The 120,377-nt window shown below is 39.8% G+C and overlaps 8 protein-coding genes across 12 annotated transcripts; 4 read left to right on the plus strand and 4 right to left on the minus strand.

Moving 5' to 3' along the window:
• Positions 1 to 9,919: 9,919 nt before the first annotated feature.
• LOC141793945 (F-box/LRR-repeat protein 12) lies at positions 9,920 to 13,672 on the minus strand. The gene is made up of 3 exons (XM_074674834.1): positions 13,210 to 13,672; positions 13,026 to 13,101; positions 9,920 to 11,777 (listed from the first exon to the last, which is right to left on the minus strand). The coding sequence occupies exons 1-3, from the start codon at positions 13,308 to 13,310 to the stop codon at positions 10,737 to 10,739; spliced, it is 1,218 nt and encodes a 405-aa protein (XP_074530935.1). The 5' UTR covers positions 13,311 to 13,672; the 3' UTR covers positions 9,920 to 10,736.
• Positions 13,673 to 15,253: 1,581 nt separating this feature from the next.
• cops6 (COP9 signalosome subunit 6) lies at positions 15,254 to 20,929 on the plus strand. Its single transcript, XM_074674836.1, has 9 exons — positions 15,254 to 15,413; positions 15,498 to 15,629; positions 15,923 to 16,011; positions 17,271 to 17,333; positions 17,414 to 17,461; positions 17,544 to 17,658; positions 17,939 to 18,031; positions 18,255 to 18,355; positions 20,461 to 20,929. The coding sequence occupies exons 1-9, from the start codon at positions 15,302 to 15,304 to the stop codon at positions 20,599 to 20,601; spliced, it is 894 nt and encodes a 297-aa protein (XP_074530937.1). The 5' UTR covers positions 15,254 to 15,301; the 3' UTR covers positions 20,602 to 20,929.
• A 639-nt stretch (positions 20,930 to 21,568) lies between these two features.
• On the minus strand, positions 21,569 to 24,753 carry and4 (actinodin4). The gene is made up of 4 exons (XM_074673671.1): positions 24,722 to 24,753; positions 24,591 to 24,635; positions 24,348 to 24,508; positions 21,569 to 22,372 (listed from the first exon to the last, which is right to left on the minus strand). The coding sequence occupies exons 1-4, from the start codon at positions 24,732 to 24,734 to the stop codon at positions 21,569 to 21,571; spliced, it is 1,023 nt and encodes a 340-aa protein (XP_074529772.1). The 5' UTR covers positions 24,735 to 24,753.
• A 10,636-nt stretch (positions 24,754 to 35,389) lies between these two features.
• Positions 35,390 to 46,561, minus strand: mcm7 (minichromosome maintenance complex component 7). 2 transcript variants are annotated; one of them, XM_074674931.1, is made up of 15 exons: positions 44,822 to 44,885; positions 44,169 to 44,248; positions 42,117 to 42,281; positions 41,874 to 41,998; positions 41,580 to 41,760; positions 41,356 to 41,493; positions 41,126 to 41,275; positions 40,492 to 40,606; positions 40,279 to 40,410; positions 40,024 to 40,107; positions 39,582 to 39,793; positions 39,233 to 39,498; positions 38,481 to 38,649; positions 37,539 to 37,648; positions 35,390 to 36,032 (listed from the first exon to the last, which is right to left on the minus strand). In XM_074674931.1, exons 4-15 carry the CDS (start codon positions 41,951 to 41,953, stop codon positions 35,807 to 35,809), a joined length of 1,863 nt encoding a protein of 620 aa, XP_074531032.1. In that variant the 5' UTR covers positions 41,954 to 41,998; positions 42,117 to 42,281; positions 44,169 to 44,248; positions 44,822 to 44,885; the 3' UTR covers positions 35,390 to 35,806. The 2 variants fall into 2 exon arrangements, with proteins under 2 accessions (XP_074531032.1, XP_074531031.1); XM_074674930.1 differs by lacking the exon at positions 44,822 to 44,885 and adding an exon at positions 46,344 to 46,561 and having other exon boundaries at positions 35,391 to 36,032.
• A 1,961-nt stretch (positions 46,562 to 48,522) lies between these two features.
• On the minus strand, positions 48,523 to 75,265 carry stag3 (STAG3 cohesin complex component). Of its 4 annotated transcripts, none has more exons than XM_074673835.1 (32): positions 75,197 to 75,265; positions 72,613 to 72,697; positions 72,040 to 72,136; positions 71,336 to 71,539; positions 70,487 to 70,583; positions 70,161 to 70,237; positions 69,618 to 69,822; positions 69,261 to 69,412; positions 68,846 to 69,043; positions 66,833 to 66,931; positions 66,168 to 66,247; positions 65,474 to 65,581; positions 64,189 to 64,285; positions 61,343 to 61,445; positions 61,054 to 61,157; positions 58,923 to 59,015; positions 58,630 to 58,722; positions 58,104 to 58,304; positions 56,851 to 56,915; positions 56,680 to 56,767; positions 56,279 to 56,359; positions 55,624 to 55,716; positions 53,700 to 53,859; positions 53,119 to 53,249; positions 52,723 to 52,824; positions 51,793 to 51,926; positions 51,495 to 51,617; positions 50,750 to 50,928; positions 50,009 to 50,204; positions 49,469 to 49,570; positions 49,213 to 49,348; positions 48,523 to 49,038 (listed from the first exon to the last, which is right to left on the minus strand). In XM_074673835.1, the coding sequence occupies exons 2-32, from the start codon at positions 72,639 to 72,641 to the stop codon at positions 48,988 to 48,990; spliced, it is 3,678 nt and encodes a 1,225-aa protein (XP_074529936.1). In that variant the 5' UTR covers positions 72,642 to 72,697; positions 75,197 to 75,265; the 3' UTR covers positions 48,523 to 48,987. The 4 variants fall into 4 exon arrangements, with proteins under 4 accessions (XP_074529936.1, XP_074529935.1, XP_074529937.1 ...); XM_074673834.1 differs by having other exon boundaries at positions 75,187 to 75,262; XM_074673836.1 differs by lacking the exon at positions 75,197 to 75,265 and adding an exon at positions 74,713 to 74,778.
• gpc2 (glypican 2) lies at positions 74,337 to 93,788 on the plus strand. The gene is made up of 11 exons (XM_074673838.1): positions 74,337 to 74,882; positions 78,823 to 78,981; positions 81,711 to 81,845; positions 83,898 to 84,073; positions 84,184 to 84,264; positions 84,565 to 84,730; positions 85,316 to 85,446; positions 87,329 to 87,475; positions 88,665 to 88,801; positions 91,441 to 91,613; positions 91,699 to 93,788. The coding sequence occupies exons 1-11, from the start codon at positions 74,705 to 74,707 to the stop codon at positions 91,974 to 91,976; spliced, it is 1,761 nt and encodes a 586-aa protein (XP_074529939.1). The 5' UTR covers positions 74,337 to 74,704; the 3' UTR covers positions 91,977 to 93,788.
• Positions 93,789 to 94,222: 434 nt separating this feature from the next.
• Positions 94,223 to 97,342, plus strand: arl9 (ADP-ribosylation factor-like 9). The gene is made up of 4 exons (XM_074674180.1): positions 94,223 to 94,662; positions 95,259 to 95,430; positions 95,508 to 95,683; positions 96,025 to 97,342. Exons 1-4 carry the CDS (start codon positions 94,405 to 94,407, stop codon positions 96,199 to 96,201), a joined length of 783 nt encoding a protein of 260 aa, XP_074530281.1. The 5' UTR covers positions 94,223 to 94,404; the 3' UTR covers positions 96,202 to 97,342.
• A 380-nt stretch (positions 97,343 to 97,722) lies between these two features.
• On the plus strand, positions 97,723 to 111,472 carry spmap2l (sperm microtubule associated protein 2 like). The gene is made up of 8 exons (XM_074673672.1): positions 97,723 to 97,741; positions 97,823 to 97,853; positions 100,511 to 100,567; positions 100,954 to 101,088; positions 104,458 to 104,607; positions 109,753 to 109,894; positions 110,018 to 110,152; positions 110,234 to 111,472. Exons 1-8 carry the CDS (start codon positions 97,723 to 97,725, stop codon positions 110,363 to 110,365), a joined length of 801 nt encoding a protein of 266 aa, XP_074529773.1. The 3' UTR covers positions 110,366 to 111,472.
• Positions 111,473 to 120,377: the final 8,905 nt, after the last annotated feature.

Raw genomic sequence — 120,377 nt, forward strand, 5'->3', positions numbered from 1 at the left:
GTTCAGGATCCTACTGTACAGTGGGTCTGGCGGATAGACTGAATCTCTCTGGGAGAAACACAAGGTTTCTTAAGCGTATCATGGAGGAAAAGAAAACTGTTGACAGTGGTATTGTCTCAGATTGGGAGTTTCAGGACTGGACTCTGGTTCTGTGAAATGCCAGATGTTTTCACTCAGCAAAGGATGCCTTCAAACATGCTTGTGAACAAATCATGTGTAATTGAAGTTTAAAAATCAATGTTTTGCGAAAAAATGTCTGAAATTTCCCCATCCAGGTGACAGAAAATGGACATCCAAAAGCTTTTTCAAAAAGCCAAACAAAGTGAAGAGACAGAGGATGAGCAACTAGCCAACGATGGCCTGGATGCTGCAGCTGCTGGATGCAGCTATGCACAGCTACAGCTAGCTAACAAAAACGTTAGCCGCAGCAGCAAAACCAGGAAAATCAGCAAGAAACTGAGAAAGATAGAGATAATGAGGATGACAAAACAGTGGAATGTAATACATCTTCAAGCTCACTGGATATGACAGGTGCAAGTCCCTTTGTCTCTGAAGATCCTGGACTATGGGGTCACAGAGGCTGTACAGGAGGAAATTCTGATGAAAGGGCTTACTGCCTTTCAATATTGAGCTGTCAAATATCCAGCAGGAAGAACAAGGCTGGCAAGACACATACTCTCACTAATGAGGCACTGACCTCACAATGGAGAAACTGTTCCATGGGATTGGAAAATATCTTCCACTTGAGCCATATTTTGCTTTGCCTGTAAAATATTTTCTACATGCAAAAATGTATACACTTATTTCTGGATATACTGAATGAAAAAAACTCTGGGAGAAGGATGATTGAACATTAGGTGAGTGCTGAGCACAGACAATGCATGCTTGCATGATGCATTGAACATCAAGAGAAAATTGCAAACGAAGAACCTCTGATGCCTTTGATTTCACTTGAGGAACTTGGGAAATAAAATACACAGTTTTCAAGTATCTATAGATACAACAAGGATTCATGGAAGATGTTCAGATATAGCTAACACAGCCTGATAAGCCACCAGAGGAGCCACCAGCAGGCCCTCAATCTCTGCATCATGAAGACCATGATAAAAAACTTCCATGGGACAGCATATCAAACCATAGCAGCAGTAAGAATGGATCAACATCTAATGTTTCAGCAACAATGTCAAAGTCTGGCAAACTCCCTTGGGTTGGGATGTATGAAGTCTGGGATTGTTGGCGAAGGACCCTTGTATGAGCATTCCTGACCACCAGTGGGACTCATTGATCTGTGACTAAAGTGATAATGCTTAGGTAAGTTTTTATACCCCCCAGCATAATAGTCTCTTTTTTCCGAAGGATATCCAGAGGATGTGAAATGGATCTGGTCCTTTGACAGAATGTGATAGATGTGAAAGTGCTCTCTGGAACTAGCATTAGGCCTCGGAGAATGATGAGGATCTATCCTGCTCCAGCTTAGCTATGAACTATGTCACAGGATGAGGGACAAAGGCAAATGGTAGCATGTGTCACCCAAGAAGAAATCAGAGAAGAGCTGTGTTTGTTCAGATTGACCCTTTCATTGAACATCAAGGAAAAAACTGCAATCTATCCGGTGTTTGGAAATAAACAATATGATCAATCATCAGCCATTAAGGACGCCTACAAGACAAAACCATCTTTTGCTCAAGAACCAAAGGAAGTAGCTTTGCTAAAACTGTAAGCACAGCTAAGAAAGGATCAAACCGGAGAACAAATGTAAGGATGTTCTTGTGTCTGAGAAGAATTGTTTATTTTGCAAGGGTGAACAAATACTGGATTGATGCCCTCTCCACCAGCAGGCCCTCAATGTCTGCACCATGAAGACCAGGATGAAAAACTGCCATGTGACAGCATATCAAACCATAGCATAGCAATAAGAATGGATCAACATCAAATATTTCAGCAACAATGTCAAAGTCTGGCAAACTCCCTTGGGTTGGGATGTATGAAGTCAGGGATTGTAGGCGAAGGACCCTGGTATGAACATTCCAGACCACCAGGGGGACTCATTGATCTGTGACTAAAGTGATAATGCTCAGGTAAGTTTTTATACCCCCAAGCACATGCTGGATTGTTGCCTCTATTGGAGAGGAAGACTAATAGCGAGAAGGTTGAGTCCCGAAGAAAGGTGGAATCTGCTTTGGCTGTTTTTGTACTGGGCACATCAGTCAGGAATGCAGGAAACATCTTACCTGCAAAAACCTGTGATTGAAAATACCCTACTGTTCTCCACATTAAAATGATGCTTGGATGGGAAGTAAATGGACCACTAAGTGGAAAATGTTGTGGTGAACTTGTGTACAGTAACTGTCGATCGAATCTCATTTGTGAAACTGGGTGAATTATGGAAACAGAAGGTCAAGGATGGTTTTATACCTGTCTGGGACAACATCATCTCCAGGCTTTACCAACTGTGCACTCCAAAAGTGGGCAGAAGACAACAAAATGCTTTCATGTCTGAGAGCAACCGTGACCATCACACACAATTTCTATGTGGATGACTGCCTTGTTTCAGTAGCTACCGAAGAGGAAGCTATTTCTCTGTATATGGACCTTCAAAGCATCTGTGCCAAGGGTGGATTCTATCAAACCCAGAGGATAAGCAACAGTCACAAGGAGGTCAAAAACTTGGACGACATGCCATCAGTTGTGAGGGCACTGGGAGTGCGATGGTGTCTACAGTCTGAAACCTTCAGGTTCAGCATAAATATCCAGGAGAAACTCCTGACACAAAGAGGAATCATTTTAATGGTCAACTCCTTCTGTGAAGCCTTGGGAATCCGTGGTACTCTGGTTTTTACAGCCAAAAACATACTTGAGGATTTGTGCTGGAAAGGTCTTTGATGGGATGACACTGTAACTGCAACATCAGCTGGAGAGTGGATTGACTGGTTAGGGGGATTTCAGCAGCTGGAAAACTTCAGTATCAGAAGATGCTTTAATGATTTAACTTTGGAGAAGAAACCTTTGACCTGCTGCATCATTTTGCAGATGTAAGCGAGCAGGCTTATGGTGTTGTTACTTACTGTTGTTGTGTAATGACCACTGCCGGACATGCTGGGTTGCACCCTTGAAGCCTGCAACAATCCTTTGCATGGAATTGACTGAAGCCATTGTGGCAGCTTGCGTGGATTAAGTGTGGAGGGAAGAGCTTGGATCACAGTATCAGGACTCTGTGTTTAGACTGATAGCAAATCTGTTCTAAAACACATTGAGAATGAAACTTCAAGTACATGTGGCTTTGTGGCTAATGGCTATGTGGATTTCTGGTCCCTTATTTCTCATTCAACCAGAAAAGACCCAGATGACCCTCAAGAACTTCATATTGGAGACCCTGATGTAACCAAGTAAGGACTGGTGGGGGACTTCTGGTGTTAAAAACCTTGGGACTCTTGCTCAAAGAGCCACAAATGGATGAATACCTCCTGCCCACAATCTGGACAAAGCAGCCAGGTGTACAGGAGGTCTTTGATCTGCTCAGTCCTCATACCTGGGGACTTAAGCTGCATTTCCACCAAGCAGTCCGGGTCGGTTCAGTCCGGTTTGGTACAGTTAAGCCTGATCCCGTTTGCGTTTCCACAGCAAACTGTGCCCTCTCGTGGAGGGCGGCGTGTAAGCTGGATGCCGGAAGCCACAGCTGTTAAACAATAGCGCGACACCATAGCAGCCTACCCCGCTATTAAATCCAACAAAGAAGAAAAACACGACACAGTAAACATAAAGCACGGATGGAAGACATGCAGCATTTCGTCCTCTCTGTGATTGACATGTAGCTCTTTGATACAAAGTGCTATCAAGCTTTGTTTCAGAGAAGTCTGTGAGCCGCCAGGAGAAATGCAGCTGCTGTCGGGGTAAGTGACGATTCTTTTGACCAATCAACGGTCTGCAGTGTGTTGCTCCACCTTCCGAGAGCGGATAGGTTCAGTGTGGCACCCATACGAAAGGGTCCCAAAAAAGTAGGTCGGCTCGTCTAGGTTTTTAGGGATCTGTCCCGGGATGAGTCAGTGGAAACGCCGCAAAAAGCGCACCGTAAGTTAGATTCTGTCTTGCCGCTTGTCTTGGCTCCCTCTGCTGGCACCAGAGGTGAAGGTAGGCTCCAATTGTTGGATCTGCTTGCTGGGGTGTTTGCAGGTCTGCTGGGGTGCAAGAGGGGAGGACAGTTACTTAAGACTGCACTGCAAACTGCTGTAGTAGTCTTTGTTGACCTCTGCACAGCATCAGGTAAGTGAGGTATTTCCTCTTTTCCACACCGGTAAGTGACACAAATGAATAAAAAGGCATGTATTTATGGAAAAATATAAAAACAAACTTTATTTTTTATTCACAAGAGAAAAACGGTTATCACAAAAATAAATAAATAGACAAATGCCGTTACACTCTGTAAAGAGACACCACACCAATGCCCTGCAGGCTTTGGTCAAACTATTAAACAGAGGATAAACACAACACATCTACTGATAAAAAGAAATGCGCATCTAATCATAAAAAAACAACAACAACAACAGAAGCCTGATCAAAAAATCTGCACAGCCACAGCCTCCAAGAAAGGAGTAAATTCTTAACTGTGACTGAGCAGCGTCTCTCAAAACAAAGAGAAAAGAGTGGCTTAAACCCAAAACTGAAGACCAACAAAACACTGTCACTGTGACAAAACGATAACAAAAGTAAAGCTCAACCAAGGGGACTTAAAGTATTTAGCACAGGTTGTGTCGGCGCCGACTCACAGCACTTTGAAGGTCTGTTATTCCTAAATGGTTTGTTGGAAAAATTTTAAAGGTTTGCGGACGCTGAGACGTTGCTCTTTCAGCCAATTTTGAATTTTACAATAATATTCTGGTTGAAATTTCCGTGATTTTGAGACCAAAGGAGCATCTGAAGGAGCAACTTCATTTTTTTAAAAAAAGGTAACACTAGAGGAGCTGAACTTCATTATGAATGAAGTTCTCTCTATCTAGTTTTAGCTTTGTTTGCACAATTATACATGTTGATCAATGCTTGCATTGTGTAAGTTTTCTTCTTACTTTCTGAGCATGGTTTGAGGCTTTAACTGTGTGCTATCCACAGTGAGTCAAACCAGCTGAATCTCTTTCTCCTAATTCTTCTTTACTTTCACTTTCAGTTTCTCCTTTACTTTCACTTTCAGTTTCTCCTTTACTTTTACTTTGTCCTCGAATGAGGCACAGATCCTCAGGTGGTGTGTGAGGAGAGCGCTGTGTGGATCCTGGAGACTCTGCTGATGCTGCCAGCGACCTTTTTTATTTACAAAATAATATACAGTCCACATTTACACAACTGAATCTATCTTTATAATCCATTTTTACTGCAGTGTGATGTTAATATGTCTGAGTTTTATTGCTGTTTTCTGAATACTTTGTTTTACTTCTTAATGCCACGTTTCTAAATGTTGCCTTCATTTCACTGTTCTGTCACAAATTATGTCTGATAGTTTGCTTTTCAAAGTTTATTCACTTTAAGTTAAATGTTTTATGTGTGTGCATTGCTTTTGTTAATATTTATTATATATTACATTATTTATTATATGTTATATTTATTTAATCCTGTAAAAATATTATTTCCTATAATTTTTTTTTTTTCTTCTTTTTTTATTGTTTTATTTGTTCCTTTTTTTAAGTAAGTTAACTTTCCTTATATTTGCATTTTTATGTTTGCCATTTCTATGCAATTTGTTTGTATTTGTGTGTTTGCCGTTTCTATGTTCTTTATGTGTATTTGTGTGTTTGTCATTTCTATCTTCTTTATGTGTATTTGTGTTTGTCGTTTCTATCTTCTTTATGTGTATTTGTGTTTGTCGTTTCTATCTTCTTTATGTGTATTTGTGTTTGTCGTTTCTATCTTCTTTATGTGTATTTGTGTGTATGTCGTTTCTATCTTCTTTATGTGTATCTGTGTGTTTGTCGTTTCTATCTTCTTTATTTGTATTTCCATGTTTGTCATTTCTATCTTCTTTATGTGTATTTGTGTGTTCTTCGTTTCTATCTTCTTTATGTGTATTTGTGTGTTTGTCATTTCTATCTTCTTTATGTGTATTTGTGTGTTTGTCATTTCTATCTTCTTTATGTGTATCTGTGTGTTTGTCGTTTCTATCTTCTTTATTTGTTTTTGTGTGTATGTCGTTTCTATCTTCTTTATGTGTATTTGTGTGTATGTCGTTTCTATCTTCTTTATTTGTATTTCCATGTTTGTCTCGTCAGAGTTTGTCCTGTTTGCCACGTACGTCTTGTCCTGTGTCCCCGCTCATGGCCTGCACCTTGTCGTGGTGAGTGGGCTTTCAACTAAGACAGGCCACCTGTGTTGAAAAGTTTGTTACATGTATTGTGTTGTCAAAGGTAAGAGAAGGAGAGACAGAGTATACATATTTCCAGATTTTATTTAAATAGCCTCATCAGAAACAAAGTCAGAACAAGAACAGTCAACAACAGACAAACAGCAAAAACAAACCAACACATGGTGAAGAAAGTAAGAAGCTGCAGTCTGATGCCAAGTATTGTGGTTAATTTGTCGTGTAATGTAAACTTCATGACTACATGTCATTATTTTAATTTTATTCATTCATTTTCTAACCGCTTTTCCTGTTCAGGGTCGCAGCCTATTCCAACTGTCATTGGGCGAGAGGCGGGGTACACCCTGGACTGGTCTCCAGCCAATCACAGGGCTGAGCTAGAGACAGACAGACAAACAACCACAAACCGGTGACCTTCTTGCTGTGAGGCTGCATATGTTGATATTATGGGATATATTGTATATTGTATAATCTCCATCTTTAACCCCTAAAGTCATAAGAGTATTATACATTTAACATTGTGCTATTTCTAGATCCAGTCAACAACAAAAAAGTTATGAGCTTAATATGTAAAAAACTTAAGCTTGATAAGTTTGAATGAAAACATCTTTGAATGTAGTTATTTTCATTGAGTCACAGTTTCTGCTGCCATCTGCTGGTCAGTTTTTTGCTAGCACATCAAACAGGTACAGCTGGAAGAGAAGCACAAACCAGGGGTCTGGGCAGGAGTCATGTGGCGGCAAAAATCTGAAGAAATGTGAGACTTTCTGTTTGGATCCAACACATGCCCTGCTGAACAAAGCGAACAGGATCAACTTTCACTTTCAATGATTTTTCCCTTATATCTACCATAGTATTAAGCTTTTTTTGGTGCAATACAGAGCAGTGCCTGATTTAGTCAAAGACAGTAACTGTTAAGTAACACAAGTTGTTTCTCTCTTGTAAAAATCAAACATTGAAGATTGTGTTTGTTTGATTTGTTTTTATCATCACTTATTGGTAGTTGTTTTTGTCTTTATCTTTGAAGTCTGTATGTGAATTAGATTGAATTTATCAAACATTTTTAAAGTATAGCAGGTCCTGGGAGCTTGGATCAAAGCTTCTGGATAATTAGATGAATTCTTTTGAGCAACTGGACCCTGGACTTTTCCTGTGTTGCCTGTTTTCCATCCACTCTCAGTTCAAGTCTTTGTCTGGATTTTAGTATATCTACACAGTCCTTTGTCAAACATGTAGTACAGTTAGCAAAAAAAATAACACTTGTTTGATCTGTTTTGTAACTGAGTGATAATATATTTAAATTTTCCTCCCATGTGTCTGTAGCACTTTGACTAACCTTACTTACATGCTGTCTTTTACACTTCTTTTCAGTTCCTTGTCCGAGTTGTTTGAAATCTGTTGTCACACAAGCCTTATTGTGACTTTTATCAACTAGCCCAGGAGTCCATAAGAAATGCATTTATTGTGTTATGGTGTTTATGTTAAATTTGGGGTTTTGCCTCTCCCCTTCCTTGTGTTTCCTGTTGTTTTCCTTCAGTCTGTCTCTGTGTTGCAGGGCATGGACTCTGGAGTCCCTCCTCCCGCCTGCTCATCTGATCTACTGCAGCTGCTGATTCTGGGAAAAGCCGTCAAAGCTGTTCCTGACAGAAGAGGACTTGTAGGAGAGGTCTGGATCAAGACTGCGACCAGCCGTATCTGCAGCCCCGTGATGAAGATCCGCCTTCTTCAGGAATCGGTGGAATTCTAATTTTTTTTTTTTACTTGATTTGACTCTGACTAGAATGACCTGACTTGATCTGAGAGTGATACGTAAGATGACTCTGCGCTATGGACGCTATGGACGCTATGGACACTATGGACTGTATGAACTGGAGGAGTCTTAAACAGCTGAATATCACCACATGCAGTGACGCCCAGGCCTCAGAGCTGTTTGAGTGCTACAAGATGAACTTTTTTATCCTGGTCATCACGGCAGTCTCCTACACTCAGGTGACCAAGACCCTGAACAAGACCCAATGAGGGGTCCCAGATCCTGATCGCAAGAGAAGAAGAGCAGTGGTGTTGGCCTCAACTGTGCTGGTGATGTTTGTGACTTGTTTCACTCCCACAAACTGTGTTTTCATTGTGCACCAGCTCAAGTTCAATGAGGAAGACTTGGTGAGACATGCAGAAAGCCTCTACAAAAAACATATGTCAGTGCTCTCAGTATGTACTTGTGTTTCTGGCTTCTGGCTCTAAAAAGTATTAAAAAGTCTTAATCATAATGTTATAAGTTATTTAATGTTATTGGAATTCAAGCTTTGAATCCAAATGTATCCATGAATATTTAATTTCCTCCTTGAGACTGTTACAAACTAACCTGACACGCCAGACAGACGGTTTCATATTTCCGCCACAGAAAAAGTCCATCTGGTTTGAAAATGTTTTCAGGGTTTAAACCTTCAAAAATAACCACACCTGGTGATTGGACGATCATTCTGCTCGTCACACTCATCACAGACCAGCGTGAGGATCTAGAAAAAGCTTTAGCATCTCAAAATATTTCTCTCTAGATCATAAAAGTTTCTCAAGCCTCCTGACTTTTGATGACCTGGGATCTTGGATTCTTACGATTTACAGAAAGCTTCCCCTGATCATAGTTGTTTTGGAACAAATTTTCTTTGTTCAAATCACCTTTTTACTGGAAACAATGCCATGAGAAAAGGTATTAATCAGTACAGTTACATAGCGGTGTTGTTTAAAACATGATAACAAGCAAAGTTGTAATTTTGTGAGGCGCTGGCTTTACGTAGCGCTAGCAGCCCAACATATCTATAGGCTAATGTGACAACAAACTCAGTTCGTGCAGTAGTTTAGTAGCCGCCCGTATCTAGCGCTGATGGAAAGCAAATAACACAATCTCAAGCACATGTCCTAAATTTTGATTGAATAATGATTAATTCTTGTTTTTTTTCCTTAAGTTGAGCTGAAACAACTGCTGTTACTTGTTGTGGGAATGGGAATGTCAACTAACCTGCCTTTAGTTTCATTTATTCTTTCAAGCTTTATTCCTTTTCATTTCATATTGTTTACCCAACAACTGTCAAAGATTGGTTGCTGACAACAGCTTAAAGTCACGTTAAGGCCTTAAGACATTTTGAAAAGTTTTTTAAAAAGTCTTAAAAAGGTATTGAATTTAACCTCATGATTTCAGCAGATACCCTGTCATGTCAAAGTGTCTCCACAATAACTTCCAGGACCATCTCTGATTTATTCCCTGTGATGGAAGAAAAATATCTGTTAAAATGTGATTAGGGGGTTCATAATGTTGTTATTTGGTTGTGAATAAATCATTTAAAAAATGTAAGGTAACCAAAGCTGCAAACCAGCTTTGTTATTATGAGGTTTTACTACTGTTAACGAATAAGTACGCTTGCTAATCAATCAAGGTCAGTGAATCATTCAAAATGCAGTGTTTTGATGTCTTCCAAGCTGTTTTTTTGTTGAAAATTATCAGCCAGCATTCCCTTACACACATTGTTAAAAATAACTTTATTCAAAATAGTTTCTTGTTCAAAGTTTTTAACATTTTTGATTGTATTTTCCTTTCAACAAAGTTCATTTCATGACACAGATACCCATTGTCTATTTATTTAATCAAAACAACTTAATTTTCCTCTATAACATCTAAAAACAATGAAAAGGTAGAATGAGAAAAAAACAGTGTTGAATGTCTTTCAAATCAATTACACCATAGCTAAACACCTGCTCCAACAGAAATGTGATGTGTTCAAAATAAAAAAGCAAATGAACAGGAAACAGGTGTTTCCACTGTTCGCTCCTTTTCTTCTCATGTCTTTTTTTCTTTCACATTGAGATTACCTTATACATTTTCTGTATAAGCCACGCTTGTTTTTTTTTTTTTCAGTTTAAAAATTTAGGCTGTTCTATATGTGAATTAAAATGACTTGTTAATGCAGAATTATTATAGCTAATCCTTAAAGGCAATTAATGAACTTGCCTTAGAAAGAGTTTCTCTAAAACGACAATTGTCAGTTTCTTTTAAATTGAGATCCTTGAATTCATTTCTAACCACCAGATTGGCCAACTGACATTCAAGTCTGGTTATCTTAATTTTACCATCACATTACAGCCTTGTTAAAAAAAGGCTTTTAATTCAAGTTTGAAGAAAAATTTGGAAAATATACCACAGATACAGAAAGAAAAACTGATGTGTAAAAAATTAGCATTTGATGTTTTAAACTTGTCTTGAAAGCAAATAAGCTGTATGTTAAGAAGTTGTAACTCTTTTCTGATTTATTTTAAAAGAAATATACTTGAAACATAAATAAAACAATTATTTATCTCGTCACTTCTGAACTGTTATTCTAAAGATATGGCTATCCAACCGTATACATCAGTCTGTATTAATCTGAACAGTGCAGTTCGTGAAAACTAGAGAGCAGGACGGCAGCAGGACGGCCAGAGAGCGCCGTAATCTTGGAATAGGGTCGTTTGTATCAAGCACTTTGTTGTCGTCATTGCTGTTATCTCCACCTGCGGTGTCTTCATTCTCCTGCTCTCCCTCAGCGGCAGCAGCACCTTCCCCCTCACCCATCGGTGGACACTGCCGAGGCTGGAAGACAACGTTCAAAAACTCCAGCTGGCGGAGTCCGCGGAGCATCCTGCAGCTCCGCACTATCTGCATTTCACTGAGTGTGCAGGCCCACAGGCACAGACACTTCAGGTCCTTCAGACGGCTGGCACAGAGCAGGCCAGGCCCCACCTCCTTACCACCCAGACTCAGCTCCTCCAGCCCGAGCCATCCTGCCCCCAGCCCGAGGGATGCCATCTGTAACTGGTAGCCCTGCCGTCCTGTGATGCCTATTTCTAGAAACTTGAGACTAGAAAGCCCTTCCACGCCACAGGCACCCTCTTTGGCAGCACAGCTCCTGAGCCCGTTAGCTGTCACACGAAAGGTGTCTTTTAGCTCCAGTCGGCTGAGCCTCTTCCAGGATGTCAGACTCTGCAGATGCTGGTCCGTGAAAGAGGGCACATTGTTGAAGACTAACCTCTCAATTCCAATTCCAGATGGAGAGCTGAGCCTTTTACCTTTCTTATCTTTTCTTTGTTCCTGAGCACCAACACTAGAAGTAGCCTGGGAAGGGGCAGGTGTAGCAGGGGTCAGGTTGAAAAACTCTCTAGGCAACTCACACCCATGCAGCTCCAGCACCAGCAGAGATGGAGGTAGACTCTGGCAACTTGGCAGGCTTCTCAGGTCTGCATGCAAAAGGTACAGCTTGCTCAGACGAGGGCACTTTGTGGACAACGCTTTGAGCCAAGACTCAGAGAGGAAGGTCCCTCCTCTGGCAGAGAGCAGCAAACCACGCAGCCGCAGGGACCTTAATCCACAACCAAGGTACTGACGCAGCAGGAGCCAAAGAATGCGGGACGTCACCTAAAACATAATGAACATTTCATAATGTGGATTATGGTAAAGAAGACAAAAAAAGACACAAAAGATTCAGTCAATAAAAGAATAGACACACAGGAGACACAGTTCATAGAGTATTGGAAAATCTGTTCGGTACATACTCGCTCAAAAGCCTGGAAAATGGTGAGTCTTATAATTATTGCAGAAGCTTTAAGGTAGGAATAAGTTTGTATAGTCTATAGGGCTGCAGCTATCGAATAATTTAGTATTCGAGTATTCTACTGAAAATCCCATCGATTAATCTAGTAATCAGCTAAAATACATTTTTGTTTAGTTAAAGAGCAGTTATTTTTCAAATGAAAATTTTTCTCTTTAAGAAATAGAATTTTCTGATACAGCATGTCAATAAGAGCACTTGCTTTGGTAGCTCCAAAATTTGTAAACACACTTTAACACATTTTTTGTGCCTTGTACATCTCATCAGATGTTGTGAACCCAAATGGCACCCGTTTCGTAGAGTCTCCAAACTCCAGAAAAGAAGCTAGATTTGTTTGTATTTGCTATTTTGTATAAGAGTTAGCTTGAGGGGTCTGAAAACTCTGTTAATATGGCCTCAGTTCTATTTGAAATACCACTCTTTGATCTTTTCTAAAATTAAACGATTCCTCGAGGCGGAGAAAATTACTCGAGTATGTTTTGTAATCGAGTACCTCGAATCATTCGAGGAATCGTTTCATCTCTAATAGTCTATCAGGCATGAAAGAGGCGGACCACTTTACTGGATTATAAAGTGTCACCCTGAGTTACTGAATACAGTGTGGCGTTTTCTTTTTCTTACAAAATCAGGTAGTAGTGATAAGATATGATAAGATCTTCTTTGTTAATCACAAGGTACCAAATAGAAAATGAGTGAATTAAAAAAAATACAAACTGAAAGTACAAGTAAATAAATAAAATCATAACAGAGAGTGTCCACATAAGTTAACGATTTCCCATTATGACAAACCTGATGAGACACTTAACTATAAGGTATATTAGAAGTAGAAGGGATTGTTAGGTCTGATTGCCACAAGTAAAACAAAACTCATTTGGAGTTTTGTTGAGCAATTAAGATGTTTAATGTTGATACATATATTTATTGATGGAGAATTTTATTTTTCTTTGTATATAACTCTGCACAGGGTTTTGTGCCCCTTCTGAATCAACACGTCCCTGTAAGAAAAATAAAAACAAAAGGGTAAGTCACATAGCCAGGTTAAAAAAAAAACTCACCCCTTTCCATGCTGTGAGATCGACATGTCTCCACAGCCTTTGATCTTTAACCAGGCGTTTCCATCTCTTGCACACTCTAAAAACAAAGAAAAACAGAACAGTAACAAAGTCACTTGGCCCGAGTCACAACAAAGACAAAGCTGACACTGACCAGTAAAATACTGAAAGGGACTTTGCTCCTTACCTCCCAGCTCTGACGAGTTCTCTTACGCTCAAATACGATAAAACGTCAATTAAAATGTTTTCAGGGAAGTAATCCAGGTTAGAGTCTCTAAATTCATCCATTTCATAAATAAAACTCTTTGAGCCTCACACACGGACTTATATCACGACGCACACAGGTTGCACTCGCATCAGGAATCCCCAGGAAACAGCAGCACAGTAGCTGTAGGACCTAGTGAGAAACTTTTCCTATCATTTAAATATTTGTCATTTCGATAAAAAGTGTTCCTCAATTAAGATACGTGGTTCTTCCTGTTTATACCGACCTGTGTAAGCCAGAACTTGTTCGGTAAGGCTTATTTTGAAGCCTCCCTGTAAAGCGATATTGCCACCTAACGTTTGATATGCGAACAGCCCAGTGCGCCTGCGCGATCTACCGGACAAGATGGCGACCAGCAATGGTGGAGGAATGGAAGTGGATGGGGCAGGCAAGTATTTCTCATTTATCTGTTAATTCCCTGCTCATATCAACGTAAAAGAGAGTTAGGATTGTTGCTTTTCAGGTTGATTTGTGCTGTGAGTGGCCGTAGGCGATGATTTATAGCGATAAAAGGTGGTAGACAGAGAGCTCGCTGCTATAAGCGGTTTAGCGTCCACGGCTGTGCTGTGTGAAGCTGTCAACAAATTCATAAATGTGGATGTATGAGTCAGTGTTACTTTCTGCTCCCTGATTGGAGTCAGCGCTTCAGATATAAGCAGAAAGCTATCAGCACTGATGTGTTTGAGGAGCAACTGCTTGATTACAATAACAACAACGATCCAGTCTCAAGTTAGGGCTGGTCCGTTTCCCACATGATGAACTGATATGTCGGCCTTTCTGTCTCGCTCAATAGATTGCTCTTAAATGTTGTGTTTAATTGTGTTTATGCAGAAATCTAATCCAGGTAGACATATTTCCACCAGTATTTCACTAATTGACTGCCAATTTTTAAATGCAGTAAAGGGAAAGTGAAATCCAATGAGTAACCATACTATTAGTATCATTTTATGCTTAAATTAACTCTGGATGTTGATTTTCAGCACAGCGCAGACTGTCACACTCTTTTTTTTTAATTAATGATTGTGGGTTTTATATTGATCCTTTGAAAAATACTGATATAAAATATGCTTGTTGATATAGTTACAGACCAGCAGTAGTTTTGAAACATCACCACAATATCACATATGAACTGTGCCTGTATGAACATGCTAGTTATACTGATACTGGAACACATGTCACTGAAAACCTTCATTACATAGTGATATGTGTGTGTTGCAAGAATAGAGAATTTCCCCTCAGGATTAATAGAGTATATGTTATTCTTCACATTTTTTATTTTGGTATCAGTATGCAAACTAAAGTCATTCAGTTAACACAGACATATGTGTCTGCATTATACACAGACAATACCACACAACCATCTCACAGTCAGTAGAAACGAATTCAGGAATGGTGGTTTTGAGGTGTCTAGAACCATGAGATACTTTTACTTTTACTTTTTTGCGTCAAGACGTCCAGACACAGGAACAGTTTCTTCCCCCAGGCCGTCACACTGATGAAAAGTTAACCTGCCATAAAACAACACGTATACCTCATGTACAGCTACAGTCTCTGTCTCTATTGCACATTCATGTTCATTTGTCATGTTCATGTTTTGTCTTGCAGAGTGCACATTCTATGTCTACTCAGTGCACTACTTTCTTAAACCTTTTAACTTTTTAACTTAAATCGTGTATATATCTTTATTCTACTTCTTTCAAAGTTGTTTATTTTAATATTGTAATTATTATACTACTGTACAAAGAGAGTGCAGCTTTAACCGAAGTCAAATTCCTTGTATTCTGGAAATACATGGCGAATAAAGCTCATTCTGATTCTGATTACAGGTTACTTATGTAGTGCAAGAAGTATTATAAATACTCTGACTCGAAGTTTTTCATCATAATTAACATCATATTAAACAAGAAAAGGTTGATTCATTTCCATGTCAGTGTTTGGGTAGTGAACAAGTTACTACTGTCTGAAGTGTCAGTTTTGTTTGTGATTCTGTGTCACTGTAGCCAGCCCCAGCGTTATGGCATCAGGGGTCACCGGGAGTGTTTCTGTGGCCTTACACCCCCTGGTCATCCTCAACATATCCGACCACTGGATACGCATCCGTTCACAAGAGGGACGACCAATGCAGGGTATGTACGACAATGCTGTGGAAAAGTTTAAGGGTTTTTTTTTTTGGTAGATGTTGCTTGTGTTAATTTTGATCTCCTGCTCAGTGATTGGAGCCCTGATCGGGAAGCAGGAGGGGAGGAACATCGAGGTGATGAATTCTTTCGAGTTGCTGTCTCACACCATAGATGACCAAGTGCATATTGATAAGGAGTACTACTACACCAAGGAGGAACAATGTAAGTTTTTATAATGCTTGAAAGTCAGTAGTGCCTGTAGTCATTTTTTGTTTGAGCAAGGCTATAGAGGAAGAGTTGCTTACTTCTGAGTAATGAGTAAGTCCGAATGACTTAATGCAGGATTTTAACAACATCAACAACAAATTTTAAAACATTTTACTTTTCTTATAGACTCTTTGTTATTAAGTGTCTGAGTTAAAAAAAATGACCTTTTAGGTTCAAATGACACATTGTGTAATAAAATAAAGACAGTTGTTTACTTTTTGTTGTTCTGTTATGTTTCTATCTTTCAGTCAAACAGGTCTTCAAAGAAATGGAGTTCTTGGGCTGGTACACCACAGGCGGCCCTCCTGACCCATCAGATATCCATATTCATAAGCAGGTAGGCAAAGCATAGAGACAAAATTTGTGCAGAACATCTGATGCAGAAGATGAAGGTCTTTAAAGCCGCGTTTCCACCAAGCAGACCTGTTCGGTTTGTCTCGATACGGCGCACATTTTGTGGCGTTTCCACTGACTTATCCCGGGACAGATCCTCAAATAACCGAGACAAACCGTCCTACTTTTTGGGACCCTTTCGTTTGGGTGCCAGACTGAACCAATCCGCTGTGGAAAGGTGGAGCTACAACACTGCAGACCGTTGATTGGTCATAAGAATCATCACCCTGACAGCAGCTGCATTTCTCCAGGCGGCACACAGACTTCTCGGAAATACAGCTTGATTGTTCTTTGTATCAAAGAGCTACATGTCAATCACAGAGAGGATGAAATGCTGCATGTCTTCAACTTATGCTCTTTGTTTACTGTGCCGCGTTTTTCTTCTTTGTTGGATTTATTAGTGGGGTAAACTGTGTCGCGCTGCTACTGCGTCACACTATTGTTTAACAGCTGCAGCTTTTGGCATTAAGCTAAGGGGAGGGCGCAGTTTGCCATGGAAACGCAAACAGGATCAGGCTTAACTGAACCAAACCGGGCCAAAAGGTACTGAACCGAACCGGACTATTTGGTGGAAACGCGGCTTTTCTTTTCTCCATTCCTTACTAGGGCTGCAAAAACTAATCGATTATTAAATTAGTTGGCAACTTATTTAATAATCGATTTTCATCGGCGACTAATCGCGGGTGTTTTGGTGCATGAAATTGTAGCTTACAGTATGTTAGTTCGGAGGAGATGAGCTTGCTTTCTTGCCATAGGCTACTGAAAGAAGTGCACATGCACTGAAAATGAGTCAGTGGCCAATTAAATTTGCAGATTCAGCACCAGCTGTAATAAAATATTACTGAAGGAAAAATGTTTTTTATTGTCTTTATTGTTGTTTAGAAAATACCTAAAACAACTTTAAGCTAAATTGTAAAGGAAAGTACAAAAATGTGTCATTATCCGATTAATTGATTAATCATTTAAATAATCGCCTGATTATTCGATTATGAAAATAATCGTTAGTTGCAGCCCTAGTCCTTACTTCCTTAACTTGCTCTCCTCAGAGATGCTGATTAAAAATTCTTTGGATGAGATTCAAATCGACCCTTAAATCTGTCCCTTTGATAAGAACGACCTTTGTGTTGTGTGATACTTATGTCAATCTAATGACTCTTCAGTTTATGGTACATTCATGCTTATTATCTCTTTTATCTCTGCCAGGTGTGTGAGATTATTGAGAGCCCTCTCTTCTTAAAGCTCAACCCAATGACCAAACACACCGACGTGAGTTTCTTCTCTCTACACAAAGATAACCTCATGACTTTGTTTCACATCTTTTAACAGTGTCTTCTTTTCTTCTTCAGCTCCCTGTTAGCGTTTATGAATCTGTGATCGACATCATCAATGGAGAGGTAATCTTGATAGTCTGTATGATCTACATGCCACTGCTTAGAGTGTAAAGATTTATTAAATACAAATTTTCTTCAAACCCAGGCCACTATGCTGTTTGCTGAGCTGACGTACACTCTGGCCACAGAGGAAGCAGAGAGGATCGGTGTTGATCACGTTGCTCGAATGACTGCCACTGGTACAGGAGAGAACTCGACGGGTAAGATGGGCTGTAATAAAATCAGCATTTGAGTTTACATGAGTATTCCTCGCCAACTGAGTGTGAGCTACATACATGCACATGTTAATCAATGTATAAAGCTACACGATGTTATAGTGATACTTTCACCTACACATCAAAATCTTGAATATTGTTCAGTCCTTGAAAAAATCAAAACAAAGGAAAAACTTTTAAAGAAATTAAACCAGCTCTGTGCTTGAACAGTAAACAACAAAAACAATTCTTCACAGTTTTATTTCCTTTTCATCCTCTCTGCCAGTCGCTGAACACCTCATAGCCCAGCACAGTGCCATAAAGATGCTGCACAGCCGGGTGAAGATCATTCTAGAGTACGTCAAAGCTGTGGAAGCAGGTGAGCGGACGACAGGCCTTTTTAATGAGGCTGTATGAGGCAAAGAATGTGAGAATAAGTCTGGAAAACAGCTGTGCTGAAATGAGATGTTTCCTTTCTTCACTTTTACCCCGTTTAAGAGGCCCCTCGAACACACCTCCATAATTACAAGCTTCACTTTGATACCGTCTCCACAGCATCTTCTGACCTCATTGTTTATGTCCCTGTCTTTCCTGCGCTTCAGGGGAGGTGCCGTTTAACCACGAGATCCTTCGAGAAGCAAACGCCCTGTGTCACAGACTCCCGGTCCTCAGCACTACGAAATTCAAAACTGACTTCTATGATGTAAGAAATCCTGGTTAAGCTCTGATACATCTTATGCATGGTGATGTGTTTAAGTGACATTAGTGTGTATTCTCAGTTAAGAAAACTAATCAATCTTAAAATCATGTTTCTATTTCTTTAAAACTAGAAGGTCTATGGACCCCAGCTCCATACCTTCTATAGACTTCTAAAAGGTCCCTGTGGGGAGTGTCTGATCATGAAACAGTGTTATGTTTCTATGATCCACTAAGATAAGCAACAGTTTTCTGTTTTAATTATTAAAACAAGTAACCTTCACGAGTGGTTGGAGTCAGACAGGATGATTAGAGCGGGATTTCCCAAACTTAACTCTGCCAAGGCCCCTCAAACAGCATTTGCTTCCCTTTGGAAACCAACAGACAATGCTTCAAAATGTGTAAAGAAATGCCAACTTTGAGAGTACTTTCTAACTTTTATTCACTTTCATAGTTATTACATTTGTGTAGAGCAGGAAACTATTAATAAACTAAAGCCAGATTCACAAAAGTAGGTTATTGCCAAGGGGCAATATCCAGTCTGTAAAGATGAAGCCTATGCAGAAGTGCTAAAAGTCGCTGTTAGTCGAGAATCCACATGACGCTGGCTGCAGAAAGACCGGAAGTCAAGTACACACCCAGCCATAAAAACTGACTTCTACGTCATTAAAAACAGATTTACAGCCTGGTTCAAAAAACGGCTTTGGTCTAAAACTCTGATTTCACTATCAGCACACACTGTACGATGAGTGAATTCTTTTCTATCTCTGCAGTTTAGGATCGTTTGATTTTCCAATCAGAGGCACAGTTCAGCTCATGTGACCGCCGGGCATCCTGTAGCTGCTTAGAGAAAAACTCACAGCTGGCGTCATAGCAAATGTGGCTGCGTCCGCGAATTGGCTTCATTTCACGGTTTGGGAAACAGACGGGTGGTGCTGCCAATGCTCCGTCCATGTTTTATACAGTCTATGGTTGTTGCAAAAGGGAGAAGGCATTTCAAGGCTCTGTCAGCCAAGGTGGGATACTCCTTTCTTACGTGTAGTCAGTAGTTAGACAAGGGAAGAGCTTCAAATTTCAGTTCAGTTTTTTAGTTAGCTTAAAAATAGGTGCAAACTGCCATGTCGACACAGGTCATGACATCTTCATGCAGACATTGCAGCTGTCACATTAGGTGTGGCTAGGTACAATAGGAAACGTGAACCCAACAGTTAGAGAATTTTACATATTGTATGTTCAGGGCAACTGGCAATGAAACAAAACACAATATAAATATAAATAATAAAAAATTGGATTCTATTCTTTCACTTCCCTCCAATTTTCTAAGCCCCCATTGTGCTACCTAGCAGTCTCAACTTTGGAAACCCCTGATTTAGAGCACAGAAAGGAGAAAAGCCTTTTCACCTTGTTTATAAATAAACAAAAAGGATTTACTGAAGCAAGATAAGGTTTCTCATCAAAAACATCACTTTACGCATGTAAGATGTAAGAGGACGCCAAAACAGAAATTTCTTTACAAGGACAAATACTTTTTATTTGTAATGTGCAAGTATTCAAATTTATTTCAAGATACAGACAAAAGAAGTCAGCAGGAAAGTGCGTTATATACAGTTCAGTCCTTATTGGTTTGTGTACAAGTGAAGGGTCATTGCTTTTGGATGTTGTTGGTTTTGTAAAATGGTTTACCAGCTCTGCAAACATCATAAATAAGAGGTTTCAATCAGCGTGGTGTAAAATCTAAGTTGAAGCAACAAGAGCAATGTGGTAAAACTGACTTATCTGTGTCGTATCTTCTTACAAGCCACAGGAAATGTTACTGTTTCATCTTTCTAGGACACATTTACATTTCCAACTAAGTGACGGACTTACAGTATCAAACACAGGTCTGACAAGTTAAGTTTTCTTTTTAACCCCTGATATAACGATAGACTGGTGAGGTTTCTGCTGTTCCTGACCGACTTTCACTTGACCGATTTGTTTATTTTACAGGTTATTTGTTTTTAACTCTTGTTTTCACCTGGCATAAGTTAAGGATTTGAATCTCCGAAATGAAGAAAGTAAAGAGACTGTCATAACAGGTGCTTTTCTAACCAAAGTCTTATTGTCTCCCTGCAGCAATGCAACGACGTGGGCCTCATGGCTTACTTAGGCACCATCACCAAGACCTGCAACAGTATGAACCAGTTCATCAACAAGTTCAACGTTCTGTACGACAGACAGGGCATCGGCCGGAGGATGAGAGGACTCTTCTTTTGAGGAGAAGCAGAGAGACGAATGAGCACTGCAGTTTCTTTTTCTCCTCCCGTTTTTTTTTTTTTTTTTTTGTTCCTGTTTTGGTTTCTTTGTATTTTGGTCAGCTGAAACAAGTTCTTAAAGCAACAGTAGCTTTTCAAAACCAGTTTACCATTTTCAACCACAAGTGTATCTAAAAGCACTTAACCACGCCAGACGGTAAGAGGTATGTAAAAACTCTTTCTCGAGTGTGCACAGAGGTGAATCCACTGTACATGAACGTTATATTATTTTACCCTGTTTGTTTTATTGTTTCATGTTTCTGTATGTAATAAATGATCTGCTGATTTTTTTCATTGGACTTTGACTCCTCTTCTTTCTCACCCATATGAAGCCAGGTAGTTGTTGCCGTAGAAACCAGCCTGTGAACGTGAGCTACGTCGCTGCTGGTTTATTGTAGCGGCGTCTGCAGTTTGCTCGCCTTTTGAAGTTATGCTCCTGCTGTTCGATTGCCTCAGGAGGTTTACACGTACACGGTGGATTTATAGCTCCAGAGTAGGGGGTCCAACAGGACTCAGCATGTTTATGGGTATTAAATGCACAACGGAAGCAGGATTAATGATCTCCAGTCTGCCAGGTTAGCTCCTCCGTTTACCTGCAGTGTTGGCACCGAGGGAGCAAACATTTCCCCCTCCTCATCTTTTTTTTTTGCACCTCAAAACCAAAAACCAGAATACTAACTGTTTTCTGACACTTTATTGTCATATCATTTAAAAAGTCAGGTGTGTAACATGCTTGTGTTGGCTGGAAACAAAGCAGAACAGAATTATAGTAAACACATTTACATTTTAATTTGCTTAAGCTCAGGTTTATCCGTAAAAATACATTTACAAGATGATAAAATTCCTCAAAACTGTTCAGCTACTGAAGTCTGTTTGATTTTAAAGAAGAAACCTCCTCCTCCTCCTCCTTCCAGCACCTCCTGGACGTCTCACTGACCCTCCTCTGCAGGCTCGTCTGCAGACGCAGCAGGCTGAGGGTACTGGAAGCGGGCCGGGTCGTACAGATCATCTCTGGGGTCGTAGGGCATGGGGTGGTAGTACGGGTAAGGGTAGAGAGCAACTTTCTTAGGGATGGGAGCAGGAGGAGCTGGCTCTTCTTTCTTCTCCTCCACCACAGGAGGTGGAGGTGGCGGTTGGACAACCACCACCTTCCCCTTAATGGGCCTGGGTGGGTGGTCGATGAGGCAATCAGGGTCCCAGTAGGGGTCACAGTCGTACTCCATGCCCTTGAAGGTGCGGACGGGAGCAGGGGGGGACTTCTTCACCAGGACTGGAGGAGGTGGGGCAGACTTTATAGGAGGAGGAGGTGGAGCAGACTTTATAGGAGGATGTGGAGGAGGTTGGGGCACAGCGACTGCCTCTGGAGCTTTCTGTGGGATGCATTTAGGATGATAGCGGGGGTCACAGAGCACGGGCACAGCCCCGGTGGGCATGTAGACGATGTGGGGCTTGCAGAGGGGGTCCTTCTTGTTGCACAGGTAGAGGACGTCAGCCTGGGACATGGATGGGACAGGAGGAGCAGGAGGTGTCGCCGGGGGGTCTGTGGGTATTGGGACGCCTTTCATGGGAGGGGGAGGAGGGAGAACCACTTTACACTTCTTGTCTGTGGCGGGGTCGCAGGGGAACATCTGCAGACCCAGTTTGTTCTGGTAGTAGGAGGCGTTGGGGCCGTAGGTGTGCTCCAGGTACCTCATCTGCTGGTAGAGGATGCGCAGCTTGTCGATCTCATAGAGCTGAGGGAGAGGAGACAAGTTTTGTTTATTATGAGTCAGCATAAACTAATGCTAGAAATAGATTTTGTCCACTTTTTATTCATTTGTTTATTAGATTTTGCACTGTAAAATATACATAAGATCAAACTGGAAGTATTAAGAAAAACAAAGAAATGTGTCAGGAGAGGTCAAGAAGCCATTAGGCTTATGCAAAGGACCTCACCTTTCTATAAGAAAAAGAGAAAGCAGAGAACAGTTGAGATTTCCGTAAGAACACAGAGTAATGCATGCAAACATGTGTTCAACCATATGTGAAGAAACAACAACAACAAAAAAAACCTCAACAATAAAACAAACATAAACAGATTTAACAAAGAAACTACAAAAATAAAGAGACCATAAAAGAGTTGACAAAAATTAGAATTACATTTTAAAACATAGGGAAAAAACAAAACATAAAAAACTAAGTAAATCTAAGCTGTTTGAATTAAATTTAAAGACAGTTTCCTTTTAAAAACATGTAGTGATGATGAGCTCTCAGCTTCATGTCTTTTATCATTCCACATTTTTAGACCATGATATCTGATGGATTTTAAAGCTGGGTTTTCATTTTCTACTTTTAACTAGTTCAACTTTAAACGCGCTTCTTAAAACTCAATTAGATCTTAACGTCACAGTTTGAAAAGTGGGTTTGGACTGATCTGTACACAAACAGTGATTTAAGGGCAATGATGACTGTGCAGTTTGAGCGTCTTAAGTTTGAGTCCAGTGGCATGTTAACTTTCAGCGGCTGGTCTGATTGGAGAAAAAAAAACACAAGCACCTTCCATGAAAAAGCACCTAAGAAGTTAAAAAAAAAAAAAAAAAAAAAGACCTCTTGTTCAGTTTTCATAATCATCAGTCTCACTAACTATTGCACAAAATGGACTTCTGCTTGTGCATCTCTTTTCTCGTCTTCACCATCACTCAAATTGCTCTTTTATTCTTTTATCACTCGTCAAATTCACCATCTTTCATAATGTTCATTAACTGATGGCAGAGAATACTGTTGCTCAGCAGCATTAAGGCTGACTAATGCTGACTTTGTCTTTTGGGGGATCAGTGTGTGGTCCTTGGACTCTACCACTGAGCCACAGCTCCCCCTACTGGTAAATTAAAAAAGAAAACCCCTCAATGTGTTGGACTTCTGACTTTTCATTCTTCTTATATGTAATATTTTAGTGTAAAAAGTAACTTTTGGTGTCAATAACTTCCAGACGACAAGAAAAAAAAAAGAAATAAAAAATAAGGCAAGCACAGCTTTACCGCAACTTTTAGTAAAAACAGTGTATATTTATGGTAGTTTAAAAAAATCATGAAAATTGCATAAAAATAGTCTGTTTCTATATATCAGGACAGCTCAGACTCTTGAGAGCTTCAAGTCCTTATTAAAAACACACCTCTTTGCACTGACCTTTAATACTAGTTGAGCAAGACATCCATGTGTTTTTGTTTTTGTTTTTTTTTTTACCATTTTCTATTTATTATGGGGTCCTCTTTTGTTATTTACTGTCTATTTGTTGTTTTAACTGTTTTTATTCTATTTTAACACTTTTTTTTTACTTGCTTTTATTTGATTGTGTTCCAAGACTGTGCAGCACTTTGGTCAACCTTGGTTGTTTTTAAATGTGCTATATAAAAAAACGTGATTGATTGATTGATTGAAAAATGAAAAACTCTTTAGATTCTGGTTCTTCCGTTCAATAAAACATTGGTTTGAACATAAATTTTCACACTTATAGGTCGATACTGACTCCACTGGCAGGAGTAATTACCAAATTGACACAGTCAGAAATTTATTTCAGGATCTCAAAATGAGAATTCTTTTCATCTATTTTCATCCTGGAAGTCAAAACTCCTCTTTCACTTCAGTCTGGTGGAGAAAAAAAATTGCACACATATCTATTCCCTGAAGATCATGTCTCTAACACAGAACAGATTCATGTCACTGTCTCACCCCCTCGGTGTGTCCGATGCTGCTGTAGTAGCGGTAATAAGCCTGAAAGTCTGGGTTTGATCTGTACCATCTGGGGTCCACGTTCCTCTTGGGTCTGGAGTGAGTCAGAAAGTCGTTGGCTTTCTCTGAGTCGATGCTGAGAGCGCTGACAGGAACCATCTCTGTGATAAGAAGAGTTCAGTCAGTCTCTGAAGACTTCACATCTTTTTTTACCTGTTAGGGTTTTTGGGTGAGAACTCTTACCTTCCTGTTGGATGATGTTTAACAAAGACTTGGCCTCCAGAAGGCCTGGATGAGGAGAGAAATCATTACACACATGTTCATTTTTTCCTCCTTAATGTTTGCAGCTTGTGAATCAAATACTAAAAACTGACCTGGGAGCAACATCAGGCAGCAAAGAGCTCCCAACGACCATAGTGAGGAAATCATCTTGAACCCCTGAAATCCAGTCAAGAAGCAAAAAAATGACTTTTCAAGTGACTTTATGGAGAATCTGTGCAATATAACAGAATTAAATGTTTAAATTGATCCCTTTTGGAGCCAGAATTAGGGAAACCATCTTGGAAAAGCTCCCACAAACTGTCTGGCTCTAAATCTGCTTAAAAATCAAATCAACTCAAGTTGAACCATTTCTTTAAATTTAACATCTGCACCTTTGCTCTACTCACCTGCCTCAGGAGCCCGTCTACTCCCCTCCAAAGAGCTGTGTGGGTTAAATACAGATCTGCATGTCCGACGCCCTGAAACATCACCCTCTGTCCAATAGGACCCCACCAACTCTCAGACCCCAGCCTCCAGTCTCCACCTCTCCCTCTATAGGGTTTAATGGGAAGCCTTTGGCGCCAATTAGGAATAAAAGCCGACGTGCTTTTAGCAGCAAGGCCGTAAAGAGAACAGACTTCAAATGGAAACTCCCCATTAAGTCTGGGAGGGAAGTATCACCTGCTGGGACGACTGCAACTGTGGGGAAAAATGCTGCCTACAAACAATAACTCAGCCAAAAAAAGCTGTAATGATGACATGTTCCAGGTGAACTGTACATTCAGAGAGAAACGTTAGATTTCTAAAACAGTCAGCTCCAACAGATGGTGGTTTTTACACAGAGAACATCTGCTTTTCTGACAGTTGTGTGTTTTTTGAGGGCTGGTCATCACGTCTCTGAGAGGTACAGAGGTTTTTATGTGTCAGGTTGAGGATGATTACGCTTCATTCTTACAGGATGCTGTCATACTGACATGATATATCTGAGCCCTGTTAGAAAAACACATCATAAACAATCAGAGTTCAGTATCAGAAAGTGACCTGAAAATGCATGAGCAGCTTGTTCAACATGTGGCTCTGTGAGGCTGCTTCTGCCACTTTCAATGTGCTGGAGCATTTTAAAAAGTCCATCTGCATCCTTAAAACTTAAAAAAGAATACCAGTCGACTGGGATGGGGAAATAGAGCAGCAGCCAGGTGGAAGTCAAGAGTTCCTACAGCTGAAAGCAAGAGAAATTCAAGACTTTTTAACTCCATTTGAAATCAAATTTAAGACCAACTTCACAATAAACATGAATAAAAATAGTAAATCAATATAGGGTTAGGAGGCTGCAACTGTTAGCACTGCAGCCTCACAGCAAGAAGGTCATTAGTTCGATTCCCAGCTTGGCCGGCGAGCCTTTCTGTGTAGAGTTTGCATGTTCTCCCCGTGCATGTGTTGGTTCTCTCCGGGTACTCCGGCTTCCTCTCACAGTCCAAAAACATGCTCATCAGGTTAACTGATCACTCTAATTTATCTGTAAGACACAAGGACAGCATTGTCTGTCTATGTGTCAGCCCTGTGATTGGCTGGTGATCAGTCCAGGGTGTACCCCGCCTCTCGCTCAATGACAGCTGGGATAGGCTCCAGCCACCTGTGACTCTGAAAAGGATAAGCGGTTCAGAAAATGAAAGAATTTGTGTGTGTGTGTGTGTGTGTGTGTGTGTGTGTGTGTGTGTGTTGTGTGTGCTTGTGGGCAGATGGGGGTACGTTCAGATGTGTGTGTGTGCAGGTCTGTGTTTATGTACGTGTGTGAATTTTTCTAAACAATGGAATAATATTATTATTATTATTGTTATTATTATTGTTATTATTATTACCATAATTATTTCCATTATTATTATTTCTATTATTATTTATATATTACTATATAATAGTATATATCTCTCTAATATACAATGGGCCAGGGTGGTCCGGGGTGTCCTTGACCCTCTGGCTGCCGCGGCCCGGTGCTCTGAGTCTGGCGGATCCTGGGCCCCCCCTGCCCCGGTGGGCCCCGGGGAACAGGGGTGCCTATTGCTGCCAATAGGGCGGCTCACCCTCCAGAGGGGAGCTTTCTCCTCTCTGGTCTTACTTTGCCCCACAGCCCTCACTCCCCCGCTCATCTAGAGCATCCACACACTTAGGACCTTGAGGTGCACGTTCGTCAGGTGCGGTGGTAGAGGTCCTTAGGGACCACTTCTGCTACACCCTGATAAGACTTGCGCCTCAGTTTTACTTACACTTAGACATCCCTACATGATACCAACTACTCTACACAACACACACAGAGACCCTTGGGGTGGGCCAAGTGGTATATGGTAGGCAGGGCACTTTGAGCTAACCACCTGAAGGGCACTGCCCCATGAGCTACGAGGCCGTCCACTCCCCAATTTTAACTTTTCTTTTTAACTGCATTAGGATCACAAACATCCACACACTACAGAGCGGGGGAGGTAGGGCAGGGGGCTCTTCTCACACCCCTGTTTCTACCATGCCCCCTGGGGCATGGGGTAAAAAGGGGATCCGCTGCCTTGGGTTCTGGGCGAGTGGCACAGCAGGGGTCCCGCGGCGCCCCGGAGGATGCCCATGGCTTTATATCTACTTATTTACTTATTTATTTATTTATTTAATCCTCTTTTTAAAATTATTTATATATGTATATATATTATATATGTATGAATATATATATGTATGTGTATGTGTGTGTGTATATGTATGTGTGTATGTATGTATATGTGTGTGTGTATATATATATATATATATGTATGTATATGTATATGTATATATATATATATATATATATATATATATATATATATATATATATATATATATATATATATATATATATATATATATATATATATATATATATATATATATGCCGTGTTGTGATATTGTTGTGTAGTCGTCTTGTGGTGCTGTGGTGTTGTTGTGCTGTTGTGTGAACGTATGGGTATGGATGGACAGAATGTTTATGTGCGGGTGTCAGGGTCCACGGTGGAGGGCTGGTGAGCTGTGATAAAGATGAGAGGGGGATAGGGGTGGGTTGAGACAGTAGGCTGTGTACGGGGGATACTGGGTTTCTGGGGAGAGGACTTCTGTGGTCTCTGGTGTCTGACCGGGTGCGCTGGGGGCCGGCACCGACTCGTGATAGGTGGTGGCCTGGGCTGGGTCCGTCCTCCCGGGTGCCTGGCCGAACCCCCCATCCTCGGGGGTGAGTGGCCCTTGGGCACAGGTGACCCCTGGTCTTACCCCCTGCACTCGATCGGGGGCCCTGCGTCTAGCGGGGCCTGCAGACCTCAGTCCCTGGCCCCTGGGGTCCTCCCTCTGCAGTGTCGGGGGCCTGCCTCTAGCCTTCCCGGGACGCTCCCCCCTTGCCTCCTCCTGGATTGGCGTGCTGCTGTCTCCATGGTGGTCTGTCTGGGACCTGTGCTCTGTTGTGGCTGCGGGACGCCCGGGGATGAGGGCTATCTCAGTGCATGTCTGGCCTCTGGGAGCAGCGGGGCCACATCTGCATGATCACTCCTTGGCATGATCACCTGACCCAAATCAAACCCAATTTTCTATACTGCCACCTGTAGCCCTATATGTGTAGGTGAGTATATGCGTCTGTGTATAGATCTATATACGTATATGTACCTCTTTGCAATTGTCATTGTTGTGCTCACTGCTACTCATGATTTCTCCAGTTCATCTCTCCAGGTTCTTCTTGTGATTATGACGTCAAAGACCCCAGGATACTGTCTCCTTTCAGGCTCAGTAGCTGGTTATTTGTTTCTCCTGTCTGTAGTCATCTGTTCAGTTGTTGTGGTTGTTCTCTACTGTTGTTTTGTTGTCTCTCTCTCCCCCCCTGTCTAGTCTCTTCTCTACAATCTTTTCCTTTTTCACTGTTTCTTTCCTGATATCACCTTGTTCTGGTTAAGCAGTAATCTTCAAACTTGGCAATATACGGGAGGGAAACTGTATGGATACATGTATGCGTATGTATATATATGTGCATACATACGTATGTGTGTGTGTATGTATATATATGTATGTGTATTTATGTATAAAATATAAATATATAATTTAAAAAAAAAAACAAAAACAACAAACACTAACTAGAGAAGTTGCATTTCCTTGCAGCAAATGCGTTGAAATGCTGAAGCTGGAAAAGTTTGCATAAAAGTGGAAAAAGCTGAAAATGTAAAATAAAGGAGTGGATTAAGAACGTGGATACAGTGGAAATGTAAATCAGCCTTTAAAAGTTAAAATAAATAAATACAAAGAGAGAGAAACCAAACAGTGAAATCTCAAAAATGTAGAAGACAGCAGAAATCTATGACTAATGTGTTAATGGGATGAAGAGAATAGGACCAGTTTAATGTGTGAACAGAGTCTCTCGTCAAAGTCTGCAAAAGGTAGAAGCAGTTGAAGTTGAAGGACTTGCAGGGGATCAGAATATTATTGCAGTCTCTGTTTTTGATGGTAAAATGTTTTAAATAAAGTTTAATCATTTAAAAGTTAAAAAGGGGGTTATGATGTAAACTAGAGCTGAAAATGTGGAATGGAGAGAAGAAGTAGAAGAAATAGGGGAAAAAACAGTACAGAGATTAATGAAGCACTAGTAAGAAGAAAGGAAGAAAGAAGAAGAAAAAGTAGCAGTTTGACAATTATTAGGTGTGGGACAAAGCTGTATAAATAGTGGAGCATGTAGATTAAGTCAAAGGGGGAGGTATGGTATTATAAGTAACTGAAGTACATGTGTGTCTTTGTTCCTGGATGTTTTGATTACTTAGTATAAACAGCTGTGTGTGATGAAAGGGTTGTCATGTTTGAATCTTCTGCTGCCTTGTCACTGTTTTGGATGGTTAAATGTTTGTGTGTGTGTGTGTGTGTGTGTGTGTGTGTGTGTGTGTGTGTGTGTGTGTGTGTGTGTGTGTGTGTGTGTGTGTGTGTGTGTGTGTGTGTGTGTGTGTGTGTGTCTGTGTGTGTGTGTGTGTGTGTGTGTCTGTGTCTGTGTGTCTGTGTTGGTGTGTGTGTATTTGTGTGTATGTGTTTGGGTTGGCTGTATGCGTTCGTGTAAGACAGTTTGGGTTGGCTGTCCAGGCATAATAAAGAAACATATGTGTTGCTCTGTCCTTCAAAGACCTAATCAGTGATTACCCACAGCTGTGTGGTTACCATGGTGATCATCATGATGTCATAATGAGTGTGACATGGCAGTTGAACTTTGGAACTCCTTTGTATCCACTGATCTTAAGCTGGATTTTTGGGCTAGACATAGGTCCGAACAAACTGCATTTACCCTGAAACCCTAAGGGCTAGAAGAAAAACAAAAACATTGTGAGAATCTGGAGACTCTGATGAACAAGATGCTGTTCTTCCCAGAACTGTGGGATTAAAACTGACCGCAGGAGGGTGATGTATAAAAGTAGTTAGGAATCAAGTTGATGAGAAATATAGGTCAGATTTTAACATTACTACAGGTTACAGGGATATGAGCGTTACTCTCACACTGAGGCGTTTTTTGGCAAAACTGTACATTTTTTTGGTAAAATACTGCCTTTGTAAGAAGCAGGAGCCTTCAGGGAACGTCGTGATGTAGTTTTTATTTACCTGCTGTGAAGATTTTGGAAGTTATGACGATTCGATCGAGATTCGCACAACCTTACTGCAGCAGCCTCTCTCACTCTATTTGAAAACATTCCGCAGTCTAGCAGCTTCGATTTCAGGGCAAAGTGGGAAAAGTTTATGTTGCTTGAAGAGTGAAATCTCAAAAACAGTAAAAGCTGTTTAAGAGCAGATAAAAACCTGAAGAGAGGAAAGATAGCTGAACATTTTAAAGTTTAATTGAAGTCTGTAAGTGGAAGTAAGCTGAAGTTAGAGCTTGTTAAAATTGAAGCAGATTTTAGTCAGAGGAGCTGAAATTTCCCATCTGTTTAACATAGAGAAATTTTTTTGGAAAAAGCTGAATAAATCAAAAAGTTTAATAGTTAGAAAAGTGAAAAGATATAGCACACATGTCCTGAACAAGCTGAATAATTTAAAAGTTGAACGGTGAAAATCGGACAAAATTTGAAGGTTGTGAAAAGGTCCAAAAAACGTACGGAAGAATAAGAAGAAGAAGAAGTGGAACTAGAGAAGTTGCATTTCCTTGCAGCAAATGCGTTGAAATGCTGAAGCTGGAAAAGTTTGCATAAAAGTGGAAAAAGCTGAAAATGTAAAATAAAGGAGTGGATTAAGAACGTGGATACAGTGGAAATGTAAATCAGCCTTTAAAAGTTAAAATAAATAAATACAAAGAGAGAGAAACCAAACAGTGAAATCTCAAAAATGTAGAAGAAAGCAGAAATCTATGACTAATGTGTTAATGGGATGAAGAGAATAGGACCAGTTTAATGTGTGAACAGAGTCTCTCGTCAAAGTCTGCAAAAGGTAGAAGCAGTTGAAGTTGAAGGAGTTGCAGGGGATCAGAATATTATTGCAGTCTCTGTTTTTGATGGTAAAATGTTTTAAATAAAGTTTAATCATTTAAAAGTTAAAAAGAGGGTTATGATGTGAACTAGAGCTGAAAATGTGGAATGGAGAGAAGAAGTAGAAGAAATAGGGGAAAAAACAGTACAGAGATTAATGAAGCACTAGTAAGAAGAAAGGAAGAAAGAAGAAGAAAAAGTAGCAGTTTGACAATTATTAGGTGTGGGACAAAGCTGTATAAATAGTGGAGCATGTAGATTAAGTCAAAGGGGGAGGTATGGTATTATAAGTAACTGAAGTACATGTGTGTCTTTGTTCCTGGATGTTTTGATTACTCAGTATAAACAGCTGTGTGTGATGAAAGGGTTGTCATGTTTGAATCTTCTGCTGCCTTGTCACTGTTTTGGATGGTTAAATGTTTGTGTGTGTGTGTGTGTGTGTGTGTGTGTGTGTGTGTGTGTGTGTGTGTGTGTGTGTGTGTGTGTGTGTGTGTGTCTGTGTGTGTGTGTGTGTGTCTGTGTCTGTGTCTGTGTGTGTGTTGGTGTGTGTGTATTTGTGTGTATGTGTTTGGGTTGGCTGTATGCGTTCGTGTAAGACAGTTTGGGTTGGCTGTCCAGGCATAATAAAGAAACATATGTGTTGCTCTGTCCTTCAAAGACCTAATCAGTGATTACCCACAGCTGTGTGGTTACCATGGTGATCATCATGATGTCATAATGAGTGTGACATGGCAGTTGAACTTTGGAACTCCTTTGTATCCACTGATCTTAAGCTGGATTTTTGGGCTAGACATAGGTCCGAACAAACTGCATTTACCCTGAAACCCTAAGGGCTAGAAGAAAAACAAAAACATTGTGAGAATCTGGAGACTCTGATGAACAAGATGCTGTTCTTCCCAGAACTGTGGGATTAAAACTGACCGCAGGAGGGTGATGTATAAAAGTAGTTAGGAATCAAGTTGATGAGAAATATAGGTCAGATTTTAACATTACTACAGGTTACAGGGATATGAGCGTTACTCTCACACTGAGGCGTTTTTTGGCAAAACTGTACATTTTTTTGGTAAAATACTGCCTTTGTAAGAAGCAGGAGCCTTCAGGGAACGTCGTGATGTAGTTTTTATTTACCTGCTGTGAAGATTTTGGAAGTTATGACGATTCGATCGAGATTCGCACAACCTTACTGCAGCAGCCTCTCTCACTCTATTTGAAAACATTCCGCAGTCTAGCAGCTTCGATTTCAGGGCAAAGTGGGAAAAGTTTATGTTGCTTGAAGAGTGAAATCTCAAAAACAGTAAAAGCTGTTTAAGAGCAGATAAAAACCTGAAGAGAGGAAAGATAGCTGAACATTTTAAAGTTTAATTGAAGTCTGTAAGTGGAAGTAAGCTGAAGTTAGAGCTTGTTAAAGTTGAAGGAGATTTAAAGGAAGGAGCTGACATTTCCCATCTGTTTAACATAGAGAAATTTTTTTGGAAAAAGCTGAATAAATCAAAAAGTTTAATAGTTAGAAAAGTGAAAAGATATAGCACACATGTCCTGAACAAGCTGAATAGTTTAAAAGTTGAACTGTGAAAATCGGACAAAATTTGAAGGTTGTGAAAAGGTCCAAAAAACGTACGGAAGAATAAGAAGAAGAAGAAGAAGAAGTGGAATAAAGTCACAGGATAACAATATGTTGAAATGCTGAGTCAGCATTTCAACATAATAAAGTCACAGGATAACAATATGTTGAAATGCTGAATCAGCATTTCAACATAACTAGAGAAGTTGCATTTCCTTGCAGCAAATGCGTTGAAATGCTGAAGCTGGAAAAGTTTGAATAAAAGTGGAAAAAACTGAAAATGTAAAATAAAGGAAAAAAAAAATGTTAAGAGAAATGAGGAAAAGACAATGAGTGGATAAAGAAAGTGGATACAGTGGAAATGTAAATCAGCCTACAAAAGTTAAAATAATTAAATAAAAAGAGAGAGAAACCAAACAGTGAAATCTCAAAAATGTAGAAGAAAGCAGAAATCTATGATTAATGTGTAAATGAGATGAGGAGAATAGGACCAGTTTAATGTGTGAACAGAGTCTCGAGTCAAAGTCTGCAAAAGGTAGAAGCAGTTGAAGTTGAAGGAGTAGCAGCCTTTTTTGTTTGATTTGAGTCAAGTTTGAGAATTTTATGGCAGGTTAATCGGCAGTTTTTTTCAGTAGCAGCAGCTGCTTCTCTCAGTCAAATTGAAAACATTCCGCCCTCTGAGAGCAGGAGGAGAGGTGAAAAGAGTGAAAAGTTTGTGTCGCTTATACAGTGAAATCTCAAAAACAGTTGAAGATATTAAAAAAGTTATTACAGATATCAGTAGTGGAAAGATCAGTGAACATTTTAAAGCAAAAATGAAGTCTGTAAGTGGAAGTAAGCTGAAGTTAGAGCTTGTTGAAGTTGAAGCAGATTTTAGTCAGAGGAGCTGAAATTTCCCATCTGTTTAACATAGAGAAATTTTTTTGGAAAAAGCTGAATAAATCAAAAAGTTTAATAGTTAGAAAAGTGAAAAGATATAGCACACTATTCCTAAACAAGCTGAATAGTTTAAAAGTTGAACGGTGAAAATCGGACAAAATTTGAAGGCTGTGAAAAGAGCCAAAAAACGTACGGAAGAATAAGAAGTTTAATAAAGTCACAGGATAACAATATGTTGAAATGCTGAGTCAGCATTTCAACATAATAAAGTCACAGGATAACAATATGTTGAAATGCTGAGTCAGCATTTCAACATAATAAAGTCACAGGATAACAATATGTTGAAATGCTGAGTCAGCATTTCAACATAATAAAGTCACAGGATAACAATATGTTGAAATGCTGAGTCAGCATTTCAACATAATAAAGTCACAGGATAACAATATGTTGAAATGCTGAGTCAGCATTTCAACATAATAAAGAGTACCATTTTAACACTCAAGGGCAGCTCTATACATTAACGGCTCCCTTTGGAAAAGCAAATGTGTTCTGCACAATACGGCAGCCAGACCATAATTCTGTTGTCGTGACGCTGAACAGGACAAGGGAAAAAAAAAAAAAAAAAAAAAAAGAAAGAAAAAAAAAAAAAGGAAAAAAAAAAAGAAAATGAAAGAATTAATTCAGCCCATTCTTTTACATTTAGAACGATACCTGGCAATTGGTACCGGTACTCAAAGGAACCATATTTCAGTACTTTTTTTTGTGTATTCAGTAGAAATATCAATTTGTTTGATAATAAAATATAAAAAAATTGCAGCTTAGCATATTTATTCTTCAATATTTAACCTTGACATGCTGTGTTCATGTCCAGCATGGAAAATCACCTACTCTCCCACTCCCTCACAGTCACAAGGATGCATTTAGGTACCTAAACATGGTACCTTTTGGTTTTACGTGAATCAGTACCCAGTACCTTTGTCAGAATTCAGTACCCATCCCTAATAGTAACAGCATTATATCAGTTTGTCTTTCTTTAATAAATTTAAATAGTGAAACACTAACTTCTGCAATTTAAGGCCAAGCCAAAATTTGTATGACCCACTCAAAAATGAAATCCTGGCTCTGACCCTGGTTTATGGAGCGGCCAAATCAAATTTAGACCCCACTTTATCGAGATTAAGTCAGATCCTGAACCACTTGCAATGAAACCAGTGTTTTTTTAATTTAAAATTTCCTCTAGCCCAGATGTGAAATAAATAAGTTTACAAAGTGTCAAATCCCTGTTTCCAGAATTTAGAATCTGCTCTAAATTACTTTTTCAAGCCCAAGTGAAAAAGACTCATGTTATTTTACTCAATGAGTTTGTTTACAACTGTTAACATGTCTTAAAATCTATTCCTGAACATCCATGTTTGCTTCTGGATCCTGAAGACAGTCCAGGGTCTTCACAATGTTTTTTGGGGACTTTAAAACCATTAAATACAGAACACAGATAAAGGATGCTGTAGCAGCGAGTTATCCTTGGTGACTTTGATTTTTCATTGTCTTTAAACATTCTACCTTATGGAAAAAAAAAATAAAAACTTTGAATCTTTTCTTTTTATGAGCAGAGCCATTACCAGTTACAGACATGGTCCTCAGATTTTCCTAAAGCTACAGGCGATTTGTCACCGTTTTATGGACCAAACACTCAGAAAATAATGATCGGCTACACCCCCGTTAGTCGGGAGCTTTACAACGAAGACGTGTCAGAAAACAGTAATTATGTCAGCGCGGCTGCTCCGTCCACAAACCAGGTGTTCAGAGGGAGTCTCAGCACACTTCACATTTCCTGTGTCCAGCCCACATTAAGCACAAGAAACAGTATTCAAGCATCAATTTATTATAACTATCTGTCCAAATACAAAACTCCATGTCAGGCAGGTTTGCTCAATTTGCATTACAGCATGAAAAATATACAAGAAATGCTCCGTGTTCAGGAAACTGAAGCTTTAAGCTGTAAACTGCAGAAGCTACACAATAATACATCATGACATACATATTTACAAGCAACTTTCTGTGGAATGGGAAAATAAAAAGTGATGGATCTCCTACTGCAGGAATACTTGCAGAAAAAGCCGTGTTTTAAAATATCCAGGACTTAACTTTTGTTACAAAATGCTGAAGACAGAAAATCCCCCAAAAGTCTGAAAAAAGCCCAAAACTAAGATTTTCATCAGGTGTAGAACGAGGCGTGTATCGAGGCGGTCCCGCTTTATGATGTGGTGTTTTTTCTTTTTTTAAACGAAGGTGATGCGAGTGCGAGCCTGGTTGACCTGCCACACGTTCAGCTCCTCGTACTCCTCCAGGGCCTCCTGGAACTGAGCGGGAGTGAAGCCACGAGAGACGCAGCGCTGCTCCGCTTCAGCCATGCGGACGACTCCACCTGCTCCGCCACGGCCTGTCACGCCTTCTGTGGCGAGCTCACGCACCAATGAGAAGATGACGTCTGCGGGGCGCTGAGTCCTGAATGAAGAGGGAAAGGAGAAAGTGTAAACGGATGCTGTCTGCTTCATACTCTTCACAGCAATACACTTTGCATTCTGGCTTAAGCATGGAGAAAATATTAAAACAGGAGCCAGTTTTTAAAACATTTTTTAAATTAAAGTTTTTTACCCTTGATGCTATAAATGCATTGAGTTAAAAGCAGTCAAATTAAAGAGGGGGTTAAATTTGGCACCAGTGCTGACGCCTGCCTCTGAACATGCTACCGTGTGAACACAGCTCAATAAAAAACCACCAGAGACGTTTTACAGCCTCCTTCAGGATACGCAGCCTCTCTTACAGGTATACAAGAAACCCATAAAGGGTTTAGACCACATCCGGTCTGAACCATAGACTGCAAAAAAAAAAAAAAAAGGAAGTGAGGTCTCCACAAAAACTGCTCCCCCTGGTGGCTGGCTGCAGTACAGGTCAAAAAATCCATCTCCCCAGTCATTCCAGATGGGCTGTGGTCAAACTTTAATAAATTAATACACCTCGTAGAAATTTTTCTCACGTCTGATTGTTGTGGTGATTTGAAAATATTATTTGACTGTTTTGTATTCAAGTCCTCTTTTTTCTGAACAGTTTCTATTTCATTAGTTATATGAGGTTAAAAACGAGTAACGTTTAACGATGATTAAAAGCTGATGATTTTGTGTTTTTTTTTCGGGGATTGTAAAATATGTCGGGAAGTAGAGTCAGGAAGTGATTAGACTCTTGAAAGAAAATATTATTTTTGTCATCCGGTCCCACTCAGATTCTCCCAGAATCCCTCAGTCTCTACTGCACAGACTCTGGCTGCAATTGCTACAGATGGTGGCGCCTGAGACAGGGGTATTTTGGCTTCAAAATTAAATTTTTCTTACAGAGGGTATTTATGATACACCTCTTGAATTAAGCTTTTAATTTTTTTGCAATTTTCTGGATTTTTTTTATTTCAATTTTCTGACATTTTTTCATATTAAGAAAAAAAATCCATATTTTTAAGATTAAGAAAATTTTGAATTCTTTATATAAATCCCCATTTTTTGCAATTTTTAGAAAGTTTTTCAATAGTTGGAAGTTAAGCAAAATTTAGAAATTGCATTATTTAGTTTTTTTTTTCTTCAAATTCTAACATTTCAGCAAATGTTTTAAAATATCACAATTTTGCCTATTTTTTAATTCATTTTTTATTTAACAAATTTTTGAATTTTGTTTAAAAAAATTTTCAACTTATAGAAACTTCTCAAATATCTCAGATTTATTAAAAATAAAAAAACTAATAAATCACAAAACACACACAAAAACTTCTCATTTAGATAATTATTCACCAGATTATACATTTTTTTGTCTCAAAGTGAAGATAAAGTAGATTTTGCGGCTCCCGAATGACTTTCATCCAAATGAGCTGAGGCAAAACGGCTCTTTGAAAAGTAAAGGCTGCAGACCCCTGCTATATACAGTCTATGGTCTGAACAAGTTGAAGTTTTCCCTGTGAATACTGACCTCGTGTTGCTGGATTTATCAGCTTGCAGCGAGTCCTTCGACATCTCCATGAGCCTCATGGCCTCATTGACGTCCTCCTTCTCCACAGAGTCCATCATGCGGAGGCGAGCCTGCAGAGAGGCCACACAAAGTCAGGAGAGGTTTGAGATTTGATCATGATTCAAACACTTTTGTGTGATTTGGGAATCTTGTTGTGGTTAAGAACATGGCTGCGCTGTGCCGGCACTGTCAGACCGAGACAAGTGCAATGCCCTCTGGGATGGCCGGCAATTGCCCAAGTCTCCGCCTCTCAACACCAGCTAATCTGTCGTAAGCACTGAAATGTGAAGACAATTTTTTGGAAATCAGGTGTTTTTCTTTTTGTGGAGGATGTGGCTGAAATTTCTGCTCATGGTCAGTTTTGCATGGGTTTGCACAGCGGCTCCTTTCGAACACAGGCTGACTGCCCACCCTGCAAAGCTGACCAGGAGCAGATACAAAAACATCTGTAGCATCTTATCTCACACTCAGACATGCATGCAAAACTCTTTTCACACAGTGATGCTTGAAGCTTGCCCTCTTGTGGACACTTTTACTGCAGCACACCGTCCTCCATCCGCCTGAAGTGCTGGTTTTGCAGTAGGTGGATGACTGCTACCTGCACAAACAGCACTTTTGGCAGCCAGGGACCAAAGAAACACAAAGAATGCTCTCTTGTCAGCATGTAATTGATTTCTCACTTGATGAGGAATGAGAAACACTCGCTTGTTGCTTGGCAGATTATCATCCAGCGTGGGAAAGAAGTGCTCACACTGCAGTAGGCCAGGTTATCATCACTACCTGCACTGTAAGCACTTTATCACACACTGCACGGACACAGGAACACTTCAGGAACTAATGAAGCTTCAGATTTGTTTTTATCAGGATCAGCCTGTTACATTTTGCCTCAGGCGTGTTTCTCACCAGAGCAGTGGACAGACGGAGGATGGAGAGGAGGGTTCGTGCGGAGGTGAAGGTGGTGTCTTTGCTGACTCTGGCCTCTTTCCTCATCTCTACGTAAGCGGCTGTGATGTAATCAGCGAGGTTCTCCGGCACCACGGGCTGCTTCTTCTTACACACAGCGATGTAACGCCTGGAGGTGAAGAGGATTTTTGTTGTTGAAGCTTGTTCTTCTGACAATATCAAATTCAACATATCTTTACACGTATTAGGGCTGCAGCTATCGAATATTTTAGTATTCGAGTATTCTACTGAAAATCCCATTGATTAATCGGATAAAATACATTTTTGTTTAGTTAAAGAGCAGTTATTTTTCAAATGAAAATTTTTCTCTTTAAGAAATAGAATTTTCTGATACAGCATGTCAATAAGAGCACTTGCTTTGGTAGCTCCAAAATTTGTAAACACACTTTGACACATTTTTTTGTGCCTTGTACATCTCATCAAATGTTGCGGCCCCAAATGAATGACCCATTAGTCTCCAAACTCCAGAAAAGAAGCTAGATTTGTTGCTACTTGCTATTTTGTATAAGAGGTAGCTTGAGGGGTCTGAAAACTCTCTTAATATGGCCTCAGCTCTATTTGAAATACCACTCTTTGATCCTTTTTTAAAATTAAACGATTTCTCGAGGCGGAGAAAATTACTCGAGTAATTTTTGTAATCAAGTACCTTGAATCATTCGAGGAATCGTTTCAACTCTAAAACGTTTAAGTACCTCATCAGCTTCATGTCGATGGGGGTGAAGTGGGTGGGTGGCTGGCGGCAGTGCTGGTGGACGTAGGTGATGTGCTGCGCCAGACGCAGGTCAGCATCAGCATCCGGTTTGTCCTGAATCAGCCAGAGCAGGTCGAAACGGGACAGCAGAGCGGCTGGCAGCTGGATGTTCTGCTCGATGGTCTTCCGGGGGTTGTAGCGACCATATGCAGGATTGGCGGCTGCCAGGATGGAGCAGCGAGCATTGAGGGAGGTCATGATGCCGGCCTGAACATGAACAGGAAGGGTGAGTCAAGCTGGGTATGGTATTAAAACTCTCTGATGTTTGCGATTGGTGCAGCTTTGTTCACCTTGGCGATGGAGATGGTCTGCTGCTCCATCACCTCGTGGATGGCTGTGCGGTCAGCGTCCGCCATCTTGTCGAACTCATCAATGCAGCAGATGCCCAAGTCGGCCAGCACCAGGGCGCCACCTTCCAGGGTCATTTCTCCAGTCAGAGGATCACGCATCACAGCTGCAGTCAGACCGACGCCAGATGAACCACGACCTGTTGTGTACTGACCTGAAGAAAAAGAAGAAGAAGGGACACTGTGATGGAGCGTTTGGAAAGAATAGCTATCTTGCTCCTCTTCTTCACCCTGAAAACACTTCCCTCAACTCTCCTCTCCACACCAGCTCATCACAAGTTAATGTTCAACCATTAAACTCCTTAAAGGAGGAGAAAATACCTCAACAGATAAAACATTAAACCAGATACACAACTTCTACTCCAAAAAACAACACTGCACTCACTTCGAGGAGCCAGACGGTCAATGTAGGACAGCAGCTGGGACTTGGCAACTCCTGGGTCTCCCATCAGGCAGATGTTTATGTTGCCTTAAGGAGAAGAGGGGCCAAAACAGGAAGAGTTGTTGCAGCTTTCAAGAAGTTTTTATTGAAGCAAACAGTTGAGAAATGGTCAAAGTGTCGTGATACATCTGATTTTTAAGATTTTGTCAGTAGAGATCTAGGAAAACATACACAATTAGGAGATAAGTGACCGCTCACCTCTGATTTTCATGCCTTTGGGCGCCTGTTCAACACCTCCGACCAGCAGCAGGAGCAGAGCCTTCTTTACGTCTTCATGCCCATAGATCTCAGGTGCGATGGAGCCGGCCAGTTTCTCATAAAATCCTTCATCTGTCACAGAAAAATCATATTTCAATCAAGAGTGCAAAAAACAGAGTGTAAAAGCATCTTATTCTTAAAGTTTGGTCAAACCTGTGATGCTGCGCAGCTCCTCGTCACTGAGATACTCATTCCCGAGCTCATCATCCTCCGTCTTGTTCATGAGTGTGATGCTGTGAGCTTCCATGTAGGTTTCTGACAGAAGACCCTGAAACGACCAAAACCACATCAGGATAAGGTCTGAGTCTCGTTAAAGGGACAAGTTTGACCTTAAAGTGATACTCCGGGATAGAACAAGTTGGGTCCTATCACAAGGTTTAGGGCAGAAATTACCCCTACAGCAATGTTTTAGTGCAGCAGAAGCCCAGAGCGCACACACCAAACACCCCCTCCCTGCTCGTCAGATGAGTACCAGAGCCTTATTTAGCGGTGTTTTTGTGTGAAAGTAACCAATGAAAATTCTTTAAATAAAGCATGAATGCAGACCGATATCAGATTTTTCCGGTGGGAGTCCGTTTATTTGTGGTTTTTTGTCAAGTAAAATATGGCCCCGTCTGAGTGCAGAGGAAACCGGCTGACGAGCAGGGAGGGGGTGTTTGGTACGAGCGCCCTGGGCTTCTGCTGCACAAAAACACTGCTGTAGGGGTAATTTCTGCCCTAAACCTTGTGATAGGACCCAACTTGTTCCATCCCGGAGTATCACTTTAAGCTTGTGTCTTCATCATACCTGGACGGCCTGAGAGTATCCTGTGCGAAGAAGAGGGAGGAAGACTCCGGTGATGGCTACATGGTCTCCTGGCTGGGCCAGGCGAGTGTTTTCTCCTCGGGCGTACACAGACATGCTCCTGGGAATGTTTCCTACAGGCACCTGGTCGCTCTGTGAGACGACAGAAGACACTTGTTAAAATAATCACAGATCAACAGTGAGTCACAGTGTCTCTGGGTACATTCGCTTACATGCTCCTGGATACGCAGCTCCTGGAACTTGATGAATTTGGAGCCCCTGGTCTGCAGGTAGAGTCGACCTCCTGATTTGTTTGTGACGCACTCTTGGCTGGGGCACATAACGAGGGGCATGAAGGAGGGCGACTGGATCTGAAGCACAAAGACAGGATGTTATGGTTCCCATGTAACAAGTGTCATCATTGTCACAGGAAACAAATGAAGGAATCTGATCTTACTGGTTGGTACGTCTCTGCACCACACTGGTCACATGTGTAGGTAGCGACGGACATCATTGGTTTGACCTCAGTGGCACGGGTCACGATTCCTCGCACTGACACCAGGTTCCCAATGCTGTCTGCTCGCACGTCACGCACCACTTTGGGTTTGGAGGTGCTGGGAGCTTTGAAGTAGAGCTCACTGTGGACAGGAGACAAAGTCCACAGCGTTGGTATTCAACATGGAGTCTTGTGGGGATGATTTGGGGGAAAACAAAGCAGAAGTTGAAAAATGTAAGCCTTGATGTGACTTACAATCTCCTCATCAGCTCCGGTGGGTATTGGTTTCTGGGGTCGCGAGTGTCTGCAGGGTCACGACCTCTTTGCTCCATCATCAGCCTGTGCTCAATGTACACATCCAAGGAATCTTTGGCCACAATCTGGAAGTGTTAAAAGTAATGGATGGGTTAGTTATAGAGGTCAATCAAGTCACATCCAGATCAGTACAGGAAAAGTTAATGAACAGGAGTATTTTAAAGTCAAGGTGCATCAACTCACATCTTTTTCTTTGTAATCTGGCAGCAGCTCGTGAACGGCATCTGCAAACAGTCCCGTGTAGCGCTTTGCATTTTCACAGATGCTCTCGACCAACTCAGGGTCTTCCTCTGCCACATCGTCCAGATCCACAAAGATGGACACCTGCTCCCTGTGGGCCAGTGCCACCTGCAACACGGATAAATTACTTGATGAGACAACATCATACTGATACAAGTTTATAATGTTTGAAACTCAAAAAGAAAAAGAATAAGTATTTTCTTAGTGAAGTATAGTGTGAAAAACAAGTGAGAAACTTTAAGACCCCATTTGCTCCAGATTAAGCAGATGTAAACACCATATGCAAGTTAGCGTTTTGAGATAACCCCTTCAAAGTTTACACTTTTTTAACATTAAAGTTGACAGGTAAATGATTAAAAAAAAAAAAAAAACTTCCTTCTTTCCTGAAAAAGTGGTAGGATCAATCTAGGGCTGAACGATTTTGGAACATAATCTAATTGCGATTTTCTTTTAACCAATATTGCAATTGCGATTTAGCATGTCATTTTTTTTTAACAATTAATAAATCACTCTATATTATTCAGGCCTACATGTTATGATGAAATGAAATGGATTGAAGCATGAATTGACACAAATAACACAACTTTATTTAATTATCATGATCACAGAATATTGGCTGATTGATTTAACTCCAAGATTAGTAGACGTGTAATATTTTAGGCAGAAAAAAAAAACAGCATTTTGACTTTTGGTGGTTTTAAGGAAGACGGAGCACAAGTTACTATATCCTCTCCAGGTCTGTGTACATCAAACTTTTTCTAATTCTATTTTTTTTAATTGCAGACTCTGCGATTTGAAAATTGCACTCTGTCACATTGCAACTTCGGTTTAAATTCGATTAATTGTTCAGCTCTAGATCAATCATTTTCAAATTCTCAAAATTCATTATCCAAAATTTAAAATATTATGTCAAAATTAAATTTAGTCAAAGCATACAAGAAGAAACAAAAATGATCAAATCACACATTTTGATCATAACACATGATAAAAACAAATTATTTCTTAGTATTTTGTTTGGCATGGGCTGTTTGCAAACTACTTTATGTACAATTCAAAGAAATCGGCTCAAATTTACTTCATGGAAGAAGGTTGGTACACCAAGTTTTAAAAAATGGCTTTCTGAACTGTCCATAACTCTGCCCTTAGAAAATATTACATACACTTTGAAGGGGAAGGAGTCACACTTTAATAACATCTGGAGGATGGATCTTTTTATCCTATACATATTTATTTATTTAAATTATTTCTCTTTTTAAAAAAATGTTTTATCAGTTTATTAATTTTATTACATATTTATGCTTAATTTCTAAATATATATGTAATTTTTACATGTATTTGTATAGGCATAACTCATTATAATCACTGTCACTATCTTGATTTAAAACACCAACAATAATTTGAGTTCTAACTTATCTTCCCATCATATACTTACATGTGATACATGTGTATGTTCACTAATATGTGTATGCGTATGTGGGTATTTATGTAAATATATGTGTGTAAGTGTATGTACATGGATCCATCTATATATATATATATATTTTTTTTCTTTTATTGTTTTTCCTCTTTTTTTTTGCTTGTTTGTTTTTACACACAAAAATCCTTGTTATTTTGCTTTATGACCCTTGTTTGTGTACCTGAGTGATGTTTGGTTTTTCTGCACATAGTTGTGTTACGTGCATTGATGTGTTTGCATTAAGCTTGTTAAAACAATAAATATAATGTTGGGAAAAAAATCAGCTCAAATTTAGCAAAACAGGGTCAGCAATCCTGGCTCAACAAATAAAAATCAATCAAAACATACATGCATGTGGTTGAACATATCAAATATATACATCTTACCATGTTTACTTAAAAAAGTTTGTGTCACAGCTGGGAAGCACTCCAATTTTCCACATAACTTCCTAATCTATGTATGATTATGGATTTACATTTTGCAAGTTGAAGCTAAAACTGTCAACAGTAAAAGCCTTATTGTTTGTTAACTGTACTTACAAGCTGAGCTCCATACTTGAAGACCTTCTTTCCATTATCATCCTCTGTGTAAAACTCCTGAAGGAACCTTTTGCACTTTTCTATAGAAAGAAAACAAACAAAAGGACACCTTTAGCACCATTTCAAAACAGGGACACACAGGCCACATTCAGCAGACACAGGGTGGAGAGTTTACAGTTAGCTTTCAACACAAACACCAGAGTACTCATTGTATATAGTGTGAACAAAATATATGCTATTCTTTAAGTTTGAAATCTGTTGTGAATGTAGGTTTAAAAACACAACCACAAGTGGGCCTAGAGACTGGGAGCTAATTTGTTGTCCTGCGACGACCCCCTTTGTTGAGTAACATGGCATCCTGTAATCTCGATGAGTCACTATAGCTCGCTGTAGAGCACAAACTGCCAATGATGCTTCACATGAATCAAATCCCTCTCCAGTTTACACACCGTCATATTTTTAGAGAGAAGTAAGTGCGCAGCGGATAGCTCCGGATCGAGATGTAAATACAACAGGCGCGTTCAGCTCAGTGTCCATCTTTTTGAGAAAATATCCCTCACTTCTCGAAAGAACCGTAACTATTAACAATATCAAATTCCAAGTTACCAGAAACCAAACTACTCCGAGCAAGACAACTTAAATGATTAACTTACTTCGACGATGAGCAAAAAAATCTGCAGCTCTGGTTTGTTATTTCTCTGTTCGAGGATGTTATTGTAAACAAAGCAGCACATGGCTTTGTGCCTCGTCACTCGGATATCCCTCCGCCACCCCTCCGCTGTTTAGAATAGTCCCTGCTGTTGTTTTCAACCTACAGCCATCTTTCTGTGTTAGCTTAGCTTGGATGGGTCGAGGCGGCGCGTTAATAACGATTCTTCTTTACATAACCACGGAGCGTTAGAGCAGAAACTGTAATGATTTAAGTACAAAAGACCCTCACTGTAAACTTCTCACTAAATTGTTTACCCAGGAATGTAAATTCATCGGTTTAAGGATGGATTGGGTTATTGTAAAGTTTCGGAACATGCTCACTTATGTACAACCGTTGGTTGAGCAACTGAATTGAAAGCTATGGAACAGTCGCACTATTCTCTCAGCGTCTTCATACACTTGTTTAATTATCATTGACATTTTTTTTTTTTTCCTACTAGAAATATCATCATTTTAAGGACCGTTAAGTATAGTTACTTTAATATTCAGAAGGCTTTTGTTAGTACGTTTGCTGATATGCAACGTTTTGAAAGCTTATTTTAGTGGCAGTTAAAACTCTGACGTCACATTCGTATTTGAGTTTATTCTAAATTTCAAGGCCGAAACAACAAAATTATTTCTTTTTGTCTCAAAACTCTAATAAAACATTTTTTTTTGATTAATAATGGTAATATGAATTTTAATTTATTGATGTGATTGAAAAAAATTAAGCTAAATAATTTATGAGAATTTCAATTATTTGTTACAACTAGCTATTACTTATCCAAAATCACGATTTCTTTTGAATATTTCTTCATATCAATATTATTCTGCAACGAGGACAGATGGAAATCGAATTTAAAGACATTAACAAAAGTTGTCCCGGCGTTTAAAGAGTTGTTATGCGAGAGTTTCCATCCATACAGCTATTTAAATACTCAATCGCACACTTTTTACAGTGACTTTAGCGTGTTGTCACTAAAATATGCTTTATCAAACTCTGTAACGGCTCTGATAGTAAACCGAAAGCCTGCAGGTTAATGCTGCACATGTGCTTGCAGTGGCGCCTGCTCCTTTGTTTAAGATCCATCCGGGTCACCAGCAGTCAGTCACAGGCTCAGAGACAATACCTAACCGCTATCAAGTCTGCTATCATCCAGAAAAGTTTGTTCACATTTAAAATACATGCAGGTACCACACATCCGGGTTTATCCGATCATAGAATGATGCAAAACTTACTATACCTACGTGTTAGCTTATATGAACTGAAGGAGAAAGTAACTGGGAGGTAACCTTGTTCGAGGAGCGAACGAGTTACAACTAATGTTTTAACATGTTTCAAGGGGAGATATTCGGATTTTATACCCCCGTACACTCGATTGAAGTAAACACAAACTCCCAGAGTGAGTCTAAGAACATACATGCATTTAAAAGGCTAAAACAGTGAGCAACCTGTTGCTGCCATGCTGTTATTGTGAACCATACCTTTCTCAGCCGCATAATCCTTACGAGCCATGGCTGCAAACCGTGAACTTCAAGTAACGTAAACTTATTCAGGACACCTTCAAAGGCAACACTTAACTGACGCGCACCTTTAATTCACGGTTTAGTTTGTTAAAAGCACCGGAGTCCGGGATTCATTCAGTTGCAGCTTGCGGCTCCCTGCAGTTGCGGTCCAAGAAGTGGCGCGAGTCTGACGTGGGCATAAGCCAATCAAATTGCGTCTTACAGAGAGGAGGGGTGGGATTTTGCAGTGGCGCGAAAGTTGTGGGCCCTTCTAGGTCAGGTGACACAACAAACTTCCGCCCTGATAGTCGGGATTGGCGCGAAAAGAAGTGATTGGATTTTATACAAATGAGTGATCCAAGGCAGGAACATTACATGACGTTACACACATACCAAAACACGTACTTGATAATGACCTGAATAAATAGTCCTAAACAATCTAAAACTTTCAGGTTTTAACGATTTAATTCTCTAAAACACACAGTTTCTGCTTTTACACACAGCTATTTCAAGGCAAGCCCTATTACAAGGAATTTTAATACACCTGACTGTGCTGATGTAATTTATTTTACCATAAAATACTGGACCCAAAAGAGGATTGAATTATTATTGTCCACGACTAACTCATTTCTTTAGTGTAACAAAAGTCACAAATTTCGTTCCTGATTTGACCATAAACAAGATTTAATTTCTTGTAAATTTTCTAATTTTTAATAGAATTTTATATTCAGAAAGCTTTTGTTAAAACCAGTTTTGTTTGCCAATGATACAAATGTTTTCTGTTCAGGTAATAGTTTAAATGAGGTTCTTACAATGGTTAAATCATAAATGGGTAAATTAATGTCATGGTTTAACATAAACAAGTTATTAAATCTCAGCAAAACTAAAATAATGTTGTTCGGGAATTGCAGGAAAAGTACACAAACAAAATTTCTGATTAATGGGGTGAACATTGAAAGGGTTACAGAAACCATATTTCTTGGGGTAATAATAGATGAAAATCTTAACTGGAAATCACACATAAAGCATCTACAGTCCAAAGTCGCAAAAATGATTGCCATATTAAATAGAGCAAAACAGGTTCTGAACAATAAATCACTTCACATTCTGTATAGTTCTCTAGTTTCACCATATTTAACCTACTGTGCTGAGATTTGGGGCAACACCTACAAGAGCTCACTCCTATCTCTATTCATTCTCCAAAAAAGAGCAGTAAGGGTCATAAACAGAGAAGCTTACAGAGACCACACACATCACTGTTTTTGCAGTCAAAACTGTTAAAATTAACCGATCAAATAGAATTTCAAACAGCACAAATTGTGTTCAAAGCAAAAAATAATCAACTACCTGAAAATATTCAGGGCATGTTCAAGCAAAGAGAGGGGAATTATAATTGAAGGGGATTATTTCATTTTAAGACTGTAATCGTGAGAACCACCAGAAAGAGATTTTGTGTGTCGTTGTGTGGGGTTAAACTTTGGAATAGTCTGAGTGATGAAATAAAACAATGTCCAAACATTGAGCAGTTTAAGAAAAAGTATAAAACCCTGATTTGAAAAAGGTACAGGGATGAGATTGTATAAAGATCACTGCAGGGTGGATTTAGCTTCAGTTGTTTCTTCATTTATCTAATTGTATTTTTTCATTATGGTTTGTAATATATTGCTAATGTTTTGTGTAATTGGTTATGTGTGATTTTTTTTTGTCAGTACTGTCTTTGTGACTTGGAAGTGGGTAAATTACTGACTAACTGTGTAAAGTGAAGGGGTGGGACTAAATAGGTTTAGACTTCCTCCTACTCCCTTTTGAACATGCAAATGACAGATTTTGTTGTTTTGCTCTTTGGTTGCTATTTTTACTTTTTAATGTTGAAACATATTTTTGTTATGTTCAAATAAATAAATAAAATGAAAATAATAATAATAATAAATAATAATAGAATAAAGGAGTGTCTTATAAATGTTAAAATTAATGATTTGGTTTAATTTTACCTGCCTCTTCTTCATGTAAAAGAATCCTGTTTTTTTTTATTTGTTAACTCTTAAGTGAGCTGTTTAATTTTTTTTAAGTTCACAAATGACTTAACAAAGTTGTAGCAAAATTCATGTTTATTAGTTTTTTTTTTTCCAGTGGCTGATGTTTTGAAGTCAGGAATAATTTCAACAAATTGTTTTTTAATGTAAAACTATTCATGTGGCCATATTAATAAAACTCTTTGAGATCTTAAACCAAATTTAAGTATATTTCAATGAACAAAAACAAACTAGTGCCCCTTGAAAAACACAGTAAAAGCAGTCAAAAAACAAAACTGCAATCAACAATACAACATGTTTTTTGCTTTTTTTTAGATCTACATTAATGTAGAAACATTAACCATCTTTGGCATGACCAGCAACAACTTTTTTCCATAAACCATAATCACCATTTCTCTTCCTCCCCAAACTGAACTAGGGACGGGCAGATCTCACAGTCAAACTAATTAAGCGCTCTGTACTGGAGAATGGTTTACTGCTGTGGTTAATACACCCAAAAATATTAGAACCACAAAAAAACACAGCGATGGGTGTGAGACATTTTGATCAAAAGAACTGTTTCCCACTGGTGGTCCTGGTCTCTGGGGTCCTCAGTCGAACAGCTCATCGATGACACTGACTGAGGTGTGGCGAGTCGAGGGCTGCAGAAAAAAAAAAAAAAAAGGATAAGTTAGAAATTTCCAGGAATGTTAGGCTTGATCTTCATTTATTTTTCGGAGAAAATGTGGTGCAATCTGAACTGGTTTATACATATTTTAGAGTATATAGTTGACAGAGTCAGAGCATGATCAACATGTGGATATTGATCCTTTTACCAGTGTGTATTCAGATTCATGATCTAAGTCACTTTCGTAACCCTCGATCTCTGGTTCTCCTTCATCTTCGAATTCAACCCTTTCCTCTTCTTCATCCTCGACTATTTCTTCCTCTTCATCCTCGATCAGAGAAAGTCTGGGGAAAAGCAGTTCACCTCAGCTGATTCACTTCTACATCACACAAATATTCTCTTCTCCATTTCTGTGACAACATGAGTGGAGTGAATGCATGAATTTCCCCAGTGACTGGTCTTACAGGGTGAGCTGGGAGTTCAGGTCGTGCTGATCGACAGCAGAGCTGGGTTGGCTGGAGGAGAGATGTCGACGATTCATAGGCTTCACCTTTCGGAAGTGAGACCTGTTGAAGAACAGGAGTGAAAGCTTTTACTACAGCTCTAACGGCGTAGTGCACAGCTTAAACTTCTACGTATCTGCATCTGAGTTTGTCTATGAGAGAGCAGATGAGGGAATTAATTCTAAACAACTTTTTCAACTGCAGAAAAAACACTGACAGCAGGCCCTTCACTTCACAAGTCAATAACGTCTGCAGCTGCAGCTTGCACACAGAGGGCTTTTTCCTCTGCTTTCACAGTGGCTGATTGACAAACTCAGCAGCCCTTTGTTCGTTTACACTGCTGAATCTCTTCATCTAGAGCAGAAAAAGAGAGTGTCTGACTTTTCGCTGGTGCATGGACAAAAAGCATGTGACCTGTGAAAACCTCCAGCGTTTGGCAGAAAAATTGAAACCTGGAGTAGAGACGGTGGCTACTGTGTTGGTGATGAAAGGACGACTCACACGGAGGAGAAGTCATCCTCAGAGTCCGGCTCAATTACACTGCTGCTGATGTTTGACTCCTCTGCTCTCGCCTTCCTGGGGGTCAGCTGCTTGGCGGGTTGTCTCTGGGCCGTGGAGGTGAGAGCGGGGGAGTGCAGGCCACTGCGGATGCTGCTGCTGTCCAACCAGGATCCTCTGACTGTGCTGGTCGGAGAAGCTAGAGGAGATGGAAGTCAAATACACAAAGATAAGCTTCAATATTTGTGGGTAAATACACTCTGTAGTGGGGATTTAAGGTTCTTTAAGACAAGAAAAACTGTACGAGTGATGTTTTATTTCCTAAAGAGATGACCAGCATGTATGTCAGGGCCATTTTTCAAACACAAATACCTTCCATGAATATGATTCATAGGCATTTACAAAATTTGGGGGTATCAAATATATTTTTAACTCACTTTTATTATCATTTTTTCATCTTGTTGTTTTTTTTCTGTGGTTTAACAATCTCTTTAATGAAGCTTTTTGAAATATGTCTGTTTAAAATGTAAAGTTGCCTGGCTTCCTTGCCCTTGTACGTTGTTGTCATTACACATGTAAATACAGGACAAGTATTAAGCAAAAAAAACAAAAGTTAAAAAATAGCTCAACAATCAATCATGATGCTATTTTATTTATCTTTTTACAAAAAAACTTCCAAATCCTTGAATCCTTGAGAGCCAAACGATCAATGTCTGCACAAGCTAGTGATCAATCTTGTCTCACCCTGAGCCCTGGTTCTCCTCCGTTTGGGCACAGGGGTGTCAAGTGAGGACGCACGGTCTTCTTCCGCCTGCTCCGAGGCTCTGGGGATAGTGCGGCCTGCGGCCAAGGAGCGTTGATACATTTTGACTGCCGGCCAGGAGAGGGCAGCATTGGGACACTCAGATTTCAGGAAAGCAGCCCTGAAGGAGACGACAGTGAGACAGAGAGATGAGGACAAAAGGAGAAACCTTTAATATTCAGGCCAGAGTCTGATTTAAAACAGTCACACTCACAGAGAATGAAATAGCAGAGAGGATCAGATGAGGAAGAGATGTTTTTTCACTCTCAATCTTACCAAATATCTATCCACAGCACACACACACAGTTTGTCATTAAATACATGACGTTATGGGTGGATAAGAGGTTCTCACAGCTAGGGATGGGTACTTTCCACATATGAAACAATAAGGTACCATATTACTTCTACATATTACTTCTATTTGTTTATGTGGTAAGAATACCATTTTGTTTACCAATGAATTTTTTTTATTGAACATATTTATTCTTCAATATATAACCTTATAATGCTGGGTTCATGTCCAGCATGGAATATCAGCAACTCTTCCACTCCCTCACAGTCACTTGGATGCATTTAGGTACCTAAACATGGTACCTTTTGATTTCACGTGAATCAGTACCAGGTACTTTTGGTGTAATTCGGTCAGTACCTATAAAAGTACCAAATTCAGCACCCATCCCTACTCACAGCTGGGCGCGGTCCTGCTGCAGCAGCTTGAAACTGAACTCAGAGAGGATCTCCAAGAAGGCGACATGTGGGTGCTGCTCTCCTTCATCCTGAGGGCTTCGAAACGCAAAACGTATACCATCCCTAAAATCGACAAAACACACAACACAGACATAAAAAACAAGTCACAGCAAAGAATGACTCTGAACAGCCCTGTAATGAAGACAGCCTTCACAACTGTCCAAGAGTAAGATGGTCAAATCAAAAGGAGTGAGCCTGTCTGTTATTTGTTTGTCAGAGACAGGTGTGTGTTACTTGCATGTGCAGTGCCACCAGTGGTTTGCGGATACGGTGAAGATCGACTCCAAAGCTCATGGCAAGCCTCTTGGCCAACTCTCTGATCCCACCAAGATTCCGCCTGCTGTGTTCCTCCATCAGCATCTCTGAGAACAGCTGAGCACACAAACATGGATCTGAACGGCCGCAGTACGCCAAAATTATTCCATGAAAACATTTCAATAGATAAGTACAAACATTCCCACTTTTCTCAAGCTTTGTTCAAATTAAAATGATCCTTCAATTTTTTTTGCATGATTAGTTTAATTGAGGGTTGCTGCAGACTGAATATTTATGTCACCTTGTGGCATTGTCATTATAAAAATTTAAGTTCCATCCCAGAAACCTCATGTGCTCATGGAACAATGTAATGAGATTTAGGCCATGTCCACACATAACCAGGTATTTTCAGAGATAAATATCCCCCTTGTTCGTTTTTAAAATTATTTTCATCCACACGCAGCGGGTAAATCCGCCAATAATGGCAGAATTCCGGAACTCTGCAATTGGATGTTACAGGAGTCCAGAACTCTGTAGTTGGATGTCACAGAGTTCCGGAACTCTGCAGTTGAATGTCACAGAATTCCAGAACTCTGTAGTTGAATGTAAAAAAAATCCAGAACTCAGCAGATGAATGTTACAGAATTCCACATCTCTGCAGTTGGATGTCAGACATCTTTATTATGACATTGGCCCTAATGAGGATTCCTTGAAAAGTAGCTCGCTAACAAACCTGCTAACTATTAGAAAGCAATTTTAGTAGTGTTCAAAAAACACATTTTTTTAGTGACCTGAAGCTGTGGTTTCCTGTGGACAAAACACGTAAACGTATAAATATATATGCAGTTTCCCAGATACCCGGCTACGTGTGGATGTGGACTTAAAGGTGACTCATTGTTGAGGAAGTGCACACCTGCTGCAGGCTCAGACAAACGGTCTTGGCGCTCTGAACAGGATTGATGAGCTTGCTCTTGCTCAGAGTCTCTTTGATGATGTCGCCGAAGTCTTTATAGTACTAAAAAAAAACACAAGACTTCAGTCAGAATCATTTGTCCTCTAAACTAACAGCCATGTCTTAGAAATAATCCTCTTCTCCTTCTGAGTCATCTGCTGTTCCGTCTGACTCATTTTCAGCACCTAACTACTTCTAAAAGAGACTCTCACCCTCCTCCACTCTCTTACACATCCTCTGTTTTAACCTGATTAAATTCTTCACATGACGAGTCTCTAACACCATCTCTGGACTCAAGACTTTAATGTATTGTGCTTGCACTAAACGCCAGTTGATGGCCTCTTTGCTGTCTCAAACCTTGTGGTAGTGCTTGAAGACATCAGTGGCAGCGGTGAGGTCCAGCACGCCGTAGATGACCAGTTTGCAGTAGCCGGCCAGCTGGTTGCGTTTCCTCTGGAGAAGAGTTAACCTCACCTCCTCACCCTCACCTAAAGGAAGAGGAGACAGAGAAGAAAATAGGAGACTGAGAGACTTGGCAGTGGCAGTTTTCATGAAATACATAGACTGAAGAGGCAGAGCAGAACATTTGTAGGTGTTTATGAGACACAAGCACAACAGAACGCTGTGAGAAGAGACGGTATTTGGCTTGGGAGTTGGCAGTACATTGTGAAATACAGAAAAAACAATTTGTTACAGCAGCAGATTCGCAAAAACAAGACATCAAAAGCTATGTCTGCAGGCACCAATGATGGTTGGCTCCTCTGGGACAGCGTTGGCACGGCTGAGATTGAACAGTTTGTTTCATAAACATTAAACATCCACACGGAAACACCACCAGTCTACTGGAGTTTCAAAAACAGACAGGATGAAAAGAGATGGTATGGAGAGCAGCAAAAAGAATAGTAGCAAATTAAAATATCCATTCAGTGTCAGGATACCGTTGAGCTCGGCATCTTCAGAGTCACAGAAGATGAAGTCGAGGAGGAAAAGAGCGATCTCAGAGCGCAGGGAGTCAGACGGCAGATGGACCAAAGCTGGGAGTTCAGATGCTGCTTTCTTACTGTACAAGAGCAGCAAGTCACAGAGCAGCTCAAATGCCTGTTGATAGAAGACAGTTCACACAAGGAGAGGCCTTTAAAACAAGAGTTATTATACATGGAGTCCATCTGAGGAGGCTAATCTGTGTCATACAGTGGGGAAAATAAGTATTGAACGCATCGACTTTTTTTCTCATTACATTTATTTCCAAAGCTGCAATTCAAATGAAATTTCTACCAGACATTGGTATTAACTCAAATAATCCACGCATGAAAAGAAATCACAACGTTCAGGTCCATAAATAATGATTATGTGGAATTAAGTACGATAACACAGGAAAAAAGTATTGAACACACCATGGAAAGGCTGTATACTTTGGCAAGGAAATGCACCATACCACCTGAAATCTGTCAGTAATTATTACTTGAACTTCCAATTAGTGCAAACCAACATCAGCTGGGCTAGAGCAAATTGATGGTCCTATAAAAAAGGTTGTTTTTTCACCAAGCAGTTAAATACGACACACCTCATGATGGGTAAAGGCAAAGAGCTCTCTGAAGACATTCACAACCTGATTGTTGCTCAGCATCAGAATGGAACTGGTTACAGACTTATATCAAAGCACCTGAATATTCCAGTCAGCACCGTTGGGGCCATTATTCACAAGTGGAAGAAGCACCACCTTACCATCAACAGGCCACGCACAGGAGCTCCTTGAAGATTTCTGACCAGGGAGTCAGAAAGATAGTCAGAAGAGTACTCAACGAGCCAAGGACCACCATGAAAGTGCTCCAGAAAGACTTGGAGGCAGCAGGTATGATTGTTACAGAGAAAACAATAGGCAATGCACTCCACCACCATGGCCTCTATGGACACTCAGCCCACAAGACTCCATTCCTCAAGAAACGGCATGTTGAAGCTGGTTTAAAGTTTGCTAAATAGCATCTTGACAAGCCTGTAGAATACTGGGAGAATGTTGTCTGGTCAGATGAGACCAAAATTAAACTTTTCAGCTGTCATACTACATAAAAACACTACACCGACAGTGAAGTTTGGAGGTGGAAGCATCATGGCATGGGGTTGTTTCTCATCTCATGGTGTTGGCAAACTTCATATAATTGACGGAGCAATGAATGGAGCCATGTATGGGGAAGTTCTTGATCTGAATCTGCTGCCATCCACCAGGATGATGAAGATGAGACGTGGCTGGACCTTCCAGCAGGACAACCATCCAAAGCACACGGCAAAGTTGACTCTCAAATGGTTTCACAAAAAGGAATCAATCTGTTAGACTGGCCTAGTCAATCACCTGACTTCAATCCAATTGAACATTTGTGGAAAGAACTAAAGAAAAGGGTTCACCAGAGGGCACCAAAGAATATTCCAGATTTAAAGACAATCTGTGCAGAGGAATGGGCCAAAATCACACCTGAGCAGTGTGGGCCATTAGTTAAAACATACAAGAAGCGTCTGGAAGCTGTCATTGCAAACAAAGGCTTCTCCACTAAGTATTAGATGAGTCTCATTAGCGTGTTCAATATTTTTTTCCTGTTTATCGTACTTAATTCCACATAATCATTATTTATGGACCTGAACGTTGTGATTTCTTTTCATGTGTGGATTATTTGAGTTAAAACCAATGTCTGGTAGAAATTTTGTTTGAATCGCATCTTTGGAAATAAATGTGATAAGAAAAAAAATGACGCGTTTAATACTTATTTTCCCCACTGTATGTGAAAAATCTTCCAGCTAACTACAAGCAGCGAGCAGAAATCAAAGTAAAACGGCCGCACTGTTGCCTCAGATTTATGATGAAGCTCAAACCTGTTCTCTTATCTCAGCCGTCCTCACAGACAGACAGTCCTGACAGACTCTGCAGAACAAACGAACCTCCTTCTTCAGACGCTTTAACTCAGCCTGAAACAGATATTGATGAAAGGACAGAGGGACAGATACATCGTGATTATTTGTGCGAGTGGAATAAAAACATCAATGAAGTCATCATCAAAGTCCTGGCATCAAAACTGAAATCTGCTCCTAAATATAATTGATTGTACAACAGCTTAGGACTTTAGATGAACAATGTTAGATGATTCTCTCTGAAGCGTTTCAGTTTAATGGTGATGTGTTTAATATGTGTGTGAAAAAGGAAGGTGTAAATTAAAACAGAAAGTGGGAGAATGAGAGAAAAATAAGATGAAGTGAAAACATGGCAGGAAGTGTAAAGTGGAGCACGAATGCACTGACAGACCTATTTTAATCATTGTGTGAAGCCAGAGGTGAAAGCTCAAAGAAAAAAAAAACAGCAAGGGCACCAAAAGCTTTTTACCATTATTGACTTGTGAGGCGATAGAAACCGAAGTGTGTAACATTACAGAGCCATTTGCTTCAGGCCCCCATCGAGAGTGTGAAAGATTAAAAGACATCCAGTTAAAATCAAAAGCAGAGCGTAAAACTTCTTTTATGATATAAAAAGCACCTCAGATGGTGTGGAGGTCACTGCGTTCACTCTGGCCCAAATCAGGTGAAAGGCTGAACACTTCAGAGCGGACACCATGAGCTGGAATTAAATAGAAAGAGAGATTAAATCTGCTATTTGAAAGGAAAATGGTGCAATATGACAAAAGCCAAATAACATGTTTATTTATTCGTGAAAAAAGGGGGAACATATTGTGCATGTCATTAAAATGTGGAAAAATAAAGAATCTCTGTGGGTATAAAACTTGGTTAAAATGGTTTTTTTTTGCACCCACCTTATAAAAAATAAACTAAATTGACCCAAACAGACTCTTTCAAGAGTTCAAAGCAGCAAATATCACTTCTATCATTTTCACCCCATACTCCTCCTCAGTTATCAAAATGACTGACTCCAACACAGACCTCTTTGTCAAGCTCTTGTGACTCTATCCTGCTCTTCAGAAGCTCCAGACATGAGTCAAACAGCTTCCAGCCTGTCATGTCCTTTGCACTGGACAACACAATTAAAAACATGTTATATGGAAGACTTTCTGTGTATAATTTATTTTATATAACAACAAAACGGACACTCACCTGCTCAACGCTGCAATCCTTTTCAAGGCGATGGCTGCACTGTAGACAACGTCATCGTCTGTGCCCTGAAGACGTACAATCAGTGAGAGAACACAGGCTTTAGATCACTGTTTTACCATCGTAACTAAAACAAAACATGACCAAAAGAGACACCCTAAAGGTCTTTGCACAGTTAGTCCGTTTTTTTCCAATGCATTTTTTTGATCCGTCAGACACCTTCCGCACTGTTTCCAATGCTATATTTTGTATTAATTGCGAAAATTCGCAGTACGAGAAAAATGGAATCATCAAGCAGTGATCAAGCAATTTATCCTGAGCAGCAGCTGACAATATGTTTGAGATGTGTGCGCGGAGGCTCACACACACACACACAGGCGCAGGGAAGAGAATGCCAAAGTTGAAGAGCCATCACTGCTTTGTTTTTGGCTGTAAACAGCCACATAGTTCCATGCACAAGCTTCCCCTCTCAGAGGAAGACAAACTAAGTGGCTAGAGTTCATTTATCAAGGAAATGTGCCAGTCTATACTAGCGAATAGACTGGTCCTAAATCCAGGCACATTACCAACCATCCACCAACAAACCCCTGACCCTGGAAATGTGAGTATTTTAAATGCTGTGTGCTGTGGAGCAGATGTTAGAGCTTTTCCTCAGTGTCCCTCTGTCTCTGTGTTAGCTTCAGGATGCTAACTTTAGCTGCAGTTAGCCTGTTGTTTTAGCCTGTAATGTTACAGTAAACGAGCTTCGCTGTTTTCTAAACATTGTACACTCAGAGCTCGTGGCGCCGCTCTCAGTGACGCAGAAGAGCGGGGCGGTATCAGCGGTGACTCATTTACATATGAAGGCCACGCCCACTAAATCAGAGCGTTCTGAACAGAGGGGTTATGAGAGCCTGGAAACAATGCTGCTGTGCTTGATTTATTGGCTTTTTGGACCAAAACATGTTACTACCATTTCATGAAGACATAAATGATCCATATTAAACTGCAGAAAAGGAGCAGAATATGGGACTTTTAAGAAGAAATAAAGGACGAAAGTTTGGGATTGAGTGTGCATGCATGATTGACATAACATGGGATCAAATTTATTTTTTAACATATATTCGTTTCGGGCAAAAAAAAATGGACTCAGTGTGCAAAGGCCTTTACACTGAAATGTTCCCAAAAATGTTTACAGTGGGGGTAAAAAAAAAGAACATGTACACCTTGACTTAACATTTTATGAGTACCAAAGATTCCCTAACTTGCTTTCCTACCTGCAGCAGGTCACTTAAGCAGGAGGCAAAACACTCCACCAGCTTGTCCAGCAGCTGGCTGAATGCGCGGTGTGCACGGGAGGAGAAAGCGTAGTAGTCGGAGAAAAGGGTGCTGGCCAGGAGTGCACAAACCTCCAACACAGTGGCCTCTGTGTGCTTCTCAACGATACCGCAAATCTGAGACAGCAGCTGGTCCAGATTCTGACAAACAGAGGGCAGAGGAGGAGGATTGTAAGGAGGTGAGAGTAAAATGTGGAAAATAAGCGAATCACTCAGGTTGGCATCTCAACTAACCCTTATCTGAAAGACAAAGTTCCTATTTCTTTCTGTTTTGTTTTATTGAAGATTAGATTAGATTTTCTACTTTTCCTCCTCTTGTGGACATCTCAGGAGCACATTAAGTATGATGAAGTGGATCGAGGAGGATCCATGTAAGAGGGAGTGTGACTCAGACTGAAAGTGATTTGTTTTTAGCTCTTCTTTTTACTCAAGGATGTAAAATATATTGTTTTTTCCCTTCTCCTACCTTCTCAAGCATCGGAGAGCTGCTGTACATCTCAAGGTTGAAGTAGAGAGGAGCTTTGAGCAGGAGGCTCACCTTCGATGCATCTGCAGAGTACTTTAAGTTAGCGAGGAGAGGAAGAAATAAAGACATGGAAATTAAAAAACAACTCATTAAAATTGAAAAAAATAGCATTAAACACTTAAATTCAAAACAGTTAGAAATGATTAAACTTTATAGTAATAATCTCTTAGCTTTCACCATCAGTGCATGATGCTTTCAGTGTGGTTATAAAGTTATAAAGTAAAGGGATGTACCTTGGTCAGCAGCTGCGGCAGTAAAGGGATGAAATGTGTGGTGATTCGTCTTCTGTCCTGTTCCTGAATCTTCTTGTCCTTCATACTCAGGAGCTGAACACACACGTGTGTTCAGTTGCAGGGTTTAAAAGTAGATGTGCAAGTGTGAGCATGCAACATAGAGGTATCCTAACTGTGTGTGCCATTACTCTGTGCTTACTTCATTTTCAATAAATCATACAAACCTGTATTCAAATAAAAATATGTGCACTGCAAATCTTATCAAATGTTTTTTCCTTATTTTACGTAAAAATCGTCTTGCTATGCTTGATATGAGCCACATTTAACTGATAGATACAGATACCAGGTTTCGGTATTCGGCCAATACCAGCCTTTTTTCAAGGTATCAGTACTCGCGAAGGCTGCAGATACCAGCAGCAGATACTCTAGGCAAAAAAAATCTTACGTCGAGCAAGTCCTCCTCACCACTAGATGCTGCTAATTGCTGTGGTTTGACCACTGCAAATGTGCACCAGGTCCTTTTCAGACAATATGAATGAACCAGGAAGAGTTAACAGTTAAACTATTTCATTTTGCACTTTAGTTTACTGAAAAAAATACTTGAACTCTGACAGTTGTTAGCTTTATTGTGCACTTTAAGTATTATTTTTTTTAAATATTGATCAAAAAAGTTCTAAACTCAGAGTTGTTTGTGTTTTATTTGGACTTAATGTTAAAGTGACTGTGCTGTCTTTGATCAAAATGTCACTGTTAATTGAAATTTTATGTATCAAAAGTACTAGTAGTATCGGTGAGTACTCAAGAAGGAGTACTCGTACTGGTATCGGTCTGCATGAAAAGTAGTATCGATTCGAACATCCCTAGTTTTAAGTGAAGAAAAAAATGCTAGAAAATTTGCTTAAAACTGGATTAAAGGGGACATATCATGCTGATCCGTGATTTAATAGTTACATATAAAATAATAAAGTTGAAAACAAGACCTTTCACCCCCTGAATTTTCAAAAAAATGAGATATTGTATTTTTTCTGATATCCTGGAACGAGATTTGATGCCTCTGAAATAGGTCATTGACATTAGGCCGCGAGATTTCGACACGAGGATCCTTTCTTTTTCTATTGGAGTAATCTGATAAAGCAGCTCCTCCTCTGTGATGTCAGTTAGTCACACAATCGCCACCGAGGGATACACCCACCAAGAGCAGACTATAAACGTATAAACTATACATGTTACAGTACCGGTTTGACTCACCACACTGAAGCGTCCTGAGATGATCTGTGTCGAGGTGGATTTTCTTCCTCCTGAGCTGTAGAACCGTCCGGGTCTGACTCGGGGTCCAATACAAAAGGACGTATCCAACACTCTGCCATTTCATTAGTGCTATCAATGCCTTACAGTGAAGTTTTGGCAAACAGCAAACTTGCTCGGTCTGCCCCATTCAATGTGGCGATTTTGTAAATACTGCCATGCTGCAAAAACCGCCCCCTGGCTCTACCCCCTCTGCCTCTCTGATAGAACTGACCAATCAGAGGACAAAGGGCTGTGACGTTGCGAGGTTACTGGAGGTCATTCTGGAAACGGAGCGTTTCAACGAGATCTTAAGAATGGCCTAAAATTAGGATATTGAGAACGCTATTGTGGGGCAATGAAGGAACTAAATGACTTGTACTGAGGACAGAAATGCTTTACAGGCATCCTAGTCTGGCATAGTGAAAAGGAGAAACAAGCATGATCCCCTTTAATGTCTTGATACAAGTAACTTTTCTCTGTTTCATTGGCTGATTTTATCTTAAATTGTTACAAGCAATTCAGACCTCATTTTTGTCTTTTAATAACTTTAAACGAGACATTTTTCTGGACTAGTCAGGGGAATGTGGCTCATATGAAGTCTAAAAAAGGTATTTTCTACTGAAAAAAAGACAAAAACACTTGATAAGATTTCAGTTTTTCCGGTGTAACTGTGGGTAAAAGTTACTTTTTTTGCCACACAGTTGCTAATTGTCAACCAAAAACCGGAACTCTGACTTCTTGTATGACAGGTACACCTGGAGTGAAACAAATGGACCTTCAACACCATGAAAAGTTGGCGTGTGTGTGTGTGTGTGTGTGTGTGTGTGTGTGTGTGTGAGACCACCTTCTTGCCCTGAATTCTCCCAACAGGTGGAGTTGCCTGTGCTGCTTGTCTCATCGCACACATCATCAGCTCTATGAGAGCGCCCTCCTCCTCGTACATCAAACCTGACGACACAGAGGTTCAGACAGGTGCAGACATGAGCGAGTGGTGGCTAAGAGTGTATCGCCAAGACAATAAAAGGGTCAGAAAAAACTTGCTTTTGAATTCTTTATATGTACTGTCTATGCTGATTCTCTGTGATAACTTCTTGTTCTCTCCACCCCTACATTTGGCTGATTTTGTTCCTCACCGGAGTCCTGACACAGCAGTGTGGTCATAGTCTCCCAGTCTCTGAGTTCAGACCCAGCCGTCGACCACAGGCTGTCCACCAGGTATGTACCGTGCTCATGAAACTGTGGAGAGAGAAGATGAGTTGATTTCTGATCATTTTTATTATTATGGCACAATCACTGTTCGTTTCAGAGCTTCATGATTCATTTTCCTCATGAGTCAGGGTTAGTTCACAGCCAAAATGCAACAGTTATGTTCACAGTGCCAGTAACGTGGTGCTCTGCTGAAGATGCGCGCTGCGTCTATTTTCAGCGTAGTGGGCTCCCAGCATGTGTCAATCTGAATAGAGGAGATCGACCTGGACATGAAACTGGATCAGGTGAGCTATTGATACAGAAGATATAGTTGTATCAAAATAGAACACAATACACAGACTCCAAAATGTTTATTAAATAATCTGGATGAGAAATACTGTTTACAGGCGTCAAGGGTTCAATCCCAGCTCCACCAATCATGCACCAAAGTGTCCTTGAGCAAGACACCGAACCCCAGGTTGCTCCAGCTGTTGGTCAGTGGTGTGTTGATAGGTATAAATGTTTCAGATAAAACTGATGAATCCTGCTGTAGAACACTCTCTGCCATCAGAGTGTGGATGTGGTGTGGATGGGTGAAAGTGATTAGTGCGCTGTGACCCAGTTCAGGGTCTGCAGCCCACGAAGGCTGCAGCCTTCAGAGGACCTGGCCTTCATAGCCAAACTGAATTGAGACGGTCTGGTCTATGGAGCGTTTCCTTTTTGTCACGCAGCACCGCTCTCACCTTTCAGGCTTACATTACTTTTCAAACACATAAACCAAAACCTCACATTTAAAGCAGGACGTTTTTACTATTAATTTTTCAAAATATTTTACTTTATTATTGTTACTATTTTCTCTATTGATAGAGTATAGAATCTCTATGTACATGTAAGAGCTAAGCAACAATGTACATTTTTAAAGGTCCCATATTATGCAAAAATCACTTTATTAAGTCTTTTAGTGAAATTTGTGGGTCTTTGGCTTTCCTCCCAGCCAACAAAATGTGATATATAATGACAAAACCTGTACTTAGTAGTGCTTGTGAATGTAGAATCTTGACCTAAAACGAGCTGTTTGGATTTTGGGGATTTTGCCAGCGATTCCCTTTTTTGACCAAGCAGGAGCAAGTCTGACCTGATTGGTCCACTGGAGCAGAGTTCATTTATCAAGGAAATATTCCAGCTACACTCAGTAAAACTGTGCATGTGTGTGCTAGTCACTTCACGGCCGACTGCTTTTCCAACTTTGGACAGTACAACAGAGGGCTAGCGAATAGACTGGTCCTGAATCCAGGCGCATTACCAACCATCCACCAACAAACCTGGGACCCTGGAAATGTGAGTATTTTAAATGCTGTGTGCTGTGGAGCAGATGTTAGAGCTTTTCCTCAGTGTCCCCCCGTCTCTGTGTTAGCTTCAGGATGCTAACTTTAGCTGCTGTTAGCCTGTTGTTTTAGCCTGTAATGTTACAGTAAACGAGCTTCACTGTTTTCTAAACATTGTGCACTTAGAGCTGGTGGCGCCGCTCTCAGTGACGCAGAAGAGCGGGGCGGTATCAGCGGTGGCTCATTTACATATGAAGGCCACGCCCACTAAATCAGACCGTTCTGAACAGAGGGGCTATGAGAGCCTGGAAACAATGCTGCTGTGCTTGACTTATTGGCTTTTTGGACCAAAACATGTTACTACCATTTCATGAAGACATCAATGATCCATATTAAACTGCAGAAAAGGAGCAGAATATGGGACCTTTAACATTTGAACGCGCACTAGAAGGGATCTTAGATGGAAAAAAATATGCAATTATAGTGCAGTAATTATTCTTATCTATTTTTTGTTTGAATTTACTGTTCGAATTCCTTGCAGAAAAAGAAATAAAAAACATGAAGTTTTTTTTTTTTACCCAGAGAATTTAAAGAAAATTTTTATATGAGAAGATTTATAAGAACTGTTTTTCTTCAGCACAATACTTAAAAGAGCCCAAACAACATATTTTTACACTGTAAAACAAAATCTTCCCCAGAGTTTTAGAAATTCTAACACATAGTTGTTGTCAGAAATCCTTCACAACTGTATTAAACACTTTTTGACTCTCGGCTGTGTCCATCATCTTTGGCATTCACGCGCAATAATTCTTGGGATATGTGAGGCTAAGAGGGAATTACTGAATCCGCCAATCGCAGTACCTGAAAGGAAGGTTGACTCATCGGTCTGATCGGCCGCATTTTAGAAGAGCTTTTGAAATTGGACAGCCTTCAACACAGCACTGTGACATAATCAGTCTTCAAATTCAGCCTATGTAAGATGTAGACCCTGAATTGGGACAGAGCTGCAGTGTAAAATGTTTTGAGTGATCAGAAAGACTGGAAAAGCGCTATATGAGTGCTGGTCCAAAGTAGAATAGCTGTTTTAATGTTTGAGACATTTAAACCTGCAAAAATGAAACCTTTTAGTTATGCATCATAGTTATCAGTGGTAAGGGAACAGAGGATATGAAATTATATCCAAATGAGCCGCTTCAGTAAGTGTAACCTGTTGTCTGTGTGGTGTCTCGTTGGCGCTCACTGTGTCATGGGCTTTACTCACAAGTTCCCTCTAAAATACTTTTTCTTCATCAACCATCTACTTTGATCACCAGACAGTAATTAACACTAATGTTTTAACACCGGAAGTTAAGAGGCCTAAACAGTGAGTTAACATGAGTGGGACAAACAGTGCTAAATACATGTTAATGATATTATGTGAGACAGATTTGAATTTGGTGTGATGAGGATGAAAATAGAGTCTTTACCTCACTCTGGATGTAAAAGGAGATTAGGATTTGAAGGAAGGCTTCGTTGTCGCTTCTTTCTTTCTCCTGGTTTTCACTGGAAATTATGCTTTTCAGCCTGACAAACACACACAGAGAAACAACCTTTAATTAAACTGTAGTAAGGATCTATAAACTGAGAGATAACAGCCTGGATGAGTCACTATAATTTATGTCTGATGACCTTATTTCCACGGCAGAAGAGTTTCTTTACTATAGGCAAGGCAAGGCAAGTTTATTTGTAGACCACAATTCACACACAAGGCAATTCAAAGTGCTTTACAGCTAACATAAAATAAATCACAGTAGGCAAAATAAAATCATTGCATAAAATATAAAACATTAAAAATGCTTGATTTAAGTAAAAGAGGAGAGTGCAGATAAAATACTTTCAGTTGTCGTATGCTATGCTAAACAGAGCTGTTTTCAGCCGTGATGTGAACATTGTCAAAGTTGAGGCCTGTCTCACATCTTCTGGAAGACTGTTCCAGATTTTGGGGGCATAAAACTGGAATGCAGCCTCACTATGTTTAATCCTGACTCTGGGCACCAGCAGGAGACCTCTACCTGAGGTTCTCAGAGACCGAGTTGGTTCATATGGTTCTGGCATATCAGCGATGTACTTTGGGACTAAACCATGAAGAGACTTGTAAACAAGCAGAGCTGTTTTAAAGTCTATTCTCTGAGCCACAGGAAGCCAGAGCAGAGACCTGAGCACTGGACTAATATGGTAGTATTTCCTGGTTCTGGTCAGGACCCGAGCAGCAGTGTTCTGGATGTACTGCAGCTGTCTCTTGGTCCTGGTAGACTACCTGCGTTTGTTCATATCTGTCACGCCACGCGCGTGGACTGATACACTAAGCGGCGAGCACCTCGTAGCCAGCTGCGGCTCTGCAGCGGAGGTAGCGCCGTTTTACGACACGGTGAGAACTAGAGCCTTATTTAGCGGTGTTTTTGTGTGAAAGTAACGCACTGAAAATTCTCTAAATAAAGCGTGAATGCAGACCGATATCAGATTTTTTTGGTGGGAGTCAGTTTATTTGTGTTTTTTGTCAAGTAAAATGTGGCCCCGTCTGAGTGCAGAGGAAACCTGCAGAGGAGCAGGGAGGGGGTGTTTGGTGCGAGCGCTCTGGGCTTCTGCTGCACAAAAACACTGCTGTAGGGGTAATTTCTGCCCTAAACCTTGTGATAGGACCCAACTTGTTCCATCCCAGAGTATCACTTTAAGGGCTGCAGTCTGAACGTAGCCTACATGGCTCCTACATACTTGTTGTAGAGAAAGCAACCAGCTGCAGACGCCAGGCCTCTGTGTGAGGAATAAACCAGGGGATAGATTTGTCCACACTCCTCTTCTACCAGGCATTCCTCTGTTCTCCTGCAGAAACGCAAACATAAGAAAAACAACTGGATGGATTTTTCTGTGTGCAGCGTATCTAAAGTTATCATCCCTCTGATAAAAAATGAGTGCTAACTTGTCATCTGTCTCATTAATCTTTAAAACACTAAATTTCCACGGGGACTGGAGCCTGTGGAGCGATTTGTCAGCCAACCTGAGAGATCATGACTCAGTCTGTGAATCATCAACCATGACAGAGGCTGCAGTCACAGCTGTGAGTCACCATAGCACCTCTATTGTTAAGGACTGAACTTGTGTACAAGCGGGGTATATTTGCAGTATCTTGCTATTATTACCTTTGTTTCAGGTGAGGCGAGTGTTCAGCAGAACATGCACTGCTATGTGATTAAAACGATGGTATAAATAAAGTTCTGGTAGAGAGTATTACTCAGAGACTGGACGCAGAGGCTGGATACTTTTTTTCACATAAATGTTGAACACGTCTGAGTTGTGTTCAGTTTTCATGAAGGAGGAAACTCTCTTGACTGTGATTCTGCAGAAAATGAACCAAAAGAAAATCCCCGTTCTGTATGTCACAGATGATGGTACAGTAAAACCCCCTCACTGTTGGATCATCAGCAACAGATTGACCGCTTCCACTGCCACGTCTGAGTCCTTGTCCAACACCATGCTGAGCATCCTCTCCTACACACACACACACACACACACACACACACGTGTCCAAAATTCAAATATGCAGTGCCACATAGTCAGACAAATGCCCAATCATACCAGCACAGAGAGAGGCATAAAAGAGAAACACAGAAATGAGTAAATGTACCCAGAGTCAGAGACAAGCATGCATGCATGCATGCACACAAACCCACTGATTACTGCTAATCCACGGCATGAAAAGCATTTATCTGCTGCAGCACATGTGGATTAGGAGGGGTTTAATGTGTTTGATAGGAGCTAATTAAACATCAGGAGCTGGAAATAATTATCACATCCAGACACACACCAAGACAAAGGAAGAGACTGACACACAAAAAAAACAGGAGTGGTGGAAAAATACACTAAAAAAGACAAAAAAGTGTGGGGCGGGGGTACAAAACACAGGGTAGGGAGACAGAGACAAGCAAATGAACAAAACAATAAACTGAAACAATAGATTAAAGATAGACAGTGAGGCAGACAGACAGACGCAGACAGACAGACGGATGGAGGGGAAAAGGAGGGAGAGAAGAGGCTTTAAATGAGGTGTGAATCTGATCCAGAGGGATGCCTCACTTTAAATCTGCTGGTGAAAAGCTCCAGGCGGCCAATGAATTCCTCCTCTTGGTACAGAGCCTGCAGGGCTCGCACACACTGCAGACGCACTGGACTTTGCTGAAGGAACGGAGAAGAAAGTGATTTCAGCACACAAATGTTCAAACACACACACATCTCTAACAGCCCATACAGACGAATGCCAGAGTCTGTTCACGACGGGCACATTTCGCTTTATTTCTGTTTGTGTTGGTGAGAATATTCAGGCTACAACTGGACAAAGCACAAAAGCAGATCTCAAAGTCCTCAGCTGTGTGAAATACCTCCCAGGCAATCCCTTAGAGACATGGTTTACGGCGACGCTACTACCAGCATAGGGCTGTTTGCCTCTTTTTAAACCATGTGGCTCAAATACTGTTATATATCTTCATATTAAGTTGATTTGAATTCAGCATAGGAGGCTATGAAAGCCTTTAAAGCATAAATACAAATTGAAAAGAAGCTTTTTTTTGGAAAGTAAATCACTCTGGTCCCTGCAGTGAATAACGGAGGCCCTTTTTCAAACCTTATTCATATCATATAATAATCAAGCATTGGGTTTTAACTTGGGGCAAACAACAGTGTCATGATTTGGGTTTGTAACAAGTAAAAGCTACCGTCTTCAGATCTTTCCTTTCACAATTGTATGAAATGCCTCTTTTTCCAGGAAATCGAGACACTTAGCTAGCTTTTATAACACAATGCTGAGCAGATTTTATCTCAAATCAAAGGGTCACTCTTTAGAGATTTTAATTCATTGCTCTTAATATTTCTTTTCTTTTACTGCTTCTTGTATTATTGTTATGATTACTTTCTTAAGTTTGCACTCACCTTGATGTTTTTCTAATGTTTGAATCTGATTTAATGTTTTTATATCCCTTCATATTTTTATGGCTTTTTCTTGGGTTTTTTTGTTTCTTTGTTTTAATTATTACTGAGTCTTGAGTGCTCATTCCTCCCATGCACCATTTCCCATCGTAGTTCCTCTTGGTCTCAATTCATGGTGCTGGGTCCTTGTGTTGCTTAGGTTCAATTGCGGTTTGTGTTAATCATGTTGGCAGGATTTTTCTGTCGCTTGAGGATGAGTTTATGTTTTTCTTTTTTTTTGTTCTAATGTCTTTGTTTTTTGTTTTTCATGCATTTCAGGTTATTATTATCATTATTGCTTATTAATCCTATTCTTAAAAATGTCCTTTTAGAGTAGCTTTGTGCCACTATTCTCATAAAAAAGAATACAAATATCCTTGCTGCTCTTCCGAGTTGAAGAACTCACTGAACAGTTTAACACAAATTCATCTTTTTGCAGAAATGACAACAGCTATTTAAAACTCCTTCACAGAATCCTGTAGTTTTGCATCAAGGAGCCATTTTATGAGCAGATTTTTTCATTTTAATGAAAAGAAAAAACAAACTAGAATGCATTAGTGAGGACTCTTTTAAGCACTTCTCATGACGCCTGACTCTAGGGATGGGTACCGAATTAGGTACTTTTATAGGTACCGACCGAATTCTGCCACAAGTACCGGGAACCGATTCACGTAAACCCAAAAGGTACCAAGCTTAGGTACCTAAATGGATCCCTGTGACTGTGAGGGAGTAGGAGAGTAGGTGATTTTCCATGCTGGACATGAACACAACATTGCAAGGTTAAATATTGAAGAATAACTATGCTATATTGATTTTTTTATATTTGTTATTGAATACATTTATATTTTTGCCACATGAACAGAAAAAAGTATCGAAAAATGATTTCCATGTATCGAGCATCAGTATCATGTTGTTTCAGATGTGCAAGGTACCCTTCCCGACCTAACACCAATGTTTTTCAATGTATTTAGGATTAAGTGGAAGGAAACTGTTAAACAGAAAGGCAAACACTGTTGAAGATTCAAACCAGTTGAAGTTGGTTCTTTTCTAGAGCCAGTTCTCAATTCCCACCCAGAGTAAAAATCAAAGATCAAAATCATCCACCCTCCACTTCTGTGTATGCTTCACCTTGTCATGCAGGGTCCATCCCAGATATTTAAGATACCCATCATTGAGGAAGTCTTCAGGGTCTGTTTTCAGCCAAACGCCCAACTCCTCAATGCAGGCCACCCGGATCTCTGGAAGCCGGTCCCGGTATCGGTGAACGAACACACCCCGAAAGGTGGCGTTCATCATGGAGGACACTTCCTCTTTGTTCTCCTGCAGCTGCAGCACAAACAGAATGAATGTAACAGTTAAAACATGCAAAGTTAAGACAGTGAACCTGGTGTTTCACTCCTTTCATACTGTTTAGCTGGGAAACGTAATATTTGCCACATACCCAACATGATAAACACAAAAAAAAAATACAGAGGCGTCTTTAATTTGAAAAAAAAAATGCTGCCCATACTCAACAGACCAAGCACTCTGAGTGTATTGTCACCTCACTGATGGAGGCCTGCAGCTCCTCCAGTCTGCCTGGGGCTCTGTCATTTGCTTTCTTTGTGTTCTCCATGTTGTATCGCCGCTGTGTGGTCTGCAGCTGGACGGACACGACCATAGCCACCTCCACCAGCCCGGTCATCAACTTCATGGCTAGTATAGAAACACCAGGAAGACAAGAGTTGACACAAACAAAACAACATGATATCTGTTCTATGATCTGAAGATCTGAAAATCTCTTTTTAAACTAAATTCAGTCCACATGAATGTGTAAGGTTGGGTTGTCTAGCAGAACAAAACATCTGTATAGGTATGGACGTCGACCAAGATGTTCAATCCACCTGTGATGTATTCTTACCAAGCAGGGTGCTGGTATGTCTGAAGGCCCTGACCTGTGAGTCGGACAGGCCTGTGAGCATGGACAGCAGGGACGGGAAGAGGAACTCGTCATAAACGATGCTATTCCGACAGGAATGCACTAAAACTATAGCAAATTCACACAGAGCGGCTTTGAAACGCCTCATCTGTTGGCCTGGGTTGCTCAGAGGATAGCTCACTGAATCCTGGAGGAAGAAAGGAAAGAAAATACAGGAAGATGTCTTTTAAATTGCAGTCAGTGCAGTTATTGGAGGCAGAAGATTTGGGTTTGCGCTGCTAATTACATGACTGGCAAAACAATGTGAGTAAATTCATTAATCTGTCTGTTTATCTTGATTGGATTGTAATTAGTATGTCCCAACACGCTAGACTCAATCCCTCTAATTATAATAACCTGGAATATGAAGGTTTGTTGACTTCCACAAAGTACAGGAGGATTATGAGATGAGGCGACACAAAAGAAACTAAATGAGATGCAAAAAAAAATGTCAGAGGATTTGTTTTTCTTTTTTTAAAAAGTCACCTCATTGAATTCTTTGGTTAGTGTGCTGATGATCTCAGCATTCTGCATGTTGTCAAACATCTCTCTGGTCACCACACCTGGAGACGAAAATAGAAAACAAGGACAATAAAGCAAAATAAAACCTGATCAATTTCAATATCATGATTATGAGGGTGAAGTATTGATATAGTGTGTTGTGAATAGACAGGTGATCAACACAGCACCATTGTTGCCATGACGGCAGATCAATAGTTGACTGCTGATTATTGCCTGAGCTGAAATTGAAAAGATAATCCCTTAAACTCTGACATCAACCTCTTAACGCGTTGGCTCTCTTGACCTCTGACCTCTACATCCACAGGCCCGAACAATGAAGTTGATGAGCACCAGGAGTCCCTCCTCTCGACTTTGCTTGTAGCTGTCCAGCCACTCGTCCACCAGCGTCTAAGGAGTGACGGGCAGAGAGAAGCCAATAAGAAGCTAGAAACACATCAAAGAGCGGATGTTTGCACTAATGATGCAGGATTTGAATACGATTATTGATCCTGCCTCTGGCCCTTTTTGGATCTCGCTTTAACACAAGGATCTGTAGTGCATCACTAATAGTTTCTATTCATTTCTCATGTACGTTTTATTCAACATCTCCTTTGTACAATCATAACAACGTGAGATTTTATACAGAGGTTAAAAACAAAAAGGGGAACAGCTGTAGTGTTGTCAGTAAGGGTATACCACACTCAAATTTTTACAACCTTCGCGAGGTACATTTGCTTTTCAAAGTGGGCCTGTACCCAGAATCAGCCTCTGTTTTGTGTTGCTGCTCTTCACTCTAGTGAAAAATCCTTTTTATCACAACTCAACACACTTTTTTGTCTCCCCTTCTTTTGTTATGTGTTCTTTCTTTTCCAGTCTTTCACCAGAGGAGACTGGGCCAAGCACAACAAAGGTTGGGATGGACGCATGCTGTCAATCATTGACTACACAACCCAATATTAAAACACTTTTTCCTCTTTGCGTATCAAAGGCAATTCTGTAGGGTCACATCAGTCAGCCACTGACAGCAGATATAATCTCTCTCATTGTCGGCTCTGAGAGCCTTGTTTCCCTTCTCATTACACATGCCTCCTTCACCTTCCACTCTTCGTGTTTTCTCCACACCCACTTCCTCTCGTCTTTCTCAGCTCAGGTTTGCTCACCACTATGGCAGATTTTCCAGAACAGACAGCATCATACAGATCCTCTGCAGTGATGCCCAGAACCCCTTCATTCAGTCTCCCCACAGGTCTAGCAGAGGGCTGCCTGGATGTCCCTCGGGACTGCTGCCGTTGGAGGGAGGGGTCTGGAGGAGAGGGGCTGGATGACACCCTCAATGCAGTTTTACGCTTGGGTCTCTTGGGTGGCTTGAGATGAAAGGAAGAAGGGAGGGCAGCTTAGCAGGGGGTTCAAAGGGAATTGATGTTGTCAACTGAATTAGCGGTCGGTATAGCAGGAGAAGCTGGAAACAGTACTGCGCTTATTTTGACACCAGTTAAGCCTTTTTAATATTTCATATAAAAGATGTCAGGCACTTGGCAATGATGTGCCTTGAATCTATAACATAAAAACAACAAATAGCTCTAATATGATCCATTTCAAATATCTCAGTGGAAAGTATGAATATTAATTTCAGTCTAGGAAATCTGGTCTTTTTACAGGCAGAACAGAACCAGGTTCATTTTGTAGAGAGAAAGAAGGATAAAAGACAAACAATTAGTGTCATAACAGAAATAATGGCAAAAATATGTACATTAGCAGGAAGTATAAAAGCATGATAACTAGCTGATGACACAATTATTGGCTTTCAAAATTAATGTGGTATCTCAATAAATCAAATACATTTTAAGGAAATAAAATCATTCACCTTAAAACCAGGCAAGGCTCCTTTTTTCCTTTTAGTGGGTTTTATGGAGGCCTCATAGTCACTACCAGAATCGAGGGAGTCATCCAACTCCTCGAGACTAAAACACACATAAAAAAAGACTTTTAAAGGGAAATCTCAGTAACTGTATAATATTTTAATCAACACACTGGTTGAAAGGCAATTAAATATTTACAGATTTAACAAAACATCTGTTTGTCCCAACCTTCATAATTTAGCATGGTTATGATTGTAGTTTGGATGTTGTTTCTTTGCTGGTTAGTTTAAAGCCTTACATAAGTCAACTAAGTGCTATTAAAATATTATAAAGATGCATGTTGGGCATAAGCTATGAGTTTTGTCTGGTAAAATTGTCTTTAAAATCTCTTCTACAGATCTCAAATTAAAGATATCACTTTTCTTTTTCTGTTGCTTATTTATCAAAGAGAAAATAAGAGCTTGCAAAGCTTGTGGTTTTTTTAATGAATGGTGTTATTCAACTTATATTACACTGTACAGACTTGTGAAGTACACAAAAGTCACATTTCAATATTAGCTGATCTCAGATCAAGTTACCTGTCCACTGGTGAGTCTCGATCTGCCATTTTCAGACAAAGAGTACTGAGGATTGTAAGGTGTTTTTCTTTAGGTTAGCTTGTCTCTGTCCAGGGAAGAGAGGAGGAAAAAAACACAGTAAGAGCACTTATACAAGCTAAGAGAGCTTAATCTGTAAAGTTTACCTTTTTAAGTTAATCCATTAGTTATTTAAAGTTTTTAATCATCCACTAGTGAAATTCGGCAGTCATTAATTAATACTGTCTAGAGTTCTGGCTAATAATACGACGATTTTTTTTGCTCAAGATATCCAGATTTCACTGCATTTCTACAGCATATTACATGTTCAAGCTAGTTACAAGCTAACTTACAGCAGAAAAAAAGTTAGTTAGCACAATTTGCAAAACATTTAGTTAATTTGAATACCTGAGAAGAATTTTTCGGTTAAAAGATCCTTGTCTTGAAGGCTGTGGCTAAAAAGAGGCGTAAATGTTATTCTTTATGACGCCTATCGGCGCGAAAGAGTTGCTAAGTGCTTCTAGTTGCTGATTGGTTGGATTTTTTCAGAACGGAAGCTGATTGGTTTCTTCGGTTAGCCTGTTACTAGGTAGGCACTAGACAGCAGAATATAGAAAATTTACAGGATGTTTGAACATTACACCAAGTTAAAGTGTTTAATTTTTTATTTTTACACAGTAAATGGCTCAATACCCAGGAATACACCAATAAACTTTTACAGACTTACGATTTATTCTCTCTTTTTTATATACCTCTACACAGACATCAGTTTCTCTTCTAAATGTCATTCGCATCATATATTTTTTCTAGTCTGTCCAGTTTTTTGGACCCCGAGGAAGTGGGCTCAGCTGCTCTCCGCCCCTTCACCGCAGGCTCATCACCCTTCTCTCCGTAGTTGGTCCATTGTTCTGTCTGATGATAGGCCAGGGCTGGGGTCAAGTCAGCCAGAGTAAAACACCAAACTTCCGGTTTGTACCTCCAAAATAAAATATCTACTCAGCTGTGTATGGCCTGACTAATCAGCAGTACATCAGCGAATAGCATGTTTTAATGGTTAAAGTTATACAGCATCTTCTCTAAAACTCTACTTACACGAATAACTCACTACTTTGACGAACCAATTATGTGGAATACCTTATATTTCATATTTAAACCTAGCACACATAAAATAATAAAAATCTTTAAAAAAAAAAAAAAAATTACATGCTCTTAGGCTGTTAGAATATGTGTTAGGTATAAAAAAAACTTCTGTTGAGACAATCAATAAAATTTTCAAAAAAATAATAAATTTTGTTGTTGAACATGTCAATAAAGCTATTTATTATAAGTGATGCCACCAAGTTTACAGGTAATACATAAAAAATATTGATAATAAATGTACACCTACTTTGCTGCAAGTTTTTAATACTTGATTTAAAGAAGGCCAATAGACTATGTCAGAGTTTGTGTGTTTTCTTTAATTCAATTATTCTCTTTGCCTTTTACATTGTTCAACTCCTAATAATTTTTAAAATACTGTAAACTGCAAATTATCCAGTTAGACAATTTTAGTATTTACCCACCAAATTGAAACGTCAATTTTAATCTAGTGTCCTATCCAAATGTTCTTTAAACCTATACCAAATAATTTTACTTTTTTTTCCAGAAAGAAAAATGCAGCTCAAATATTTCTCAGCCTAGAGCTTTTATTTTGAAATCAAACACTTTCCCGGTGTTTTCCTGCTAATTCCTGTGAACTTGACAGCCGGGCTGTGGGATGAGGCGGAGGGACGGGAGTGCCCCATTCATTCACAGCCTCTTTACATCTACGTACAACAGCGGGTCTCCCTGGGAGGACAAATTAACTGGACACGGTCTATGGAAACATATGCGTGATGTAAAAAACATCCTGGATACATCTGTTCATTGCATCCACCGGGGAACAATATGACCGTGTGAATCAAGAGACATTTTGGATACTTTTACTCTTTTTACTTGGCGTGCATCTAAACCGGACAGCCATTCATTTATTTATAAAGGTGCTGCACCCTCAGTCTGGTTTCAAAGGCTACACCCCCGCCTTCTCCTCTGCCTGTTACTGAGCCCTGCGGTGAGGATGGATACCCGGCTATGTCTTTCCAGGTTCCCGCTGCTGGTGCTTCTCTGCGCGGTGTGTGCACTGTCAGGGATCCGGAGCCCCGTTGCTTCAGCGGGGAGGAGCTGTGCAGACACCCGGCAGGTGTACGCGGAGAAGGGGTACGGCACCAGCACTGCACCGATGACTCAAATCTCCGGTAAGACTCTGCATCAAGCTTGCAGTGGGAGTAATCACGAGTCACCCAGTTTTTTAATCTGTTGACTGACACGTTTGGATGATTTTTTTTTTAAATAAGATGTTCTAAAAAATGCAAGAGGAGAATTGTTTGAGTGAGTCAGCATGCTCTAGTTTTCCTCATCAGGGATAAAAATAGTAGCATGTACGTTGAGGTGCCTGTTTACTAAATTTTAACAGCTTAAACACCAAAAATCGTGAGAAAAAGCCCTTTATGCAGCTCACAAAAAGTGGCATTCAAAAGTGCAAGGTGGCTTAAAACTCACAAACAAGAACCTGGGACATTTGCAGGATATCATGGTGAGTTTCCCCTCTCAAGAGAAATACTGCAGGCTGGTTTAAAACAAATTACACCCCCTCTCCTCCCCTCTGTGCGGTTTAAATAGGATGATTAAGGGGATGAGCAAATTGCCAACACCGGTGCAACAAAGAACCTCGCCCCTAATTAGTCTTTGCCTACTGGACCACTGTTAAATCCCTGCATATATAGGCTCTGTGCACCCGTGATAATCTTATCTGCAGAATTAAAAGATATCATATGGATTACAGACAACTGGATTTGGGTAAAGTGAAGTTCTGATGGGAGAATAGAAGGAGGGGATTATAAGTAGAGTCCAGTGTCTGGCACAGTGATGAGAGTAAATTCTGCAGGACTTCAGTGTCTGAAAATGTAGCCTACTTTGTGGAGGTTCAGCTCTGCATGTAAATCAGAGGGAGAATGACTGTGTCTGTGTGTCAGACCTGCAGCTTCATGTGTGAAAGGTAGCAAATGTGAGCACACAACCCCAAAACCACAGACCTTACAGGTTTCTACAGTGTGAGGATTCATTCTGTGGCAATTTAGCTCAATGTGTGGGTCCCAACTGCAGTATTGATTAATTGTGTGTGTGCGTGTGTGTCTGTGTGTGTGTGTGGCTATCACTGAGTCTTGGCTCACTGTCCCGTGGGCCAGGGGAGCAGATGGCCGGGAGAGGAAAGGATGAAGAGAGGCAGTTTAGAAATGGAAATAGAGGGATGAGAGAGGGCTAATAGTGAGACGCACAGCGAGAACAAAAGAGGCAGAGAGGAACATCAGTGAGGGTGGAGTTGGGAATGACACTTTTCTTACTGTATTCACAGCAGAAATATTCATGCTAGATGTAAAATTAGAGGAAAAGAAAAAAATCCAAACCCTTTGCACATTCAGAGAGCTGCTGCTGCTGCTGTGTCTTTTATTGTCTTACTCCCCTGGTTGTCGTTTGCATATCATTACCTCTGACATATCAAAGACCCAACCTGAGCTGACAAAGAAAGATTGAAGCTGAATAATTCATGCAGGAAATTACTATTTTTCTATCACACCCTTGCCTTTGATAAGATTTCCCACAAAGTAAGTGAGCAGACTCATGCATTGGAGAATTGACACTGACGGAAAATGCTGGCTTTGACCTGATGATAGAGCTATCAGTTGAGAATAGGTCTTAGTTTTCTTCTACTAATATCATTAAAATATCTCTATGCTTTTTATCCAATTGATTCATTAGAATATTTTAGCATAGCAGCTAAAGTATACACTGAGGCAAAACCCGATTACACATGATCCAACCAAGTAATCTGATTGGTGGTTAGATATTTCATTATCACAAATATGGAGAATAATGGCATTGAGTGGTCTTCCTTCTATAGTCACCATGCTTTATGTGTTCTGATTGCAATTTAACACGACTGAATTAATCAAAGAAACATATAAATATAAAGAATTTTAAAGCACCTCCTCTGTGGTCACATGTAGATGTACACAAAGTTGAGAAACTGGAGAAAATGTTTATTTTGCATGGCAATAATGCAGTTTCTGACCATAGAGCTGTCGTGGTAAAGGGTGTTGTACCAGAAATCAGCACTCAATAGATCAGTGTTTCTCAATGTAGGGTCTAGAGATGGGTACCAAATTAGGTACTTTTATAGGTACTGACCGAATTCTGTCAAAAGTACCGGGTATCGATTCACGTAAAATTAAAAGGTACCATGTTTAGGTACCTAAATGTATCCTTGTGACTGTGAGGGACTGGAAGAGTAGGTGATTTCCCATGCTGAACATGAACACAGCATAAAAAGGTTGCAGAATATATCTATCTGACTCTCTCTAACCCCAACACAGTCAAGGCAGATGTCTGTCTAACATGAGTCTGGTTCTGTCCGAGGTTTCTGCCTGTTAAAGGGAAGTTTTTCCTTGCCATTGTAACTTGCTAAATGCTGCAAAGTCCTGTACTCATGGTGGATTAAGATGAGATAAGGCTCCTTATCTTGTCTTGATGTTGGGTTTCTGCTAATGAAATTTTATTAACATTTATGGGTCTAGACCTGAAAATGTTTTTGTAAAGTGTCTTAAGATAATGTTTGTTATGATTTGGGGATGTACAAATAAAGATTGATTGACTGATTATATATATTTCAATGAAAAAAATACATTTTATTATCAAACAAATTGATATTGTACGGAGCCCCTAAGGTGCCACAGAGAAGAGAAAAATATAAATTGTGCGCACGAGATACTAAAACGTGCGCACGCATTAATTAAACAGGCAAGCGACAACAGACACCCAGGCTCATCAGTAGATGGCGGTAATGCCCCATAATATATTGTTGTCAGCTGCCGTTACAAACGAAGAAGAAGAAAACAGCCGTGCTAGACTGAAGAGCAGCAAGAATGTCATTATATGACAAGTACAAGTACAAGTTAACGAGCTCACTTCTTCTCCATTTTGTGTTTGTAAACATCCGACGTCACTATGGGAAGCCGTAGTGGACAATGACAAGGACAAGTCAAAACCTGGTAAATAACATTATTTCGTGCGCCTGAGATACTGAAACGTGTGCACAAATAAGTATTTCGTGCACACGTTTTAATATATCATGCGCATGTTTTAGTATCTTGTGCGCACAATTTTTATTTTTTGTTCTCTGTGGCACCTAAGGTGCTCCGTAATATTGTTTGCCACATAAACGCAAAAAGTACCGAAAATTGGTTCCGTTGAGTACCGATACCGATTGCCAGGTACCGGGTATCCGTACCATTTCATTTCAAATGTGAAAGGTACCCATCCCGAGTGGGGTCCCAGGATCCACAAGGGTTTGTGGACCATAGCTAGGAAGTCCATGGATCTGTTTAAAAATGATTGTAAAAGTGTGCTTTATCACGAAAAAGCTTATCAACAAACTGGGATCTTTTGCACCAATAAAAGCAGCTATTGTTGCATTACTTCCGCTCAATTTAGTTTTGTGCCATGGGATCAATCGTGACAACAATAGAAAAACCAACAACCAAAAACAAAAAAACACCTTGATGCAGCGGCGTGCACAGACTTTTTAAAGGGCAGGGGGAAAAAGCAGAAAAGAAAAAAAACGGCACATACAGTGTTTATTTTTGCCACCCAAAGGGGCAGTTTTTCATATTTAACCACCCAGTTGGGCAGTTAAGTGTGTTTTGCCAACCAGAGCACTTTTTCTATATGTTTTGGCTCCCACAGGTCACTTTAGTGCATGTGGGCCATGAGGGGGATGACCCCCTCATGGCCCCCTTTTTGCACACCACTGCCTTAGTGGCAACGTTTCCTCAAAGTTTACAAAAGGAATTACCTGGAAAGTTTAAATGCTGCCTAATTCTATTGTTGCAAAATACTACATAATAAATTATTGCATAGTATTTATATGAAGCTAACCGTTGTTATGAAAATGAGGGGATCCTTGGAAAAATGTCTAACCTGACTGGAGTCCATGGTCTAAAAAAGTTTGAGAACCCCTGCTATAGGTGAATAACAGAGTGCTAATATCTAGAGTACCAGACATGCAGATATTCAATACAATGGCCCAGTTAAATCTTCTCGCCTGTCTCTATCTCCCTGTTTTCTCCTCTCATCTCCCAGGTGAGCACCTGCGGCTCTGCCCTCAGGACTACACCTGCTGCTCCAGTCAGATGGAGGAGACTCTGGCCCTCCAAAGCGAGAGGGACTTCCTCAGAGCAGTCGAAGAGAACAGTCAGTTTCTCCTGACCACCTTCACCCAGAGACACCGCAGGTTTGATGGTAAGAAGCTCACTCTAAAATTTTATTAGTCATATTTTTTGGAAACAGTCCTCCTGAAAATCGTTTGAAAAGTATCCCTCATGAAGCCAGAATGAGTACATGTGAAGAAACACTAATTGCACTCTGCCTCTCCTGATCTAACCCTTCCTATCTGCAGAGTTTGAGTGACAGCTGATTAAAAACTTATTTAGGATCTCCGCCCGCACAGTTCCTCTCTGATGGCCCGATAGCTGAGCCACAAAATTAACTTTGGCAGCTAAGAGCACAGTGATGCGTTCATATTGCAGAGCTCCTCGCGTAGTTCCAATTTATTTTTCATCAAATCAGAGAGCTGCTGAAATTAAAGAGCTGCTTTCTGAATATTGCAAGTTTTTGGATTCACAGGCAAAAGATCATAAAATCAAAATCCCTTAAGATGTAAGTTATGGATGACTGCCAGAAACTTTTAATCCTGTATTTCCCCCAGAAGGGTTTTTAATTTGAGTCTTTCTGGCTGGTGAATGCACATCCTCTTGCGCCTTGGAGGAGCTGTACAATGCGTCATATTTTTATTCTTCTTAGGAGATTGAACATTCAACACAACACACTGCTTGAATTTTACGACATTATTAGAACGTAAATATATTTGCAGCCAGCATTTGAAGCTGGAATTCGGCCCTTAACCTGAAGTTTCTGTAAATTTGGTGTTGGTTAGCAAGCGTGGTGGTTAAAAGAAGAGAAGAAGGAAGAAATTAACAATGACTCTAAGAGATATAAATAGGTTGATAAACTGCCACTAGCGCTGCAATTATGAATGCTAAATCAAACTTTGTGAGAACATGAGTTTACACCTCAGGTTTTTTTTTTTATTGTGAAAGACTTTCTCGTGTAAGTTTCTGTCCACCAAGCCATGCTGAGGTGACTCAGGCTGTGTCTCAATTCAGGGGCTGCAGCCCCTGTAGGCTGAACTGAATTGAGACGGTCTGGTCTGCGAAGCATTTCCTGTTTGACGTGGCACAGCACGGCCCTCACCTGTCAGGCTTACATTACTTTTTAAACACACATAAACCAAAACCTCACATTTAAAACAGGATGATTTTTACTATAATTATTTTTTTTTACTTTGCACTATTAATTTATTATTATTATTATTATTATTATTATTATTATTAATTTTTTTTACATGTTATCACATATATATATATATATATATATATATATATATATATATATATATATATATATATATATATATATATATATATATATATATATATATATATATATATATAATATAACATATAATAATATTTACATATTATTTACAAGAATTTCACTTCTGGGATTAATAAAGTATTTTATCTATCTATCTATCTATCTATCTATCTATCTATCTATCTATCTATCTACCTATCTATCTATCTATCTATAGATTTTATTATTATAATTATTATCTTCATTATTATTATTATTATTATTATTATTATTATTATTATTATTATTATTATTATTATTATTATTATTATTATTATTATTATCTTTATTGATAGAGTATTGAACCCCCATTCTCATCAAAGTAAGGCAACAACGTACATTTGTAACATCTGAACAACGATGGGATGGTAGATTAAAAAAATATAAATTAAAAGCTGCTGAAATTATTTAATGTCTTTTTTGAATTGCCTGTAAAAAAAATAAAAAATAAAAATAAAAAAAACACCAAGTAAGTTTTTTCCACCGAGAACTTATATTTGTGTTTGTATTTTAATATAAAAATGAGAAGATTTATAGAGAACTGTTTTTCCTCAGTATGTTACTTAAAAAGAGCACAAACAACACATTTTTACACAGTAAAACAAAATGTTATTTGATGTTTTAGAAATACAATCACATAGTTGCCAGAAATCCCTTACATCTGGATAAATCAGGACTCTTTCTGGAGTTCGACCGTGTCCATCATCTTCGGTGTTCACACGCAATGGATCTTGGGATATGTGAGGCTACGAAGGATTCACCGAATCCGTCCTTTGTGGCACCCGGAAAGGAGGCCAGATTTGGAAGAGCCTTTGAAATGGGACAGCCTTCGACGCACCGCTGTGACGTAATCGGTTTTCAAATTCAGCCTTCGTAGGCTGCAGCCCCTAAACTGGGACACAACCAAAGTCAGACTTTTTGGCACTCCTTGCAGAACTACAGAGGTCATTGCACATAACAGTTTTGACCAACTGTTGTTGTCTTTCAAAATCTGGCCAAATAACTCTTCTCTTGGTGTGAAAAAGGCCAAACACTTTTCTAAAATAAGGCATTTGTGTCAGAAACTTACCTAGACATCTTTCGTGACTGTGTTTCAGAGATTTCAGCCCACGCTGTCTCAAATTTTGCACATAAAGCTCAAGTTTGCAGCGGCCTCAGCATAGATTTTACACTTTCTCCTTCCACCTGCTGTAGACTGCTATCACCTTTTTTTTCCCTCCCCATCTTTTTATATAATGTACGTGATGAATCATTGAAACACGTCGAAGGAGTGGGAGACTGTATATGAGTCCTGAAGACTTAAATAGAGTACATGTTGTTACACTCATTTACCAGCATGCAGGATCTGATGTAACTGTCCCTATGAGCTGTTAAGCTTGGCGGGGAGGGGGCCGACTGAGCGCCCACAGAGGTAGAAAACCAGCCAAGATATTAGAGCAAAAAGAAGGTGGGTGGAAGATTAATATCTTTTCTCTGCTTGTGCTGTCTCTTTGCAGAGTTCTTCAGAGAGCTTATTGACTTGTCCGAGAAGTCCATGAACCAGATGTTTACCAAAACCTACGGCCGCCTCTTTACCCAGAATGCACACGTCTTCCAGGAGCTGTTTGTGGAGCTGCGCAGATATTATTCTGGTCTGTGCAACTTCACTTTTATGTCTTCAAACGGTCTAATTTTCTCCTTCAAAGAGACGACAGATGAAGGCTGCCCCCTCCTCTTCTATGTTCCCTAGCATTTGGTTTAATGACAACTCATTTCAGGACAAATTCAACAGACAACCTGATTAATGAGGATACAAACGCCTCTATCACCACTCTGAAAAGTACATCTGCTCAGCTGTATTCTGCAAACAAGAGCTGTGATAATTCCACGTACCAGGGGACAGTTTAGCGTAGTTTTGTCAGCCGCTGTTGTGGTAAATCCACAGCTGCTCTGGACAGCAGACAAAAAGCAGAACTGTCTTTGGAGAAGAATTGAAATGCCAGGAACAACTGCAGGAAAAAAAGAAAGAGAGAGATTTGGAATCCCACAGCTGACTGTTTCTATTTCTGTTCCCCATCGCTCAGTTTTGGCACGACTGTAGCTCTCTGGTGTGTCTATCTGCAGGCTGTCGCTGCTTAGTCAGGCTGACTCTATCTGCCAAACGGCATGTATGGCTCATTCTGAGGCTGTATGGTAGACTACGGGTCTGAGAGTTACGTTACAGGGTGAGTCTGTGAAACTCAGAAGCAGCGACATGCCTTTAAAGACGAAAAATGGCAATGAAATAGTGTTGAAATTATTTTATTTTATGAATATCAAAAGAGCAGAAAATTTTGTTGGTGAGTCTGGCTGATCTTGGGTTTTTTTTGGGACAAATATCTTCTTTATTTTATCTAAATTTTTTTGCGGTAGCTTGTTCCTACATGAATGATGCTTCAATAGACACTAGGGATACCAGCCTTATTTCAAGGAATTGTTACTCATTAAGGCTGCCAATACTTAAAGCGAAAAAAAATCTTGCGTAGAGTAACTTCTCTTTGCCAGTAGTTGGTTAGTTTGGTTACTACATTGCTACAGTTTGACACCACCGCAAATGTGCGCAAGGTCCTGTTCAAACAACATGAGTGAGCCAGAGAGTGTTTATAGTTAGACTGTTTTATTTTGCACTTCTTTTTATTTTCTAAAAAATCCTAAAACTCTGACAGTTTTTAGGTTTTTTTCCCCTTTTTCCCTTTTGTTAATTTATTAATTATTAATCCATAATAAATTGATTTTTTATATGGTATATAAAATGTTAATATTGGCACTCATATATCCACATAATGATATTATTATTATTATTATTAGTAGTAGTATTAATAATAATAATAAAAAAACAAAAATATTCATATTCATATTCATATTCATATTATTATTATTATTATTATTATTATTAGTATTATTATTATACATTTTATTTATAAGCCCTTTTCTCAGCATTCAGGACACTTCACAGTTCATTAAACACACAATGAGAAAAACATTCACAAAAGAAATGAATAGCACTAGGAGACAAACAGGAGTGACAAGAGGTTAAAAGGAATCAGATAGGTTGGAAAATGCTGATTGAACAGATGGGTTTTGAGTATTGATTTAAGTGAAGCAAGAGGGTCATACACATACATAAACATTTATACAAATATGCACATACACACACATACACATATAGACCCATAACAAATTACACAGCAGTTGTAGAACAACAAATATAACAAAAAACAAAAAACAAAACAAAATATGGGGGCCATGTTACACTCCAAAAATGGAAAATTACAAAAAACAAAAATCTGGGACAGCACCCTTTTGTGTTCTATTTTGAACTTAATGGCAAAGTGACTTTTCTGTATTTGTTAAAAAACTATCTGTCACTGTTAATTGAAATTTTATGTATCAAAAGTACCAGTGGTATCGGTACTCGGGGGTATTTGTGCTGGTATCTGTCTGAAAAAAAGTGGTTTCAAACATCCCTAATGCACACCTTACTTTTTATTTACATGTCAAGAGTTGAGCCTTAGATTTAGATTTTATCCCATAATTTCTGTTTCTCACAAAGGAAATGATAACCAAATAATACTTTTCCTTACAGCAACATTTTTTCCAGGTCTCAGGTTTTCTTTTGTATGCAGTTTGAGGACAGTCTCTCACAGTTTCTCTTGTGTCCACAGGGGGCAGCGTAAGTCTATCTGAGGTTCTCTCAGACTTCTGGTCCAGGCTGGTGGAGCGGGTCTTCTCTCTGGTTAACCCTCAGTATCAGTTCAGTGAGGACTACCTGGAGTGCGTCAGCAAACATGCAGAGCAGCTGCAGCCCTTTGGGGATGTGCCCCGCAAACTGCGCGTACAAGTATGCAGCTGATTGAAGATACATCAGCATAATCATAATTAAAATCTTTGATACTGATTGATATTAATCAACAGTTTGCCTCTTTGATGTTTCTGCCCCTTTAAATTCAGGTTTCCAGGGCTTTCATTGCAGCAAGAGCTCTCTCACAGGCTTTGGCCACTGGTCGGGATATTGTAAACAAAGCAACAAAGGTGGGTTTTTCTTTGTTCTGGTGTCTGTTTTGCTCTTTAAATATTTGACAAAATTTTAACGAAATTTCAAAAAAGTGTTTAAAAAAAAAACATAAAAAGGAGGCAACAACAATAACTTCATTAATAATCACAAAGCATCAGCTCCTGTTTAGAAAGTTCCTACCTCTTAACTTTGGGCTCAAGTTTTGAATCAACTATTTACATTTCTCTTTATATTTCTTTTATTTCTCTCGTTAAGCTGCAAAGTAAATCAAGCTTTAATCCAGCTTTTCCTCTTCGACACTTTTCTATAATTTCCAGATGAATGCAGATTCAGAGTGTGTGCGCGGGTTGATGCGTCAGTGGTACTGTCCTTTGTGTCGAGGGATGCCCTCCCTGAAGCCCTGCCGCTCGCTGTGCCTGAACGTGATGAAGGGCTGCTTAGCCAACCAGGCTGACCTGGACACCGAATGGGACAATTTCATTGGTGGGTTAAAGTAGCATGGATGATGCTTAACGTATCTGGATTAATTTAAGGGCTAAGTTATTTTTAGCCAATAATTTAAGTTCTCAGTTGTAATGTCAGTGAATCCAAAGGAAAAATGTTTTGGCTCACACACATAAAAATATGGTTATTAAATCTAATTATATGATACGAGCAAACCTAAAAGTAGACTTCTTTTATTGCCCCTGTGTCTCATTTACTTCACTTCCTTTTCCCTTAATGAATTCCTCCTCCATTAATCATTCATGAACCTCTGCTCCTTCACAATTGATCTGTCTTTCCACGTTTCCTTTCTCCTTTCATCAAACCCATGTGTCCCTTTAATGTGAGCTGCTTCCTCTTACCTTTCATCACTGAATCCACGAGTGCTACACCTTAATCCCTTTTTCCTCCATGGTGTCTTTTCTCCTTCCTTCATCCTGATGATGATGGCACACTTCCTAATCTTGCAGTTTTGTAATCCGAGCGCCTCAGAGAAAGGATCTTAGACACAGGAAAAAGGATCTTGATGTCTATCAGGTCATATCAGTTGATCATTTTTATTGTCACCCTTCTGTCCACCTTCAGACGCTCTGTACCAGGTGTCAGAGAAGCTGGAGGGCCCGTTTAACATGGAGCTTGCAGCCGACTCTATATCTGTGAAAGTGTCAGAGGCCATCATGCACATGCAGGAAAACAGCGTCAGCATCTCCACCAAGGTAAGGACCACTATCTTTGTCTTTCTTCAACATCTTTTAAAAATATGTGAAGAAAATCCTTCTAACGTGTCAAAGCCATTATCTTGCTAATTTTCTTTACTAAAGCTTCAAATGTCCTCATGAAAGGTGCAGTATAAAAAAGAGAAGAACTCTAGGATTTCCACACAGAGAACATGACAGTATGATTAACACATGGCAGGCGTCCCAGCAGCAGATCCATCAGAGAGACACCCACATCTTATTGGAATCAGAAAAGATTTGTGGTAGCAGCGCTGACAGGAACAGGCCGTTCTGTCCTTTAAAGCTTTGTCTTTGTTGGATTTTTCTGACAAAGTGTGAATGTGGAGGTTGTTGAGAGCTTTGTCAAAGATGCAACTTTTAAAAGTTTAAGCTGTTTCACAACTTTCTCAGGTGTGGACCATAGACTGTATAAAATATGGACGTAGTCTCGCTGACGTCACTTGTCTGTCTTTGAAACGGAAAATGAAGCACATCGGCTATAGCGGCCATATTGGTAGTGGCAAGGGCTTCACCTACAGCCATAGGGCGCCTGTCGGTCACGTGACCCTCAGCTGTGCCTCTTATTGGGGGAGCTTGCCATCTTAATATCCTCTGAATGGCTGAGTTAGAAAAAAATTCACACCTCATATAGTGGGTGCTGATCGTAAAATTAGCGACTCAGACAGGAGACATCTATTGAACCAGGCTGTAATAAGTTAATTTCTGCTTTGAAAACGTCTTTTTTTGGCTTGGTGTGTTTGTGACTTCCTGTACTTCCAGAGCCAGCCTCAAGCGAACACTCAGAAACAGCAGATTTGAGCACTTCTGCCTTGTCTCATATTCTTAGACCGGATGTTGCTGCTTGGTGTGGACTCTGGTAGCATGTTAGCGTAAAACCCTGCTGGGATTTCAGAACCTAGCATGTTAACTTGAAAACATTGGTTTTACGTCTCTGGGCCTTTCTTTGATATGATGCAGCTTTATTGAGAATCTTGACTCTTAAAAAAGTAAGATGACCTTTTTGGACACCTGTTAAAACTTACATTTTGGGGGCTGTAGAGCAACTTTATATTTCTTTATGATATTATAACAGTGGAGTAATGATGTAAAATAAAAGAGAGAAATTGGAAGAAACATTAAACAAGAGACTTTAGCTGGGCACCACTTAGAGATCTCCAAGATCTTGTGGTTCACTCCGACGGGTTTGGTTTAGAGATGAATGGAGTAGAAGTTTTCAAGACAAGATTATTAACTAACTATGTCAAAAAGTTTTATTATCTGGAAGGATGGGCACCTTTCACATTTGAAACAATACAGTACAGATGACAAACGGTAACGGTACTCAACAGTACCAGTTTTTGGTACTTTTTTGTGCTTATGTGGTAAAAAATATCATTTTTATAATGATAAAGTAGAAAAGTTTTTCAATTTAATATATTTAATCTTCAATATATAACCTTGCAATGTTGTGTTCATGTCTAGCATGGAGAATTGCCTACTCTTCCACTTCTTCACAGTCACAAAAATGCATTTAGGTACCCAAGCATGGTACCTCTTGGTTTTACGTGAACCGGTACTCGGTAATTTTGACCGAATTTGGTCAGATCCTATAAAAGTACCTAATTCGGTACATATCCCTAATTATCTATCACTCTGCACATGACACTGGTACAGAAGACGAATAGGGCCACTGAAAAAAAAAGTTAAATTTCTTCAATTTCTACTTTTTCTAAAAAAAAAAAAAAAAAAAAAAAAAGGGAATTCTGACTTTTTCTCAGAAAAAAAATTTTATTAAAAAAATTGAGCACATTTGTTTTCAGTGGCCTTTATCCTCTTCCATACACTGGTATTGTTAATGCTGATATAATTTTTTTAATCTCAGGTGTTTCAAGGTTGTGGAAACCCAAGGCAAACTTCAGGAAGGTCCAAACGCTCAGCCAAAGAGTCAGGGGGTAACAGGAGACCCTTTCGCACTTACACCCCAGAGGAGAAACCCACCACTGCTGCAGGGACCAACCTGGACCGGCTGGTAAGGAAGACTGGTTAACTGTTTAATATACATTTTTAAGCTCTCTTTGCTTTGAATTATTATCCTCTTCAATTTTTTTAGAGGCCATGTGCATTATCAATGTAGTTTATTAAATTGTTTTCATGTCTTGTATCAGAGTGAGTATGAGAACAGTTCTTGTGTTTGACCACAGCTGCTGTTAACTGTATATATCTACGATTTGGTGCTGGGCTGGTAGCACACTGCTGCCATGTTAAGTATTTTTAACACATGAAACAGTGTAATCAGCCCAGCTGGAGTGACCCATGCCATCAAAGTTACACACCACTCTGAGAGTAAAGATGCCAAACCTCTTTGAAACAGTAAAGTTGGTCATTATCACATGGATTTCAAATATCGGATGATAAAAGAAGATAACTCATTTAAATAAAATATGGTTCAGGAAAATTTTTGCTCATTTCCACAGCCAATTGAAAATATTTAAGGTCAAGACAATAAAAAAATTTAAGAATATATTTGAATTATTCATTTATTTGCACACACTTAAACATGTGTTGTTTTTTATATAACTAGAAGGTTAAAGGTGAAACGTAAATTTGCATACTAGGGGCAGAGCTGCGTTGACTCATACGTGAGTGTGTTTTATCTTGTTGCCAGGAGACTTAAAGCCAGGAAATTTGGTCCATTTAATAGTTGTGCTTCAAAGCTTCTCACCAAAAGTCAACAGTCTTTGAGATAAGATCATATTGTACAATCTATGAATCTAACATTCAAGTTGACATGTTTTTATTTTGAGTGTCAAGATGTCTTAAAAGTATCGTTTTCTTTTTATCTTCATGGATCCGGGATACCTGAGCAGATAGCAAAATGATGACAAACAGTAAAGTGAGTCTCCTCCTGGTACAGGAAGCTGATAATAAAGAGAGCAGAAGTCAGAGCGACCCAGACATTCTCCTGTGACCACAGAGTGATAAAAGTGCTGGAAAAAAATGAAACCAGGAGCAGAGGAGAGAGAAAAAGGATAGTAGGCATTCATATCTATTTATAAATCGTGAAAGAAATGGTCACAGCTCTGACCCTGAAACAGCGTCTTGTCAGTTCTTTGCTTTGACCAACGTCAATATGCTTCCTCCAGCCAGCCATACCAAACAAGGATATTTCAGTCCCAGGTCTGAGTCAGAACCAGTTCCTCCTCTTCTTCCTCCCACAGGTTACAGAGCTGAAGGAGCGACTGCGGCCCATGCGTGGCTTCTGGGTGTCCCTCCCACACACCATCTGCAATGACGAGAAGATGGCTACCGACGTCACAAATGAAGACCGCTGCTGGAATGGGCAGACCCGAGGGAGGTGAGCAGGATCAGAGGGAGGAGTTGATGGGTGGGGAGGGTGGTGCAGCGGTGGAAGAAGAGGATGCAACAGATGGAGCAAAGTTTATTTAATTTGCCGACACCACTCACCCACATGCTCAGTGCGTGGAGCAGCTTGCTTTTATGTACACGGAAACAGATCAGCACCATTTATAAGTCCGCTGTGTGTGTAATGGATGATTTAGTATTTGTAATGTTCCTTACACCTCCAATCACCATCTCTACTGTCTTTGAGCTGTTCCTACTCCAATTTCTTTCTGTCTCAGTATCTATTTTTGTCTCTTTTATGTACAATCATCAGCCTTAGCAATAATACAAATTGTAGGTTTGGTAGATATCATTTATCATCTCATCACATTGGCTCCTGTTAGTGTGTAAAGCAGTAATATGAACAGGAAATTCGAATTCTCCTCTCATTATCTCTGGATCTGTCCTGTTTTGGTTCAAGTCCTACCTCACAGGAAGATCCTTCTGAGTGTCATGGCGAGGAGAAGGTGGGGTGGGGTACCACAGGGATCAGTGCTTGGTCCCCCACTTTTCTTTTACACTTATTTCAGAGAAACAACTGTCTCAGCTTGGATATCAGCACATCTGGCTGATATCTCCACATGGATGAAGGAACCAGTGTATCCCTTGGTCCAACCACAGATCAGTGTCCTGCTTGATTACAATCACCTTGTGCCACAAACTCTGCCAGAAATCTGGGCGTCATGATTGATGAGCAGCTGACCTTTAAGGTTCACGTGGCCACGATTGCTCGATCTTGTCGATATTCCCTCTGTGACATTAAAAGGATCAGACCCTACATGACACAACAGGCCACACAGCTTCTGGTGCAGGCCCTTGTGATTTCACATGGGCCCAATGGTCCCAGGCCCATCCACTTTCTGGCAGACCCACCTCAAACCACTCGTTAAAAAAACATTTTTTCTTTGTTTGTTGTTTAAAAAACAGTTTAAAGAAAGACATTAAATTTTGTCACTTAACTCTCATTTTGTTATTGTTAGATGCCTTTCTTTTATAAAATGAGCAAAGTTTGGCAATGATCTTTAAGCCTGTTGGTAAAAAAAAAAGTTATGAATGTTCAGCCTCCTGTTATACTGATAGGACTAGAGAATTATTTTTGGAGAGACTGTAGATTTTTGTCTTTTATTTAACTGTGGTTAATGCTGCTACTCTTACAGCCTATGATACATTGAAAGTTGAGGCGACGCAGCTCATTGGAGTATTAGAGCACCGCTCTTTGGCCGAAAATATTGAGAGCCATTGCCGTCTGATGCAATAAAAAGATATAAAATTTGATTAAATATTATAGGATCAAAGCAACCAAATCTGCTTCAAAACATACACAGTGACAGAACTATATAGTTATAGTTATTTTATAACTCTGTAGTTAAAGGCCCACCCTAAATTGGTTTGGCTCACCCAAAATTGAAATCCTGGCTCCGTCCCTGGCGTTGACGACTGCAACTCTCTCATACCAGACCTCCCTGCATCAGTAGCGGTTGCTGGTCAGTCAAGGAGTGTAAGCTCATTTTTTTCCAGCCTACATCATAAATTTGTTTATTTATTTAAACTTAAATTCTACCCTCCATGCCAGCTCGTTAGCAGCTGGAGCTGCGATGTGAGACTACGACAGGCTGTAAGTGTGAGTGACAGGGGGAGAAGCTCCGCAGCTGTAGCTGTAGCTGTCAATCAAAAAGGGATTCGGCCTCAGACAGATCATCCAATCATCATGCAGAAGCCTAGCGTCCAGGCCAGCCCACTGCCTCATAGACCCCCAGAGCAATCAGCGTCCGAGGGCGGGACAAAGCCCAGCGTTTATCCAACAACTGTCCAGTTTCCACAGTGGAACAACCCACTTTACGCTTCCCCGCTGAAGTCAGAAGCTTCCCACTGTGTTAAAGCTCTGAGACTCTGCGGTGATGAATGAGAAGGAGGTGGAGCCAGTTACCTGTGATAGGTAGCTGATTCTGAACAAAAGATGAAGGAATTCTAGCTCATATTTTGTCAGTAAAACGTACACACAGCAGTACATAGCACCACCTATTTTTAGGGACCTTGCAGTCTTAGAGCAATCGCCACTGCCCTGCATGTACACCTAAACCACTGCAAATGATGCTGCAGCACGTTGGATTTTAAACCAGCCCAAAACAGAACACATCACACCGCTGTTCATCTCTCTTCACTGGCCTTCAGTGGCAGCTCCAATCAACTTCAGAGCTCTTCATAGTAGATCTATTATTAGTCAGACCGAGAACAGACTGAGCATAGCTCCATCAACACACCTAGATGATGTGAATGTGATCAGACTGCAGTTGGATTCGGCAGGACTAGGCATGTCTTGGTGCACCTCGGTGTTCAGCATGAGCAAAGAGGAAGTAGATGACCGTGGTCACTGTGCTCCAACACAACAATCAAACAACATATAATGTAATTAACATGCATAGTGTGTTAGACACATGAAGAGCTACAGCTGCATCCATCTCAGCTTGGAGAAGTGATAAAAGAGTTGCACTTCCTTGCCAGACCAGCAGGCAGCAAGAAAAAGTCAAAGGTGGTGGTGTCTGGCTTTTTTATGTGCTTGTGGTCATGAAACACCTGTGTGTACCTGCTCAGGTACCTCCCAGATGTGACAGGCGATGGGCTGGTCAGCCAGATCAACAACCCTGAGGTGGAGGTGGACATTGCCAGGCCAGATGTGAGGACCAGGCAGCTGATCATGGAGCTGAGGGTGGCGACCAACAAACTGAGACATGCTCAGAGTGGACAGGACTTGGACTTCATGGACAGTGAGTGTGCCTGACAGTCTTTGTTTATGAATAGATTAGGGGGTTGAGTTAGGAGTATGAATTCTGTATTCTTCTCTTGCTTCAGGTGAAGAGGGCAGTGGCTCAGGTGGTGGAGATCAAGGTGAAAGGTACAATGATGATTGGCCCGGTTATGGACCTTACTCCCCGAACTACAACAAACCTGCACCTAATCCACCCTCCAACCCTGCAAAACCGCCCCGAGTCCGAGAAAGAAACGGGTCCAAGTGGAACAGAAACAACGGCCACGGTCGAGTGAGATCTGCTGCCAGTCGGCTCAGTTTGTCTCTGGTTCTATTGTTGTCTTTTCCTTTTGTGGCCAACGTCGCACTCATGTGGAGATAGCTGGGTATTACAGGCTGAACGCAGAGGTACCTGTTAGTTGGTGATCTTAAGCACATTATAGAAAATAAAATCATTCCATTTGGGTACACCAGCAAAAAATAGAGAAAAACAGGCTCAATTAGCAATAATCAAAAACCTGTTTACAGCACAAAGTAGTAGTGTTTTTTATCCTCCTTCCCAAGCCTCCAAATAAGATTTACCAGGCACTTTCGAAGTTTAGTAGTATTCTAATTTTTTGTGCCATCTTTAAGATATGCGGGGTATTTTTCAGTTTTGGAAAATAAAAATGTGAAACAAAATCACCCCAAACTTAGAAATATGTTTTCGGCATGTTTGGAAGACAGATTGAGATCTGAAAGGAGAAAGACTCACTTTTTGTTGCATTATTAACTTTCCCCTAGTACAACTTGTGGATTGAAGAAAGAGAACCACAACCAAGGGGCTTATTCTGAATGTATCTTAAAGGTTCAATAACTTTGGTTACTTGTGAGGAAAAATGGTTGTTTAATGTAATATATTCATGTTTTTAATTTATTTGTAATATATTTCTTTGTTCTTAATGTTATTATGGTTTCTAAGGTAGGGGTTGTGTGTTTCAGAAGGTTTAAAGAAGGGACTGTTGGTAAGAAATGTGTGTGAATGTGTGGATGTGTTTGGAGTTGTATGATGTTTTTTTATTATTTGACACTTTCAGGTTTGAGTGTTTTGAAATCATGCCGATAAGATGCTGGTACGTTTTCTTGATGGTGAGCTTTTCTACTTATTTTCCTAATAGAAGAAACAGTTTGAAAAAGACAGTGAGCTTGTGGTGTTTTGTAAAATCTGACTGAATGTTGAAGAAAGGCTGTAAAGGTTTCAGGAAGAGATGCTGGCTCTTCATTTTTATATGCTTAATGCATTTTGAGGAGAAAAACATCGAATGTGATACAGAAAGAAAAACTGTGATAATAGGAGGGGTGGTGACATTGAAGGAGTGATTTGACAAGTTTGGATAATGCTTATTCATTTTCTTCCTAAAGGAGTAGATTACAAGGCTGATGCCAGTTTGATGTCATGATGGAAAATGTGGCTCTAAAACCGTTCCCCTAAGTTAATCCAGCGTAGTTTAGTTCAACACAAAGACCAGAGATGGTACGTTACTGCTGGTCTGCTTCAATCCAAAGGTCACAAACAACTTTGTGCTCATTTAAAGTTTACTGCCTGTAGTTTTTGAGCAAGGCTAAGCTGACTACCTGTTTGCGTCGAAGCTAACTCAACCTCTAAATAATCAAAATGGCCCCGTTATATTCTGCAAATTGCACTAAACAGCAGTGTGGTTTGATTCTGAATGTTGAGCTGTTTCTCTAACAATGATGGAAGCCTGAGGGGACCACAAAAGACAACAGAGATCCAGACAAAGGATGCTGATGATGAGATAGAACAAAGGTCTTTTTAGTCTTCTTACAATTCACTTGATCTTACACTTTATGTCAAATCAACTGCTGCACCTGTTTGAACAAAACAGATGTGGAGCTGTAATTCCAAGCACCTCTTACTTGCAGTAAGGGAAAGATAAGTTTTTATTTAAAATTCTTCCCCAATAGTGTTATGTGTTAATAATTCAGCACTGCTACTACTCAACTATTTAAGGCTAAATCAAATTTTTGAAATTTTCAAGTTTTTAGAAACCATTAAATACTGTAATGACCACACAGTATTATAATGAACAACTGCACTCAAAAGAAAAACAGTATTTTAAATGACCAATCATACACGACTCACACATTCCCCTTTTTGTGAAAGTATTGCACAAATTTTTAATGTTATTGTAACAGTTTTTGGTATGGAACAAGTGGTATTTTTGCTTCATTAAAAAAGGAAACAGTGTATTGGGGTGTCCTTTTGTGTTATTTTATCAAGAAAATATAACATATTCATACATTTTTTTATCTTTCTATTTTTTAACACCTGTTGGTTTTACTCTCGTAAGATGTTTTTTTTCTTCTTCGCATTTTCCATTGTTGCTGAGATTATTTCGAAAAAAAAAAAGGATTAGTGTCCTTCTTCCGGTGTAATATTTAATTTTTTAAGACAAAAGATTAAATTTAAAGACAAAATATTTTTTTTTTTTTTTTTTTTTACTTATTTGCGGTTATTTTTGGCGTTTTGAAAAAAATACAAATTCATGTTCACGTCGGTTTACTTCCTAAAAGAACTCTGGCACCTCCCAGCGGTGAGGCTGTGGTACTGCAGCAACAAACAGCAGCCCGGAAATCTCGTTGCTTGGAGTTCCTCCGCAGCTTCCTGTCTGCCTGATAATCCACTTGTTGAAGGGAAGAGAAAGACCTGCAGGTTGATAAACTAAGTTTAAAGTAATAATGTCAGAAACAGACAGGTAAGAAGTAAGAGCAGCAGGTGAAAAAAAAGAAACCTCGGTGTTTCGAGCACCATGTCGGGTCTGAGGACAGCCGGTGTGGTCGGCGTCTCTGTGGCTTTAGCGGGAGGAGTCGCTTTTCTTATCTGGAAATACGCGTCTCCATTCGGGAGGAAGGAGCCTGAAACACGACCTGGAGAAGATGGAGGGAGTTCCGAAGAGGAGGAAAGGGTGAAAAACGAGAGGAGAGACGATAAGGTGGAGGATGAGGACGCTGTGGTGGTCGCTGCCGCTGCTCCTGTTGTAGCTGCTGCAGCCCCTAAATCACCAGAGGTACATAAAGTTCACTTTAACCTGCACACCTTTGAATATCTGGATATATTTGACAGTATGGATTAACTTTTAGGTAGTAAAAGCTCTACTATTTCCTCTTGTCACAGTTTAATGAGACTATTATTTGTCTGAGCCTATTCAATGGTAGCAAATGAGAATCTAAATCCCCCCTGATGACATTATTGAGTCATTTTGACCTTAAAGTTATTTGTTCAGGTCTCAAAGATAAGAATAAAATGTCACCAGTAATACCTGCTGGGGTCAATTTGACCTACTGACCTACTAGTCCACACAAGCTCAAAGTGTCCACTACTTAACTGTTCGGAGCCAAAAATATCCACCAGGTAGAGCAAGTAGAGCAACTTTTATTCATTTAACAACTTAGATAGTAATTAAATTCAGTTCAGAATGCTTACGAATTCAATTATTGCCTGGTAAAAAATGATTAAATCAGTTATTTATTTTGTATTTTATTAAATATATATAAATCAAGATGTGTGGGGTCAAGTATAACAAAAAATTATAAACCAGAAGAGTAATAAGTGGTAATTGCACATAGCGATTGTTAAAATAAAATGTTTGTTTTTGTGCTTCAGTCCAGGCCTTCAGCAGGGACACAGGTTTTAGTTCTGGGTCTGGACGGAGCTGGAAAGACCAGCCTGCTTCACTGTCTGGCCACAGGCTCCCTGGAGCAGGACATGGAGCCAACACAGGGCTTCAACGCTGTCTCCATCAACAGGGAGGATCTGCACATTGAGTTCCTAGAAAGTAAGTCTGAAGTCAAGGAAATGTTAGCATTTGACCGGTGAGTCTGTGTCCAAACCATCTGTCTGTGTGTCTGTCAGTTGGGGGGAAAGAAGAGCTACGGCCTTACTGGCAGCGATACATGTCCAAGGCTCTTCTGTTGGTCTTTGTGGTGGACTCCTCCAAACCAGAGCTCTTCACTCTGGCTAAGAAGCATTTACACGAGCTACTGGCCTCTGACCCCAGCCTGCCTGTGATGGTACTCGCCCACAAACAGGTGAGTGTGACAGAAACACACTTCACTGATGTCAAGAAAAGCCTGCAGGACTCTTGTCCTAAAATAACCTTTAACACCTTTTATGATCAGATCCAGTTTAAAGCTAATGACGCTTAAAATACTTTGGATTATGCCAGGAGTAATAAAAATACAATTAATTATTAACCTAAACCTGTTCAGCAAATTAAAAAAGAGAAAACCCTATGTCTATCTGCTCAGACTCAACAAATACAAGTTCATTTTTATCACATTTGTCACTCGTGTCAGGTTTTTTCCACAATCTGAAACTGTATTTTTAAAACCTCTATTATCTTGCTTGGCATCCATCTCTGTGGTTTCAGGACCTCCCTGGAGCCAGCAGCATCACTGACCTCCATGAGGGCCTCGCCCTGTCAGAGGCTGGAGACCGCAAACTGTTCCTCATCAGCACATACGTCAAGAAGGGAGACACAGAGCTGAGCTCAGGTGTTCAGGATGCCCGGGACCTCATCTTCCAGATGGTTTGTGATGGCAGATAAAACGCTCTGGAGAACAGGGATGTGTCACGTTACCATGAGTTTCTTTTTAAGTTCCACTAAACCTTTTCCTTCACTGTTTTCACTACAGCTGTTTGGCTGAAAGTCTTATTTATAAATGAGAGTTTTCATTTTTGTGGTAATAAACTAGACTCTGGATGTGTTAAAACTTTATCTTCACCAAAGATTAATTTCCTTTAAACAAAAGCCGGTGATGGGTTTTATTTCACTTCCTTAGACTGTTACGTGTGACTGCTCCTTTACTTTAAAATCATGTTGCACTGTGGTTTCTGACACACAAAGAGCTCAGCTGCCTTCAGGTTTTCACTCGATGGTACAAAATCAAAGCAAATTATTTTGGCCTTTTATAAAAACTCAAAGCAGGATATTTTTTTACATTTTTATGTGTCATCCATAAACTCTAAATACTCAAAACTTTATGAGATTTGTTACAGTTTGTCCACTAAAGCTATTTTTCAAACCTTAAGGTCCTCAGGTTGCTTGCAGGTCAGGAATGGTACGTAACAAAATTTTATTTTTGACTTTATTTTCTTAAAAGTGACCTCTTGGGGCCGCCAGTGGACAAACTTAACTTATTTAGCTTTCAGGGGAAGATGTTGCAGCTTTTTTGAATGTCTTACAGGCCTTCTGACCTTCTTTTAAAATTTCACAACAAGACACCAGCTAGGCTTCATAACTGTCCAGCAGACACTTCAATTTCGTGTTTCATCCACCAGACACCTGAATTTCCATTCGGGGATTAACAAAGTAGATTCTGTTCTATTCGTTTACTGTGGGATTATTAATGTCGGGATTAAGCCTCTCTAACGTTATTCTCATGTGTGTGATAAGTATTTTTGTATTGTTCTTAAAAAGGGAATTTAATCAATCTTAAAGGGAAATAAAAGCCATTTTTTTGTCTTTGTGTACCTTCACATTTCAGCTGTTCTTTGAGAAGCTTCTTGCTTTTGTTCATCTTATTATTTTTTATTCAGATTGACTGAAAACTTTCACAGTAGTTATTATCATCCCAAAGAAATCTGTACCTTTTAAAGAGTGCAAACTGTCTAAGAGCACATTTTCTAAAATATACCAGCACATGTCCAACATGTTGTTTCCTGTTTTGTCTTTAAAGCTGTTTTTATGCTCAAATAAATAGTTTCCACTAAACTAAACACTGTGATGTATTGTTGTTTCATTATGATATTCAGTATTGATCTTATATCTCTGGGTCACCCTCCTGTGGGAGATCTATGGAGATAAAATCATTAAATAAAGCTTTTAAAGGAAATAAAAATACAACAGCAGCTGCCTCACCGCTGACCTGGAGGTATCCTTTTCTGTTCAACGTAACACCTCAGAAGTCTGAAGACAGCAGCATGGATGGGTTTGGGTGTTTTGACTCCAGTTTCAAGGAGTCCTCTCAGGTGGCTTCGGACTCCTGGCTCCACAGCAACAGCACAGTTACAACATCAACATCAACAGGGAGTGAGCCAGTACACCCGATGTGCTGCTGCAACAGAGATGGTGTCTGGAAAACAAGGTAGGCTGCAACCCATTTACACAAGCATCTTCAGTGTTTTTTATGTGCATTCAATCGAATGCTTGTGTTTTTGTTTTGCAGGAATCCGATCTGGATTTGGTCCATCACACAGGTGATTTAACACTTCATGATTATATTAATTTGTTTTCATTTGAAAAGACTGTGTCCTCTGGATGTAACTCTTCAACTGTGGGTTACTACATGTTCATCCAAATGTTTAATTTTAGTGTCTCATTTCAGCAAAACTATAAACTAAACAGGCCTAAAATTTAACCATGTTGAAATGAGGATTAGAATAAAAACTTTTTGTTTGCCAGTGTAAGCTGAGTTCAAGAACGGGAAGCCGAAGGAGAATAACACTACAAAAACAGTAGATTGTGAACAGCCATGACCAAGTAATGTACTGAGATTTAAAGACTTTGCATTTACTGTCCACCGAGTAAGTTCACATATTGCACTTTGTTTTACATAAGAAGCAACATTTTTTAATTCACATGGATTTCTGCAGATGATTGAATCAGTGTAAAAGTTTAAGCAACAAAACCATATTTATTTTCAATGTTCAGTTAAAAGCAGTGTTTGCAAAGCTTAACTGATAACTTCAACTTTTTAAGGTCTCTTTTGTGAACTTTAAACTTGTTAAGCACTGTACTTTCATTCCTGAAGAGTGCAAACAATGAAAAAATGCCACATAAAACATTCTTGACCAAATGTAAACAGACCAACAGCTTAACAGTTCAACACAACTTCAACACTAACTATGAACTCATTGGCACCACAATAACTCTGAGGATACTTTGTCTTTCTCTGTTTTTGACAACATAGTTTCTACTTGCACGAACTTGAGTGTTTGTGCTCTTTGCAACATGTTGAGCATTGAGGTGAAATCAGCGGCTTTTTTCTGTTATTGAGTCCTAATTCGCATGCTGAAGTCCCAGCCTCATTTGCTTCACAGCTTTGCAGTGATTATATGTTTACAAAGCCAAAATGTGCTTAACCCTTACTATTTCGACCTCGTAAAAAAAGTAGTTCTGACCATATTTGACCCATTATCCATAAATGAATTTTAGATCTGCCAGCGTGGGTCAAGAAAAAATGGTTGGTTTAGGATTTATTGTACAGACCATGTTTGAAATCACTGTTAATTTTGATTAATTTACTTAATTTACAGAGACATTGCATATTAATTGACATTTATGTAAATATGCCAGTTAGCCAAAAGGCTAGTTTCCAGGCCAGATGTTAAAGTAGGCAACATAAAAAGCACAAGGTAAGATTAAAAAAAAAAAAGAAAGAAAAAAGTAGAATTAAAATTTATGGGGAGTCAGTTATTAGCAAAAAAAATATCACACCCTAATGTTAAACATTACTAGGACCATAAAAAGTATAAAACGAGTTCAAGGGGAGCCTCAAAAACTGTCACGGGAAACCGTTGGTAAGAGTTAGCATTTGAATTAGCATTAGCTTGCCTCTTTATTGTCAGCCTTTTTTTGAAGTTGTGCTTTGAGCTCCTATAATTGTGTCCTCACAGACAAAAATACTGCTCATGTGATCTGAGATAATCTGCACAGGAGTGCTGTGAAAGCTCTTTGCATTCGTAAGAAAAAAAAAATAAAAATCATCTCCACTCGTGGATTTTGGTAATAAATTGCTTACATATCCATATAGCTAGCTTTTGTGATACATATTGGCATTGTGGCTAAAATAACGGTTGAAACAGCTGGATAGCCTAACTATTTCAATTAACTACTAGATCAGCTTGTTCGGGATTATTTACCTAAAGTGATATAAAGTGTTTTCACGTTACTTAATTAAATCCAGCTCAGCCATATGTGGGAGGTACTCTTAAAATCCCAACGGCATTGAGCTCGCTACTGTTGCTCAACATGGTAAATTACCGTGTTATATGCGGCGCCAAAAGGTCGGACTGGGGAAAAAAAAAACTTTAATCAGCTTTTGACCACTAAAAATTATAGCAGATTTGGGTGAGGGGTGCAAACAAGTGCCTGAAGAACGGCGAAGTTTGTGGCTAGCTAAACTCCATCAGGATTCCCAAGGCAATAATCTGTCATTAGTGTTAACATTGAAGTCTGTTCACAGCATTTCCTGTCAGGTAGGTCATGTTCTATGCCCATAGTAACTTAAAATCACACTTTAGTATAAAGTAAAATGGCGTTCTTCCACAGTTGCTGGCGTATAAGATATCTTAAAATCGTGTTTTATGGCACACTTATATCTCCGTCCATTCTATATTTATGTTTATGTTCCGTTAATGTGGCCGCACATCCGGGTTACCACCCAGAGCGTGACGTCAGTGCAAACGCTCTATTAACGGTTAGACTGGTGTCATTAACGGCTAATTTTGAGTCGGAGATGCTAATAATGCTGTAAAATGACAAACTGAAATATATTAAGGTCTTTTCAAGTTCAGAGGAGTCACAAAAGGAAAGCTTCGGCCAAAAACTCTGTCCCAAAAGTTCTGTCCCTCAGTTCAGCTTGCAAAATGAAAAACATGACTCAGAGATTAATTTCGACAGAGTTTGATTAGTGGTCGCCGTGAGGTTTAAAGTTTGAAGCCAACTCGTTTTTTTTCCTGTTTTTTTTTTTTACAGTAGTAAGATCACTTTTTGAATACCTCAGCTCTGCCAGAAAGAAGAAAAAACCCTGGACAGAAACGGGAAACCCACTGAGTGATTGCATGCTCCCCCTGAGGCCCACAGTCTCTGAGTTACGCTCTTATTTTAATGCTGATTTCTGTTTTTATGGCAGGATCTTGGAGCTGGCTCAGCACAAAACCTCAAAAACGGTTTGGGCAACGACTCCTTGGTGAGCAGCCGAGTCAAACTCAGTTTATACTCTTGATTAAATTCTTTCAAACAGACACACAGGTTTTCTGACACCGCAAGAAGTATCACCGCTCTGCTCCAGCTGCTACGTCATATGAAATTGCATGTTTGTTCATTGACATAGTGTGAAATTGGCTCCAAGAATTCAGGAGCCTGTGGTCAGTGCTTCCTTCCTTAAATGCATTCTCAATAATCTAAGACAGATGGGAAGAAGCATGTTATGAACATGTGAGAGAAAGAATGGAAAAATAAACGTTGGTCACGTTTGATGGAAAGGATTTTATTTGAGAGGAAATATTTGTTTTGCCTCCAAACTCAAACATAAATCAGCTGTTTATTGTTATTGTTCCTCTTTTCTTTGATCAGTGAGAAGCTGAGCTGGGGCAACCAGGAGCTCATACGACCCGTCTCCTCCGCAGCCCTCGGAGCCACTCCAAGCGCAAGAATCCAATACCTAGCCAGGCACAAAAGAGACTTCTCAGCAAGGGAGGACCACCAGAGGTAACTGCAGCCGGACCATTATTGATGACTCCATCAAAAAAGCATGAGAGGGAGAGCTGTTTGTGTTCATTCTCCAGAGGACTCTACTCGAGCTTTTAATGTTTTGCTGCATCCACATATTTGAGAAAATGTTTGCAGAGCTGGAGGTAATGACTTTATTCTGGAGCTGTAAAGTGATGTTCAGGATGGATGCCAGCTGCATCAAGATCGGATATGACCACCCCGAGAGCTGCCAGGCTCGATTAGTGAAGCTGAAGTTGTTATTGAGATTATATTTTCATATCGTTTGTTGTTCCTCGGCCTTGGTTGTCAGATTTAAAGCTCAGAGGCCGTGTAATTTAATCAGAAGCCCACACAAGGAAGTGCAGTTCCCAGAGCAAATGATATTAATTTACTGTAACCGAAGACGACAGCAGTCACCTGCTTCAGAGGAGCTGCTGGTTTACACTGCCGCTTTATTTTCACGTCTTTGGTGAATTGCGTAGTAATAAATCGTTGACTCTTTAAATGCATTCTGAGGCCTGATAATTGGATGTCTGCTCCTCATCTAATCACTTCATGGTGCAGTCTTGAGGTCTAGTCCTCTTTGTTAATTTGTAATCTGATTATCTGATAGACTGTCTGCTCCTGATCCAATAATATCTGAACACAAAATCAAATATCAAAGTATCAAGGCCACTTCCTCTTTCTCCTTTTTAAACAAAGTGTTTGACAATAAAATAAAAACAAAGTCTTTTTCTTAATCTGGACACATGCAGAGGAAATATTATTGATGGTTAAAATTAATTAGGAAAACAATATAGTTTATTTTTAGATCAGATGCTGCTTTCATGTATAATTATCTTGGAGCAGTTTTTGATTTTCTTGATTCATCATAAAATGCTAAATGTTGTTTTCTATTCATGGCCTCTTTTCACAAGTTTCCTTTCAGATTTCACTCTGTTGCGTGTCGATTTCATCCTTTCATCGTTTGACTTTCACCGTAAACTCAGCTTGGCTGCGTGTTCGGTCCGGTACATAACAGGAAAGGATTCCCACCCCAATGATGATCCTCTCCTGGTTCATGTTGGGCTGTAAAACCTCAAACCTGTTGTATCCTGGTCTGGCTGCACTAGTCATGTTGGTTTGTTGTTGTAGTCAAGATACATACCATCTGGTTTGGACAGAATTTGTTTTATTCTGAAAGTCACTGGCTGTCTTCCTTGGTGGTTTTAGAGCACAACTTTCTGCTCATCTCGATCTACTTTTTGTAGATGTGACCTTGTGTTGCAGCTCTGCGTCTGGAAAAATTAGGGGGTTTTGCTTCTCTATGTTTCCCCATTTGTTATCCATGATGGATATCCAAGCGCCAAAATTGGTTATTTATAAATACTATTTTTTGTTCATATCTGTGGTCAACCCAGTTTATAAGCCCTGATATGAGCAAAAAAAAAATCAGATCTGGTGTGTAATCCTCAGTGCTCTGGCTTGAGAAGTATGATGGTGCCCGCTCTTTGAAAGTTTTAAAAGTCAGCAAATCTCTGAGGCCTCTGTGAGGACTGTTTGGTGTTGATTGCAGTGACACCTGTGGCCAGAATAGGTAACGTTTTCTTGGATAAAGACTCTGTTTCCCATGAGCACCATCACCCACTGTTGAAACAACATGACTCATGCCATGGTATGCTTTTCTTTCTTTTTAAGACTCTACATTCTTTGTTCAAGACAACTTTTCCCAGGATGCAATGCAAAAGTTAATGTATTTGGTTGCAGTTAGTAGAGATTTTGTTTGAAAGATCAAAACAATCAAGCTTTGTAAACTCAGTTTGTAGTTAAGTGTCCAGATGGTGAGCAGATGCATCTTTTGAGTGTACTTCACAGCCCGCTTTGAGACGTGTCTGTAACATGATGTTAGTGAGTCCTGGTTAAGTCCTATAAGACCACAGCTTTTTAGTACGGTAAATTTGATAAACTTTAAGAATCCTGTTCTTCTTGTTACTATGATTTTTAGGTGAACAAAATACACCATCATAAGAATCTGACCCAAGTAAGGATGGGTACAGAGGCGGACTGGGACTGAAAAACAGCCCTGGAGATTGACTCGGCCCGGCACCAGCTGTCGGCCAACTGGCAGCACCGGCCGTTCTGGTATTCTCCAGAGCGTCCAAGTGACCAGTACGCCTATCATTAAGGTCTCGAATAGACGGGAAAAGTCCCGAATTTCCCAATGACCAGCTTGCCCCTGGATAGGTACCTTTTACATTTGAAATGATATGGTACCAATGCCTGGTACCCGGCAATCAGTATTGGTACTCATTGGTACCAATTTCCAGTACTTTTGTGTGTGTTTATGGGTTAAGTATAAATTTGTTTAATTATTAAATCTCAAGGTTTTTCAATTTAATTTATTTATTTCTCAATATATGAACTTGCAATGCTGTGTTCATGTCCTGCATGGAAAATCGGCTTCTCTTCCACTTCCTCACAGTCACAAGGATGTGTTGAGGTAACGAAACACGGTACCATTTGATTGTACACAGACCGGTGCTCAGACAACGGATGTAATTTGGTCAGTACCTTTAAAGTACCTAATTTGGTAACCATGCCTAGACCCAAGTTAGAAATAATATATAGTATTAACTAAATTTGGTACTGATAGCCTGATTTTAAAATTCTGCATTATGAACAGGAGAATGTGTAAAAGAGAGACTATTTCAAGATCAGTTTTAAAGTCCTTACAGTACCCAAGCAATTTCACACTGACATCTCTTTTTGGGGGTTTACCACTCACTTCAAATGCAAACATTTAAGAGGAGTCTCTGTTTCTGTGTTATCTCCATTTTACATCTTCAAGGAGTGTGCATTGACACTGTGAGAGACGCTATTCTCTGTTTGGTGCCGTCTTTTTTTTTGGATGACAAGCTAATAACCATACCCTTGTCCTGACTGATAGGTTTCCTTCTTGGTGACCAGTCATTTACAGATTTTCTATTTTACTCAAAATGGAGCCACAATATAAAAATGAGCATAGTGTTTGTTTATTTGAGGAAACAACAAGAAAGTCGAGTGATGAGGTCATCAGAGAAATGTCGTCCCTGCAGATGATCAGAGAGGGGGTTTAAGGCATTAGGGACGTTGAGGTTGAAGTCCACTTCCTCTAAACATCGTGTTGATCCCTCTGGTGTGACAAAGTGCTGGAGAACTCAAATGTTTTTGTGGTTGCAGATGATATTCCACTTGTAATTCTGCCCTCATCCACGCTCTGACACTTAATCTATTGTTCCACACTCCCCCCTCTTCCTCCTGCTCCATCCCTCTGGCTCAAGACATTCTTCTGTCCAGGACACACAGAACAACATATAATGGATGTTAATGGCTTTCATTTTCCAACAGGAAGCAGCAGGAGGAAGAGGAGGAGGAGGAGGAGGAGGAGGTGAGCTTCTTCAGGACAACTCGATGTCCTTCCTCCAGAGCGTCCCAGTACGAGCACATTGTCCGCTTGTCAACACCTAAGACCAGGAGCTGCAGGACCCAGGAAGGAGGGTAAAAGCCTCATTAGACTTCAAACACAGCAAGAGACTTGAGGACAAGTGTTACTGAACCCAACAGAGGCGGGTCAAATGACTGATGGGTGTTTAAGGTGACTTATCAACAGAGGGGCAGCTTTTGGGATCAACTAACAGGGCTGAAAAACCTCAAACTAGGACAGTCACTATCATTAAATCATAAAACTGAATTAATCAGTTTAAATACTTATCGAAAAGCTCAACTTTTCCTCATAAACTTAAAGTGATCTTGGCTGTCAGAGCTCGGGATGATGACATGATTAGATAAAAAGCACGTTAGCCAAAGAAGAAACTTTACAAACATTACAAAAACTCAAAACAAGATATGTTTTTAGTGTAATATCCGGTAAAAATGTCTTGTTAGACTCAATGTATGCCTCACTTACCTGACAAGTCTAGAGAAATGCCTTCGTTTAAGCTTATTGAAAGCAAATAATGATGCCAGAATATTTCGTAATAAGTTTTTAAAGATGTGTTGATAGAATAGGAAAAATTGATTTGGTGTTTCCTTGCTTTCTTTACTCATTACACACATTTCAGCTTTATTTTTTGGCTTTTAATGAGTCGATATCAGATTTGTTTTGTACTTGCAGGGCGATTTTGGCTTTCTTACAAGAAATTAGACCAAAACACTGTCTTAGTTTTAACTTTTTTGCGTCAAAACTGTTTAAGTTTATATAATCAATTTTCTATTGTTTCAGGTTTATTTTCCATCTGTGCTCTTTAAAAAGTTAGAGTAAGATTGAGTTAACTTTGTCTTAGAAACATTTGGCTTATTCTCTCATCAGAAGGAGAAATAAAACCCTATTTTATTCATTTTGATCATCGATTACTTGGACCCGGACAGTAAGATAGATGGGAAAAAGTTTGTTTTTCCACAAATACGTCAACAAATATCTGGTAAATCTAAATAAAAAAAAAAAATTAGTTAGAAGGAATGCTCAATAATGTTGATAGAAATTATGCAACCACGTAGAACTGAGTTACATTCACTGGTATTTACTCAGCTGTTTTTTTTGTGGAGTATTTAAAAGTCCTAGATCTTGTCTGGTTTTAGATCTTGGATATTTGGAAGGAACTAAGCATTCAGGTGATAAATACCTGGTTAAATCAGGTTAATCGTCTTCGGCTGAATGAAGGTCACTACCAGGAAATAGCTTAAGACTGAAGGACCAAGTTTCAAAAACTGGCGTCAACCATAGAGCTTACACATGTGATGGAGAAACTTAGACTTTAGAATAAAGTGGACAAAAAGAAGGCTTTGTCTCTATGTGCTGTACAACATAGTTACTAACTTACTGGCTGCACAGAAAAGAAAGAGCAATTATATAGTTTAAAACTTTTCTAATTACGCTCCATGGGTCGTCCAGTTTGTTATTTGAGAGTTGAAACAATGTGTCATAATGTATATAGCTGTAAATTTTCCTTGGAGAGTTTATATCTGACACATTTGGAGACTGATGTTAAATGCTTTGGTGTTATATCCCAGTGCTCTGAAGGAAAAGGTGAGCAAAGAAGAAAAATCAAATGACTAATCCCATCTAACAGGATCTTTTCACTCCTCGATCTATTTGTTAAAACCCATAAGACACCTTTATTTATTCTTAATTAACTTTTTAAATTTTGTCTTTACTATTTTGGGGAGTTACTGCCAGGATTCATCATTCCAAGTGGATTTTGGCGCCCCCTGTGGACATAGCCTGTAGTCCCATTTGAAGCACTTCAATTAAGATCTTTTAATTCCTTCTGTCAGTTTCTGGACTGAGTTGATTCAGTCCAGATTATGTATGAAAAATCAGGGCAAAAGAAAACTGGATTATCTGATCCTGGAAGTCAAAGCTGGATCACTCTAATCCAGATTAAACTTTTTGAAAAACAGGTTTAGTTGATTAAAAATTAAATATTTCAGCCACACAAGTCACCTCTTTTTTATATGTTTTTTTTTATTCATTACATTTGTAGCACTGTGGATTTTTACAGATTTACAAAGAAGATAATCTGAGATAATAAAAGATTTGCGATGAAAATTTTCTCAGTGCTGCTTTTGTCACCTTTCTGCCCTGAGTAAAAATCTGGAGACAGATTGAACATGTTAATTTCTCTGCTCCAACACCACATGGAAAGATGTATAGCACAGAACCCAGCACCACAAGACTTTCTTGGACCTCTCTGGTTTATAGATCACTCCCTTATCCCACTCTCCAGTGGGTCACATGTCACTGAATCGTGGCAGATTTGTGACTCTGAACTTTTCGAGACTCCACATATGAACCAGGGTCTAGCATTTAATCACATCTGAATCGGCCATATGATGGAGTTAAACCCTCTGCGGTGCAGCTTTAACGTTCTCCACACTGCATGGGGAAGCCGGGGTTAGGACATCTGTTATTTCAGAGTCAGACTGTGGGAGAGCCAGCAGCAGAGACAATAGAGCTTATTGTCCACAGCTGAGGACCCCTGGGATGCTCACAGACAGACACGGAAGTCTTTTTATAAATCCTGAACATAGCAGCGAGGGCAAGAAGACAGATTCATTCAGGGCTTACTAAAGTCAAATTAATATTTCACAGTGCATTACGTTGATTGGTGTTTTAATGCCTGACAATAACAGTCGGCAGGCGTCAAAACTTAATCCTCTCATCTTAAGGAAACAGAACACTCAAAAAGACAATAAGTAAAGCAGACTGAGCACGAGCTGCAGGGCGGATTGAAAACAGACATATATGTACAAAATTATACACGCAAGCTTCCAGGGAATCAGACTGCTCATCTTTATACAAGTCAATTCTCGAGATGTCCCTAAAAATGTCCACAGGTATAGATTTTTTTATTTTTTTTAATTTACTTGAATACTGAAATATCCGTCTCAAATGTCAAAAATCAGAATTTAGAGGTCAGTTTTCTGCAGTGTCATGTGCTGCGTAAACATTCGTCTGACCAGGGAAAATATTCTCCATTAGGGGGCGATATAGGGAAAATACTTTTATGGGAGAATCAGGATCTGGTTCCCTTTGTATGACCATTAGCGGGAAAAACTGACCGTTTGTACTAAGGGTGAAAAAAATTAGTGGTATTCTTAGCCAGGTTAATGGCCCAAAGGAGCGTTTGCTTTAGTGGAGGTATACCTTATTATCACAGGCGCTAACGACAGTTTAAGAAACATGCAGAGACAATGGATAATACTTTGGAAAGGTTGTAATGTGTAGCCATACAGCAAATTCAGATTTAGGGGACACATTTTTTTCAGTGAACAGATGAGATAAAGGAGACAATGGAAGTCTCAAACCGTAGAGGGTCGCTGCCGTCAGTTTAACAAGTTTGATTTCGCTCTTTGCTTTTCTACGTCTGGGTCCTTCCAACCAAGGTTTTAATACTTTTGGATTTGTCATTATAGTTTAGTTTTAGTTAGTTTTGACACTTTTTTTTTCCATTACAGTTTAGTTTTAATTAGTTTTAGAGCGGGCATTCTAGTTTTTATTTAGTTTTAGTTTTTGCAACAAGTCTTAGTTTTAGTTTAGCTTTAGTTTTTCATACCTTATTAACCAGGTGCAGGATTCAAAAAGGTCAGAGTAAATATTTTGTAATACTGTTTATTTTCAAGTCCAACATAGTGCTCACTGCTCAGTCAATGCTGATACTGAACTGTTGGCTGCTGCCTTCAACACTAGAAAATAATATAAACTTAATATAAAAAAATATGAACATAAATTATATAAAAATAATGTTAACATAAATTACATAAAAATAATATAAACATAAATTATATAAAACAATATAATATGAGCTTAAATTTTTAGAAACTTGGACTCTGTAACAATACAGACAGACTCAAATACAATTAAAGTCACATGCATTTAAACTATCACAGATGCTCTGATTAATTGCTCCACTACATTTCGTTGCAGCACAGCGCACAGACAGTCAGTGCAGTAAACAAGCACGTCCCAGTACGTCCCTATGATGGTGCTGTATGGCACTAACAACTGATGAAAACTGTCTAAAATTGGTTGGGAAAATGTGTTGGATTAATTTAAATCCTAAAGGCTATAATTATTGCCTAACGCGATAACTGAGGACATTTTGTCTTTAATTTTGTTTAGTTTCAGTTAGTTTTGTGAACACAAGATACAGTTTTTGTTTACTTATCGTTTTTGTTTTCTTTTCTAGTTTTTATTAGTTTGAGTTTTTATTAGTTTAAAAGTTAATTATCGAGGGACTGGAGCATTGCTGCAGCACTTGTTCCACAAAACAGCTTTAATTTTACTGATTTTATTATTGAGGTTTTCTACTGTGCGCTCAGAAACACCACACGCATTTATTCTAAGATTGCCAAACTTTCTCTTTCTCTTTGTTTGCCTGATTGACTCACTGATAACAGCTGTTCGTCCATGTGTATTCTTGTAATAAATTCTCCACTTCTCCAGCTAAAACATGTTTTTCTTGATCATCTCTCAGTCACACGTTACCGCTCGCCAGGTTTATGAGTGGTAGGCACGCGCAGTTTGAATTTGTTTGATGGGGTTTTCCAGGAGGTTCCTCTGAATTATGACGCAATTTGCACCTGCGTCTCTTTCATGGTGTAATTGGTTAACTTGCAAATTATTTGCAGTCGTGTGTGTGGCTAACCCTGCAGCCAAACTGGTCATTCTATAACAGAAGGTTAGGAGTAATGGTCCTGTTTGGTTAATGATTGAACATGCATACAGGCTCTGGATTTTACCAGGATTCAGACTATTTTGACTGGCAAACAGCATTTTGAGACCCAAATATTTCTGATCCCGCTCTTACAAGTTTTTAGTGAAGAGGAAAATTAGCTTTTCAGGTTCAAATCATTTTTTGTACCAGGCTGTAAACAAGTTCTGCTGTAGAAATCAGCTCTTTTTGACTTGGTGTGTATGTGGACTCTGCCATTTCTGCAGCCAACCTCTAGTGGACACTTGAAGTACTGCAGTTTTACCACTTATGCATAATCTCCTCAATTTTAGACGAGGGGTTGCATTGCTGAAATCTTTCATAATCAAAAGACCAGGGCTTAGAGTCAGTCAAGAGTCCTGCATTTAACTTTACTGATTTTCACTTATAGCAGCATTTTCCTTTAAAAGTGTCTCTGTTGTCCCCTCAGGCCTCCTCACACCCCTCACTGTGAGACTAACTGTCCCATTTGGCACGTTGAGCCCCGAGCGAAAAGGTCTGCACTCTCCCTGCGCCTCCTGCAGCTCTCCAACCCCAAACTGACCCATCCAGACTTCCAGAGCAACAGAGAGGTCAGATTTTACAATGCTTCACCTTGTTCTCTAAGATTTCTGCCCAAGGCAGGCCTCTAAAAAAAGAAAAATCTGCCCTGCAATTTGAGAAAAGCTATGAAAAAAATGCTGTTTGTGTTTCAGAGTGCTGAATCCATGGTGTCCTTTGCGTCTCAGACGGCTCAGATCTCTCAGAGACTCACACGGCTTTCCCTGCCTCGACTGAAGGAGAGCAATATTTGCTGCAAGCTAGGACGCCCAGAGGAGTCAATCTGGACTGTAAGAGACCATCATCTGAGCCTGCAGTCTGACCTCCTTCTGAGAAGCCTCTGTTAATGCTTGTGATGTCTTTACACTCAGGTTTCCAGGGCGGCGAAGAAAGCCACGCTAAGTGCTCGTGTTGAGATGCTGGCGTCACCAAAACAGCTTTCCAAAGACTACATCCCTCCACGAGAAGCAGAGTGGAGCCAGAGAAACGTCCTGATAGCCTGAGCTGCAAGTCTCAACATCACAACCAAGTCAGTCCTCATCTGGCCTGAGCTCTTTTTGGCCCCCACAAGGCCCCCAGCCTTCATCTCACATTATTTTAATCATGGCACTAAAATGACTCTTTCACCAACAAACCTGAGTATTCAGGTAACATCTCACTCATTCACATTTTTCCATGTTTCATCACTTTCATCCCCTCCTCGTCTCTCTGAGGTGAGCCGACAAGTTTTAAGGTTTCCCCAGGTTTGTTTGCTGTGAGCGTCTCCTCCCTGTCAGATACTTAAACACTGTTATGTAAGTGGAATTGAGTGAACTAATCTTAGTGTGAGAAAATTTACCAAAGCCTTCCAGACGCTCCCCTTTCCCCTTTTCGGGGTCATGACCACAATCTGACCACGGTTCAGTTTACAGAAGCTGCTGGATGAAATCCACGGTAATCCCACTCACCCTGCTGGAGGTAGAGCTCCACGGTGAAGCCTACACGCCGGCCACCGCTCAGAGGTACTCGGTCCTGTTCTGTAATTTGATTTGGAGCGCCGCAGGTGGCGTGGGCCGGTGAAGGTTTTTGGCCCGGCTCGGCTCAGCTCGACTAGACATCAAAGGAGATTTAACCCACACCCTGCTGGGAGGCTAATCTAGGATTAGCCTGCTGCGATTGTGACCTTGGACCACAAGGAGGAGGTGCAGAGATGAGGACAAATATAACAAAAAAAGACAGCTAAGTTTCAAAACAAAAATGTCAGAAAAGTAGACTCCACTGTGGAGGTAACAGCCATTAGCATCAGAGTAAAAAAGTCATGAAGGAAAACAACTCTAAAATATTAAATGTGATAAATACCAAATCAGTAAAGTTCCTTTAAACCCAAACTTGCTTTTCTGTCCCTTTAATTACATCACATGGACTTTGCATCCACTTCATAATCTGTCTCCTTTTTTATAAAAACTACAACATGAGCCCATATTTATCTTTCAGAGATATAGTGATGTATCCTGAAAGGCTTCACTTTTTAGGCCACAGACTCTTAGTTCCTCAAAGAACTTTTTTAAGCTCTCAGCAGGTGTCTGAAGACTACTTTGGTTCCTTAGAGAACCTTTCTATGCCTTCGGTGGCTGTCTAACCACTCTTTTAGGTACTCAGAGGACTGTCCTATATGCTAAGCAGCTGTCACAATTATTTTAGTTCCTCAAAGCACTTTTTTATGCTCTTGGCAGGCGTCTTACAGCTCTTTTAGTACTTCAAATATATTTTTTTATGCTTTAAGTGTCTAATTTAAGACTCTTTCTTCAAAATTCTTCAAAAACCTTTTCCATGCATCATACGCAGAATCTCATACTTCCTCCAGGGACTTTTCTATGCTCAAAGATGCTGTTTTTCAGACTATTTTAGTTCCTAAGAGAACTTTTAAGTGTGCTAAGTGACAGTATGACTGTTTTAACTCCTGAAATAACTTTTCTGTGCTCTTAGCAGGTGTCTCAAAACTCATTTGGTTCCTCAAAAAACCTTTTTATGCTTTAAGGGTCTGATTTCAGTCCTTTTTAGTTCCTCAAAACACTTTCTATGCCTCATACTAAGACTCGTTTAGTTCCTCAAGGGACTTTTCTATATGCTCTAAGATGCTGTTTTTTGATTCTTTTAGTTCCTAAAAGAACTTTACAGCATGCAAAGTGACTGTCTTGAGACTGTTTTAACTCCTCATAGACCTTTATATGCTCCCAGCAGGTATCTTAAAACGCTTTTAGTTCCTCCAAGAACTTTTCTGTGCTCTCAGCAGGTGTCCTACGACTCTTTTTAGTACCTCAAAGAACTTTTTTATGCTTTAAATGTTTTATTTAAGACTCTGTAAGTTTCTAAAAAAAATCTGTGTCCCATACTATAACTCTTTTAGTTCCTCAATGGACTTTTTTATGCTCTAGGTTGCTGTTTTTCAGACATTTTTAGTTCCTAAAAGAACTTTCAGTGTGGTAAGTGACTGTCTTGAGACTGTTTTAACTCCTTAAAAGACTTTTAATGCTCTCCCCTCATTTAGTTCCTCAAAGAACTTTTTTATGCTTTAAGGGTCTAATTTAGGACTCTTTGTTCCCCCCCAAAAAACTTTTCTATGTCCCATACTAAGACCTTTTTAGTTCCTTAAGGGACTTTTTATGCTCTACAAAGCTGTTTTTCAGACCCTTTTAGTTCTTCAAAGAACTTTCAGCTCTCACTTTTTTTAGTTCCTAAAAGAACTTTACAACTTGCTAGGTGACTGTCTTACAAATGTTTCAACTCCTCAAAGGACCCTCTTTATGGCCTTAAGCAGGTGTCTCAAGACTCTTTCAGTTCCTCACCAAACTCACTCAACCACTTTTTGCAATCATAACCATCCCTTTAACTTCCTGTTTGTATTCTCTGACATTTTAGTTCATTTTATATTATCATAGCAAGTTTAGGAAAGAAAGTAAAATTAGTTAAACTTTTTTAAAACTTCTATTCCTATGCCAGTTCATGCTGCAGCTCCTCCTGAGTCACCTTGTCTCATCTATCTGTGTTAACAGTTAAATCTGTTACCTCACAGAGAGCTCGGCTACATGCAGTGTTTGTCACCTTGTCTGCACTCGGTGGCAATGTTTCCCTCCCTGTTGCTCTCTGAGTTTGCTCTGCCCTGTCATATGTTGTTTGCCAACCGCCTTCTGCAGGATGTTGTGTTCATCAGGCCACACTTTCTGTTAAACACAGGAAGTGGTTAAAACAAGGTTTTCTCATACCACCACCCTCTTTGTCACCTCAAAACACGAGCAATGAGCCTTCAAGTCATCAATTCAGCTCATATTTAACTTACATCCTTGTGTTTACATCGGACATGTTTATTTACCTCTATCTAATCTCTTGTTTGGACAGATTAACTCTGCGTTAATGGTGTCAGGGTGTAGCTTTGGGTAAACTGTCTCGTAGCTGTGAGAAACTGGCAGCAGCCGTCTGTCTGCAGCTCTCTGTGGTTTTGGACAGATATGATAGCTGGACTGTGTACAGAAAACACAGTAACTCACCACCGTCTGTGCTGTGAGAGTCGAGGTAAAACCAGAACATCCATGTGGTTCTACTTCGGTTTCTTTGACCTTCGTAAATGGTCCAAAACGGGAGAAACAGATGTGTGAAAAATGAGAATCTTTAAGGTGCTGATTTTTGTGAAATGATGGAAAGAAGATACAAGAACATCCAGCATGTCAGAGTTTATCCAGAGGTCTCCTAAAGGGCTTGGAAGTTAAGTTTAAAACTAAAGATCTTGAAATTACAGTAGTTTGATGCATGATTGGTGTTTCTTTCAGATGTTGATGTTTTTAAAGATCAGTAATGACATGGGAGTTGTGTAAAATGCTATTAAGAAATTAGAGATGCACTTTTTATGCTTTTTGGTTTTTAACAACACATGTAAATATTTGACATTTCACAAGTGTGGGACCAAAATGCATCGATCTTCAAATCTTGTTAACTTCAGGTGAAGGCTGCTGATGTCTGTGGACCAAAACGGTGATATGGTCGTATTTTATTGCATATTTTATCTCAGAAATCCACCAGAAATAAGTGCAGGTAAAAGGGGAGAAGAGCTTAAATGTCAGCTCAGATTATGGGTCAATTCCTCTCTTCTCTAAACTCAACTTTATTTATAGAGCACTTTGAAAACAACCACAGCTGAAACTAAGTGCTGTACATAAAAGAGGGTGGAGGCATAAAAAGGTAAATAAAACAAATCAATCAATAAAACAAAGGTGCAGGCACTAAAATAACTGTTTCATTGTTCTTAAAAACAATTTAACAACAATAAAACAACTAGAAAAGCACTCAGAGAGCGCAGACCTCCGCCAAGCATAATGTGATTGTCACCAACACTTTAATCTTACTTTAATGTTATACTTCCTTTCAGGAGACTGTCTGCTACAATTTGGTGTTAGTTGCAGGTTTGTACGATACTTTGTTTCCTGACAGTGTTGAAAATTATGATGACCCAGTACATATTTCATAGTCCAGGTCTTAGTATCCAGAATATTGTCAGGATCTGGATCCTACTTTTACATCTGTCAGAAATTATGGTGACCTCGTCTTGTATCGTTTTGCAAAGCAACCTGACCATTTATGGTGGAGTTATATACACATATGGTGAAAACGACCCAGTCTTACAACGATAAAGAATCCTTTAAAAAAAATCTTGGATCCAGACGGTGATCCAGATCACCTCCAAAATTTAATCAATTCTTCCGTATCCCATTTTGAATATTTCCTGAAAATTTCATCAAGATCTGTTTGTTACTTTCTGAGTTATGTTGTTCACAGACAAGCAAACTAATAGACAAACTCCCAAAAACAAAACCCTCTTGGCAGAGTTAATTAGTAAAAAAAATATTTTTAAAAAAACGTGAAAAACAAGAGCAGAGATTCAAACTGGGTTAAAAGCCAAGGAATAAAAATGTTTTTTTAGACGTGTTTTAAAAACAGACAGTGAGGAGAGCTTGGCTTTTTTGGAGAGTTGTCGTGTTCCACAAAACACTACTGATTCTGACCACAGGTGTCACTGCAGCCAACACCAAAACGGTTACTCCTCATAGGGACTTTAAGAAAGCATACACATGGATCTGTTATACTTGGACAAGAGCCAAACTGTTTTTTTTTTTTTTGGTTGATTTAACTCAGAGTTTGAATGTTTTCTTTTTGCTTAAATTTTCAAGTGATAAAGTGGAGCATGAGAGTAAGACAGGCTGGTGTAATTTCAGAGAAGAGAGCAGGAATCTTGACCTCTCTGTTTCTGTTTGTGTTTGAGTCTGAATGAAAAGGTGGGATAGATGAGGTTTCCTGCCAAACAGCCTGCAGTGAGAACGCTCTGATTGTGGGAACCGTCTGCACAACGGGCTCGACAGAAACCAACACTGACCCAACAGGTAGTTCAACTGCTCATAAAACACACCGCTGCTTTTTACAGCTGCTGGGACATACTGTTTACACTGGCACACACACATACACACACACATTCATAGAGCAGAAATACATTCACAAATTTATCCATGTTTTTTAGTTTTTAACTTCAGATTTAACTTTCAAACCTGGCGCAGTCTCCTCTCGTTGAAGGATTTTAGTCAAGTTTTTATGCCCTTATGAGGTCATTTGAGTCCTCAGTAGAGTGTGAAAACACTGGTCACACACACCAGCCCTTACCTTTATATTTACCTCTGAATCTTTACGTTAAAATCTTTTCTCTGTGGAGAATGAAACTTAGTGTGACCGTGAATCAGGACGTGCAACTCCTCATTAGTATAGAAAAACAGAGCGTGCACACACACACACACACCATTACAGTGTGGCGTCTGTTTCCTGAGCCTGGGGGTGTTTTCCCATATTGAGCTGAAAAGCATGCATGTTTGTTTGTAGTATGCACACACACACACACACACACACACACACACACACACACACACACACACACACGCACACACTGCTGCCGAAGCAGAAAACACACGCTGTACTGTTAGACTCGGCTCATAAATCAGGATTCTGCCTCAGTTTGTGTTGCTCATTATATGAAAATCATCTTTCAAAGGTAATAAATAAACAAACTGCTTAGTTTAACATGTCATGGTGTCTTTAAATGTCATGATATCGGCAGTAAGAAGTCAAAGGTGAAAGGTCAAGTAGCCTCGAAGCCGTCCTGCCCTCCTGCTCTGGGTTTTGTGTCACAGTAAAAGCTCCTGAGGTCTCTGTCCTCGAGTCACTCCAGTAAAAGCCTGATCACAGCGTCTCGTGTTTTGTTTTCAGAGCTGCTGAGTGTGTGCAGAATTTGAATGGACTTGGGTTTTGTTTGTTGCTAAGAGGACTCTGCAGAGCCACGAGGAATCTGCCATTTGGAGGCTGCCAGGCTCGGCCTGCGTCACTTTCTACAACATGACTTTTTGGGACACTGGATCTTATTGAGTCTCCTGGTCTTTGGCTGAGAGGACTCTCTGAATCTGATGATTCATTTTCTGCATTTGAGCCTTTCACTGTTCTGTTTGTAATTTCCGAATCTCGAGAGCAGACTGAGAGCAAACAACTATAAATCATTAACTTTTGGATCTTGGCTTCAACATTCAGCAAAAACAAAACAAATTTTAGTTTTTCATCACTGGCTATTTAACATAAAAACAGTGTTTTTTACTGTATACTTAGAGTCTCTGTGAGAAGTAACTGTTTTGGCGTTGGATGCAGTGACTCTTGTGGCCAGAATTGGTAGAGAAGACTCCATTTCCCATGAGCACCATCACCCACTATCGCAAATTCATGACTCTTGGGGGGCAAATCTTCTTTTTAATCTACTATTCTTTGTTCAAGGCAACTTTTCCCAGGATGCAAGTGAAAGTCAATGTATTTATTTCCACTTGTGTCAAGTATTGTTTGAAATATGACAACAACCAATCTTTGTAAACCCAGTGATACTACAAAGATAAATGCTCTTATTTTGAAGGGCAGAATATCAGAAGTACCAAGGTAGTAAACTGATATGTGCAATGTCAGTTATCAAGTAAATTGGTGTTAAGTCACCCGGTTGGAACAGGAATAATGTTTATGCAAGCTTTGTTTCTAGTGCAGATTATTATAAAGTGACGCTGTGAACTTTTCTGTTGTTTTATGTGAAATCTCATTATAAATTGTGGATTATGTACAGTACAATTTTTTATAACTGAAACTATTTCAAAGATGCTATGAGGAGGATCCGTTTTAATTGGGTTGCGTCGCCACCTTCTGGCCTGGAGTCTCAAGACACTGTCGTGAAGACCCAATTTTTAGCAAAGCGTGTGTTTGTTTAGGAATTAAACAGAGATCAGATTGAAACAAATTTTCTTTGTTCAAGAAAACGTTTTACTGGACACAATGCTCAGAGGTAAGGTATTTATCAGTACAGTTACGCAGCTCTATGGTTTGAAACGTGACATCAGGCAAATGTTGTAGCAGCTGGCTATATGTAGCAGTATCAGCAGCCTGGTGCTCCAATGTATCTGTAGGCTAACGTGACAATAAGTAAACTTTGTCAGTTTGTAAGTAGTTTAGTAGCCGTTTATATTTAGCACAGCTGGCAGCCCAGTGTTTTAAGACATGTTTGTAATGTGTAATGTTAGTAAATCCTGGTTATGTCCTGCCAGTCATCTACCAATCAGAGCTAACGTGACCTCACCCTTCATTTTATTGATAGACTCTCAAGTTTGAACAGACCACTGCAGAATAACTGCTGATTGTGGGTTGGAATCAACATTAGCACAAACAGATTAGCTCCTGCGTTAGCCTCTAGCTCGTGCTCTATCACTCTCCTGTTTATCTTTCTTCTGCTCTTCTGTCCTTTTTTGTCTGACAGTTAGGCTCCAGTGTCCACCATCACTACAGAATTAATCACAGAAATTATTTTCAGCAGAGAAAGACACAGATCTCTCTTCTCACTTCTGCACTTTGTCAGGTGATGTGGTGTTGTTACAGAGACCTAGATGTGCCATAAATCAATCCAGTCCTGCCCGACCCGATTGGGAAGCTTTAGAGTAGCATTTCAAAATAACCTATATTAGCGCTGATAATGTCATTTTTAAGAGTAGATTATGATCAGGCATATATCTAGAAGGGAGACTTTTTTGAGACCACTTAGAAACTCCTCACAGCGCCTTTCAAGTCCTTAGTGCACCAGACGTATATATATATTTTTTTGGAACCAGCTGTTTTTCAATGCAAGTTTCCACACCAGCAGCATTTTCACTGAGAGAATTTGCGGTTCTTTTTTTTTGGATTTCGAAATTTTGCTTGCCACGAGTACACATCCGACCAATCAAAATGCTTGCTGTTGACAATTCACATATCAACACATTCAACATTGATTGCGTTTGTGTCCCAGCACCTGGTTCTTTACAAAAAAAGACATAAAAACTACAAAGACAACGATTACAAAGACAGTGTTTGGAGGAGAATAGCTGCAGAGATTGAATATTACCCCTCCAAATTTTTTTGCAATTTTGTGCCTTTTATTTGTGTCGCCGCTGGTGTGGACAAGTTTAGATTTGCGGTAGATTTGAAACCAGATAATACAGATCAATCACTTTCATATTGTGTTTTCAACATGTCTCAGAGCACTGTTTTCTTCCTCTAATGTGTCAGTAGGAATGCAGACTAAAAGATAAAAAATAAATAAATAAAATGAAATCAAATAAATTTAAAAAATGAGGGACCGAGCCATGATATTTCAGTAAATATGTATAAAAATGTTAATATATTTTAGGTTTATTGCTTGTTTTTGTAATTTATTTAGTTAGTCTGGAATTAATTTATACACTTTATTCAAGTCTGTGGTAGGTCACAAAAGGTCAAAGTCTCAGTAATCACCATTAGTAATCTTTGGATCTGCTTTAAATATTTTAGATTGATGAAAATAAAACAATGTGTCCGTGCTAAAGGAGGGACAACAGGAGGACTGTAGAGCTGTTTCTGAAGGAGGGATGGTTTATTGATGTTTTGGTCCCTTTAAAGGAATTTCTTGTGCTTATTTTGGAGTGTAAAGCTCTGACCAGCCAGTGAAATCACATCCTTTATGAAGCGAGTGGTCACATGGGGCAAAAAGGGACAATGACATGACATCACCTGTCGTTTGTTTAGCCCATGATGCCATTCAGCTCGGCCGGCTCACATGTCGGCCCCTCCCTGAAGCTGGAAATGTTCCAGTGTTGTCCCTGGAAGTTCCTGGTCTGCCCCAGCTGATTCCAGAAGCATCTATTGTGAGCGCGGCGCTTCCTTACATCTTTCATTGTTCGGGAGCCGCTCAGGCGTCCAGCTCTGCTCCCTGCTGACTGACATACGTGTAAACAAAGTCTGGAAACAAAAGCGTGCTGTCCCTAAACCCCTTCACCACACCCTAACTCCATTTTTAATGTTGAATAACTCTTCTTCCTCGTGTATTTAAAGACACTCAGAGCCTTTTTTAACTTAATATAATAATACGTTTATTTATGTAAACATGGGGGTTATATTGGCAACGACACACAAACACCTTCACATTCCGTACAGTAAGTCAAAAACAGCTTCAAGATACAAAAAGAGAAGATTTGGACACATATGAGGAAGGGCCAGCAGGGTCCAGGAGAAAGCAACGTCAGGGCAGAGCGTCAGGTGAAATCCAGCAGATCCTTCAGTCGTACACTTTCCCCCGTCCAGCTGGAAGACCCTCCGCCTGCCTCCACTGCTCGTTACGCTGACAAAACCATTTCTGTGGAAAACAGATAAAGAAAACCGTTCAGAGGAGGCGTTTTTAAAGTTCAGAGCTGACAGAGTCTGATCCAGACCCTGAAACAGGAGAGCGATGAGGTAACGTGTCCGCTGACATGAATAGTCCTGAGAAATTTCACAGGTGGAGTTCTGGTATTGTCAGGAGTGATTTGTACCAAAAAGAGGATCTGCCAAATTCATTGTCAGACTTTCCTTATCCTCAGGCCTCTGGTTAAATTTACCCTTCCAACAAAAAGATCTAGGACGAAGGAGAAAGCTCTCACTGCTGCTCTGTTTGATGAGGATTCAAGAAAGATACATGAGACAGGTACAGTCAACAACTTCAACACCTGTATGAGGTCTGAGCAGAGTGTCGCGGTTTTTTGAGTGTTGTGATTCCATTATCCAGGCTCATATTGTTATATAATATTGTTATAAACAGAATGTGTTTGTATGTCTGCATGAAATAATGCAGATTTCTTCAAAACACAAGTTTCCACCCTTTCAGGTTCATTGTTCCACAGCAAAACTTGCAGAAATTTATCCAAATTTAGAATCTAGCTGAGACAGATGTCACAATACCCTTGCTTCTTTAACCTACATGATCTGCTCTGTCCTTCTACCATCTGTGATCTTTGGTACATTTTCAAAACTGCTGCTGAATTTGGTGTTACAGATAAAATTACTGCATGATGAGGAGAGGACAAAGAGTTGCTGCTTGCACAGAGAAGATTGCTCCTCTAGTCTGCAGGAAGTGTTCCTGTGCATGAGTGTTTTGTT

Source organism: Halichoeres trimaculatus, unplaced genomic scaffold (genome assembly GCF_033239565.1).
Source record: "Halichoeres trimaculatus isolate MK-OKI-2021-1 unplaced genomic scaffold, fHalTri1.1 fHalTri1_scaffold_7, whole genome shotgun sequence".
Lineage (NCBI taxonomy): Eukaryota > Metazoa > Chordata > Actinopteri > Labriformes > Labridae > Halichoeres > Halichoeres trimaculatus.

Excerpts from the sequence above, each read along its gene's own strand:
- LOC141793945 (XM_074674834.1), bottom strand. The coding sequence starts at position 13,310 with ATGGATGAATTTAGAGACTCTAACCTGGATTACTTCCCTGAAAACATT. Across the intron at positions 13,102-13,209 it reads GAACTCGTCAGAGCTGGGAG|AGTGTGCAAGAGATGGAAAC; the intron begins GTAAGGAGCAAA and ends CTTTGTTTTTAG. Across the intron at positions 11,778-13,025 it reads ATCTCACAGCATGGAAAGGG|GTGACGTCCCGCATTCTTTG; the intron begins GTGAGTTTTTTT and ends ATTATGTTTTAG.
- mcm7 (XM_074674930.1), bottom strand. The coding sequence starts at position 46,374 with ATGGCTCGTAAGGATTATGCGGCTGAGAAAG. Across the intron at positions 39,794-40,023 it reads TGACCGTCTGGCTCCTCGAA|GTCAGTACACAACAGGTCGT; the intron begins GTGAGTGCAGTG and ends CTTTTTCTTCAG. Across the intron at positions 39,499-39,581 it reads AGACCATCTCCATCGCCAAG|GCCGGCATCATGACCTCCCT; the intron begins GTGAACAAAGCT and ends GTTCATGTTCAG.
- cops6 (XM_074674836.1), top strand. The coding sequence starts at position 15,302 with ATGGCATCAGGGGTCACCGGGAGTGTTTCTGTGGCCTTACACCCCCTG. Across the intron at positions 15,630-15,922 it reads CTACACCAAGGAGGAACAAT|TCAAACAGGTCTTCAAAGAA; the intron begins GTAAGTTTTTAT and ends TCTATCTTTCAG. Across the intron at positions 18,032-18,254 it reads CGTCAAAGCTGTGGAAGCAG|GGGAGGTGCCGTTTAACCAC; the intron begins GTGAGCGGACGA and ends CCTGCGCTTCAG.
- arl9 (XM_074674180.1), top strand. The coding sequence starts at position 94,405 with ATGTCGGGTCTGAGGACAGCCGGTGTGGTCGGCGTCTCTGTGGCTTTA. Across the intron at positions 94,663-95,258 it reads CAGCCCCTAAATCACCAGAG|TCCAGGCCTTCAGCAGGGAC; the intron begins GTACATAAAGTT and ends TTTGTGCTTCAG. Across the intron at positions 95,684-96,024 it reads TGGTACTCGCCCACAAACAG|GACCTCCCTGGAGCCAGCAG; the intron begins GTGAGTGTGACA and ends CTGTGGTTTCAG.
- spmap2l (XM_074673672.1), top strand. Across the intron at positions 100,568-100,953 it reads GTTTGGGCAACGACTCCTTG|TGAGAAGCTGAGCTGGGGCA; the intron begins GTGAGCAGCCGA and ends TTCTTTGATCAG. Across the intron at positions 109,895-110,017 it reads ACTTCCAGAGCAACAGAGAG|AGTGCTGAATCCATGGTGTC; the intron begins GTCAGATTTTAC and ends TTTGTGTTTCAG.
- gpc2 (XM_074673838.1), top strand. The coding sequence starts at position 74,705 with ATGGATACCCGGCTATGTCTTTCCAGGTTCCCGCTGCTGGTGCTTCTC. Across the intron at positions 81,846-83,897 it reads GCTGCGCAGATATTATTCTG|GGGGCAGCGTAAGTCTATCT; the intron begins GTCTGTGCAACT and ends TTGTGTCCACAG. Across the intron at positions 87,476-88,664 it reads GGACCAACCTGGACCGGCTG|GTTACAGAGCTGAAGGAGCG; the intron begins GTAAGGAAGACT and ends TTCCTCCCACAG.
- and4 (XM_074673671.1), bottom strand. Across the intron at positions 24,509-24,590 it reads AAACATCATCCAACAGGAAG|AGATGGTTCCTGTCAGCGCT; the intron begins GTAAGAGTTCTC and ends TTCTTATCACAG. Across the intron at positions 22,373-24,347 it reads GCATCGGACACACCGAGGGG|CTCTATGAGATCGACAAGCT; the intron begins GTGAGACAGTGA and ends CCTCTCCCTCAG.
- stag3 (XM_074673835.1), bottom strand. The coding sequence starts at position 72,641 with ATGGCAGATCGAGACTCACCAGTGGACAG. Across the intron at positions 55,717-56,278 it reads TGACCTCCACACCATCTGAG|GCTGAGTTAAAGCGTCTGAA; the intron begins GTGCTTTTTATA and ends TATCTGTTTCAG. Across the intron at positions 49,349-49,468 it reads CTGAACTCCCAGCTCACCCT|ACTTTCTCTGATCGAGGATG; the intron begins GTAAGACCAGTC and ends GCTTTTCCCCAG.